At 39.1% G+C, this 144,179-nt stretch overlaps 1 protein-coding gene across 2 annotated transcripts; it reads left to right on the forward strand.

The window, feature by feature from the left end:
* Positions 1-5,330: 5,330 nt before the first annotated feature.
* Positions 5,331-84,375, forward strand: UCK2 (uridine-cytidine kinase 2). 2 transcript variants are annotated; one of them, XM_001363732.4, is made up of 7 exons: positions 5,331-5,768; positions 64,669-64,828; positions 65,740-65,836; positions 68,802-68,944; positions 76,290-76,387; positions 79,666-79,714; positions 80,314-84,375. In XM_001363732.4, exons 1-7 carry the CDS (start codon positions 5,670-5,672, stop codon positions 80,451-80,453), a joined length of 786 nt encoding a protein of 261 aa, XP_001363769.1. In that variant the 5' UTR covers positions 5,331-5,669; the 3' UTR covers positions 80,454-84,375. The 2 variants fall into 2 exon arrangements, with proteins under 2 accessions (XP_001363769.1, XP_056671453.1); XM_056815475.1 differs by lacking the exon at positions 5,331-5,768 and adding an exon at positions 64,497-64,515.
* Positions 84,376-144,179: the final 59,804 nt, after the last annotated feature.

Consider the following 144,179-nt stretch of genomic DNA (forward strand, 5'->3'; position numbering starts at 1 on the left):
CAGATAGTTTTGATTTTTTCATTTGAGAACTGTCTGTTCCTATTGTGAATTTCAAAACTACTCCACCCTATTCAGACCATTATTTAGAAGATCTGATTTAGCTATTTCCTGATCAATAATAATAGAGATACTTGGAATAACAGAATCAGGTCTTGGAAACTACATTCTCCACCCTACTCAGTGAACAAGATTAGGAAGGGTTACATCAAACTCAAGATTTAATTATTTGAGAATATGGCCTTCAACAGACATGTGCAAGAAAAAGGACAGACCTCTGGGCGGTCCTAGGTCAAGCATGAGCCACCACTGGCACATGTGAGACACAGGTAGTGAGGTAGAGAACAGCCTCTGGAGTTCTTGGGACTTCCTGTGAGGAGGGCTAGAGTTCAGTTTGAGTTTGGAGGAACCCCGCAGACTGCTTTCCTTCAGACTTGTCATGTGAGTGATAAGGACTGATCCCTTTCCCTGCTTTGGCTCTCCAAGGCTTTAATGCCCACTTTGGCTCAGACTGAGCCAGAGTGGTTCTGTGTTAAACTTTAAACTCCACTCCTTCTCTCTCTCTCTCTCTCTCTCTCTCTCTCTCTCTCTCTCTCTCTCTCTCGCTCTCTCGCTCTCTCTCTCTCTTTCTCCCTCTCCCTCTAATATTTTCTTCCTCCTGTTGTAATTAAAACACCATAAAAATTTGTCAGCTGACTTGGGTATTTTATTATTTGGGATTTCCCTTGGAGACCATTTAAATTTAGATTTTTTTCATTCTCAACCATAATATTCACCCTTTACAGTTTGGCTGACCATATTGGTGTGATGAAATAACCTCAATCTTCTTAACTTTCCTAAACTTTTTTCTACTGTGACTATTTTTTTAATAGCTTATTTTGATCAGCTATACAGGTAGGTAAATTTGGATTTTTTTTTTCTTTTCTCTCTCTCTCATTAAATTAGATAGAACACAGCTGTTTTAAATCTAAGCAACAGGGCCCTAACATCCTGGCTGAGAGAGCTGTTTCTAAATCTCCTTTCCCTTAGGGAACAACTGCCTAGATTAGGAGTCGGAAAAAACCTGTAGAAAGTTTGGGCTTTGTCCTGTTCCCCACATGTTTTATTAAGACCGTTAGAAAGTAATTAATATATATATATATATATAATGAATACTATATTCTTTGACATTTATATGGTGATTGAAGAATTAGGGACATTGAGGAATACAGCATACGTCCAATTTTTTATATTAATAGATCATGTCATTTTTGTACTCCTCAGCACTGTGTTTACAGATGCTAACATAAAAAAAATTAATTGAAGCTGAAATTCAGAAAAACACTCAAAAAATTGAGAACATAAAAAAGATACAAGAGAACATGCAAGCCCAATTTGAAAACTTAAAATGTTTCTTATAGAATCAATTGGCAAACATCCACCCTACCATAAACAGACCTGTTTCTGAACCTTTGTTTGAGAAAATTTCCTTCCCTGAAACAGAGATGGAAAACACCTTCCCTATAGCTCAGTTAACAGACTGCTTCTCTCATGTAGTGCAAATTTTGACTGAATGTAATCCCCAAAACCCTTCCCCTGCAATCCCAGTTTCTCATGTTCCTTCTCCTACAGAAAACCAAATTCCAGCCTAAAGGAGATCTCGTCCTCCTAGAGAAACTCGTCCTAGTCGAACTGACCCACAGGTACAAAATTCAACTAGAGGCCTATTTCCTCTAAGAGAAGTACCTGAAATAGGACGAAATGGGGATGTGGTGACTTTAAGGCACAATATACCATTTACTCCCCAAGAAATAAATTAATTTACACGAAATGTTCCCACATATGAACAAGATCCTTTTCTAGTAACAAAAAAGTTGGCAGACATACTTTTTCAGTATAATCAGTATAATCCATCTTACAAGGATGTTGAGAGCTTGCTACAGGCTTTTTTAACTGTAAGTGAGAAAAATAAAATAATTCCTCATGTCAACAAAACCCAGGGGCATAATGCAGCACATTGGTCATCTCAGGATCCCAAATGGGACTATAACAACCCTGAGGTTTATCTACAACTATACCGTTGTAGAGAGGCCATCTTAATAGCAATGAGGGAATGTGCAGATAAGTGGATGGAACTTGAAAAAAATTAAGCAGAATGAGGAAGAAACACTCTCCAGACTCATGGATAGAATAATCGAGTTTGGGGACAGATACCTGGATTTTGACCTATCTATAGAGAATAGCTTAAGACAAGTTAGAAGGATCTTTGTCAATAACTCTTGCAAAGAGATTAAGGACCAAATCCCTTGTTAGTGCTATAAGGGGTTTAGTAATTTCCCCATAGCAAGGAATCCATTGTCTACAAAACCCTGTTCCTCCCAAATTTGTTCTCAAAGGTTTCTTAGTTGTAGGAGCGCTTAAATTTTAGATATTCTCAATTTGTTTGGGAGAAATAAAGTGGGCATCCGAAGTCAGGATGAACCCCAAATATTCTACTTTAAGGAGGCACCACTGAACCTTATTCTTTGATATCTTATGCCCTCTTTTGTGCAATTCCAAAGGAGGTGTTTGCTATCTTCCTGACATCCTTCCGCATATCCTATCACATGCATTGAAGATAATAATCCATTGATAAGTGGATGCTGCTTTTCAAAAACACATTGAATTCCTGATTTTTTTCTTCTCTTTCCCTTATTTTTTATTATTGCTTTTCTTTTGAATATTTTATTTTTTCCCCTTTCCTCATTTCTTATACAAAATGTACTTACAATTAAATTTTTTTCTCTCTCTCTGCAGTAATATAAGATTTATATATATTTATATATATACTTGCTGTAATATCAATACATAGCCCAAAGCTTTAAACTGTGGGATCCTGCCATCATTTGATAAAATGTTATGGGCCTATGATTAATGTTTGTGTCTGATTCCAGGAAATGGGATAAAAACAAGGAGCACAGACTTAACCTGAATATTGTAAAAAGAGCACACAGGAAATACTAATGTGGACTCGAGGTTGTGAAGCTTGACATATGTTAAGTCATAGGACTTCCTTGTATCTACCCTCTTTATGAAGTACTCATACAAGTACCAAAATTTGGCTATCATGCTGGCTCCCTATATCCCTGAGAATGAAAAAAGTCAGACCAGGGAATGACGCTTCCCTATAAAAATAGTATTCTAGTTCCTTTCCTTCTTCTAGTATGGCAACTTCTTGTAGTCTTGGCTGCAAATGGGTAAGTCAAATATTACTACATTCTGTCCTACAGACTTGTGGGATAGAAATTACTTTAAATTGGACCTGTACAAGGGCCTATTATGAATTTATTCTTGCTTACTCAACATTTTATATACATAGATTTTGGAATTTTGATTCTTATTTTGAATTTTTTTTCTTCCCTTTCTCCCAAAAGTTTAACTTTCTTCCAAATTTTTTCCCCTGTATATATTTTTTGTTTTGTTTTTTAATTGTTTTGTTTTTATTGTTTTTGAATTCTTTCAATAACTGACTCATACACCCCCATAACTCCACAATGTATCCTGAAGTGAACTGGATGTATTCACCCTTTACATTATCTTTTGACCATTTGTCAATTGGGGATGACCTGTATTCTCATAAATTTCCCTTAGTTCTCTATATGTTCGGAAAAAAAAAATGAGTCAGAGACACTTGCTATAAAGGTTTTCCCCCCAGTTTTTGTTTCTTTTCTAAACTTAGTTACATCGTTTTGTTTGTATAAACCATCTTAAATTTAATAAAAATTATCCATTTTATTTCTCATGATGTTCTCTATGTCTTGTTTGGTGTAAGGTAAAGTTGCTAGGATGTAGCAAGAAACTGGATATTGAGGGGAAAGACAATGAGGAGTCAAGTATGGCACTTAGGTTTCTAGCCTAGGTGATTGGGAAGTGGATGATCTCAGATAATGAATTCAGTTTTGGACATGTTGAGTTTAAGATGTCTATAAGATGTCTTTTATTTTTAATTTAACCCTTATCTTCCTCTTAGGATCAATACTCTATATAGGTAAGAGCAGTAAGGGCTAGGCAATGGGTATTAAGTGAATTGCCTTGGATCACACAGCTAGGGAGTATCTGATGCCAAACTGGAACCTAGGACTCCACTCTCCAAGCTCTTAATCTATTGAGCCACCACCTGTTTCCCTATAGAATGTCTTACAGGAGGTTAGGAGAGATATCAGGCCTGGACATGTAGATATTTGAAAGTCATTGGGGAAAAAAATAATTGAAAGCATGGATGTTGATGAGAGATAAATGAGTAGAGTAGAGGAAGAAGAGAAGAGGATCTAGTTTAGAGCCTTAGAGGATTCCCACTATTATCTGCCATGAGGTTGATGAAGATCTAGTGAAGGAGAAAGGCATTGGGTAACACAGGAGAACAAAGAATAAATCACAAAAGCATCAAGAGAGGAGAGAATCAAAGAGAAGAGGATGATTGACAATGGCAAAAGAGTCTTTTCAGGCTAGCACTGCCATTAACCAAAGGAATATCAATAGTGGAAATTCCATGTTACAGGTAGATTGGAAGAAAAGCTTTTTTTTTTTTTGGTGTGGGAGAGAGGGACTGCAATAGAACTTTCTTCCTACATTCAGTTCTATTGAGGATTTATAAGGGTGGTGATGGTGGTGGTGGTGGGGAAGGCAAGACATGACATAACTTGGCAAACACTAAATAAAAGCAAACATTTTCAGAAGGCAACTGGGGCTTTGTCCCGGATGTTCCAGGTATTCATACTAATCCTTTGCTTTGTGTTGTTTTTGTACGTTGACCTTAATTAAGTCGCAGCAGTTGGAATGGGTTTAAATAACCAGGTTAAAGGGTTGTGGTCTTTGGAATTACCTGCATTGTTTTTCATTGTACCAACAATATATGCACTGTAATAGTGCTATACATATATAGTGCCTTCTAGCTCCCCTTTCCCCCCCTTACATTCGGGACAAGAAAATAAAACGTTTATTCTTTTTCCTAGTTCACTCGACTTGTTAAGAAAGGGTTAATTAAATTAGCCCGGGCTTTCGGAAGAGACGTCAAAAAAACACTTTTCTCAGAGACCTCTGCCCGCCGGGGACCTGGGATACCGGGCGAGGTGCTCTAGCCTGGAACGCACAGGACTGGGAAGCCTTTCTCTAGGCGAATAAGCTGATAAGATTTTCTTCTGGATTGGAGAAAATGTATCGCGATGACCTCTGGCTAGGATGTAAACTAGGCTGGGGCGGGTGGTGGGAGAGGAAGGCTTTTGACTCATCAGATAAAGCCAGCCTAGCTGGAAGGTTCAAAAACGACCTAGAAGAGGAGGAGGAGGAGAAAAAGGAGGAGGAGAAGGAGGAGGAGGAGGAGCAGCAGCAGCAACAGCAGCAATAGCAGCAGCAGCAGGAGCAACAGCAACAGCAGCAGCAGCAGCAGCAGCAGCAGCAGAAGCAGAAGCAGAAGCAGAAGAGAGAGCAGCACCAACAGCAGCAGGAATTGCAGGAGCAGCAGCAGCACCAGCAGGGGCAGAACAATAACACCAATTAACACCAAGTGGCGTCTGAGAGAGAATAGGAAGAGTCAGACTGAAAGAGAGAGGGAGAGGGACAGGGTAAGAGAGAGGGAGAGGCAGTAGGGCACAAGCAGGCAAGCAAGCAACCCAGCAGCAGTCAGGCGGGCAGGAAGGAAGGGACTGGCTTGAGCCATGGCCGGAGACAGCGATCAGACCCTTCAGAACCACCAGCAGCCCAACGGAGCAGAGCCTTTCCTGATCGGCGTCAGCGGCGGCACAGCCAGCGGCAAAGTAAGGGGATTTTCTTGTTTTGGGTTTTCCCCCTCCTGTTTCCGACCCCTTCTTAAAGACCCCTTTGGGCTCGCTTCCCCTCCCCCCGGCTGCGCGTGTTGCTGGGGGAAGGGAGCTGTGCTGTGTCAGTTGCAGCAGGGACCGCGTGGCTCTACCGAACGCCGTGTATCTGTTTCCCGGCCACGTTCCAAAAGAGATACTTTGGCTTCCATTCGCATCGGAAGCTCCCCTTTGCGCCCCCGCTATCGGGAAAAGGTTCGGAGAAAGACCCTTGGAAGTGATGTAGGGGCCACTTTAACACATGCCCTTTTACCTAACGGCGGTAACTCTGGCGAGGGTCGTTATTATGAGGACCGTCAGTGTTGAAGTAGACAACCCCCCCTCCTTTAGGTTTTTCTATGGGTCGGAGAGGGAGCTCTAGGAGAGATCTTGTTTGCGCCCCCCACATGTTCCTTTTCTCTGGGCCTTGCATTAACCCACGCGCCAGAGCCCCCGGTGCCATGGGCGGAGTAAGGCAGGAAGCTCGCCTAGGAAAGCTAGTTAGCTGCCTTAGTGGCGGGAATGGGGGCAGTGGAATGGGAAGGCTTGGCTTTTTATCTGGGTATGATTGCAGATTTTGAGGTAAAATATCAGCGGAGCCAGATGTGCGCGCTTGTGCTCGCAATGGCAGTTGAGAAATTGTGTGCTGCCTTTTTTCTCCTAATTTTAGGAGGAAACGTGGTGGGCTCTGGGGGGGAGGGTAAAGTTGGACACGCCACTGTTTGGTCTGTTTTGTCCAGGAGATGCTCTTCCAGCTCACTGTTCTATTAGGAGGAGGTCTTCGGTTTCATAGGTCTCCAAAATCCCCGCGAAAGGCCAGCAGCTGGCTTTGTTTTATCCAAAAGGTCTAAAAGACTTATGGGAAACGGCAGTTCCCCCGACGTGGCCACCAGGTTGCGTGTCCTGCAGGTTTGGGGGAGTGGTTCATTTACAGATCGATGGCTCACCATTTGTCCCCCTAACTGTCTTTTAAGATGTAGCTACTAGTTTCCCCCACAATTTTTAACTACCTCCCAACTTCTTGGCAACAATAAAACCTCAACAGAGAGCTTGTTCCAAGGGAGTGCGGGGTTCTAGTTTAGGTGGGGGCCGGACGGCGGACTTTGTTTGGCGCCATGTGCTGTAAGCAATGTGGGTGTCACTCCGTGATATGCTTCACCAGTAACCCCTCCTCCCACCATTTTGGTCTTCATTTTTCCTTCCAAGCATGATGGTAGATTTCTTTGGAATTGGGGCACCTCGGTAAGGGAGCATTGGTCAAGAAATTGCTGGTGGGTTCTGCTGGTGTCTGAGCTTGCCCAAGGCAACATTTTATTGCAGCCACTATTTAAACCAACCCTCGGGCTCAGCCCCACAGGGGTGAAAGGAACATTTGTACTCTATTTTCACTAGGGACTTTATAAATACACAGTCAAAGTTAGGAAGGTTTCTTAGAGAGATTTTTCAGTCCAACCCTCTCATTTTACAGATGAGGAAACTGAGATTTAGAGAAGGGGCAATGACCCTCCTTTATTTGGCTTGGTTTAATGGGAGATAGCATAGTGCCAAGGTAAAGATCTGAACTGAATCAACTCATTTGGAATCCTGGCCCAAATAGTTATTTTATCTCTTAGTCTCTATAAATTCTATAAATTGAGTATAAGTGCCCCCTCAGAAAGCTATTGTAAAGTAAAACACTTAAAATTTTCTTTAAGGTATTTTAGAAAGGAGAATTTATTGTCATTATTAGAATATGGTTTTTAGTTTGTATTTGAATCTTTATGGAATTGTAATGGGGGAGATTATCCTAAATAACATACCAAGAGAAGGCATGCAAAATCAGAGAATACACTTTTTAAAAGTGTTAAAAAAAAGCATTTAAAAAGTGATTGAAATTAGCTCAAGAGCAGATGGAGATTTCATAAAATTTATTTTATTGATTCATCAAAATTTCTTCATTATGTTGTATTTTAAATATCTAGTTTATTTTTATAATGTATTTTTCTGCTGGAGAATTCCATGATGTTTATGAAGTATATATCTTCTGAATCATCTAGTTGGATCTGATGGTTGTTATTTGAGTATTTCTAAAGGTGAACTTGGAAGGAGGAAAGAAAAGTCTGGAAGATAGGCTTAAGAAAGGCACTCCAATTGGCATCTTGTTCTAAGTTGTAGAATTTGGAAGAATAAAGAAGAATGAAAGCATCAGTTAGGGTCTGGAGGATGCCTTGGCTACAGGGTTGTTTTTTTTTTTGTTGTGTTGTTTTTGAGAAACCTTTGTAAAACTCTTTGTAAAAACTCTGCAAAACTATTGTACACAGGTTTGCAGGAGAGTGGAAAGTATACATGATTTAGTACCTGCCTTCTTGTAACTAGTGAAATAGGCAATAGAAAAAGATACAAACTTGGGTAAATAAACTCTTATATACTTATTTTGGGCCGTGGAAAAGTGAGATGTTACCACATAAGAGGGAGAAGAGATTTGTAAAACCAAGTGCTATATGAGGTTTGAAATGAAAGTTGGAGAAGGAATACTAGAATATGGAAGGAATGGGAGCATTGGCGGAAGGCTTCTTGGAGGAGCTGCCAGGGCAGGAATTCTGGCTGAGAATGGGGCAGGAACCAGGCAGAAAGGAAACTTCTCCTATAAACAAGGGAGTTCTAAGGAAAGTTGTAGAAGACAAGGTCTGATATGCAACAGTGTAGCACTATTTTATTGGTCCCTATCCTTATCTAGTCCACTTTAAAAAGGAGGAAAATAGTATCCTTCCCAACTATGAATTGGTCTTTTTCAGACTTTTTTTGTGGCCATACCCTTGGTGTTTTGACTGTCACTGATGCAAGTATTTTATCTTGCACTAAACTGTTTTGGATTGCAAAGGCAAAGCCAGTGATGTGATGCCCTTCTCCTTCCTCCATTCTCCCTTATTTTATAAATTAATGAATCAGAACCCCAAAGTATCTGTCAACAGACAACAGATCTTCAAAAAATCCATAGGAAAGTCATAGGTTACTACTAGAGGTGACAAATTCAGCACTATGCCTAATACTGCAGATAGGTACTTATTAAAAATGACAACAACAAAAATAAACCCTTACTTTCTGTGCAAGTAACAACTCTAAGGCAGAAAGGTAAGAGTTAGGTGATTGGGCTTAAGTGACTAGCTCAGGATCATACAGCTAAGAGGTATCTGTGATCAACTTGAACCCAAGACCTTTTGACTTCAGGACTGATACTCTATTCATTGTGCCACTTAGTTGCCCCATAAATAATTTTTAAAAAGTCTAGGAACACAGTTTACAAAGTATTTTCCTGAACAACCTACTGAAGTTGTTAATACTAGTCACTATTTTACATTTGTAGGTCTCTTTAAAAGAATTGACATTTGCAATAACATTGTGAGGAAGGAAGGGACAGAAATTGTGCTTATTTTGCAGATGGGAAAATTGAGCCAGAGAAATGGAGTTACTATTGTTTAGTTGTTTTAGTCATGTTCCATTTGAGATTTTCTTGGCAAAGATACTGAAGTGATTTGCCACTGTCTTCTTCAGCTCATTTTGCAGATAAAGGCAAATAAGTTTAAGTGATTTGCCCAAGGTCTCACAACGAGTGTCTGAAGCCTGATTTGAACTCAGGAAGATGAATCTTCCTGACTCCCCTCCTAGCAGTTTATCCATTGCACCACCTAACTGCCCTAACCGCCACATTTCCAGCAGAAGAGACAAAATTAAAAGCCAGGTTTCTTGGATTCTATTGCTGTTTCTGTCTTTAAAACTAGATCACATCATATTCTTCTGCTCTCAGGACTTGTGGATATTGAAGAGAACCAGAGGAAATCATAAAACCATGCTGAGTCTACAACAGATTCATATTATTTAATTTCACCTTGGGCTTCAGTACAGCCAATTAGTTCTACTTTTCCATTGTTGATTTTCTATCCTGCTCACCACAATTGCTGTTCTAAACCTCTGCTCAAGCCACCTCACACTTCACTAAGATAATAGATCCCATTCACTATGAACTCCCTCTTCTCCCCTTCTCATCCCACATCTCCCACTGTTTCCTTCTGAATTCCAGCCTTGGAAGAATTGACCTATCTTCTTGCTAAACCAGCCTGTTTACATGTAGCCTTGATCCCTGCACTCCTGACCCTGCTTTCTCCCCATGTTGTTCCTTGATGTTTATACAAACATGCCCAAGCCTCCCCATCATTAAAATCCTCTCCAGACCATGCCATTCCTACTAGGTACAGCCCTCCAGTTTTCCTCCCCTTCTCAACTAAACTTGAAAAGGCTCTCTACCTTTGGTTTATCGACTTCCTTGCCTTTTCTAAACTCTTTTGAAGTCTGCCTTTGGTCCTGTCAGTGAAATAAAACTTCACTTTAAAGTTTTCACTTTAAAGTCACCAATGAGTTCTTAATTGCCAAATCTTGACCTTTTCTCATTTCTTCTCCTGCTTGACTTGTATTTGTCCTGATGATCTGATAACCTTTCTGATTCTCTTTGTCTCTCTCTCTCACCCCTTAAAAATCTCCTTTGATGGCTCTTTTTGTCATTTCTCCAGGCTTTGGTAAGCTCTCCTCTATACTCTATCTTATTTGGTAAATTCATCAGTTTCCATGAGTTAAATGATTCCCATATCTATATGTCCAACCCTCCCTCCGGAACTCCAGTCTTATCTCATCTACTGCCTATTAGACATACATAACTAGATTGCAGTAGGCATCTTAGCTTGTCAAGGTAGTCAATGAATGAATAAAAGGTCTGATGTGCCAGGAACCTTGATAAGTATGTTAGGGATAACCCTCCAAAAAGAAATCTAATCAGAGAGACTAAGGATCTATGTACTAGATAAATAGGAAATAATAGAGGGAAGGCACTAGAATTAGACGGGTTTATTGTAGAAAATGGGATTAAAGGAAGCTGGTAGCCAAAGGGAGTTTGGGGGGGGGGAGGCAAAGAGCATTGCAGTTGTGGGATTGAGAGATGAAGTATCTTGTTTCAGAAAGAGCAAGAAAGCCAGTATCCCTGGATTCAAGGGTGTGTGAGTGAATGAGTGTGTGTGTGTGTTGAAATAAGCCTGGAAAGAATCATAAAGGGCTTTGAGTGGCAGAGTTTTATGTTTAATCTTGGAAGCAATAGGAAGCCTCTGTAGTTGAGTGGGGGAATGATATGGCTGGACCTTCAATATAGGAAATTCATTCCCTTTGGCAGTTGAATGGAGGGTGGATTAGAGTGGGGAGAGCCTCAAGGTAGGCAGACCCTGCACAAAACAGACTTCATTTTCTTTCCCTGAAACCCCATCCATTCTTTTCTGAATTTCCTTTTTATTCTCTAAGGCACCACACAGGCTCCTAGTCCCTCTTGTGGCACTCTTTTTTTTCATCATCCATATCCAATCAATTGCTAAATCTTGTCATTTATTTTCTCTCCTATGACCCCTGAATTCCACTCTTAGCCATCACCAGAGTTTTCATTTTCAGACTCTGAGCTGCTTGATTACAGCAATATCTTAATTGGGCTTCCTGCTTCAAATCTCCCTATTCTGATTCATCCCTCCATATGGTTGCCAACATATTCTTAACTGCAGGTCTGACCCAGCAGTTAGTATTTGGTGCCTTATCTTTTGTATTTACTTTGTATATCTACATTTGTTCATTCATTTCACTCATGTCCTTCTCAGTAAGTACTACAGCAGTGGTTTGCCATTCCCTTCTCCAATTCATTTTACAGTTGAGGAAACTGAGGCAAACAGGGTTAATGGACTTGCCCAGGTTCACACAGTTAGTGTATGAGGCTGGATTTGAACTGAGATAGATGAATTTTCATGACTCCAGATCTTGTATCTTAATCTACTATACCACCTAGCTGTCCCCATCTTGTACATAGCTATATGTGTATATACTTTAACATACATGTATACATGTGCATATATATCTGTCTTGTATCTGTTGTAAACTTTTTGAGGACAAGGATTATTTTTGCTTTTTCTTTTTTTTACACAGATAACTAGAGTTTTTGATATATTTAGAACCCTTCATAAATGTTTATTCTTTGAATTAAAATAGATGTGTATATATAAATATCCAAGACAGGTCTCTTCTAGTAAGGTGGGGGAAGAATCTGGGGATACTGCCTGAAAGATGTCTTATTTAATCTCTTAGAAACCTGTGTAGGTGGTAGTGGTGGGCAGAGAGGTAAATCATGGGTGGAGGTAGGTATTCTGGAAGAATAGTTCTTTGGGAGAGTACTAAGAAAGAAAATGCTCCTGAATCAATAAGGAATTATTAAGTACCTTCTAGGTGTTAGGCAAACCTCAACAGAGCCTTGCTCTCAAGGGAGCTAGAAAACAACCTGGATATATAGTTATTATTTACATGAATATATGGGCAGCTAAGTGGCAAACCACTCCACTCTTTCTGCCAAGAAAATCCCAAATGGGATCAGGAAGAGGACTGAAATGATTTAAACAACCACAATAAATGAATATATATGGACAAAGCACAGACACAGAATAGATGGGGGTTGGTGGAATATGCAATATATATGTCTCCTGGAGAAGGTGGTGCTTGAGTTGATTACAAAAGAAACCAGGGATGCCAAGAGATAGAGGTAAGGATTTCATTTCAGGAATGGAAGACAGATAATATTAAAAGCACAGAAATGGAGGATGGAATATCATGGATGCAAGAAGACCTGGATCATAGGCTGCTTAGAGAGAGAAATTGTGTGCAATAAGCCAGAAAGGTAGTATGTGTCCAGTTTGTGAAGAGTTTGCAATATCAGAGGAGTTCATATTTGATACTAAAAGTACTAGGGAGCTACTGGAATTTAAGGAGTGAAGAGAGGGTGAAAGGGGGTAAAGTGACAGAGTCAGTCAGTCTTTTAGAACTGTGGAATTGAGTTGGAGAGGGAGACCCTTGAGGTAGGAGACTATTACAATCCAAGTGAAAGTTTTGAGCTAGAGGGATTGCCTAGTAAGTGAGAATAGTTGTTTCCTGTCTGATTCTTTGATCCCAGCTAGAGTTTTCTTGGCAAAGATACTGAATTGTTTTGCCATTTCTATCTCCAGCTTATTTTCCAGCCAAGGAAACTGAGGCAAACAGGCTTAAATGATTTGCCCAGAGTCACACAGCTATTACATGTCTGAGGCTGTATTTGAAACTCAAGTAGAGTCTTCCTAACTCCAGGCTCAGGAATCTACCACCTCGCTGCTGTAAGAACAATAGCTATCCTTTATAGAATGCTCTAAGGTTTTGCCAGGGTCTTAAATCGCTTCTCCCATTTGATCTTCACAATATTTATGGGACTAGTAATGGAGAAATTATCACCAATTTAAAGATGAGAAAAACTGAGACTTAGAGGTTAGATTTGTTTATGGTCACAACAAATAGTCAATTGGTGGGATTAGGACCCATGTTTCTTTTGACACCAAACTCAGGGGTGCACTGATATTGCCACTGCATCTTTAATATAGATTGAGACCAAACTGTTTGCAATCCTTGGATGTCAGGCTAAATTGTGATCTGGTAGGATATGATAAGATTTTCAGCATGGAAGCCACACAATCAAAATGGTATTTTAGGGTCTGCTATGGGAGAGGGAAAGGTGGGGGGGGGGGGGGGAGGGGAGGAAAAGAAAATGATCTTTGTTTCCAGTGAATAATGTATGGAAACGACCAAATAAAATAATGTTTAAAAAAAAACAAACAAAAAAATGGTATTTTAGGAACATTAGGCTGTGTGCTGGAGTGGAGAAAGGCAAGTTGGGAGTCTGGGCCTGAATTAGGAACAAAACTAGAATACCTCTGTAAAGGCAAACAGTAGTCAGTATAGTATTTGATCCTAAACTCTACAGAGGAGAAGAGAACAATCTCTTAGGGAAACAGTGAAAAAGAATAGGAGTGGAACACAGATCCCTTCTAGAAATAGCACTAAGACTATAAGCAAATGACTAGAGAGCAGCCAATTATGTTGTGCTAGGCAAGGTGCTAAGTGCTGGATATACTAAGTTGGACATAATGGAATATTACTCTACTATAGGAGATGATTTTATAGAATCCTGGATGGTATAAACTGAAGCTGAATGAAATGATCAGCATCAGAAAAAGTTTTTTGTTTTTAATTAAACATGTAGAAATAATTTTTTAACAATAGCTTTTTTTTTTTACATTTTGTGATTCAAATTCTCTTCCTTCCCAAGACAGTAAATAATCTTATATAGCTTATGCCAAGTCTGTCATGCAATATACATTTCCATATTCCTTATGCCTTGAAAGAATATACATTGCACATACAGGAAAAAAAAATTTATGAAGGAATAAAGTGAAATCGTATGCTTAGATCTGTAGTCATACTCCTGACAGTTCCTTCTATGGATGTGGATAGCATTTTTCATCCTACATCTTGGGGTGGTCTTGGATCCTTGCATGGCTGATAATAGTTTAGTTCTGTGTGGGCTAAAAAAAATGCCCATTCAGATTACAATGACAAAAAGTGAGAGTAGAAGAAGCAGCCTTTGTTCTTTTTCCTGGAGAGTCCTTCACAGTTGATCATCCCACAATATTTTTGTTACTGTAGACATGTTCCTCTGGTTCTGCTCAATTCACTTCACCTTTTATGCCAGTTTTTGTAGGTTTTTCCTAAATCATCCCAGATTTAGAACAATCTAAACCAATACAAAAACAATAGGAAGAGAAACAAATTTGCCACTAATGAATACAATTGGACAACTAAGTTTCCAACAGACAGGATGAATTCAGGATGAAAAACTCAGGATGAGTTATGTTTTTGGACATGACCAACTGTGTGAATTAATTGTGTGTGTGTGTGTGTGTGAGATAAACCCCTCTACCACTTTGTTTTTAGTTGGAGGAAAGAGAGGTGGGGAGGTGGGGGATGGAATTTGTAACATGATGCCTTAAAGAGGGCCATTGTAGTACTTTAAATTCACACGAGGGAATAAAAAAAAAGTTCAAATTAGGGGCATGGACCAGCAAAACTGTGTTTAAATGAAAGCACAGGATTTATATACCTAAAGCAAATAGTATGAAAAAAATTCTTATAGAATCCAATTTTTTGTTAGTCTGTTTTTCTTTATGCAAATGCTCTTTATGTTTAAATTCAGTATTAAAAGTTAAAACAAAAAAAGTGACTGATAATAGCATTTATATAACTAATGGCTTTAAAGAGCTTAATATAGACTTTCATTTGAGCCTCTTCTTAGCCTGTGAGGTATTAATCTACATTTAATGAGTGAGAAAAGAAGACTCAGATTAAATGACTTGTCCCGGGTTACACAACTAGGAGGGGCTGGGCAATGATGGGCACCTGGGCCTCTCTGACTCCCAGGCTAGCCAGCCCTCTTTCTGCTAGACCCTGCTAATCTTGGTAGAATAATCTCAGAATTAGAAGGGGTAAGGAGACAATGAGTCAACCCTGCCCTTTAGCAAAAATCCCTACTGGAGATCTTTCAGCCTCTGCGGACCTCCTCTGACCGACCGGAGCTCAATACCTCCAAAAAGCAGTAGGAAGTTTTTCCTTTTCATTCTGCCAAGTCCTAACTTACACCTGTTGTTTCTTGTTCTATTGACTGATAGACTGATGACTTTTTTAGGGCCAAGCAAAACAGTTCTAATTTCTCTTGCACATGGTGAGCTTTGACATACTTGGAGACAGCTTATGTTTTTTTCCTTGCATTTTCTCTTCTTTAGGCTAAACATTCAGTCTTTTCAACCAATCTTATGGAGTGTGGCAAGGATTTTAGGGTCTATTGCTATTTAGTCCCTCTTGATGTGCTTTATTTTGTCAATATTCTTAGATTTCAGGTCTCAGAGTACTGAACACGATATAACATATTTGCTTTGACCAGAGGCAGATTAAAACCAAAGTAGAGCTTTCTTTGCCTTTATTCTGGACTCCATGTTTCTGTTCATGAAATCTGATACCACATTCACTTATTTTGGTGGCTGTATTATGCCTTAGACTTGTTGGATTTATTAATAAAAAGCAACCCAAGTCTTTCTCAGGCGAACTGCTTGCTGTGTATCCAAATCTGGATATTGTGACACGCACAGGACAAAAGGAATCATGGTGCACTGATGTTGTGTGCATTTTGTCACTGTCTCTAGTTGACCATGAATTAATAGTCACTTCCTGGAGCTCGTTAGTGCCAGAGCCCCTTGGATCTCACTTCCCTGTTCCTGGCACCTCACTTTGCCTCTAGCCGTCATGAGCTGCATACTCTGTTCACCTACCCTAATGCTGTATCCTATGACTGGCCTTGGAAACTATACCTTGGCCTTCCTCCAGGGAGCCCTTAAGAGAAGTGGACTGCTTAGAGAGTGTGAGATGGTTGTAAGGCAGGAATTCTTAACCTGGGCTCCATAGATCTCTTCATGAGATGACCCCTTCTCCTAGATCCCCTCTAGATTCCGAGGGTTTGGGAACTTGGATGGGAAGTATATTATATTATGCCTTCAACTAGAATTTAGCAGTTCCTTCAATAAGTATTCTGAGAAATCGACAAGTTTCACCTGATTACCAAAGGGGGTTCATCTCTCTCTCTCTCTCTCTCTCTCTCTCTCTCTCTCTCTCTCTCTCTCTCTCTCTCTCCCCTCAACCCCTTATTGTAAGAAATAGAATATTGACTGGCTCTAGGAATGGCAAAAAAGGCCAAAGGGACTTGCTGGAAGAGTGGGCTCTCTGGCATTTTAGGCAAACAAGATTAAAAGGTGACTTTCTACAGTTTATTGGTTTTCCGGTGCTGCCTGATTCAGACTGAACAGAGGATTATAGATCCAGAGTGGATAAGGACCAACTCCTTTATTTTACCATTCAAGAAACTGTTCAGGGTTGCAGAGGTCTTAAAATCCAATACTCTTTTCTTGGTATTCTATTGCTTCCCTATTTTGATTTAGTATAAAATAGAACTGTTTCTATATCATCTTCCTGTTTTATCCTACATGGCTGAGACCTCTTTGTTAATTTTTGAGATTGCTTTAAATCTTGTGGGTGTGTGTGAATGTATATACAGTTATATTCTTTTTTAATTTTAGTTGTACTTCAGAAATAATATTGGTTTTTCAGGGACTTACAGAATTTCATTTTAATTTCCTGCCTTTGCCATCTTAGGTTGAATGAGGAAGGCTGAGTAGGTGTTGCTAGGTTAAGTCCTCTTACTGCCCTCCCTGGGGTGGTCAGACTGCAGACAAACCAGGTGTAGAATCTTTTAGACTTGACTCCCTAGATCTGTCTATTGCTTTAGCTTGGCAGAAGACTTGCAAATCCGGAATTTTAAGTTTTCAACTTTAGACCCGACTCCACATAAATTTTCTAATGTGGGCATGGCATTGTGCCTGAGGGTGTTTTTGCCAGGCTCCTGGTCACCTTCCTATTGCTTACCCTCATTAACTTACCTGAGAGAATCATATTGTTTTCATCCTTCCTTTACAGGTTCTTCAAGGATGGTACCCTAGTTATTATTACCCTTAGAAAAACTGTTTCCCTTTCAGTGTCATGGACTTTGGATATTGTAGGAGAGTTGGGGGGGTCCAAGAGAAGGGTTCCAAAGGTTTATTCTCTCGCTTTGTACTTTTTTGACTTTTAATTACTTCTATTAGCTGTGGGATCTAGGGGTGAGTTCCTTGACCTCAGTTCCCTATCCTTTGACAGGGTTAATCTTAGATGAGCTCAGGATCTTTCCAGCACTGGACACTTGCTACATTCTTTTTAACTTGCTCATGGGTAATGTGGAAGTATGTTAAAAATATCTGTTTTGTCAGTCCTGAAAGCTAGCAGACTCATACAGCTTCAGCTGTCACCTCTAAGACATCTCATTTCCCATCAGGCTTTACTCATTTTGGACTCCTTTGGGGTCTCTATTAGGGTGCCCGAGGGGGCACCCTCCCCCCCACTGGGCCATGTCTTTCTTTCTCCTTCTCTCCTCTACACTTTTCAGCTTTCTGTGTGCTGTCTTTACCCTTTGTGTGGAAGCTTCTTGAGGGAAGAGAGTCTCTGGATGGTTCCCAAATAGCTCCTCTCTTGACCCTTGAAGTTCATAGCTGCAGACTCATGTCCCAAAACACCTTACATATCCCTTTGGTTAGGTCTTATCTGTGCCTGCAAGTTAACACTATCCTCAATTAGCAAGCATTTATTAAGCACTCACTATATACCAAGCATTGTGCCAGGCACAGAAGATACAAAGACAAAAATGGACTAACCCTTGTACCCAAGGAACTTGCATTTTACCAAGCTATTGCTTCCTTGAGACTGGTTTACCCTTCCGGTTTCCTGGTTGTTGTCCGTGGTGTTAGGCTCCTATTGTTTCCCCCTTTTCCTTTCCTTTCCTTCTACCCCAGTCTTCCTCTCCCAGTTTAAGTCTTAGCAACATTCATTCCTTTTTCTGTATTCTCAGTGCCACCAACTTGATTTGGGAATTAGTTCATTACTGGACAATTACAAATGGCTCCACTCATGGAAATTTCCACCAACCCTTCCTCCCAATCCATCATTCCTTTCCTTTTCTAATGTGTCCATACTCATATGTACTGGGCACTTCCTGACTTAAATCTTATCATAGTTTTCTTTTGCCTACTGGTGGACAGGGCATAGACTGGGAGAAGGGAGCATGCTCTGGAGGTCAGAAGACCTGGGTTCACATTCCACCTCTGACAATAAGTTGCTTAAACTCTGCATCATTGTTTTCAAAGCTTTTTTTTTTTTAAACCCATACCTTCTGTCTTGGAGTCAGAAGAATGGTAAGGGCTAGGCAATGGGGGTCAAGTGACTTGCCCAGGGTCACACAGCTGGGAAGTGTCTGAGGCCAAATTTGAACCTAGGACCTCCCATCTCTAAACCTGGCTCTCAATTCACTGAGCCACCTAGCTGCCCCCTTTTTCAAAGCTTTTAAAAGCCAAACAGGATTTTTAGATTTCATTCTGGATATAATATAGACATAATATAATATATAAGATATAATATAATAAAATCTTTTTGGAGGCAGCCAACCCACTACTTTTAGGTGAATTTATTAATGGTTTTTTAATTTTTAAAAAATTATTTTAAGTTTTACTTAAAAATTTTTTTCCCCATTCATGTTGTCTTCTCTCCCTTCTTGCCTTTCCCCTCCTGGAGTTAACAAGCAATTCTACTGGGTTCCACTCAAAACCTATTTCCATATAATTTTTTTTAAACCCTTACTTTACCCTTAGATCTAAAACAGAACAGGGGCAAGGCTAGGCAATTGGGCTTAAGTGACTTGCTCAGGGTCACACAGTGAGGAATGTTAAATTTGAACCTAGGTTTTCTGGACTCCACACCTGGTCCTACCTAGTCCTCCCTAGTTTTTCTTTATAAAGGAGGACCTGTGCCATAGTGATAGTCAAACATTTATCAAGGTAGCTACCAATTTACCAAGGTAGCTGTAGAATATTGCCTGGCAATATTGTAAAGGGCTGGGGTTACAGATGTGAAACAAACACAGCCCTTTTCCTCAAGAACTTAACTGCACAAAGGGGAAAGAGCACACAAAAGAAATCTGAAAAATGTGGGGGAGGGAAGAAAGGAGGGAGAAGCCCCAAATGGAGGAAGCCCAATGAAAATGAGATGTCCTGAGGGGGAAATAGAGGGCATAGGGTTTCCCCTTCTCCCTGCCCCCTCCAGTGTCTGTACTTCAAGGCTATTCCTAGACTAGAATGCTTCAAAGCATCATCATCCCGACTCCCTGGCTTATTTTGGCTGTTGCTCTTTGAATTTCCAAGCTTCCTTTTGCCTTGAGCTGCTGCTCTTACTGGCTCATGTCTCAGCTGAGTCAGTGCCATCTGTAGAATTCTCCAGCTAACGTTCATGTGTAGCTATTCTGCTGGGCTAATTTATAGACATTGCTCTCTCCTCCGTGTTCCTCTTTAGGCATACAAGCTGCTGGTTAAGACTTTTCATGTCCCCTCCTTGATGAGACTACTCTAAACCCTGCTTCTAGTAGTTAGGGCAAGTGAAATCTTTCCATCCATCCTCCCCTGGCAGCAAAATGAATATTTTTTCAGCTAGAACTTTCCACATATCAGATATGTGAAGTAGCAATTTTGCCCTACTGCAGAGGATAAAACATTGGATTTGAGGTAAAGTGGGTTCAGATTCTAGTTCTTATGCAGGGTGAAGACCAGAGAGAGGTCTTCATATGTAAAACAAAGGATTTGGCCTAATAACAAAGGTCTCTTTCAGTTCCAAATTTTTGGATTCTGTATCTTTCAGATTAAACATCCCCAGTCTCTTCAGGTGTGTTTTCCTATATTTCACATGATCTCAAGGCCTTTTGACATCCCATTTCTCTAACTGGATGTTCTGAAGTTAATCAGCATCCTTTCAGAATGTGATACCTAGTACGGAACAGAACACTGGTTAAGACTTCGTATCCCCCGACAGTACATCCATATCATTTTCTTAGAATGTAAGCTTTGTCAACATGGAAATATAGAAATCCCCAGCTTACTTAAAGACATAAACCCCAGGTTTTGACCTTGTCACAAGAGAGGTTTCCCCCTGAGGGAAGGTCCCACTTCACTAGACAATAGACATCCACTTTGGCGCAAGCGTAAGTCCCAAGTTCGATCCTGGGTAAGGAGGGTGTGATATACTGGGAAAGGCTTCTGGAGACAAAAGAGCTCCTTGACTTCGGATGGGATCTGCCTCCCACCTGAAGTGGATGTCTATTGTCTGGTGAAGTGGGACCTTCCCTCAGGGGGAACCTCTCTTGTGTGTGACAAGGTCAAAACCTGGGGTTTAAACTAAGTAAACTGGGGATTTCTATATTTCCATGTTGGCAGCTTGAAAGAAGGAATGATTTCATTTTTTGTCTTTGGGTTCTTCCACACAGTGCCTGGCATCTAGTGTTTCATGAGACTTTGTTGGCTAATTAATTGGCTCCTTATCTTTCTTGGCTGCTGTCTCATGTTGTCAATTCAGTGGGCTTTTTAGTTGTATTGATGCCTAGTTTTCCTCTTCTATCTTGTACTCAGATTTTTTTTTTTGAACCAAGGTAAAAAAATTTACATTTATCCCTCTTGAATTTTATCTTATGAGACTTGGCCCAATGTTCTAGCCTCTTGGTATCTTTTTGGAACTTGAATCTGTTGTCTTCTCTCTCTGTGTTATCTGTAGGTTAGCTAAGCACTGCATTTATACTTTAATTAGGAATTCTGACAGAAATGTTTAAAAAAAAGTGTTAAATAGCATTTGGCCAAGCAGGAATCTTTGAGCACTCCATTAGAATCTTTCTTCCAAGTTGACATTGAGACATGAAAGATAATTAATTCTTAAGAGTCTAGCCAGTCAATTCAGAATCCATCTATTAAGCTTTATGAAAAGAACTTCTATAGCTAAATGTATATATTTGATTTTTTTTTTTGGTATGTGTTAGGATCCTTGTATATTCATGTTTCCTGTGCAGTGAAAATGCAAGATGATACCAAGAACTCTGGGATATAGTTACCACTTTGCTACTAATTAGCTTTGTGGATTTTTGCTGTTCCATGGGTCTCTGTTCCTCATTAGTGATCATTTTGAAGTTTCTGAGCTCCTCTGGTCTATGATTCTGATTGGAGTTACTGATGAACAAAGAAATTTTATATAGCAAATAAAAATGGGAGTTTGTTAGATACTGACATGTGACTGAGTTTCAAAGAAGTTGATGACTTTATGTCCACACCTTGCCATCTCTTCTGATATGTTCCCTCAAAACAACTTGCTAATTGTAGATCTATCAGGGTAACAAATATGCTCTATATCTTTGTAAAACATTGCTGCCCTAGAATGCCAATTTCACAGAAAAAAATAGGCTTTTTAGCTTAACCTATTATATACCAGGTACTGGGCTAAATTATTTTCAGATTATTCTTATTTGATCTTCAACAGCTCTGGGAGCTAGAGTCACACGGCTTGTATCTGAGGCAGCATTTGAACTCCACTCTTCCTCACTCCAGGCACCTTAACCATTGTGCCACATAGACGCTTGGATTCCAATAGCTGGGTAAAATATCTGACCAGAGCTGAAATTCCACAATTGTCTGGATTCCTTGCCTTTTTGATTCTGCTAATTGAGCAACTTTGCTTCTTTGAGGAAGCAGGAGCTATCCCATTTCACAAACATTTATTAAGCTTCTCCTATGTACATGGTTGAGATAAAAGGATCAAAGGATCAAAGGATCAAATCAAGTCCTTGCTTAGAGGATTTGTTTACAAATAAATATGCTACTGAAAGATATTCCGGGCTAAGTAGGAGAGTCAAAGCTCTCTAGGAAAGTTCTGAGGAGAGAGAGAATAATTTAATTAGTAAGGGGTAGGAAGAATCAGAAAGAGAGAACCCCTAACTTAAAATGGACGGAATTTACCAGAGTCTTTTTAACTTATGTATTAGATAGCAAATTCTTTTAGGACTAGGCTCCTGACTTGCTTTCCTTTTTTGCATCTTGTGGTGCCTACCAAATGCTTGGTTAAAGTCAAAGAAATGTGCAAACCTTAAAGCTTAAAACATCAGCAGTAGTTGGTTGTGATTATATGTTGAGTTAAATTGAATGTAGTTAGAAGCTGGAGGCAAGAAAGCTTTTTTACTAGTGTAAGAACACTAGTGCTGGAACAGAAAATTTTGTGTTGTCTTGAAGGTAAGCACTATATCTGTCTGTATGGCTGTCTACCTCTCTCTCTCTCTCTCTCTCTCTCTCTCTCTCTCTCTCTCTCTCTCTCTCTCTCTCGCATAGAAAGTGTGCAGTTAAATTTTCATCTGATTTCTGCCTGAGTGATTGTGGGCGAGCCACTTAATAAGCCACTTCCCTCTTCTGGTCTGAATCAGAGGACCTCTGGAGTTCCTTTTTTTAAACCCTTACCTTCCATCTTGGAATCAATTGCTTCTTTCTAACTCAGAAGAGTGGTAAGGGCTAGGCAATGGGGGGGGAGGGGTCAAGTGACTTGCTCAGGGTCACAAAAAACTTAACCGATGGTTATAAAGCATTTTAATGTTTGCACAGCATTTCACAGAATTAACTTCAGTTCACTTCAAGCATTTGCAGCACCTGTTCTATGTACCAGGCGGGGTATCCTGGGAAAGGGATGTAAAATAAGTTCCTGTCATTGAGCTCCTGTCATCAATCTAATGAGTGGATGGATGACAACATGCATACATGAGAAAATACAATATATACAAAGTAATTTCTGGAGGTTGTGGGAAAGCCCTTCACATGGGGTGATCAGGAGGTGGCACTTAGATTGAGCCTTGAAAGGAGTCAGTGAATAATAAAACTAATAATTACTAAGTTAAAAAAAAAAAAGGAGTGGGGCACTCCAAGGGGAGGAAGGGAGAAGAGAAAGAAACTAATTATGTTCCCATGTAATAAACAGCTTAGTGAGAAAGTACCACAGACATTAGCATCCCTCCTTTGTAGATGAGAAAGCAGTAGCTAATAAAGGTCATATGACTTGCATCTGTTCACACCTGTCAGGTAGAATTCCAACTCAGTAAATCAAAATCTAGTGTTCTCAATGTTACACCTGGCTGCTGTCACCTGATAAATTAAAATGCTTTGTGAAAGATATGAAACCACAGGCTTACAGTGGAAAGGATTATAAGATCATTAGGGTTAGTTTTTGGAAGGCAACTTAGAGATAATCTAGGCCACCATATAATTTTACAGGCAAGGAAAGAGGTACAGAGAATATAGGGAGCACAGTTAGTATATAGTGGCATAGTCATCCTTTCTGCAAGAAGGGGGAAAAGCCTGCCATTAATTGTTTTTTTTTGGGGAGAATGACAGGATCTTTGAAACAATTGGAAATTTTGTAAAAGGTTACTGATACTTTTTTTTTAATAACCCTTACCTTTTGGCTTATTGACTCCAAGGCAGAAGAGTGGTAAGGGCTAGGCAATGGGGGTTAAGTGACTTGCCCAGGGTCACACAGCTGAGAAGTGTCTGAGGTCAGATTTGAATGAGGACCTCCTGTCTCCAAGCCTGGCTCTCAATCTACTGATCCACCCAGCTGCCCCCTACTGACACATTTTTAGAATGGATAAGCAAGATAGTTAGGGACTCAACAAATGGGATACAGTAATATCTCAATATTTAAAATGTTATTAAAAGTTTAAGGTATTAGTTTTATTTGGGGCATTTAGAACCCAGAACCAATGGTGGGAAATTATAGGGAGGCAGATTTCAGCTCAGTTTGTATTTTCTATTAATTACTGTAATGAAATGGTCTATCTTAGCATAATGAATTTTCCATCACTAAAAGTCTTCACACATAGACTGAAAGACCACTTGACTTAAATAATGTTGAGTTGAACTGTGCTTCAGGAAAGGGATTTGTCAACAGAAAAGATCTTTTCTAGCTATTTTTATGATTCTTCAGTTAGAATTCTTGACTAGTTGCAGATTTGCCTTCATCTTAAGGGGTATGTCCATCTCAAGGAGAACTTGGAGCTATTCCTTTAATCAGAAGAAAAGGGCTTAAGATAGATCTTCTTAATGAACAGATAATGTTAGAGGATTGGGTTGCTAATTATGAGCTCTTTAACCTAAATTGTAGAAGCCATACTGTTGTCTTCTTTTAAGAGACAAATACATTGTGTCTTGGGTTAAAGAATTGGTCCCCAAGCAGATGTGTTTAGATTTGAAGCTTTATTAGTGTTGCAACTTTGATTGAAGAAGCTTGCTTTCTTCTCTACCCAAATATGATGTGAAACTGAAAGCTGACTTTTCTGCTGCCTTTGCATCTTTTTTGCTCTGATATTTTTGCAGTGTGTAAGACAGAGGGAGGCAAAACTGAGCAGACTATGCCAGAATCTATTCCCCCATCACTTAACATTCTTCAGGGGGAAAAAATGCTTTTTGATTTTGTATTTGAGAATTTTTAGCTGGTGACACTTCAGTTCTTGCAATTGGTTCCTTATTCCCCAGAATCCAGCAGTAATTGCCTCAATCTTTCTGACAAGTAAAAACTCAGTTTTCTTTTGAAGAGCTTGAGTAAAAATGTTTGGCATGGACATTTGAGAAAAGGAATGGAAGAGTACCAACCTTTAGATAATACATATATATCTCTGCTTTTGTTAAATTTGTGATCTGGAGTTGGACCTAAGTTGTTTATTCTAGTCTCTTCCTTGAGTTAATTACAGAGTTGTATTATTCAAATAGGATGTTCATAAATTTATTTTACTGGTATTGAGGAAGAGAGGGGCTTGGAATGGTGGTGGTTAGTTAACCTCTTCACTTTCATTTTTCTCTAGCCTCCTTATTTAGAATTTTGAGAAAAGTAAAGTCTAGAACTGGAAGGGGAAAGAGGGAGACACCTTGGCTATTTCTTATACTTTTGCATTACAATTTCTCTGTGTCCTTTTTAAAGAGAAAAGACCATGGAGTTCTTTCCTAACCATAAATCTGTGATCATATGATCTTGTGCTTTTTGGTTTATTGAACATAAGGAGATAACCTAAGAATGTTTTTCAAATTAGGTATCTTTTGACCATCAGGGAGCCTGGAATGTGTTCCAAGAGGCTCATGGGAAGCAGCTCCTTGGTGTTGATGATTGCAATGAATTATCTGCTCTTTCTAGGGCAGTTAGTCCATATAATTAATTCTTCTTGCAAGGAAACCAAAGTTTAGTCAGTCCACAAGAGAATAGGGACTAGAACCTGGCTCTTCTGACTATCCCATTCCAATACTCTTTCCATTACATCATGCCTGCATAGTTATCTGTGGCCACTTAAAAATGCCCCCCCCCCCTTTTTTTTATGCCTCCAGTAGGGCATAATTGGATGCTTTATAGGTGGAGTTAAATTCTATGAGACATTGTGGGTGTGGTGTCCATTTTACCAGATTTGGAGTTTCTCACTTAGTTTCTTCCATGAATTAGCTACATGGCCTTGAGCAAGTTAATTTACTTTTCTGGGTCTCAATTTCTTCATCTGTAAAATAAAGGAGTCAGACTTGTTTTCTGAGCCTCTTAAGCTTTTAAAAGCAGTCTAAAATTTAATTCTGAGGCACTGCTTAAAATGGTTTACAAAGTTCAGTTAGGATTTTTTATTCTGAGTAACATGATTTGTTTTTGGGAACCAGGATCTTGACTGGGCCTGGGGCAGAGAAAATGGAGGAGGCAATCTTAGCTTCTGGGGTATAGCAGATTGGGGTTAGTATGAGTTGCATAGAGTGCTGTGGATCAGCTTTTCATAGTGTCTGGGGCTTCTCAAAGAAGTCTTCATATTACTCCTTTGTTCATTATCAGAAGACCTTTAAAGGGCTCACCATGTGCTTTAACTTTAGTTTGGTCCTAAAGATAATGAACCACCCCATGATATGCCAAGTGCCAAATGAGTGGAACTCAGAAGCAGTACTAAAGAATTCAAAATGAGAGGGGAAAAGGAAGTAATGAATTGTTCACTGAATATGTAGTAGAGATGATCATTGAAGAAAGATCTAAGAGGTAGGCTTGGGAATGGGGTCTTTGTCCAAACCAACTTCTCCTTGCTGGAAGGAATGGTAGTAATGTCTATCTGCTTATCTATTGGAATGGGGTTTAAAAATTACCAAGTCAAGTTGTGGGATCTATTTTTTCAGATTACTTTAATATTCTTATTTTGCCTCTCTCTGCTTATGAACAGTAGTATCTGCTAAGCAGAACAAATCTAGACAGCTTGATTAAAAAAAAAAAGTTAGCTTCTCTTTTAGATTCAATACTAAGTATTGATTCTTTTTTCTTTTTATTTATGATAAAACTTTTATTTTTTAAAATTTTATTTAATTGATTAATTTAGAGCATTTTTCCAGGATTACAAAAATCATGTTCTTTCCCTTTCCTCCCCCAAAACCCCTCCCATATCCGACGCACAATTCTACTGGGTTTTACATGTGTCTTCGGTCAAGACCTATTTCCATATTATTGATATTTGCATTAGGGTGATCATTTAGGGTTTATAATTCCAATATTATCCCCATTGACCCATGTTATCAAGCAGTTGTTTTTCTTCTGTGTTTCTGCTCCCACAGATTTTCCTCTGAATGTGGATAGTGTTCTTATAAGTCCTTCAGAATTGTCCTGAATCATTGCATTGCTGCTAGTAGAGAAGTCTTTTGATTGTAGCACAGTGTATCAGTCTCTGTGTACAATGTTCTGCTTCTTCTCCTTTCACTTTGCATCAATTCCTGGAGGTCATTCCAGTTCACATGGAATTCCTCCACATTATTCCTTTTAGCACTATAATAGTATTCCATCCCCATCAGATACCACAATTTATTTAGCCATTTCGCATTTGATGGACACCCCTTCATTTTCTATTTTTTTTGCCACCACAAAGAGCATGGCTATGAAAATTCTTGTACAGGTCTTTTTCTTTATTATCTCTTTGGGGTACAAACCCAGCACTGTTATGGCTGGATCAAAGGGACAGGTAGTCTTTTAGTGCCCTTTGGGCATAGTTCCAAATTGCCTTCCAGAATGGTTGGATCAATTCACAACTCCATCAACAATGCATTAATGTCCCAATTTTGCCACATCACCTCCAACATTTATTACTTTCCTTTGCTATCATGTTAGCCAATCTGCTAGGTGTGAGGGGGTACCTCAGAGTTGTTTTGATTTGCATTTCTCTGATTACAAGAGCTTTAGAATATTTTTTTCATGTGTTTATTGGTAGTTTTGATTTCTTTATCCAAAAATTGTCCAATTATCAATTGGGGAATGGTTTTTTTTTTGTACAATTGATTTAGCTCATTATAATTTTGAGTAATTAGACCTTTGTCAGTTTTTTGTTATGAAGATTTTTTCCAAATTTGCTGTTTGCCTTCTAATTTTAGTTGCATTGGTTTTGTTTGTACCTAAGTGTTGATTCTAAGGCAGAAGAGCATTAAGGGCTAGGCATTTGGGGTTTAATGACTTGCCCAGGGTCATATAGTTAAGAAGACCAGGTTTGAGCCCAGGACCTCTAGGTGTGGCTCTCAATCCATTGAGCCACTTAGCTGCCCTTTGGCTTGATCTTTGAAGACAGAAATCTTGCTTGGTAACAGGGTAAAATTTGACTTCTTTCTCAATACTTAATGGAGGAACTAAAGAAAGATGGAGAGATATTATCTGGCTCATCAGCTCATCATCATCATTGCTGTCATCTCTCTTATCTTTCCCTTAAACTCTTCTTGTCTTCCTCGTGTGGTGAAGAGATATTACTTAATTACATTCAGAAAACTTTGTGGATCTGGAGGAAACTCAAGGCAGAAGATGAGGATGTTCTTAAATTGATTGTGAAGAAGAGTGGGCAGAACCAGCTAATTAACAGGCTGTGTGAAGAGTAAAAATGGAATATTATGTTAAGTAAACAGAGCAGGGGGTGATAGCAGAGAACCCAGACTTGAGGCAAGTGGACAGAGCAGGGACTTTATGTAAGGATTCTCAGAGCTGGAATGGCAATTTTGTTTTATTGCCATTTGATACTATTTATCCAGAAAGATAGTGGAAAAAGAAAAAAAGAAGAGAGGAGTTGTGTTATTATGTATCTCAAACCTTTGATTCTAGGAGCAATTAAGTGGAAACAAGACATTGTCATACCCTAGCAAGTACCCTAGTTGTTTGTAATAATATTCCCAGTTTCAAGAGGAAAGCATCAGAAACCAAGGTGAGCAGGAAGAAGCTGTAGTCATTTAATAGCCCTGCAGTGCTCTTCAAAGCCTTGCCAGCCACCATGGTTCAGGGTATACAGGGGTCAGGAAGCCACTTGTACTTGACCTTTCATCCAGCATTTGGAAGATGGATGGTGTTGTTGTGGGCTGGCTTAATGCCAGTGAATATAAGACACAGCAATTACTTTTAGCTACAATTGACCTTTGGTGAATTTCACTGAATACTGATTATCTTGGAAATCATCCATGCATTTTTGCCCTCTCCCTCCATGTGCACCCTCTCCCCTCCCCTTCCCCTCTTTGTCTTTCCTTGCCCCTGTTTCCCCCTCCCTCCCATTCCTCTCTCTCTTTCTCCATCCACCTACCCTACTTTAGAATTTTTGTGGATGTTTGGAGAACCTGTGTGCTGCCAAACCCAAGGAAATGATGATGTAGGCATGAATATTGTGATTGGGGATTTTTTGAAGTTCAAAGTATATACTTTTTATTTTGTTCTTTTTTTTTTTAAACCCTTACCTTCTGTCTTGGAGTCAAGACTGTGTATTGGCTCCAAGGCAGATGAGTGGTAAGGGCTAGGCAATGGGGGTCAAGTGACTTGCTCAGGGTCACACAGCTGGGAAGTGGCTGAGGCCAGATTTGAACCTAGGACCTCCCATCTCTAGGCCTGGCTCTCAATCCACTGAGCTACCCAGCTGCCCCCTGTTGTGTTCTTTTTAAAAAAGTTAAAAAAAATTTTTTTGGGTCATTTAGACTATTTTCCCATATTTACATGATTCATGTTCTTCCCCTCCCCTTTTCCCTCCTCCCTCCCAGAGCTGACAAGCAATTCCACTGGGTTATACTTGTATAATTGTTCAAAACCTATTTGATGGAAACTTTAAAATACAATTATGATTTGTTATGTCTTAGGAGGAAGTACAGAGGGATGTAAGGGGCTTTGGGAAATTAGGTGGGAAATTCTTGTGACTTTCTCTGCAAGGACCATTCTGAAAGTGAGCCTGATAGAGGATAACCAGCCACCTGAGGGCTTTAAAGTTTTGGGAAAGGTCAGAAATCTTATACATATCAAACATTTCCCCAGAAGTGAGTGCTAATGCTTATTGAACTTCCTGCTTTAGCTTCTGATTTTTATTTCCTTTCTTTATCAGTGGGTTTTGCTATTGCTTTTATCGCCTGATCTGAACTGTTTTCTCCTGGCCTCAGCTTTAGTAAAAGCCCCCTAGATCAACATGTCCCATTTACAACACAGGCTACTGAACCAGGGACCTACTGTGTCAGGCCTTCCATCTTCTGCCAGGAGGCACTAGGAGGGACCATCTGCTTTTTCTTTTCTGCCATTATTTTCTTTTAGGCCTGACTGGAGTCTATGGTGAACTGGGGAAAATTGAGGTGCCTGTGAACACTGTTGTGCCAACTCCATACAGCATAGACTGTTGGCCATTATTTTAAATGTCCTCTTTTATTTAAAATTTATTTTAAAAGTTCTACTGTTTTTTTTTTTATTGACTTGCTGTGCTAAGGGTTTGCTATCTTTTCCCCCCTTTTATCTCTACTTAAGTAGAGACAATTAAGTAATTTTAACCTTTTAAAAAACATACATAAATCTGCACCAAAACACAAATATATTTTTAAATCAGATATTAGAACTGTCTCCTAGTCAGTTTTAGTGGACTTTGTAGAAAGAACCTTTTTTTTTCTTTTGACACATTTTCTAGCAGGTAAAAATACCATCATTAATTATTACTTGATAGCTGCTCCCAAATGTGGTTTTTTTTTTGAAAGGCATCACTTGATGTCTAGATGCATTTATTATATATTTGCATTATATGCACAGATGCATACTTTGATTTCCACTTTTTTCTTGTACTGAGAATAGAAATTCCAATTGTTTGAGGTTTGGGGGAATTTTTTGCCCATTATTTTTATCTCCTTTAGTATGCTCGTGATGGTATAATTTGAAGCAGATACATTTTAATGGTCAAGGAAAGGCCTTTGGAGGACCACTGATTTTTAAGGCTCTGGAAGAATAAATCTCAGACTCATTGCATTTGATTTGTTTCTAATTAATATGTTTCTTTCTCTAATCAGGCATTTTAGCTTTTAGGGTAAAAAGTGCTTTTCCTCATCTTCAGCAAGTTTTTCATAGGATTTAGAACTAGAGAGACACAATCTGAATTGGAAGAGGTCTACTAATCCAATCCATTTCCCATTTTGGCCCCCAAATTCCTCTCCCCAACACTAGTGGTCATTTAGCTTTTGCTTGTAGCAAAAAAAAAAAGGTGCTTCTAAGGTAGCTCTTTCCACTTCTTCCTAACTCTTAATTTTAAAGAATTTTTTTTTCTAATTAAAAAGGAGCCTAAGATACAGAACTTCTCTGTAACTACCCATTTCTTCTGCCCTAGGGGGCCAAGTAGAAGTTTAAAGAGACTTTAGAGGCATTCTAGTCCAACTCTTCTCTATTTATAAATGAGGGAAACTAAGGCTTGGGGAGGTTGTGACTTGTCCAAGGCCCCTTGAGGAATGCCTCAGAATTCTGCATTCTTTCCCTTCCTCAGCCCCTCACTGTCCCCTTCCACTCCAGCCCTTTTTTAGGTCAAACATTCCTCACTCCTCCAATCTCCATCCTGGTTGTCTGTTAAGATCCTTTATAAAGTTTGTTACTATAGATGTGGCCTTGAGCGGGGCAGCTTTTATGTATTGGTCCCAAGGCAGAAGAACAGTCAGGGCTAGGCACTTGGGTTTAAGTGATTTTCCCAGGGTCACATGGCTAGGAGGCCACAGGAACCCCACATTTCTTGCCCCTACCTCTTACTGTCTGTCCAGGGAGACGCCCAACTGCCCTCTCTACAAAGTCCTTTCTTATCCAAGATAGTTAGCCTGTGTTAGGGAGGGAGCTCTTGATAGTCCAAGTGAAGGAAGGCTTTTCTTCATTGCCTCAAGGCAATGTCTCTTTCCTTGTTCTCCCACTCACCCCAGCCTCTATGAGGCACCACCTGTCCCTGGAAGACTGCCTTGTGTTTAGTGATAATGTAAGGATGGGCCCATTGCTCATGTCCTTGGATGTTAACCTCTCTGTGTCAGTAATTCTGAAGTGTCACCTGATGAAGGTCTTTGAGCTTTCATTGGACTTGTTGCCTTAGTTTCTTTGTTAACATCAGAGCAGGAGAGACAGACAGATAGACAGTGACAGATAGACAGTGACAGATAGACAGTGACAGACAGATAGACAGTGACAGATAGATAGACAGGGAGAAGCAGTGACAGATAGACAGTGACAGACAGATAGACAGTGACAGATAGATAGACAGGGAGAATAATATACCAGATGTTGCTTGATGATAATAGCCTGATGCATAGACCTTTTCCTTTTGTCCTTTGTGACACTTAAGGCAGGTATGCTTGCAGCATGGATTACTTGTTCTCTTTTTTTAGGGAAATCTTTGTACTCTTTCATCTCCACTTTCTTCCTTATATCAGTGATGACACTTCAGATCTGTACCAGAGCCTTGCAGTGGTATAGATCCTCTTAGCTTCTTTCCTTCTCAGGAGGTACAAAGCACTTCGTGCTCTAAAAATGTTGATTCCCTTCCCATTTTATAGAAAAAGAAACTGAGGCTCAGGAGATTGTGGTGATTCCTTTCTGTGGGGCTTGAAGCTTTACAAAATCCTGTCTTCATATAGCCCTGAGAAGTCATTGTGTCTTACCGATGAGGAAAATAAGACAAAGAGGTTAATTAAGTTGTACAGGGTCACACAGCTGGTAAGTATTGTTATGATCGGAATTCCAACATGCTCTTCTGACTTTGGAAAGCTAGAACTTTGTCCCACTGGACCTGTCTGGTTAGCCAGGGTTCTAAGGAAACAATATTTTGTGCAGTGCTTAGTACAGCATCTGGCATATACTAGGTGCTTAATAAATGCCTGTCTCCTGTCTTCTTTCCATCCTGTTTTTCAGTTTCTTTCCCCTACTTTATATTTGCATTAAAAATATTTACTTTATTTATTTTCTATCTTAGAATGATAGAATACCAGTTTTTATTTCTGGCTATCTGTCCTTCTTTTGACCCTACTGTAAAAAAGACTGTGTGTGTGTGTGTGTGTGTGTGAGAGAGAGAGAGAGAGAGAGAGAGGGAGGGAGAGAGAGAGAGAGAGAGAGAGAGAGAGAGAGAGAGAGAGGGAGGGAGAGAGAGAGAGAGAGAGAGAGAGAGAGAGAGAGAGAGAGAGAGAGAGAGAGAGAGAGAGAGAGAGAGAGAGGATAGTATATAGTATATATGTGAACAAGGCTTTTTTTATTCCCTTATTGCTAATTGGTTTGGAAACATCAAGTTCCCCATACTTATGGAAGAATGGTCATTTCCCTGACTTTTATCATACACAAGAGCCTTTGAATAGAGAGATGAGCACTTTCCTTCTGCGTTGTATGTGGGTATAAGCAGCTACATAGAGAGGAATGGATGTTGGTGTGTCTCTACTTACTAGCTTTGTGGGCACATCATTTGACCCCAAGCCTCAGTTTTGTTTTTTTCATATATAACTTTTACTGTACAGGTTTATTGTAGGAAAGGCATTTTATGATTGCCTAAAGTACTATACATATTGTCTCCTGGAGCAAATACATATGATTTACATGTGTGAGAGGCTTAAAGGAGCAAACAATTCCTGTTTCACTGTTTTGAATTTATAAGATAGAAAGAATAGACAGCCAGTGAAGTATAGTAGAAATGCCATTGTATTCTGTGTCTGCTCATTTAGTTTAAGCCCCAGCTTTGCCACTATTTGTGTGACTTTGGCTAAGCAAAATCACTAACTTTTTTGATCCTATTTCCTCATTTGCAAAATGAGGATGTTCATATTTGTACGACCCAACTGATAGGGCTGTTCCTAGGAGATGCTTTCTAAACTGTTAAAATCTTAGGGGGCAGCTGGATAGCTCAATGGATTGAGAGCCAGGCCTAGAGATGGGAGGTCCTGGGTTCAAATGTGCCCTCAGACACTTCCTAGCTGTGTGACCCTGGGCAAGTCTCGTAACCCCCATTGCCTATCCCTTACCACTCTTCTGCCTTGGAGCCAATACGCAGTACTGATTCTGAGATGGCAGGCAAGGGTTTTTAAAAATAAAAAAAAATCTTATAGAAATTTGAACTATTTTATTACCATGAAATCAAGGTCACTTGTTAACCTCCTTTTGTTAATACAAATATTTTGGAAACAGATTTCCTGCCCCCTTTCCCCTAATCCATTGATGTCCAAAGAGCCTGGGTGCAGAATCTAGATCCCCAAGGTTAGGATCTAGATCTTGTGTATATAGAAAGGAACTCATTGGGTTTCAAATTCTATAAAGAAGGAGATGAAGTTACAGGAAAGCTGAGTTTTGCATTTGTTCAGTGCTTAGCACAGTGCTGTTGGTAGATTGATCTAGAGCTAGCAATGTTCTCCCGATTCTCAGGTTCTAGTGAACATCCTCTGATACTTTTTTAAGTGTGAACATTTGGTGAATTATTTCCAGCAGCAACGTGTGCTGGGAACTTGTGCCTCAACTTGTACTCTATAAGTTCTGGAGGTCTTGAAATCCTTTTCCCATCTCCTCTGCATTTAACCACTCTGAACTTGTTTTTATTCTAGGCTTCTCAAGGCCATCACTCTTGGGCTTTGGAAGCAAAGTTTCTTAGGACCTGGTACTAAAAAATGTTGGGCTGGGTCTTCTTCCTAAGAGGTGGTTTAAATCCCTTCCACCCCCAACCCCCAAATCCCCTCCCTCCCAAGCTCTTGGTTTATCTAGTAGAAGATTGAGAGACTTAATAGATAAATTGTGACTACCAGAGGGGGGAAAATGTTTTTCTACAACTGCAAATTTCAACTGGGATGATACCCAGATTATTTATTAACTAAACTGTCCACCTAACATTTTATTGCCCTGAAGTTTTCATTTTGCCCTGTTCTATTAAGCAGTGTCAGGTGAGTGGCACTGGACATTGATAAAGAAGGGAATTATAATCATGTTGTCTTTATTATTCTTTGATGGTATTTCCTTTAGTTTTAAAATAATAACTTAAATTTGTTATAGTGCTTTAAAGATCATGGCTCCACATACAGCCCTCTAAAATAGGTAGTTAAGGTGTTATTTCCAATTTACAGATAAGAACTGAGACCCAAAATGATTAAGTGTATTGCCTCTGGCCACACCGTAAAATCAGAGCCAAAAGAGGCTATGAAATTAGGCTCCTCATCTGGCTGTTTCTTGTACACATTGTTGTCTCAGGGTTTGGGGGTGGGTTAGTTGCCCTCTCCATTTAGATTTTAGGAAACAATATTCATTGATGTTTCAGATCCCCGTAATATCATTGAATCCCAGAGATATTAATTGGCTTAGCTTGGAGAATCAGTTTTGATCTAAACAGGAGTAAAAAAGAAACAAGTTAATACATAAGATAAAGGAGATTGTAATGGAAGAATCCAGCTTCCTTTGACTTCCAGGTCCTCAAATCCAGATAAATTCCATCCTGAGCTTCTGAAAGAACTGAAGGATTTGTTGACTCACTGTCAGTTGTTTTGCCCATTTTCTCTTCCCCCTTTAGTTGGGAGCTAATTGAGATGAGATGTTATTTTTGCCTTTCTATATCCAGCATTTAGCACGATACCTGGCACATTGTATTGTTTAATAAAATGCTTGTTGACTTAAGGTATGTGAGGACTGCGGAAGTATTAAAGATCTGTTTTCAAAAAAAAAAAAGGAAGAGATTTGCAGCCTTCAGATTATAGATTTGTGCTATAAGTACTTATACTTGTGCTATTGACTTCAATTCCTGGAAAAATTATAGATATTATAGGGATAGATTCTGGAAAGGGAAGCAGGATTCACTTATAAAGAGCCAGCATGGCTAGAAGGGCTAGACAATGAGGGTAAATGACTTGCTCAGGGTCACCCAGTTAGGAAGTGTCTGAGGGTGGTTTTGAACCCAGGACCTCTAGGTCTGGTTCTCAATCTTTTTTTTTTTTAAACCCTTACCTTCTGTCTTAGGAACCAATATTGGTTCTAAGACAGAAGAGTGGTAAGGGCTAGGCAATGGGGGTCAAGTGACTTGCCCAGGGTCACCCAGCTAGGAAGTGTCTGAGGCCAGATTTGAACCCAGGACCTCCATCTCTGGGGCTGGCTCTCAATCCACTGAGCCACCCAGCTGTCCCCTCTGACTCTCAGTCTGCTAAACCATCTTGCTGCTCTTGTATGTGGGAGCAGAACTGGATCCCCGTGTTTTTGTTTAGTGGAAAGATAGATCTTGCTGCAGCCCACAGAGAGTAAGTTGATTCTCTGGGATGGATTGTCCATGAGGGGAAGGAATGGGTCAAGACTTAAGATAGATGCCTGGGAAAGCTTCACCCCACCTTTGGCCCTGCTTCCTCATAGTACCCACTGACCTCTTTCTTTGGTCTTTTGTGGAAGAAAATGCATATTTTGACTGACTGAGGGAGCTCCTTATCTCGCCCTGAGGCAAATAATTCACAAATAATTCAAATAAATTCTACAGCATTTCATTTTCCATTCCCTTCTCCAGATTAAAATAATCTGTAAAATACAGATGAGGAAACTGAGGCCAATAGCATGACTTGCCCAGGGTCACACATGTAGGCCAGATTTGAACTTGGGACTTTCTGACTCCAGACTTGGCTCCCTATCCATTGTGCCACCTAATTGCTGTAGATACTACTAGTATGATTTAGGTTCTGAGAAGTTAATGCACATCTTTATTCAGCTTTTTGATATGAGCTGAACTCAAGTGCTCATTCCAAGTGTTTCCTCTGTCATTAGGACTCTGAAAAAGAGGACAGTTTTTCTGCTGGACAATGATTGATATTTAAACCAAATGTTGATTTTGGATCTAAATTCACAATTGCCCAGAGAGACAGACAGACAGACGGACAGACAGACAGAGACAGAGACACAGAGAGACACACACACACAGAGACAGATACAGAGAGACACACACACAGAGACAGAGAGAGAGAGAGACAGAGAGACACACACAGAGACAGAGAGAGGAAGAGAGAGACAGAGAGACACACAGAGAGACAGAGAGAGGAAGAGAGAGTGAGAGAGAGAGACAGAGACACACACAGAGACAGAGAGAGAGGAAGAGAGAGAGAGAGACAGAGACAGAGAGAGACAGAGAGACACACACAGAGACAGAGAGAGAGGGAGAGAGAGTGAGAGAGAGAGACAGAGACAGAGAGACACACATAGAGACAGAGAGAGAGGAAGAGAGAGAGAGAGACAGAGAGACACACACACACAGAGACAGAGAGAGAGAGACACACACACACACAGAGACAGAGAGAGAGGGAGAGTGAGAGAGAGAGAGACAGACAGAGACACACACAGAGACAGAGAGAGAGGAAGAGAGAGAGAGAGACAGAGAGACACACACACACAGACAGAGAGAGAGTGAGAGACACACACAGAGACAGAGAGAGAGAGAGGGAGAGAGAGGGAGAGACACACACACACACAGACAGAGAGAGAGAGACACACACACACACAGAGACAGAGAGAGAGAGAGGGAAGAGAGTGAGAGACACACACACACAGACAGAGAGAGAGAGAGGGAAGAGAGAGAGAGTGAGAGACACACACAGAGACAGAGAGAGAGAGGGAGAGAGAGTGAGAGAGAAAGAGAGACAGAGAGACACACACAGAGACAGAGAGAGAGAGAGGGAAGAGAGTGAGAGACACACACACACACACAGACAGAGAGAGAGAGAGGGAAGAGAGAGAGAGTGAGAGACACACACAGAGACAGAGAGAGAGAGGGAGAGAGAGTGAGAGAGAAAGAGACAGAGAGACACACACAGAGACAGAGAGAGGAAGAGAGAGAGAGAGACAGAGAGAGACACACACAGAGGAAGAGAGAGAGAGAGAGAGAGAAGAGAAATTGAGAGAGGGAGGGAGGGAGGGAGCTCATATGCGCAAGTATTTTTATCCCCATTTTGCAGACGAAGATGAGAATCTAGGTGATTTGTCCAAGGGAATGGGTGGGAGGCTTAAGCGTATCTCTGAGCAGCTGGAGTCTTGATGACAGCAGTTGTTCTTTGGTGCATCTACCCTGCAGAGGCCTTGACTAGCCACATGAAGAATGAATGGTCTGGCTAAGCCATGCATCGCTACGTTGTCTATCTATGAGCTACACGATCTTCTCGTGAGACTGTACTCTGTCTACAACTTGCCTGATTATGTGTATTGAAGGGAACAAATGATAAGGCTATTTGACGAGTTGTAACATTTTATTATACACAATATATATGTTGTAATATATGATACAATATGATGCAATATAATACAATATCATAATAGAATAATATAATAGATTATACCATAATATAATAGGGTAATTAAAATCTTACTATTAAAAAAAGACACTTTGGAACTATGACTTTCTCACTGAATTTCTGCACTGCTACTGTAATCTATTACTGAGGATGCTGAAGAAAGCAGAAGAGAGGACTTCATTTTCAATCTCTGGTCTTGATTTCTGGAAGAGAGGAAGATAAAAGGGTGAGAGGGAGGTGGGGAAGATACCCCCATAGTCTCAGGCTATCAGGTCTGTGTGTGTGTGTGTGTGTGTGTGTGTGTGTGTGTGAGCCTAAGTCCTTACTTTCAGTCTTAGAGTGACAGGGGCTAGGTATTTGGGGTGGAGTGACTTTACCAGGGTCATATAGCCAGGAAGTATCTGACATTTGATTTGAACCCTGGACCTCCCGTCTCTTATCTCCAGGTCTAACTGTTATTACTGAGCCACTTGGTTGCCCCATCTCGCATGTTTTGAAGAGATTGTTACCTGGGATGGAATTCTGCTTTCTGGAGCAGCCTCTTCCCTCCTCCCCTTCCCTGGTGCCTATGCGGGCATGCTGGGCAGGCTTAGAATCAATCACCGGTTCTTTCTAGGTAGCTGCCAGCCAGCTCTTTGCCCTGATCCCTCCGGAGGGTCACAGTGCCGCTGTGTTTGGGTGGCTTCCCTATGACTTACTGAATAAAGAGGCTTCACTTTTGGAGCCACCACTATTTTCTTGTCATTAATTTGACAGACCACTAATGGATGGTTCTGCCACACTATATCTTCCCTGGGCGAAGGGTCTGCAATATGATAGAAAGAATACTATAGATCTGCAGTTCAGAAGATATGAATCCCAACTCCACTCGTTATGGTAAAACACGAAAGAATTATCCTAAAGCCCTTCTGGCTCTAATTCTTATCATGCCATTCTGTAGCATTGCAGTTTGGGCCTGAATTTAGATAATCTCTTTCTCTACTATTATAAACTTTTTATAAGACTCTTACATTTGGTCTTAGAATTAATACTAAGCATTCAGTATTAATTTAGTATTAAGACAGAAGAGAGCACTATAGAGGGCAGCTGGGTAGCTCAGTGGATTGAGAACCAGGCCTAAAGATGGGAGGTCCTGGGTTCAAATGTGGCCTCAGACACTTCCCAGCTGTGTGACCCTGGGCAAGTCACTTGACCCCCATTGCCTAGCCCTTACCACTCTTCTGCCTTGGAACAAATACACAGTATTGACTCCAATACAGAAGGTAAGGGCTTTAAAAAAAAAGAAGAGAGCAATATGGACTAGGCAATGGGGGTTAGGTGACTTGCCCAGGGTCACACAGCTAGCACGTGACCATCTGGTTGCCCCTATTATAAACTTTTAACTGTATGACTTTGGTTAAGTCTCTAGGTTTTAGATTTACTGCTTGAGGGGGTGGGTTAAATGAACACTTAAGATTTCCTGCCTCTTAACTTATTATGATTGTTTCTATTCACCTGACTATAGAAATAACCTACTCCTCTGCTGCCTAAATTGCCTTCTCTATTCATTCATTGCTTTAGGGAATTTTCTGAATTGACTCTTCTTTTTTTAAAAAAAGTAAATGTTTTGTTAGACTTGACATTGAGCATGAATAGACCACTAAACTTTCTTAGTCACTATTTTCATTCAAACTAATTCATTTCCTCTAAGTCCCTGTTGAGATTTTTTTTACTCATTCTTTTATGATTGTATTCACTGCCATTTTCCTAAATCATGTTTTTAGTTTTGCATTATGTCGTGAAGGAACTTTCAGACTTTTGTATGTGTTCCTACTTTTGGTGTTAATAGCATATCCTCTTGTCACAATTTATTGAACCATTTCCCTTTTGCTGACCATTTAAGTTGCTTCAGTGTTTTCTTTTTAAAATGACAAATAAAGCTGTTAAGAAACTCATGTTTATGGTAGCACTTTTAGCACATGTTTCTAGCAGTGGAATGATTGGTTCTTAGTTAACTCTTCAATTCTCTTCCTGCTATCTCTTACCTGTGGCCACATTCCTGAGAGAAAGATAGAACTCTAAGAAAAGGGTATCCCAAAGGGCTTATCTTATTCTTCCTTGGTAGTGAGGATAGGTGGGGGTAGGGGGAGACAGACCACAGGCCAAGATCCCAAGCTTACTGTGCCAAACATGCCTGTTTCCTAAGCATATCAACATTCATTATAAATTAAAGTGATTTTCTATTCAGTCTGGAGGGTGGAATGTGGAGTCATGGGTTTGAATCCTGGATCTGAGGCTCATCGCATGGATGACAGACATGTTATACATGCTCTTTAGATCTTAGTTTACTGATCTGTAAAGAAGGGATGTAATAATCCTTGGACTGCCTACTTGACTGGTTTGTTGCAAGGCAAGCACTGAGGTTTAATTGTTAAATCAATCAATCAGTACTTAATAAGAATTTTACCATCTTCTTCCCTAAGGGATGGCATGACTTGAAGAATGAATGAATGAAAAAGCATTTATTATTTGCTTAGTCGTGTGAACACTCTGCCAGGTGCCAAGGAGAAAGAATAAAAGGCCCACGGAGCTTTCTCTGTAATTGAGAGATCCATCTACTGAAGAACAAATAATACTGATTTGATCTGGGTTCCAGAGCTGGAAAGGTGTGTGGATGAGGCAAAGGTCCAACCTGGGATGAGTGGGGAATCAGAGAGAAAATGAGGGACTGAAGCGAAAATTATGGTAAGGCAGCTAACAGTCAGGACACAGGACGGGAGTTCTGTGGGTAAAGGCGTTAAAAGTCCTGTAGAACATGGTTTCTGCTCCATTTTGCAAGGCTGCTGTAAAGATTAAAATTTAGGGGAGACTGGGGAGACTGAGACAGGTGAAGGCAGGTAGAAATTGGTTTCTCTCTGCAAGAAGTATTATATTTTTTAGAGGTTTATTAAAGGTTAAAGATTAAAGAATATACAAGTAAGAAACATGTGCCTAGGCCAGAGGCCTAGACAAAATAACCTCACATCACGCAAGAGACATGCCTGCTCCAAAACGGAAGTCCAGAAAGAGCCAAGAGAGAGACCCCTCAAAAGCCTTTGAATCAGCTTAAATACCGTCTCGGCCCAGGTGAGATTACAAGGCATTCTGGGGAAGTGGAGCAAAGGCTCATGGGGATTGTAGTCCTGTATTCGAGTCTATTTTTTACACTGCTGGGGAATGATTCTAATCTGATTATATCAGAATTTTCTATGTTGGTTACGTTTTTCATGGGGCCAGGTGGGGAAATTATGAACTGTAGTGTACAGTTAAGTGAGTTCATAGTTGGTTTGATTCAATAAAAACTGTCAGTTAATATATTAATAACAAGGTAAAGGAGATTTCTGTCTGACTGTTGAATTTAGCATTTTCATCTGATATAGAGGAATGCAAGGATGGCATACTTACTAAATTGTATATAGTACAAAGATATTTTGGATGCTAAAATCTCAATAATCTCATTAAGTGGGAATGATGACTCCTCAAACCAATAATACCTTCCTTTAGTATTTAACTCAGCCAATACATCCTATGGGGTAGAAGCTTTTCTGGGTTCCTCTATTACAGAAGTTCTTCACTTTTTTCTTTTGTGCCATGAATCCTTCCCCACTTGGGCAGTCCGGAAAATCCTGGAGATTCCTTCTCAGAAGAATATTTTTAAATCCATAGAATAAAATAATTTAGGATTGATGACATAGGAACCAATTTTATTGAAATGTTTTTTCCACCCTCTATTGAAGTCATGGACCTCTTGTTAATGGATATATCTCCTCAAGCAAATGTAAACCCTATGAGAGCAGAGACTTCCATTTTTCTCTCTGTAGATCTCTGTAGCATACTCCCTTGAACATAATCGGTACTTAATAAGTGGTTGATAAATTGAGTAAGGTAAAATAGGCAAACGTTTTAATTTTACACTTAGGTTAAGACAAAAATAAACTATAGACATTGGAAGGGCAGAATGGACTTTAATATTTCATGTGAGAAAATTAAGGCTTTTATTTTTAATGTTTTTTTTAAAAGCACATAGATAATTTAAAAAACAAAATGTTTATTCTGTATATTGAGTCGGCATTCTTCATCAGTTTTCATCAGTTTCTCATTCCCAATGGAGTGTCAAATGTATGGGGAACCAAAAATTATAACAAATATTTATTAGTCAAATGAAGCAATTCCTTGTTATTTATGTATCTCGCAATCTGGAATTATACCCAGAGATATATAAAACAGTATATACACTTAGTTCCAGCAATACCACTATTGGGTCTGTACCCCAAGGTGATCAAGGTAAAAGGAAAAGAACCATATGTTCTAAAATATTTATAGCAGTGCTCTTTATGGTGGCAAAGAACTAGAAATTGAGGGGATGCCCATCGTGAGGCAAGTAATTAATGGAACACTATTGCATTGTAAAATGATAAGCAAGTTAATTAAAATAAAACAAAACATGGAAAGCCCTAACATGAAATGATGAAAAGTGAAACAAATAGAACCTAGGGGAGCATTATGTTCAGCTACCGAATTAATGTTTGAAGAATAGCTTGCCAATGTCAACTTCCAGAGAAAGAACTGTAAATAGAAACATGAAACACATAGTTTATATATCCCCCCCACACACACACACACACCCACCAGTGAGGCCTTCTCTAGTGCTGGAGAGGGAGGGAAATACTTGGGAATTTTGATGTAAAGAAAACAAAAGTTTAAAAAATGTATATTTCATCCTGCATATTGAGTTAGTATTCATCAGTTCCTTGGGATCTTTTTTTTAAAAAGTTGGCTATGAGTGAGCAAATGTGACTTGACTGTCCCCAACACTTATATGATTGTCACATTAGTACATGCAGACCAGAACAAAGGAGATAACAGTACCACTCTACTCTGCACTGGCAGATCCCATCTCTAGTGCTTAGAAATTCAAACTGGACCATATCCAGAGTTCTCTCGATGCGGAAGGAATCTTGAAATAATATCATATAAAGAAAATAAGGATGTTTAATCTGAAGAAAAGAAGACAAAGCGATGAAGGATGTCAAGTGGATGGAGGGATTAGATGATTTCTATCTAATTAAAGGGCAAAATTAGGAAATGGAAGGATTAGAGCTTGAAGGAACTAAAGCAATCATCTAGTCTGTTCTCATTGTTTAGTTAATGAAATATGCCTCATTCTCATGGTTGGGGATGGGAGAATATATTATATATAATGAATAAGGTAGAGTAAGATTAGTTTGAATGAAATCCAAGCAAAACTATGAAATCTTTCAGAAGGTAAATATTACTTCAAGGGTTGGTGGTCTTAGTTTGAAATTATATTTGGTGTTGAGGATAGTTTGTATTTCTATCCATGTTTGACCCATTTATTGGGTTAGCTTGGCAGTATATGTGCAAATAATGCCATTTTCCTAGCTCTTTACTCCCCTTCAGTCCCAAGAATCTGTTACTCCTCTTCTGCCAGCCTGGCACACACATGTTGTTTCATGTGGGCTAGAATTCTTGACTTTTGCCCTAGAGAGAACCAGAGCCAGCTGCTGCACAGGTGTGGTTGGTGTTCAGTTGGAGTAGGGGTGGGTAGGATGGGGGAGGGCGGCTGGCTGTGCTGGGGAATGGCTCCCCTGGGAAGTGTGATACGTGTTGGCACAAAGTGTGGCAGTTGAAGGAACGGTTGTTCCAAACTTTTATCTCTTCCTCTTGTTACCTCTTCCCCTTTCTTATTCTGGTGGTTGTTGAGATCTCATTCATTTATTTTACTTCAAATAAAAATGTATTTAATAATTTCCTTCTGTTTGTCATAGGAAAAAGATTTCCTCTTTAGTAGGCTTTCTTCTATAAGAATGAATTTTGCTTTTGTTCTGTAAAAGTCAATTTTACAATTTCCTTTTTTAAAAAAATGCCATTTTTGCATTTGTACAACCCAGTGGAATTGCTTGTTGGCTCTGGGAGTGGGGAAGAGGGGAGCGAAAGAAAATGAATGAATCATGTAAACATGGGGAAAATAGTTAAAAATTAAATAAGTGTCAAAAAATCATGTTATTTTTGGCTTCTTTGGCAATTTGGGGGCCCAAGTTCAGTTCAAAGCTATTTCTTGCTTGTTTTGTACAATTAGCCCATTTTGAGAGGGTGAACAAAAAAGGAAGTGAAAGGAGAGCTAATTCTATCTTGTACTTTATGTCCTAAGGCAGGATACTATGGAAAGGACCTCAGAGGTCATCTACTCCAAGCCACAAAAGAAAAGAAAAACACAGGGAGGGCCCCAGACCACCCAGCCTCTCCTCCATGATAGGCAACAATTCTAGACTCCCTTAATGGCATCTGAATTGACCACCAGTCCAATATATGAAAGACCCCGCAGCCTTGTTTAGGCAGATTCATGCCTGGTCACCAAAGGCAATGCTGTGATTCACAATTGTCTGCACCATTCTTGCTATAGTCCTAGGGCAGATTACTCCCAGGGCTTTCCTCTTTAATAAGAACAACAAAAACTGTATTGGGATTCAAAGTCTTCAAAAGTCTTTGTTCTTTTCCTTCACTAACTGCTCTGGCCCAAATGCTTCATTTGTAAAATGAGGAAACTGAGTTGTCCGTCATTGAGGAGGTTCTGTAATCTGGGACTCTGCCAAAATTCAATCTTTCTTTCAAACTCTTAGAATTGATTGTATCAGTTCCAAGGAAAAGAGTGGTAAGAGTTAGGCAATTGGGGTTAAGTGCTTTGCTCAGGGTCACCCAGCTAGGAAATATCTTAGCTCACATTTGAACTCAGGATCCCCCCATCTCCAAGCCTGGCTCTCTATCCACTTATCCTCCTAGCAGCCCCTGAAAGTATTTCTTTTGATATATAGATTAAACTAAATGACCTCTGAGATCTTTCTTTTTCTATGAGTTCTGGTTAGTTTAAGTAACATACAGGACAACATTAAATCTTTTCCTTTTTTCCTTTTTGCTTCATTGTATTAATCAGACAATAAGATACTGATAAATGTATGCAATGGGAAAATACTCTCCTAAATAAGAGGGTAGCTGCTCTTCCCCCCTTTCAGTTCAAGGCCTTGATCATACTGTATCCTGAGTATTTTGTTCAGTTCTGGACTCCCACCTTTCAGGAAGGACATTGATTGATAAATGAAGAGAATGTCTAGATGATGATAAATCATCAGAATGATAAAGAAGGTCCTGAGAGCATGCCACATAAAGATTGGTTAAAGGAACTGGGGAAGTTTAGTCTGGAAGGAATGCCAGATGGAAGGAAAAGAAATTGGGATTGTTTTGTTATGTTCCAGGTGACAAAACTATGAACAATGCAGAGTTCTGGATTTGGCACCAGAGGACCTTGGGCCAGATCCCAGGTACTATCTGTGTCTTTGAGGCAGATTCCTTAATATAGTTGGGTCTTTGCTTTTCTTAACATAAGCATTAGTCTCTGTCATGGCATACTCTGTCTGTGAAACCATTCGTCTTCCCCTACAAATTGTTAACAGCCCAGCACTTCTGTGTTTGGTTTTTGTGATGTTTAGGATCTTTCATTTATCCTTATTAAGTCCATCCTAGGAGATTCAGCCTGTTGAGAACCATCTGGCCTACCCATCTAGCACCAGTGCTATGGAAAAACCAATGGACAATGCAGAGTGTGTCATCATGGTTACCAGAAAGCATTTGTCATGGACAGTTCAAGAGATATTCCTTATGGAATCTGAATTATCCATCAGCACATTCTATGGCAGCGATTAGATAGAAGAAATTCCATGATTCCTGATTGTCAACACCGTTCCTGAACATTGTTCCACAAAATGAACAGGTTCTCTCATTTCTTGTTTAACAGAATCCTCATCTAGACAGCTCTAAAGAAGGGCAAAAAAAGGATCAGAAATTGGCAAAGGGTATTGGGTAACTCACAGGGATCAGGGCTTTGAAGCTATTACTCTTACCTCAATTTTAGATTCTCTAAATGTGAGAAGCTGTACTAATTTAGGAGAAAGGAAAAGGATATGTAGAACTTGTCTGAGTCCCTTTTTTCTTACTCTAGACACTGGAAAAAGGTACTGTTGCTTGTCCAGAGGATATTAAGGGAAGGGGAAGAGAGACAGGGAGGGAGCATGTGGAACAATTTTTTTTGGCTCTATCTTAACTGACTATTGAGTCCATGCTGTGCATCTCTCTCCATTTAGCCTAAAGAGTTCTTCTCGATCATCATTGTCCTAGGGTTAATAGTTGGGTACATCAAGCAAGTTTTAGCTAAGTAAAAATGACTTTGAAAATCTGAATGGAGCTGAAGGTAAAATTGGTACCCTCTTCAACCCCCACCCCACCAACCCACTTCTGGAAATATGTTAATATATTCTTTGGAGGTATTACCTAGGATTCATTTTTCTTGAGTATTTGATGAGATGGGAATTATTTGGTGTTTTTCTTCCAGTTTTCTGGGGTTTTCTCCTTTTTTTATTCTGCATTGAGAATGGAGGAAGATCTTTTTAGCATGTTCCTTTCCTTAGGGATACACTGGAAGAAGTTACCTTGAGGCAGGTGACTCTCATATGTATGTTTCTACACCATTTTGAGTTCATTGGTCACCGTGGTGATTTTAGATTAGAAATCTGTCTGTCACCTGTATGTTTCTACACTACAATATTGAAAACAGGTCTTGTGTGCTATTGGTGAATTCCAGATTCATTTGTTATGAGCATTTTTGTAGCTCCTAGAGCTTCTTTGGGAGGTTCAGTGAAATTCACCCCAATAGAAATCGTTTCCTTCCTGTTCTTCCTTGTGATATCTGGCATGGCTACCATTTGATAAAGTAGAGACTCCATTCCTATCCTGTGAACTAAGGCAAGATTAAACAATTAAGACTATCCAGCCGTCAGGAAGACCTGACTATCCTTTGTCTGTTCTCTCATCCCTAACTCCTGGGCAGACAGTTGGGTAGATTGACCAGGAGGAGTGGAAGATTCAGGCCACTCTGGTTTGGATAAGAAGATTTTACTTTAATATTCTATTGAAAGATCACTGAAAGATCAATATGATTTACTTTCTGGAGAGTCTTGAGAGACATGTTCCTGATAATAGATTATGGAGAAGAAGAAAAAGTAGAAGATGCTAAATTAGAAGTGGCTCTTCCGGCATCTTTCTTGAAGGTATTCTCTCAGCTACACTGAGAACACTGGCTATGAGACAGCATAATAAATAGTAATGTTTTCTTGGAACAAAATGTTCATTATTTTTGTTTCTATCATGTAGTGTAGGTTTCTTGGGTGCATTTAGTGGTTACCTTTTTGAAAGAAATTAATAGACATCTTTTATGAGTTTTAAGTGGGATAAAAAACCAACTTGTATTATGTAATTAATTTAGAAAGATGTATGTAAATGGAATTTTTGTAAAGGAAATCTTGTTTTCATTGTACCAGAGAATTTCAAGCAGGATCTAATTCTATGATGTAAATGATCACTTAAACATAATTATTGTTTTAAAAATTGGAGGAACCAAATGCTTCTTGATATTTCCCAATGCATTTTAAAGGGTTTTCTTCAGTTCTTTAGTTTTTAGTCCCCCCTTTCAAATTAGGGGGAAGGGTACTAGGTATCAGGTACTGTGCCAAGGACCTTATAAATATTCTCACAATAATCCTGGGAGAGGGGTGCCATTATTATCTCTCTTTTATCATTGAGGAAATTGAGGCAAACAGAAGGTAAGGGACTTGCCAATGGTCCAGTTAGTATCTGAGGCTGAGACTCCAGACCCAGTGCTCTAATCAGTGCTAAATGCAGGGTACCAAGGAGAGAGGGTTTTGAGCAACAGATGGGAAAGCAAGTTCACTTGCAGCTGAATATTGGGGAGGTGGTAGATATGTTGCAGCTAGATGGGGCCATCTTGCTACGTTCATGCCCAGTTAACCCACCTACCTTTGGGACTCTAGGGCTGCCTTGATGTGAATGAATATAAATATTCCTAAGCTCCCTCTGTGTCTTGTCTAGCTCTTTTCCCCCAGCCACCACTTACCATATGCTCTTTCTGATTCACCTCTCTCCCCACTCTGCCCTTTATTCTGGGCATAGTAATCATTATACCTTTGCTTCTGGAAAGGAATATTAATCACTTAGCACTGAATTTACTCCCCCAATCTCATGACTCTAGAACAGAACTTCTCTTCCCAGTTATCATTTCTTACAAATGTTGACTCCTTTTATAGAGATTCTTTATCAGTTGTGTGTGTCAAGGATCCTTGGACAATCTGGTAAAGCTGCAAAATAATGTCTTGTTATAATTAATAAAGGAAACTCTAAATTTGGGTTAGAGCTTAGTGCAAATAAAGATGTAATTTTTTTTCTATTACTTGAAATCAAGATACTCCTGTTAAGACTCTTTGAAGATAAAGGAGAAAAAATATATATATATACATATACACACATACATATATTCCTTTCATATTTGTATTCCTAGTAGTTAAAGACATAATATCCCCTGGAACATAGAAAACACTTTTTATAAATGCTTTTTTCAGTAATACGTGGAATGACTTCATAGTAGAGTTCTGGATGAGTCCATTCCATATGGGGGATAGAATGATGGTGGTAGAGGAGTATGAAGAAGACAGTAAGTCATCTAGTTTGGCTAGAATTCAGGTTTTCCTGACTCAAAGCCTGAATTCCATCCGCTGCCTACTTAACTGTCCCATTATAGAGACAAAAATGCTGCAATATTTTGAAATGCCTTAAAAAAAAAAAACCCTTACTTTCCTTCTTAGAATCAATACTGTGTATTGGTTCCAAGGCAGAATAGTGTTAAAGGCTAGACAATGGGGATTAAATGATTTACACAGGATCACCTAGCTGGGAAGGGTGTGAGGTCAAATTTGAACCCAGGACACCCCTCACCCCTAGTCTGACTGTCAATCTACTGAACTACTAAGATGCTTTTGGAATTATTAAAGAAAGGAGTTATGTTCGATCTTGTTTCTAATTAAGTAAAATATTGTAGTCAAATTCTTGGAGGAGGTAATCTGTATTTTCTTTATTAACTGGAATATTTAATACAAAACAAAATCCCATTTATTAAGGGGCTACTATGTACCAGGGATGGTGCTAGGATTTGGAGATTTAAATGCACAGTAAGTACAAATAGCTTCTGATTGATAGGTTGTAGGAGGGAGTGAGAACATCTTTCCGAGATTTACTTTTATTAATAATAAAAAAATAATTTCTTATTTCTATAGCATTTATAAAGCCCATAAAACCCTTTCCTCACAGTTTCCTCACTGGTGCAAGCATTATTATCTCCATTTTATTGATAGTGAAATGTATACACAAGTTAAGACATTATGATCACACAGCTTGTAGGTTTCTAGTATAGTTTGGAACCCAAGTTTCTTAGGTCCTAAATCTGGGACTTTCCACTTGGAGTTTTTGTAAACGGAAAGTACATAGCAATCAGAAAGGGAAGAAATAGATCGACCCTTCCCTCAAGTTCATAGAGAACAGGGAGATCCTGAAAGCTTTGGACCAGCAGAATGAAAGAGATCATAAAGATTAAGCCTTCCAAAAACACTATCAAGAAAATAGCAAAGGATAACTCTTAAAAAGAAAGCCTGGCCCCTATTCACCTTTCTCCAGTTAGAAGAATACATTTTGGACAGATGGAGGCTCCATTTATGACTTTCATTTTGGCAAAAATGAACCAGCCCATATCATTTATGAAACCTCCATTTTGTTGGAGACCCACCAGCCTTTATGGATAAATTGTTTCTGGAGCAGACCTGTATGGTCAGGTCAGGAGGCAATGATTGTCGAGGAAGCCTGAGGTAGAGCGTGAAGAAGAGGGGAAAAAAAAAGCCAGGGGGATGGCGGTGAAAAATTGAGGGTTGGAATCACTGAAGGAAGAAAGTAGGAATGGGAGGAATACTTAGCTTTTTTTCAAAGACTGGCTGTGCAAGAGATGCACCCAAAAATAGCTTTGCCTAGGTCACTCTTCAACTAGTGACAACTCATCTTGTTCAGCATTATTAGGCAGGCTAGGAGACTCTAGGGGAAGGAAGCAGAAAAAGCTCAGCAAAGAGGTTTTTTGTGGTTATTAGGGATTTTTTAGTGTCTGTCTCCTATCAAAAAATAATATTTCTCAACACAGCAGCCTGGTAAAGCTTATGGATCTCCCTCTCAAGATATACGATATATATAAAAATGATGTATAGGATTGTAAAGTACTTTAAGTATTTAAGATTATTCAGTTATATTGAAATAGTTGTCCAAAACATGTTTTTTCAATGATGCCCAGATCCCAGGTTTAGAACCCCTTGTTCTAAATGTTAGACACATCAGTAATTAGTAAAAAGTAAATTTCAAGAGGGAGAAAATGCTAATAACTAGGAAAGAAATTAGAAAAGCCTTCAATGGCCTTTATCTGGGAAATATTCGCTGAATAGTTAATTGGAACATTGTGGGCTTCCTCACCTCAAATCTTATTTACTTTCAAAAAACCCAAAACCAGGTGGAAATAAAACATAAATACATTTTCTTTTTGATTTAATTTCCAGAAAGACTCAGTTTTAGGGCTATATCATTGTTTCCATAGCAAGTTTTGAATATCAGGTTTGAAGATTTTGTTTTGTCCCAAATCTTCAAAACAAACAAATGAGAAGATTTAAAATGGGGAGGCAGGTGGTAGTTTTGGGGTCAGATCAGTTTAACAATGAGCTAAAAAATGGGTTGGAGAGTGACAAACCTGGAAGGGAGACCAATGAAAAAAATTTTGTGATTGTTCAGGCCAGAACTGAGGGGGCAGGGAGTGGAGAAAATGAGAAAAATGGAAGAAAAGTTTGGAAGACAGGATCAGCTTCTGTGAGCAATTGACTGAGCCTTTAAAGCATCCTCTAAATATCAAGCAGCTGAGTGGCTCATTGCATAGAGAGCTAGACCTGAGGAAAGGAAGCTCAAATCCAGCCTCAGATGCTTCTTCCCTGTGTGGCCTAAGTCTAGCCTTGGAACCAATACTGTAATGGTGGAAATTTAGGGGAGATGGGAGAGGGTCATAATATTGTAATGGTTAAGAATGTGGCTACAGGATTTATGTAATATTAAACAATGGCCGCCAAGGAATTTACTTATGAAATTCCTAAAAATGAAACACTCAAGTCAGAATGAAGTTTATGGAGGTTTAATCACACTGGGAGTAGGGAAAGGAGAGGGAGAGAAGGAGAGAAGAGAAAAAGGGAAAGGGGCTACTCAACCTCTGACCAAGGCAGAGGGAGTTTTAGGCCCAAAGGCCCAGGTGGAAAGAATCAGTCCTTAACTCACGTGACCGATCTGAAGGAAAGCTGTCTGCGGGCGTCCTCTCTGTCCAAGCTCCTAACACCAACTCTTCCTAACACCAACTGCCGTCTCCCTCTCCCCACAGGAAGTGCGCGAATTCCAGAGGCTGTTCCCTACCTCACTTCCTGTGTCTCACAAAATCCAATGGTTGGCTCTAGCTTGGCTTAGGACAGCCCAGGTGGGCAGTTAGTTATTTCTGATTTGTCATTGACTAGCACATGCCCGTGTAGTGTGGGTGTGCACAATTTTGGGTGCTAGACCAAGATGGAGACTTTTTAAAATTCACAATCCCCCCTGATGATGATTGGGAGACTAGTCTCCCCAATTGATCACTAAACATAAGCATACTGCACCCCAAAAATTTCTAACTGTAAGTGTATACAAAATTTTTTCCACTAAGAGGAAAATTATAATAGTTGTAAATATGGAGAAACAGAGGAGAGAGAAAGACAGCAAACCAATGTTTTGCTGGGCGCATTGACAAAAGCCAATTAGGGGGCAGTCCCCTTTGGCATAAGAGTGTACATTCAAAAAATGTTCAATCAACCACACCCCAAGGTTCATTCTGGATCTTCCTGTAGTGAAAAGGTTTAGATATCTTTCTGCAAACAGTTCATTCTCTGGATTCAGTTAGTTAGCAAGCTTCTTCTCTGAAGATTTATCTCGAGCAAAATTTAAATCTTGGATTTGATGAAATACAATCCCCCCTGAAGAAAGTGTTGAAAAAAACACTGAGTCCAGCTGAGGATTCAAGTTTTTTTTGTGGGGGTGTGTGAGTTAATTCAAAAGAAAAACAAAACAATATGAAAATAAAATCAAAATCAAAAGAAGAAAAAGGGAAAAAATTAAGGGAAAAAATATAGACCCTTTATATATATATATCTATATTAAAGAAGAATTCAAATTCAGTATCAAAATTAAAAAAATCTATGTATACAAAATTTTAGAAAGCAAGAATAAAATAAAAAAAAATTTTCTTATTTTTACAGGCCCCTGTATTAGGGTCCAGTTAAGTAATTTCTAATCCCACAAGTCTGTAGGACAGAATGTAGCATAATTTTACTTCCCCATTTGCAGCCAAGGCTACAGGAAGTTGCCATACTATAGGAGAGAAAAAAGAGGACCAGATTTTTATTTTATATCTAGGGAAGTGTTATTCCCTCGTCTGATTTTACCTTCGTTCTCAGGGATGGATGGAGCCAGGATGGTAGCCAACCTTAGGTACTTGTCTGTAGGTATTTTCACGAAGAGTGTGGATACAGGGAAGGCCTACATCTTAACGTCTGTCAAGTGTCGCAACCCCGAGTCTCACACTAGGTTCAAGTCCTTAGTATTGGCTTAGAAATGCATTAAGTCTTCCTGGATTGGTCTTTGATTTTTAGACCTGTGAGCTCTTTTGGCATTATCCAGGTTATCTCTGTGCTCCTTGTTTGATCTCGTTCCTAGAATCAGACACAAACATTAATCATAGTCCCACAACAATTATCAATAAATGGCAGGTTCCCATAGTCTAAAGCTGTTTAGGTGCATATTAATAGTAACAGCAAGTATATATTTAAACTAATATTGTAGAATAAAAATTAATATTGATCATATGTACCTAAAGTACATAGAAATGAGAAAAAGGGAAAAAAATAAAATAATGTAAAAATAATAATAATAATAAAATAAGGAAAAGAGAAAAAAGGGAAAAAAGGGAAAAAAATTAAATTTAGAAATTCAATGTGTCAAAAGCAGAATAAAACAGTTCCACTTGTCAATGTATAGTTATCTCCAATGCATGTATAGGATACAGTCAATCAGTCTCAACAGAAGATGCTCTCTTTACATGAGAACAGTGAATCCAAGAGTCCTTTTATAGATTAACCTTTATAGATGTTGGAGTAGTTAACAATATTTGGAATGGTCCTTCCCAGGAAGGCTGGGTTGCTCCTGTACGCTGGAAGTTCTTTATATACACGTTGTCTCCTGGGTTCAGGTCGTGAAGTGAGAAGTCTAGTGGTCCAGCTTGTACTGCAGCTCCGGATTCATGTAGCTCACGCAGTTTGTGCTGTAATTCCTGTATATAGGAAGCAATAGTAGTATCTCCCCCTAATAGCGATGTATAAGCCGGGGAGAAAGGCTTAGCCTGTATAGGCGGATGTCCAAAAAGCATCTCAAATGGTGAAATATGTAAGTCTCCTCTAGGCCTACTTCTAAGATAAAATAGGGCCAGAGGGAGAATTTCAGGCCATTTTAAATGGGTCTCAGTGCATAATTTTCCAATCATAGTTTTAAGTTCTTTGTTCATCCTCTCAACTTGGCCTGAACTCTGGGGATGATATGGAACATGGAATTTTGGAGTTATCCCCAAGCAAGAATATATTTGATTTAAAACAGAATCAGTAAAATGACTCCCTCTATCGGAGTCAATACGTGCTGGTAGGCCAAACCGAGGAATAATTTCTTTTAAAAGCACCTTAGCAACAAAAGCTGCTGTGGCTCGGGCTGTAGGAAATGCTTCCGGCCATCTGGTCAGTTGGTCTACTATGACCAAACAAAATTTATATTGTCCAGCCTTTGGCATCGTTATAAAATCTATCTGCAGGTGCTCAAAAGGTGTGTAAGCCAGAGGACGTCCACCAAAGGCTTTACCACGAAAGGCATGTTGGTTATATGCCTGGCAGGTAGAGCAGGATGAACACACTTTAGAGGCTATGGTAATGGATGTGGAGAATTTTATGGAGACTTTTTAAAATTCACAATACTTAGTATTGATATAAGATAAGATATAAAGGTAAGAGCTATTTAAAAATAAAATAAAAGTTAATTCATTTTTCAATTCAGTAAATCAATTAATTACCTTAGTTAAAGTAAGAGATTAAAAAAAAATAAAGAAACCTTACCTCCTGTTGTACCACATGGTGTTTTGACTGATCAATAAATAGGAAATAATAGGAGTCTTGTTAAGTGTTAAGGAAACAAGAACCTTTGATGTGCCAGGCATTTTTCTAAGCCCTTCACAAATCTCTCATCTGATCCTCACAATATCCCTAGAAGGTAGGTCGTCCCCCCACCCTTTTTTTTTTTTACAATCAAGGAAACTGTAGCAGACAGGGGCAGTGACTTGCCCAGGGTCACAGAGTTAGGAAGACTCAGTCCAGATTTGAGTCTTCCTGATATATGCCCAGGGTTCTAGCCACAGCACCACCTAGCATGAGAGGAGCCTGCTGAATGGTTTTCCCAGGATTTTTGGAGGAAAAAGACCTGGGCAGATATTATTGCTGACCAGTCTAGAGTTTGAGTCTTCAGAGTGAGCAGCTTTGGTCATTTTTGGGAAATTTTATGTGTGTGTATACTTTTTACTGTCTGGGCATAGATGTTGCATTAGAAGATCATAAGACAGTGTGCTGAAAGTGAATATTAAATTCAGCACTGAAGGCACTTCAAAAAAACTGACCTACTTGGCGCTCTCCTGTTTTTTTGGACAGGAGGGAAACGATTCCTCACTGATGGTCTGTGGAAGCTGGTTGGCTACAGATGAATGCAGAGGAAAGTTTCAGGGCTTGATGGCATTGGGCATGGTGAGCAAGACAGAGTTCTGATCTCAGGAATATAGTTTGCTTGGAGTTAGTTTTTTTGGCATGATAGCATTGTACCAGCTGTGTTTGGTCATCTGGCAGGACAATCCATCCATACCACCAATTGCAGCAACACAGAGCTGTAGAGTCAGGGGCAGAATGGGGTCCGGGTAACTATGGGATGTAATCTGGAGGAGGTTATTCCTATTGGTCCTACTCATTTCCTGTAACTTACTAAGACAACGAGTACTTCCCTGGTTTATGAGTTTAATAATTGAGTCCCAGCATCTTTGACTTAAGACTGTAAAAATTTACCCTCATTATGCCTGTATCCTGTCAGGTCTTACTGTCGCATAAAGCACAAAAAAAAAAGTAATAAAAGGGAAGATCTTGTACATAACTAAAATGTAAGCTGTTAATTATTTTCTGTTATAATGACAGTGAATAACTCCTTTTGCCTGCCTAGATTATCACCAGCTAAAGATTTCTGGCATGTTGAGCTGGAAGAATCTTAGAAATCATTTGGACCCACTCCTCATTCTAGGCCTAGATGAGTTAAGTAATTTGTCCAAATTTACTTAGTAGTTCTAAAGTTAGCTTAATTTAGTATGTATATGAGAAATGCCAAGGGAAAATAAACCTCTTAGGAATTGTATATTGAAGAGAAACAAGTCATTTTTTGCCCATTTGCCTTTATTATCTATAAGATGAGCTAGAGAAGGAAATGGCAAACAACTCCAGTACCTTTGTCAAGAATACCCAGTTAGGGGCATGAGGAGTCAACACAACTGAACCACAAACATAAGATCATCTTCACTCGTTATATACAATACAAACTATACCCAAAATAGATTCAAGGTGATTTGGTATGGAAGAGTATGGAGCAATTAAATATTCTTGTAAGAATTCTTTTAAGCTGCTCTGGTCCTGGTTGCTATTCACAGGAAATAGCCATTCTCTCTGATAAAAGAGAGGGTGGGTCCCAAGGTCATAGAATGTTCACTGGCAAGGTCCTTAAAGGGGCCATAGGCTAGCCTCTTTTAAAGATAAGATAGTTGAACCCCAAAGAGTCACTATGCTAGGAAAGCTTAGCGGGTGACGGATAGATGGATGGGAAGAAGGAAAGGAAGGAATGATGGATGGATGGTTGTATGGAAGGAAAAGAAGAAAGGATAGATGGGTAGATGGAAAGAAAAGAAGGAAAAGGAGGGAGGGGAGGGAGGATAGAAGAATTTCCATGTGCCAGTCCCAGGACTGATTACTGACAAATATTTGATAAGCAGTTTGAGATCCTGGATTTTGTTCTCAACCCCAGGTGAGTTACACACTTTTGGGTGACTCCATTTCCTCGTGTCATGTAAGTTCTTCCTAGCTCCCCTTTGCCAGTATGAAGTAATGTCTAAGAAGCATGGCTTGAATTTCCTTTGAGATAGTCACTATATAAATAGTAGCCATTCAGGAAAGAGTGCTAGTTTGCACCTAAGTGGGTATGTGGCTTCACAGGACAGGGAGGAAGTTGCTTTTTGAAGAATTGCCTTCTGGGTTAGTGGGCTGTAAGTTAAAGATGGTATCTAGAGTGAACCTACATTTCCACCAGCAGTACAGATGATGGGGTTAAAGAAGGAGGCTGCCTGGCGTGATCCAGCATCTGAAACTGCAATCTGGAGCCAGAGTAAGTGAGCACGACACACTGGCTGGCTATTTTAAGCCCTGAGCCATGCTGTTGCGAGGTTTTTCTCCATCAGACAGAGCTCTTGCTGTGGATCTAGCTCCCTCTGGGTGTGACAACCAGGCAGAATCCTGAAAATGCCCACTTGAAGGAGAAACTGGCCCTTTCCCTAGATAGCTCTCACCCCACCCCTCTCCTTGCTGCCCAGGGGAGATGCCAGCTCAGTTCTCCCACAGTCAGACTTGGTCTACAGACCCTTGAGGGCATGACGCCTGAGCTGGGCTAGCTTGATTCCCTTGCCATCACTCTTGAGCAGTGACCAGGAGAGCATGGGTACTGAAGAAGGGCCACTTCAGCAAGCTGAAGCAACTGTTTCTCTTTCTGGCTCTCTAGCAATACTGATTCTAAACTGGTGGTGGGTTTCTGTGATTTATGCCTGGAAGGCAGGGTTAATCCCTCACTTTCCATCTTAGACTCAATACTATGTATTGGTTCCAAGGCAGAAGAGTGGTAAGGACTAGGCAGTGGGGGTCAAGTGACTTGCCCAGGGTCACACAGCTAGGAAGTATCTGAGGCCAAATTTGAACTCATGAAGAGGAGTCACCTAGCTGTCCCAATTTTGGGCCAGTTAACCTCTCTGTTGCCTCCATAGTTTATAGGGCATGTAAAATAAGGAAGTTGGAATAGATGATTTTGAAATGAATCTTCTAACTCTAGATCTCTGGTTCCTAAGTACTTAATGGAGAAATGTATCGATCCATCAGAGTGGCATCCCATGGCTCAGTACATGGTTTAGTACATTCATAATGTACTATGAAACACAAATTTTTATCTTTTTTTAATGTCAAAACTCATTCCCTTTCTTGTAGTAATACACTGTGATTATTGAGATTTTGTTGTTTCTCTCCTTTGTTACATTAATTCTCAACAGCTGGATTTCTCTGAATTTAGTAAAAATCCAGGTTGCATGAAATGAAAAATGATGCTTCTTTACAGTGTTTACACTAAGAGCTGGAATCTGGTCCTTCCATATCTGCTTATTCATTTTTTAGAAAGGCACATCAGATGACACTTTTTTTTTTTAATTTTAGAGAATGCTTTAGCTAATATGCAAGGCAAAAACTTAGCTGCTCTCATTTTCTATTAGTTCATACAAGTCTTGCCAGCTTTCTCTGAAACCTTCCCTTTATCATTTCTTAGCACACAGTTAATATTCCTTCTCTTTTATGTACTATGATTTGAAGCCATTACCCAATTGATGGGTACTCCTTCAGTTTCCAATTATTTGCCACATCTAAAAAGAGCTGCAAAAAAATATTTATACACTGTTTTTTTGTTAGGACAAATCCTTCCCTCTTTCTTCTCTTTTTCCTCCTATTTCCTGTTTCCTGTATTTTTTTAACCTGTGTGTGTGTGTGTGTGTGTGTGTGTGTGTGTGTGTGTGTGTCCTACTTTTGACCAGTTGATGAGAGTAGTTCAAATGCCACTGACTCCTCCCACACCTTCCTTGTTTGTATAGATTTCTACTTAGGCATTTGATTATGTAAGATCTTTTCCCCCTAACCTTACCCTTTCTTTCCCCAATCCCTAGTGTATTCCTCTTTTCCTCCCTTTAAATTTTTTTTTTAAGGTCATCAAGATATAACAGAGCCACTCCCAGGCCCTCTAATTAGACTTCCTTTTATGATTGCTGATAGTGATAGGCTTCAGAGGAGATACATGTGTCATCTTCCTTCTACTTATGCACTTTAACCAAATAATTGTTTACTCATGTTTATTTTATCTTTTTTGTTCCTCTTCATTCCTGTGTTTGAATTTCATAGTGTCTCCACAGCTCTGGTCTTTTTTATTATCAGGAATGTTTGGAAGTCTTCCATTTCATTAAAGGTTCATTTTTACCTGGAGAAATATCTTCTTGGCTGTAAGCCTATATTCTTTGCTTTCTGGAATATATTGCAAGCTCTCTATACCCATATGGTTGTAGCTGCTAAGTCATGTGTAGTTTTACTTGTAGATCCTTACTACTTGTAATTATTTTCAATTTCCATTTTTTCTTTGATATGGAAATGATGGATTTTTGCTACAGTGTTTCAGGGAGTTCCCCCCCCCCCCCCAATTGGGGGATTTCTTCTAGGATGTGACTAATGAATTTTTTCTTTTTCTACTTTGCATTCTGTTCTCAGCTTTGAATTTTCTTATTGCTTCATGGAGTCATTGGCTTCTATTTAGTCCATTCTGATTTTTAGGGGGTTTGATATTTAGGCAAGATTTTATACTTCTTGTTCTAAGCCATTAATTCTCCCATTTTTTTCTTTCATAGTTATTTGTTTCTCAGTTTTTTTTCTCAAACACTCATTTCATTGATAAAACATCTTAAACTTTTCTAATTCTTTGTTTCATCTTTTCCAGGAATTCTAATTGAATTTGTGCTCAAACTATGATTTTGCTTGTAGATGTTTTGAAGTAACTTTTTCTGAGTTTGTCTCTTGAGCATAATAACTTTCTATTGTAGGTTTTTTTTTTTTGTCTGCTCATTTCTCCAGCCTGCTTCCTGATTTTGGACTTAGTGCTTAGTTCTTTGCAATTTTTTTGGTTTTGACAGAGCTGGCCCTCTTTCTGCTTTCTTCAGGGCAGTGCTATTTCAGAATTATAGGTACAATTTAGACTGGAAATCTTGTAAATTTTCAGTACTTCCAAAGTGGTCTGATCTACTGATTCCCACCCCTACTCCTGCATCTGAGCTTTAAGATTTCCTAACCTGAGGTTTGCTCTATTTGGAGTTCCACTAAATCACTATTGGACTGAGCCCCTAACAGCCAACTGGAAAGGTTTTTTTGGCTCAGAGTAACAGAAATGGAGACTTTCCCTTTGATCTGAGATTCCTGTCTTTGTGATTTCCCTTTACTCTTCAGGCTAGGCAGGAATTTGGAACCCAGACACCCCTTTTCTTTCCCCTATGCTGGAAATATGACCTGTGATTCCCCCCCGCCCCCCCTTGGATTTCCTGATCAGAATTTCATCTGGTGCATTTTTTAGATCTTTTTGGAGGGAGGATGAGAGCATATTCCTTGATGTTCTTCATATTACTCTGCAATCTTGGTTCCCCTTCTTGTGGTTTTCCTAATACAGTTCAAGATCTCTTCAATGTCCTTGATCATCACTCTTTAGATCTTTTTGAGAAGAAAAAAAGTCTTTATTAACAAGCATTTATTAAGCACCTACTTTATGTAAGCTATTAAGGGTGAAAAGACTAAAATGAAATAGCTGTTGTCTTCAGGGAGCTTACATTCTCCTGTTTGTTTTGTCATTTCCACTCTTCATGACTCCATTTGGGATTTTCTTGGCAAAGATACTGGAGTGTTTTGCCATTTCCTTCTCCAGCTCATTTTACAAATAAGAAAACTGAGGAGGTAAGCAGGACTAAAGGGCTTGCCAGGGTCACATAGCTAGTACGCTGTCTGATTCAGATTTGAACTCAGGACTCACTGACTCCAGGCCTGTGTTACCTGAGTATACAGTACCTAATAGAGCTTTTATGGAACGCTTTTAAAGTTTAAGCTAGCTAGGTGACAGTGGATAGAGGACAGAGCCTGATTCTAGAGAAAACTCATTTTTTGAAGAGGAGTCTTCCTGATTCCAGGCCTAGCATTCTATCCTGTGCTTTACCTAACCTATTTAATTTATTTTAATTCATGAATTTATATATTTAAAAATTTAATACCTAAATACTTTGGCGTTAAAACAAAACAAAACTAAGAATCTAACCAAAAAAAAGAACTTTGGAGTACAATTAGCATTTGAGTCAAGAAATATTTGCAACAGAATTCAGTTAAATTACTACAGAGAAACAAAACAAAAGTTCTTTAGGAAGTCCAAGGGGTCAAGAGGCATGTTCAGTATCCATAAGAGAGATCAAGAAGGTCTGTGGAGGAGCTGGCATTGAACAGGTGGAAAGGGAGAGGGGAGACATTCCTTGGAGTCAGGGGAGAGAGCTAGGTGAAATAAAGCCAGAAAGGTGTTTTGGAATGTTTTGCTGGTCAAGTTTATTTGTCTTTTTTTTGGGTAGTGTTTGAATTTGGTTCCCTAGCGGGAAACTACTTGTGAATTGTGAGATAGATAGAATAAGAACCAGGCAGAAACAGTATTTACTTAGGGGACAATAAAGGTTCTTTTGTTATTTACAAAGGCTTGACACTCTTCAATTTGTGTTCCCTGCTTGGTACATATTGTGAAAACTGGCTTCTTTGTGTTTCCAGGTAGTACTAGCCCTTGTATCATGTGGACACATAGCATTTTTATGTATATGATACTGAAAATATGCATATATTTTATATCATTTATAGGAATGTGTTTCTTTCTGGATGTGTGTTTATATATATGTATAATATAGATATATATTATAGAATATAGTATATATTACATTATACTATAATAGTATCAGGTCTTCCTGACTCCAGTCCAACACTATCCACCAAGCTGCGTGTATATTGTGTGTGTGTGTAGTGTGTGTGTGTGTGTGTGTGCGCGTGCACGTGTGTGTGTGTATGTATTTAATCATTCATATGTATGAGATTGATTTGGACTTTTTCATTTCATTGGTAATTAATATATATACTGACATCTACAACATATAGTTAGATATCATAATAATGTTATCCTATCCTAGTCTTTATTTGTCTTTCTTTAGGTAATGTTTGTTTCATTAAATTCAACTCTGCTAGTCTTTGTAAAGTGGAACTGGTGACTGATGATAGAAAAATGGGAAGGGACCTTAGAATTCATCTAATTTAATCTTCATATTTACAGATGAAGAAGCACATAGATCACAGGCAAAGAAGAGATTTAAACACACAAGGGACTCAGATCCAGTTTAGGAGAGCCTCTTTTCTAATGGAATTCTTCCTTATAATAAAGAAAAAGTTAAACATTGTAGAAGTCATTATGAAACTTGTTGAGCTTCACATTTCTATTGAGAAGAGTCAATGCTTCATTATCTGTTATCTAGAATCAAAATGATTATGGTAGTTACTCAGAATTTGGCTTCCTTTTATCATTAGTACAGTCATTGAGGTTCATATTCTCATTCTTATTTTACTCTGTATTGGTTCATGAAAGTCTTATTGTAATTCTTAGAATTTCTCATATTTGGCATTTCTTACAGCATAGTAATATGCCATGACCTTTAATCATGATTTGTTCAGCTATTCCCAAGTAAAGGGCAACCACAAAGTCCTTCTAGAAATACTTTGGTATTTAGGGCCATTCTTTCTTTCTTTTGACCTCCCTAGGGGCTGTATGTATGCCTGTTACTTTCCTCACTATATCACGCTGTGTCGCTCTGTGTGAGAATAACTCCTGCATTCAATTGATTAACTTAATAATATAAAGTGGATTTCATTGGTGGCATTTCATTTGTAGCAAGAGATTATTGTAATCTGAAAACACTGTTTGAATTTCACATTCATGAACTGAACTTTTTCATTAATTAATATTGTTCCATTATTTCATTTAAAAAAGGGATAAAATTGAAAGTTCTAGAGGGCAACTTCATACTGTCTTCATTCTCTCCAGCCTAGCTTCCTAGAAAGAGATTATTAATATATAGATTATATATATTATTATATATAAAATATATAGATTATTTTTTAATATTTAAATTTATTTTTATTTGGTCTATTTTAAACATTATTCCTTGGTTAAAAAAATCATATTACTCCCTCCTCTCTCCCTGCCCTTCCTGTAGCCAACATGCAATTCCACTGGATATTACATGTGACCTTGATCAGAACCTATTTCCATGCTGTTTGTACTAGGATGTTCATTCAGGGTCTATATCCCCAATCATATCCCATGTAATCAAGCAGTTGTTTTTCTTCTGGGTTTCTACTCCCGCAGTTTTTCCTCTGAATGTGGAGAGTGGTTTTTCATAGATCCCTCCGGGTTGTTCAGGATCACTGCATTGCCATTAATGGAGAAGTTCATTACGTTCAATTGTACCACAATGTATCAGTCTCTGTGTACAATGTTCTCCTGGTTCTGCTCCTCTCGCTCTGCATCACTTCCTGGAGGTTGTTCCAGTCTCCATGAAATTCCTCCAGTTCATTATTCCTTTGAGCACAATAGTATTCCGTCACCAACATATACCACAATTTGTTCAGCCATTCCCCAATTGAAGGGCATCCCCTCATTTACCAATTTTTTGCCGCCACAAAGAGCGCAACTATGAATATTCCCAAGATAGATTATTAAATTATGAATCCATCATCAAACAAGTTGACTCTTAGTATATACAAGTTTATATTTGGGTCTTAAAAAATCACAGACATAGAATATATAGATTTGAAGATCCAATGACTACCTTTGGGATCTTGGATAAGTTGAGTAACTGCTGAGACTCATTTTCTTATATGCAAAAGAGCAAGGAGAGCATGGGGGGGGGTAGCATTGGCTTATTAGATAATCATTTATATAGGGCATCCCAACAACTAATTGGAATGTTTGGTGGGTGGGAGAGAGGATATTGAAAGTTTAAAACTTTCCTTAAGGCTTTGGGAGATATAAATACCCTATATCTTCTCCATTTATTGTTTAGAAGAGTCTGTCCCCCTTACTAATAAACACTGAACTATTTAGTTTCTGCTTCCTTTAACCTTCAAAATAATGTAATTATTTACATTATAGAGGAGAATAATTAAGTGAATTAAATATATAGGGAGATACCCAATGTAAAAATGTACAGGTGAGCATGTATTAATGGAAAGATGATAATAAAATACTTTACTTGATTGATTTTGCAGAATACTCTTTCTCTACTTTTATTTCACTCAGGTTTTTAGTCAATGATTTGAAGGCAGCCTCAGTGGACTTCTGTTTAGTCCAGTTCCCCAAAGTTTTTTCCTGTCATCCCCTTTATGTAACAAAGGAACTAAGGGCTGGTTAGGCGAGTGGCTCTCCTCGAGGCACACTGTTTGCAGATCCCTGATCCAATCTCATATCTTCCAACTCCAAAGGATCCAGTGGTCCTTTCTACTTTGCTCTGGGCTAGTGGGGCTGGTTGTGAGGTCAAGAAAACAGGAAACAGAGGTGAAAATGCCCTTTTGAAGAAATAGTGGCCTGTGAGCTTTCATTCAGTACTAGCTTATTTTCAATTTACCCCACCCCAAAATTCTTCCTGGATTTGACCCACATGAAATTTCATTTCAGTTAATGTTTTGGTATTCTAGTTTTATACTGATTCAACAAATAAAGCAGAATTTGTTCTAGTTTGAATTTATTCACTTGGTATTGTTATGAAGAAGGGAAAAAACCATGGTTTGGGGTTTGGTAGGTAAAAATTGTCATTTGGATTGGATTTTTCAGGGTTATGTATTTGTACTGTTGATTTTTTGACTTTTAGTTTTATGAACAAAAATAAAGTATGCAGACGTTAGCCGGTTGGTGTGGTGATCTAGGCAGGGTACTGTGGGATCTCTCCCAAACTAGGAGGTTTATAGTTTGGTTGGGATAGCGAATGATGGTCCTGGGTTCAATTCTGACCTCAGACACTTCCTGGATGTGTGACCCTGGGCAAGTCACTTCAGTTCCATTACTATTTATCTGCCTTGGAACCAGTACTCAGAACTGATTCAAATTCAGAAGGTAAGGGTTTTAAGAAGAAAAAAAAAGAGGAACCGGCTTAAATAGAGGACGACATTGTGAGCTAGACCTCATTAACACAGGACTTTTACAAGCATAAAAGAATCATCCAGCTGCATGATCTAGGAGATGAGTAAAAATGTTCAAGAGCGAGGGGTCTATATTTCCTGGATACCTAGGGTTGATTATTCAGTTGGGAGTTTGCTCATCCCTCCCTTCTGGGAAAGAAGTAACATGCAGTCAGAGAGCACTGAATGAGAAGTCAAAAGATCTAGGGTTTTAAATCCTACCTCAGAATTTAATAATTGTCTTGTCATAGTAGGTCCTTTTAATCCCTGAAAGTCTAGAACTTCTTCACCTAGAAAAAGGGGACCAGAGAACTTAGCCAAGTTCTTATGGGGAAAAATGTTTTGCAAATCTCAAAGCAGTGTGTAAATTATTGGCCTCCGTTGTACAGTTTCATTGTCTTCATACCTCTACACAAGGGCTGAGGAGAAGCAAAGATAAAAGGAAGTCAATCAAACCAAAATGAAATTAAAAAAATATTTTTGTACTTTGAACCTGTTCCACCTTTGTCACGGGCTATCGAGATCTGTGTAAGTTAATGAAGTAGGGAATTAGAAGCATCCACAAGGATGCTCTTGGTCCCCTTCAGTTTGCTGTACAGCTCAATGCGATGAGATTCTCTCAACCTTTGTAAATTTTCTCCCCTGTGACTTAACCAGCACATTTTTGTTCTCCCTTTGCAGTCTTCAGTGTGCTCCAAAATTGTGCAGCTGCTGGGTCAGAATGAGGTAGATTATCACCAGAAGCAGGTGGTTATCCTGAGTCAGGACAGCTTTTACCGGGTGCTGACCATGGAACAGAAGGCCAAAGCCCTGAAGGGCCAGTTCAACTTTGACCACCCAGGTAAGGAAGTGGCATTGGTTAGTTTGGAGTTGGGGTGGGAGGCAAAGGGAGGGAGGGACAGAGGAGAGGGAGAGAGAGAAAGATGGAGAGGGAATGAGAGGGAGGGGTAGGAAGGGAGAGAGAGGAAAGGAGAGAGAAGAATGGGAAAAGAGAGAGGGTTTGGAAGGGAGAGAGGCAAGGAGAGAGCTCTAGAGGGAAGGGGGAGAGAGAGGGAAGGAGAGAGAAGGATAGGAAGAGAGAGTGGGGGAAGGAGAGAGAGATGGGAAGGGAGAAGGGGATGGGGAGAGAGAGAGAGAGAGAGAGAGAGAGAGAGAGAGAGAGAGAGAGAGAGAGAGAGAAAGAGGTTGGTTGGGAAGAAGCCAGTGTCTGGAAGCACCTTGTGTTGCCTACATGCTCATAGCCACATTCTGGCCCTCCAACAGTCTTTATCAGGACCCAAGTCTTACCCCAGTTGATAAGGAAAAAAAAATTTGATTAGCAAAGCAGATGTTCCAATCTTTGCTAGTATAGAGGTACTCAAAGGCCTCCTTCCCAATGTCCCTATTTCCTAGCTACATCAGTGCCCTTTGGGTCAAACTGGCAGAGAAGGGAAGAAAAGCTGGAATTTTATAAAGGACAAGAAAAAGTTCTGGATTAATCGGTGTATCCCCAAAGTTTGATGTTCTGTGTAGTTTCCACATGTGTGGCACCTGCCCGAGAGGAGGGAGGGGGCAGAGGGATACAGCCAGGCCCCCCTTTCTGGGAGTAATGTGCCTGAAGTGTTGGTCATTGTGTGCTTATCTCCGGAGCGCCTCATTATGGGGAGAAGAGTCAGTAAATGCCTGACACTTGTGGGTATCCATAGCATTTTAAAATATGATTAAGGCTTAATGGAGTGTGAGGCTGAGCCAGGAGCACCTCTCTTTCCTTAGATGCCTTCGACAACGAGCTCATCTTCAAAACTCTCAAAGAAATTACAGAAGGAAAGACAGTGCAGATTCCTGTGTACGACTTTGTTTCCCATTCCCGGTAAGAGACTTCGTCCTCCTGCTTCTAGCCCTTGGCTAGCGGGGGATTTCTGCCCTTCCCTCCCCCGGACCCGGTGGGCAAGCAGTTTTTGGACCTGTGCTGCCTCCTGGGGTTGAATTTAAGGATGAGAAACATTCCATTCTTAAATGTTTTATGGGTGGGTTTTTAATGGGACATATTCATCATTTGCTGTGGGCACATTAGCAATGGACCTCATCTGTCTCTGCCTAGAGCTGGTATGTGTGTGTGGGAGTCATTGAAATGAGATTCATTCCTAAGATGTACAACTTGTCTGCCTCAGTCTTTCCTCAGTGGGGATAATAACAGCCTCTACCTCCTGGAATTCGTATGGGGATTGAGTAATGTGTGTAAAGTACTTAGTATCTGTTTCTTGGCTTGTCCTATCTATTCAATGAAAGCAACATGTCCTTGATTATCTGATAAGAACCAGAGAGTTCTTAACCAGACTTGGGTCTTAATTCTTTTTTTTTTTTTAGCTGCGCCAAAGCACAGGGTCACCATATAAACTCTTACGCCAATAGGAGCCTTTTATTTCAGTTCTCCACGTAATTAGTTTTCTGGCCAACAGCAGCCTAATAACACTGCCCAGGTGGAACATTTCCCTAGTTAAAACTTAGTTCTTCTAGTTCAAACATTTATTATTATTATTATTATTAATAAAACCCTTACCTTCTGATTTAGAATCAATATTGTGTATTGGTTCCAAGGCAGAAGATGGCTAAGGTCTATGGCAGTAGGGGTTATATGGCTTGTTCAGGGTCACCCAGCTAGCTAGGAAGTGTCTGGGGTCACATTTGAACCCCAAATCTCTGATCTCTAGACCTGGCTTTCAATTCACTGAGTCACCTGGCTGCGCACCCTCCCTTCTCTTCCCCCCCAATTCCGAGCCTGGGGACATTGGAGGGATGATTTTAAGTTTTAGAAAAGCTTCTTTGTTCAATGGGATAGTGAATCACTTAGGAAGCCTTGTCAGAGTGAAAGCCCAGTTGAGATTCTCTCTCTATAATTTGTAGTGGACCCCGTCAATCTGGTTTCATGATGTTCTTCAGCTTTGCTTGCCAGTGTAAAAGTAGGAATGAAGGCAGTGGAAAGTGAGACTAATCTAAAACTTTGGAGTCGACAGGGAGGGGGGCATGGGACTCAGGAGAGGAAGATGGCGTAGCCAGTGCAGGGCTGTTAATCTGGGAAAGGACTGAGGAGTGGAAGGAGTGAAGGTCACAGACAAAGAACAAGGTTTAGGATTGTAAGCAAGTAGGAGAAGTACAAGTCTCTATCTATGTATCCTTCTATACCTTTGAAATGTAAGTGGCTTTGGGGAAGATGATAATGGAGTTCTGTTCTGAAATGACCAAAAAGTAGTTGGATACAGGATTGAAACTTGGGTAAAAGAGTTGGGCTCTGTATAGATTTGTGGTTTATGTGCAGAGAGATGATAGATGATAATTAAATCCATGGGAGCTGATGATAGCATCCATTAATCCAGATTAAACTTCTTAAAATTTAGGCAATATTTTTCAGTGGGAAGAGCACTCCATTTGAGAGACTTTGAATACTATCTCTGCCATTTCTTTGTCTGTCTGTCTATCTATTCCTTTGACTTTGAGAAAGTTCCTTAGCTTCCCTGAGTGGGTTTCATCTATAAAAGTGACAGGGTTAGACTAGATCGCTGCTGCACTTATTTATTTATTTATTTTTTGCTCTAAAACTATGATTATCTGCTCTGAATTTGAATTCCAACTTCATTACTACCTGAGTGATTTTTCTCTGAGTCTCATCTCTTAAATAAAGGGATATTAGACCAGATGATAGATATCCTTCCCTTTCCAAATCTGACTAGCATTCCCTATATGCTAACATGAAATGGATTCCCAATTGTTGAAAATTTTATGGATTAATTTGTTTCTTTTGAACCCTTCTCAATGAATTGATTGCTAATTGACAGTGTTTATTGCTTAGCTACAGTAGCTAGTTATTAGCAATAAAGCAGTAGTCTTATAGTGGAGAGTGACAGGAAGTATATGTTAATGATGTGATCTTTGGGAAGTCACTTAATGTCTAGGAACTGTATAATTTGGGAGTTAAGTCTGTCTGATCTCTAAGGTGGGTCATACAGTGTTGTAAAGATTAAAATTTAGGAATATGGGGAGACTGAGGCAGGTAGAAATTAGTTTCTCTCTGCAAGGAGTATTATATTTTTTTAGAGGTTTATTAAAGGTTAAAGATTAAAGAAAATACAGAATAAGAAAAAACACGTGCCTAGGCCAGATAACCTCATATCACAGAAGAGATGCATCTGCTCCAAAACGGAAGTCCAAAAGAGCACCCAAAAACCTTTGCCACCAGCTTAAATCCTTCCTCGATCTCGGCCCACCTCAGAATTCCCGTGAGATTACAAAGCATTTTGGGGAAGTGGAGCAAAGGCTTGTGGGGATTGTAGTCCTGTATTCGAGTCTATTTTTTACAGTGTTATGTTCCACTAAGGTAGCTGTATAAAATACGGTATGATTTTCAAGCTAAAAACTTCTTCACAGTTATATTGGTTCTGTTGCTGTTTATATTTCCTTCTCCTAAATTATACATGTCAGACTGGGTACCTAGATGGGGGTCAGTAGATTGTGCTGGGCCCAGAGTCAGGAAGATTCATCTTCATGAGTTCGAATCTGGTCTCTGACACTTAATAGCTGTGTGACTCTGAGCAAATCACTTAACCCTTTTTTTTTGCTTCCGTTTCCCCATTTGTCAAATGAGCTGGAGAAGGAAATGACAAACCATTCTAGTATCTTTGCTAAGTAAACTCCAAATGGGGCCGTGAAGAGTCAGACACAACTTCGAGCAATTGAACAGCCACCCAATGTAGGGTCTCGACTCCTAGTCAGAGGCTCTGCTCCCCTTTTTTCTCTCTTTTTGCCTAACCTTGTTTCCCGGTCTGCCTTGTGCCTGGCAGGAAAGAGGAGACAGTGACTGTGTATCCTGCTGATGTGGTGCTCTTTGAAGGGATCCTGGCTTTCTATTCCCAGGAGGTACGAGACCTTTTCCAGATGAAGCTCTTTGTGGACACGGATGCAGATACTCGACTTTCCCGCAGAGGTAGGTCTGAAAACCTCTCCTTCATATTGAGTATGAGGGATGTAGATTTTCTTCCCTCCAGGAGGGCATAACTTGGATGTGCTCACCTGTGGGCAGAAGAGCCTTCTTCATTCCAGAGTGTTCTTGTGGAGAAATGGTTCTGGTGACATTAGAGATGAGATCAGTCATTCATTCTGTACAGGATGATAAATCCCTGTGAGGTCACTGCCTGGTAACATAAGAAGCTGGCATTTGGGTCTACAGGGAAGGGGTTGGGCTAAATAGTCGGTTCCCGATAGTGTTCTTAATGGGAATTTCAGGGTAAGATCAGCACATTTAGCTTCAGGGTGTTTTGATTCAAGAACAGTTTGTCCCTTAAACATTGACTAGAGAGTAGTTCTGCCAGTTTTCTCCTATATCCATTTTTTTCATCTTCCAATATGTCCCTCTCCTCTCACCTAACCAAAAACAAAACAAAACAAAAAAACAACCAAGAAGGGTTCAAGGGTTGGGAAGTAGAGTTAAGCAATATAGATCCATAAATCAGCCAAATCCAGGAGAGCTTCACAATTCTATAAAGAAGAGGAGGGAGGCGAACACTTCTTTGCATTTCTTCTTTGGCATGAAGCTTAGTCTTTATAATTATATTGTATTATCGTTTGGGTTTTTTTTTTTTAAGTTATCCTTTCAATTTAAATTGTTGTGATAAATGTGGATGTTTCCCTGGCTCTGCTTATATCATTTCCTAGAAGTCATCTTTTGCTTCTTTGTGGCTTTTATAGTTATCATTTTAGAACCTAAGATTATATTCCATTACATTTATATGTTACAATTTATTCAGCCTATTACTAATCAGCTTTATTTCTATTATTTTGTTTTTCTACAACAGAAATGCTGCTATAAATATTTTGGTGTAATGGAGACATTCTTTGTATCTTAATGGGATGTCTTAGGCAAGGGGTATAGATACTTTAGTCCTTCTCTGTGCTTACCATCTCTTCTTTGAGGTCTTTTCTGGTTCTCCCCTCAGCTGAGATAGTGCCCTGCTCTTCAAAATTGATCTTGCATTAACTACATGTACACTTTTCTTTTGCTATGACGGGAAAATGTTTGCCTTTTTTCTTTTGTACCCTGACACTTTGCACAATGCCTGGCATGTAATAGATGTGTGTTGGTTTGCTGATTTTTAAAGTGCTTTCTATGAGTTTTAGTTCTGCCAGGGACCGAGCTGGTACCCTTGCCAGTTTTACGGGGAAGGTGAGCCCCTTAGTCTGTCATTCTGGTCCTCAGGGTCTATTCAGTTTGGTTTTTAGGCAGATGAAATGTGGAGAGAATTATAGCCCTCCAGCTTGAAGGGGATCCTGTCTAACCCATCCATTTTGCACATGAGGTATTGCACCCATCAGGGTATGTGAACATCTGGGTACTTAAGAGAGAGCCCATGTTTTTACCCCTCGGCCGTACCGCCAGCTTTTGCAATGATTATTAAATTCAGTACCCAAATGTGGGATGGGGAGGAAGGACAGAGGATTGTAGGGAAATGAATCCATGCTTTTCCCCTGCTGGTGGGCATTATTAGAATCAGGAATAGGTGACTCTCCAGAGGAAGCAGTGTGGTTGGGAGCCATGGGTTTTAGTCCTGCTCTGCTACTCTTATTGAGCCTCCGTTTCCTTATCTGTAAAATGAGGTCTTTCTGGCTTTAACGCTCTCTGAGCCTGTGACTTTAAAGCCATTCTCCTTAGGGGGAAGAGAAGGTGCCCTTCTGTAGCATGAAAATCAGAGTTTCCTGATGGTTGCTGGTGCCATGCTTTGGGTCTCTTCTGCTAAAAGAGAACATGCCATTTAGAAGTTATCTCTACGGAGGATGTGCGTGTGTGTGCAAACGTGCATGTGCAGATGTGCCTGCCTGTCCCCCCACCCTGCTGTGTCCTGAGGTCATTCGATTTGTCACCAGGGTAAATTCCCTTATGTGACCCAACATAATATTGGGCTGGGTGACCACAGGCTCTGGCTTACGTCATTGCCAGCCCAGCCCAGCCCATGCAGCTGGAGCTGAAGTCAAAGCCTCAGACGTGGGGATGAATTACGTGGGGATGAATTACGAATAATCATAGGGTTACGCAATGTTAGAGGTGAAAGTGACCTTAGCGTTTCCATTCTAAGAGCAGATAGCCCTGTGAGCTTGTTGTCGGACCGACACAAATCTCTTTTATGCTGTACTTGAAAGGAATAATCAGGTCACTGAATGGGATAATTTCTGTTGACAAGTAGCAAGGAATCTTGTGATCTTCACACACATGAGAGGTCCAGTATTGGAGGAGAACTCTAAAGCTACCTTGTCCTCTTGAGTTAAATCTTTTTTCATTGTTTTACTCAAACGGATTTTAGTAAGGGCAGTACAGCTGGCAGTGTCTTCTCAGTTGCCTTTTGTGAGGTGAGAAGATATTGATTTTGCCCTCCATTTTATTTATTTTTTAACTTCTTTTGGTGTCCTCTTCCCAAGCTATCTTTGTAAAATGATTCCTTGATGCTTTCTAGATTTCTACCTCTTGCATATTTCCTTAGAGAAATATATCTGGAAAATGTTATTTGTGTTTCTTCTGCCTTTTTATGCTTTCTAGTCTCTCTCTTTGACTAAACTTCCTTTTGTATCTGTTGCCTTTTCTGGATGTCTCCATCCAGTCTTAAGCAAAGAGTCTGGGATTTGGAAGCAGGAAATTTGGAATCTCCAGTTCTGTGCCATCTTAATCATAGGAGTCTGGTCAAATCTCATAATGTCTTGAGGGCTCACTTTTTTTATTTGTAAAATGATGGAGTGGCCTGGAAATGACAATCTCTTGAGATACTTCAAGCTCTTACATGAGTGAGACAACTGAGAATTTTTCCTTCCTCATCTAGCTTATTGAATCTCTTTAATCCTTCCCAATACACATCAAGATCAGTGTGCATACCTTGAAGCTTTCTCCTTACTGATCATTTACAGCTTTTATGATTCATCCATTGGCATAACATCTCTCCAGTGTGGACATGATATTTTTCAGCTCATTGTTTCTGAAACAGCCTTTTGCAACATAGGATAGAAAGTGTGTGTAGGAGTGCTTACAGGGTGGGGAAGAAGCAATTCACTTTCCTCCTCCATTTTTCTTTTTTGTTTGTTTTTAGACCTAATCATGTGTTTTCCTATACTTCCAAAGAAAGACCTGTGGTTTTTTTTTCTTTGTTTAATTGTGGTTTTTATTAAAATCAAATACTTGAAAGTGTTCAACATACAATTCAGATGACTCTTTAAGAACTCTTTTAAAAGGTACCCTTCCCCAGAATGCAAGGCATGGAATTGGATACAATTCTTATAGTATTTCTTACTTACCAGTTCTTGAACTACTGACTTCATCATAAATATAACATTTGTTACATATTTTATTATTATTTTTTTACCTTTTTTTCCTTTGCCATCTTGAATGGGAAAGAAGGAGAATCATAATCTGGATTATACATATGTGTGGAGCTTCCGGGACATCAGAGGTCATCTATTTAGTTCAATCCTCTGGTTTTACAGATCAGAAAATGGAGACTTAGAGAAATAAAGTAATTTTCCCTGGGTATAGAAAGAATTAGTAAGTGACCGTATTTGAACTCATGTTCTCTGACTCCCAGTCTAGCCCTCTGTTATCGCTCTTTTAAAACTTGTTTCAAATACTACTTCTCTCTCATGATCCCTCTGTCTGTAACAGTCCTCTTCTTTGGACCTGAAAGGACTTTATTCTTCTATATTGTAGTTAACTGTTTTTGTTCATGTCTTCAAGCTTTATATCTCCCTTTCTGTGGAGAGTAATCTCTCATTAAATATTTGAATGACTGAATAGCTGTTTGGAGGAAGTCACTGAACGTTTGAATGCCATATCCCAAGTAACAGAATATTTTTACATTGAGCAGGATGCTCATCATGACTTGAATGATTCTCTCTGCTGATGCTATTTTCTCCCTGACATCCTCTTGCTGTGGTCAAAGCATTTACTCTCTAGGAATCTATTAATTCTAGAAAAAGGAGAGAACCAGCTACTTACTGAACATGAACTCTATGCCCATTGTTGTGCTGAGTGCTCAGAAGTACAAATACCAAAAAAAGATGTCTCTGCTCTTGACAGTTTATATTCTAATGGAAGAAGATGACATTCTGTCAAGGGGGCAAGGTGAAATACTTTGTGGGAACATAGCATGGCTTGAAGTCCAGGAAATCAGAAACAGGGTTGGGAGAAGAATGAAAATAGACGAGAACTCACCAGTAAGAAGGGGGATGAAGCATCACTTGGTAGGGGGATATTCCCAGGCAGGAGGTATAGTGTGATATACCAGAGTAGGCAGCAGGGATGGAGGGATATTCCAGGGTGAGGAGGCAGTAGGGGTGGTGGAATATCTGAGGATAAGGGGACCTCAGATGATGAGGGAAGTTCCAGAATGAAGTTCTACAGGGGATTCGGTTTTTATGCAGATGTCCTTTGAAGATGTGATAAAGACAAAGTTTAGGACAAATCGGGAAAGACCTAGAAAATGAAAGCCCTTCCTGTCATCTTGAGGGTATCTGTTGACTTTCTTGATGGCCATCTCATGTTTTCAATCTTGTACATTTTATCAAATCAGAAAGGACTGGGTCCAAGCTGCTCCAAATAGCAGATGAGTTCATTCATTCCTCTTCATCTTGGTTGTTGAATTCTGCCAGGAAAATTGCTACATTTCATGGATATTTCTGGGTCTGTTAACCTTCTTCTTTTTTTAAACTCTAAACCTTTATCTTCTCTCTCTTAGAACCTATACTAAGTAGCCACAGAGATCTGGATTCAAGCCCTACATCTTCCATTCTGACTGTATGCCCATCAACAAATCACTTTGCCTCTCTTTTTTTTTCTTAAACCTTTACTTTCTGTCTTAGAATCAATATTAAGTTCCAAAGCAGAGGAGTGATGTAAGGGTTAGGCAATTGGGGTTAAGTGACTTGTCCAGGGTCACACATCGAGGGAGCATCTGAGACTAGATTTAAACGCAGGACTTCCCTTCTCTAGACCTGGCTCTCTATCCATTGAGCCATCTAGCTGATTATTAACTTTCTTCTTGAGCTGGGGGGAAAAAAAACTTTGGTAGGAATTTAAAAGTGACGCACTAAGTAAGAGGACATTTTATCTTTTCTTTTCTCACCCTTCTATTCTATGGCCCCCATCAGGATCATTCAGATGCATTTCTGTTTTAACTCTTTCACAGGTTTGTTTACAGTGAAATACACCCTGACTGAGCTCTACAATAAGAGTGGTTCAGTGATAGTGGATTTCAGTTAAATATTAATATGAAAACATATAGAGAAGGTAATGGATCCTTTAAATAAAAGAGAGGTTTAGGTTTAGCTAGAGGTGCTTTGGGGCTCGCATTGAAAAATTTCATTCTAATTTCTGTGGCCTTCTCTATGCTACTCTCTGGGAAAAAGGAGGACCAAAGAGCAACATAATGAGAAAACCAATCTAATTCTTTGGCTTTTTTTTACCCCATAGGTCTTATTTCTCTTTCCCTCCAATTTTTCTTTTCCTTGATGAAAGCTGACTTAATAAGGTAACCAGGCAAAGCATCTGAATTGCCATTTTCATGAATCCAGGTCTTAAAGTGCCCTTACCCTCCAACCATTTGGGGTCTAGACCTGAGAAGAGTAAATTTTGTTTCTTTATCCTTGTAGGATTCATTTATTCAACAAACATTTACTGAGTCTATTCTGTTCACTGTGTGGTGACTTCAGGATGCTTCAAATTTAGTCAGATTAATTATAACAAGAAGGTGGAAGGGGCATAGGAATTAGTCAGGAGATGGAGATTTTATTAGCATCTTAATATTGAGCAGCAATGACTGTGCTGTGTTCTCAAGCTTCTAGTGTGGGGAAATGCTCTTATTTCACAGGGTTGTTATGAGGAAAAGGATTTCATAAATGTTTAATTGCTATGGGAAAGTGTCATTTGCTTTATCGTAGTTGTATTAGGCAAACCTGGACAGTTCATACTTCCTTTTTAAAAAATAACATGACTCAGTGGATTAAGAGCCAGGTGAAGAGATGGGAGACCTTGGGTTCAAATGTGACTTCATATGCTTCCCAGCTCTGAGTCTTAAACCCCCACTGCCTAGCCCTTCCTTACCACTCTTCTGCCTTGGAACTGGTACCCAGTATTGATTCTAAGACAGAAGGTAGGGTTTTAATAATAAATAATAAAGTTGCCTTCATCGACCATTGTAGACTAGTGTGCCCCCCACCCCAATCCTATCCTCTACCCATTGAAGATATTTTTAATGCATCAGTTTCTCATTTTATTTTATTTTCTAATTAACAAGCATCTTTTCTCTCCCCACCTCATCTTTCCCTTTCCCAACCCCCCTATGCCACAGGTTCACAAGACTTAGTTCTCTTAAATTTTTCCTTTTTCAAGTTTGTGAACAATTTAATAATATTTAATTTATGAATAAAATTTAATTTTATTTAACTTTTCCCCCCATTATTACATGATTCTGGTTGTTTCCCTATCCCCCCCTTCCCAGAGCTGACAAGCAATTCACTGGGTTATACATATATTATCACTCATTCTTTTTCTATATTATTCATTTTTATAATAATCACCTTTTAAAACCAAAACTCCAAATCACATACCCATATAAACGAGTGATAAATCGTATTTTCTGGATTTATACACCCATAGTTCTTTCTCTAGTTGTGGATGGCCGAAAGCTTGCTTTTATACATTGATTTAATGTGCTCCTCAGAAGGAATGACTTTGGGGTGTCAAATTGCTTCCTTTAGCAAAGCTTGTGCTGTGTGACAAGATGTCGTAAAGTGCCCATGATGGAGTTGATGGGAGGGCAGAAGAGGGATGGATTTGTCCTTGGTGTCAGAGAATTCTTGGAGGGGCTGTTGAGGATGAATGCATTCTGGGGGCCAGGCTTGGGATGGAGGGAGAGAGACAGGAAGTGTGTGTCACAGCTTCTCTCCAACCCTTTGCCTGGCTTTCATGTGCTGGCAGGAGTAGCTCTTTACTGGCCTAGTAGAACAGACTCCCAACGGTCTGACCCGGGTCATTTTTGATATCGCAAACTAAGAAAAATGTTGCAGAAACACAATCGGCTGCTTGTTCCACCTTGGGAGGTCCTTTTTATTATCATCTGAGGATTTTCTGGGTTGTAAGACATCAAATACAAATTTAATTTTTCTCAGATTGCACCTGGATTATTCTTTGAACACTAATGGTCCCCGTGTGCCAGAGCGCATCCGGCCCCACAGAAGGGAGGGAAGTGTTGGCCAGGGCAGCATTGACTTAATGATGTTGTTTTTCCTTTCTCTTGTAGTGTTAAGGGACATCAGCGAACGAGGGAGGGACCTTGAACAGATCTTATCTCAGTACATTACATTCGTCAAACCTGCCTTTGAGGAATTCTGCTTGCCAGTAAGTTCTTGCTTTCTCCTCCTTCTACCTTCTCTAAATTATGAATTACATTTTAATAATGCAAACTAAGCCACTCACATACTGGCCTCTCTCCACCCTGTTCTTTGCCAGTCTCTTGCCTGACAAAGGCTGAATGTATCTACCCCAAGAGGAATTTTGGGGGTCATTCGGTCTCTCACCTCTTCGGTGGGGGATCTGGTATTCTTCCTTCTGAGTGAATGCTCAGTTGAAGATCAGTAGGATAATTACATTAAACTCCTCAATTTCATATTGATCTGTTTCCCTCATGACTTTCCACAGGTTTGTTTTTCTTTGCTTCTGACTTGATGTTCTAAAGCAGATGGTTTAAATTTGGGAAGGAGAAATAAAATAAGCTTTGTACTACGGGACTTGCCTCAAAAATTTCCCCGCTTCCTCCTTGGCACAGAGCTAGTCCTTTGGCAGTTCTAGCCCTGGGCAAGTCCTGTGAATTCTCCAACTAGGCAGTGAAGGAACTAGTCATTCAAGGAGAAAGTCTTTGTTCCTGTAGAATTGGAGCTCAGCCCAGGAGGAGTACTCACCTTCCTGGTACATGAGGGAGGGAGAGCGATGGGATGAGGTTAGAGAAAGAGTGATCTGGAAAGACGAGTATTTAGTGTAGAGATTTCCCCTATCCATCCTAGTGGAGATATTCATTGGCCTTGGAGGAAAACCAAAAAACAAACCCATAAAATTTTGCTTCTAGCCATTGAAGCTCTATTTTATTCAGCTGTCTTGGGATGGCAGTTTGGCCTAGCTCTTCTGAGTGACATCTCTTGGGAGCTCATTGAACTGTGAAGCCAATATTTGTGACTGTTTATTATTTATTATTACTTTAGAAAATCACAAAATCTTCATTTTTACTCCCATTTCCCTTTCATAAAACTTTGATTTAAAAAAAATCTTTTTAAGTTTGATTAAAGAGATACTAGTTAACTTCTAGAAAATCACCACAAACCAGCTGTAATTTCCAGTGTCAGATCAGAGATAGGGAAAATTTTCTCAAGGAATCATTTAATACAACTGGCCGGAGTTTTGCCTTTATAAACATTGTGTTTTTAAGCTATAAGAATTCTTAGCAGCAAAAGAAATATTGCACCAGAACTCTATAGGGTCGTAGGTCCTAGGAGAGAGGTCACCTACTCCCATATTTTACGGATGTAATAACTGAGGCCCATGTTAAGTATTTGTTCCCTTCTCCTCCTCCACAAATTGACCACATTTTTTTTTCCTTTTTAACCTTATCTTCAGTGTTAGAATTCATACTGCATATGGATTCCAAGGCAGAAGAACAATAAGGCTAAGCAATGGGGGCTAAGTGACTTGTCCAGCATCTCACAGCTAGGAAATGTCTGATGCCAGATTTGAACCCAGGACCTCCCATTTCTAGGCCTTGCTCTTTATCCACTGAGCCAACCTAGCTGCCATATTTCTTAACGTGAGCAGAGTTAAACTCTGGGTTATTTTGTTGGCCATGTACCTGGGTGAAATTTAGAATCTGGTTGAGTCCATTTCTCCAGCCACCCAACTCTTTTCTTCTTCCCATCTAGCTATTATATACTCAAGGTAAGCCAGTATGTTCTATTATAAGCCCAGGACTGAAAGGAAATGGAATGTCTATTGAATTTGGTTCAGGAGTGGCTGACTAAGATTTTTATATAATGCTATTCTAATTCAGCAGTCTTAAAGTCTATTGTAGACCTTTTAGGATTATTGCTTCAAATTGTTTTTCAGGGAGTTTCTCATTTGTCTTCATACCATGACACCTTCTACCTCCCATTTTTGTCCAAGCATCAAATGAATAGTTAATCAGTAGCTATTTATTATATGCAAAGAATAACATACGTACTGAAGGGTGTAGAGTTCCATCCCTCAAGAACTTATAGTCTAGTCTAGGGAGAAAAGATGATGCTTGGATGGATTCATGTTGAGTTAAGCCACTCAGAGAAAGTGTATTTCTGTTTAGTTTTGGAACTCGGATAAAACAGAATTAATACTTTCAATTAGGAAATTAAGAGTTTTTTTTTTGTTCCCTGTTGAGTTTTATGTTCCTGATGTGAGTCTGAGCATAAAGTAATTAGGAAAATAAATCTCCTGTTGGAATAATTGTCTTGTAGCCATCCACAAAACTGGAAGGGTTTGGGGGCAGGTAAAAGCCTAAAATCTCTTATATTTTAGTTTTAGAATATGCTTTAGAGCTTCCAGATGCACACACTATTTCATGTTCATATGCCTTATTCACAGCCTTATCCCCCTCTTCCTACTACTTCTTGCCTTAAGAAGAGAAGAAACTGTTAAGTGTTTTCTTCTTTCACTGACCTTGTGAAATCCTAAGCAGGATGGTTCACGCCCTTGTTTGTCCTTTTTTTATTGGACAGTTTTTCTACCTTTTTCTTTGGCCACAAATCATCTGTTGGTGAGATAAATACTTGTCTTTCTATGCTGAATTCTAATGTGCATAGCAAATGAATGTGTAAACAGTGTTAAATGTCAGTATGAATTTGAGAGTAAGTGATTGGACCAAAGGAACTTGAAATCAAGACACTGTTAGACAATTTGAGTATAGGTCATTAAACTTGACTTTCACATTTAATTTGTATTTTATTCTTACTTATATGCAAATAATAATCCATTTAATTTCTTTTTTTTTGTTTTCCATGTATCTCATTGATTGGGGCAGCCAGATAAAATCAAATAAAATTCTTCATTCTTCCTTAAGCCACTGTTTGTTTATAAATGATCTCCTGTCTCCTATCAATCATGTTTCTCCCAAGCATGACATTTCTTTAACTTTCAGAGAGGTCTTTTTAAGCTCTTACCTGTCTTAGAATTAAGACTATGTACTGGTTCTAAGGCAGAAGAGTGCTCTTAAGAGCTAAGCATTAGAGTCTATTCAAACTGTATATTTTCCTCTGGAATCAGTTAATATAATATAGGTGGCCAGAATTTGCCTGTATAAAGCTCAGAGTTTTAAGCTGTAAAATTCTTAGTTTGCAGCAAAGAAAATATTGCCTAAGAACTCATTATAGGATCATGGGTTATAAAGCTGAAAGAGATCACCTGGGCACTCATTTCACAGATGTTAAAACTAAGGCCCAGAGAAATTAAGGAATGCATTTGCTCAATGCTACACAGGTATCAAGAAGTGGAGGTCCTTAGACTCTGGAATCCCAACATTCTATGCTCAGAGACTAAGTCATGTTCCATAATATGATTCTGAATTCTTCCATTGTGCTAATTTAAAAAAATCTTTTTCATAGACTAAGAAATATGCTGATGTGATTATTCCCAGAGGTGTGGATAACATAGGTGAGTTCTGGTGGGGTGTGATGGGGAGGAGGAACAGTCCCTTGAGGATACAGATAATTTTTTTAATTTTTAAAATTTTATTAAATTGAAATTAAATTTTAACTAAATTTTTATTTTAAAATTAAATGAAAACAAGGTAGTTTTTTCCCCACATTTTTACATTTTTATTAATTTAAAATTAAATTTTAACTTTTTAAAACACTCCAAGATTTTATTTTGCCCAATTTAAAAAATATTAAGTTAAAATTGAGTTGTTTTTTTTTAAACCCTTACCTTCTGTCTTGGAGCCAATACTGTGTATTGGCTCCAAGGCAGAAGAGTGGTAAGGGCTAGGCAATGGGGGTCAAGTGACTTGCCCAGGATCACACAGCTGGGAAGTGTCTGAGGCCAGATTTGAACCTAGGACCTCCCGTCTCTAGGGCTAGCTCTCAATCCACTGAGCTACCCAGCTGCCCCCTTAAAATTGAGTTTTGACTTAAAAAAAATTCAAGGATAATTTATTTTCCCAATCACACATGACAATTTTCAGCATATGCTGCCATGTTGCTTTAGACTCTGTTCTGAGTCTCCTCATCTTTTGATCCTCTCTGCCCCTCCAGTGGCCATCAACCTCATTGTTCAGCACATCCAAGACATCCTGAATGGAGGCCTCACCAAGCGCCAGACCAACAACTGCCTCAATGGTTACACCCCCTCCCGCAAGAGACAGGCCTCCGAGTCCAGCAGCCGGCCCCACTGACCTCCTGTGCCTGACTCGGCATTCCTGCCCTGAGTCCTGTCCCTCATTCACGTGGGAGACGACGAGGAGGAGGAGGATGAAGAGGAGGCGGCGGCAGCGCTGACCTGTGTATATAGTGTTTCCAGCGACAGGACTATATTTAAGAAACCACCCTCGGAGATGAAATGCCTTTGATTTTTTTTTGTACTTTTGGAATGGGCAGAGCGAGATGAAAGATGACCCGAGTTTAGGTGATAAACTGTGCCAAGAGATACGGGGATGCTGAATTTACGAGTCCATCGTGTAACCAGTTATAAATATATACATATATATATATATATATAAATCTATTTTTGTGTAAATGTAGAATAATGTAAAGCTGTTTGCCGTGAGTGTTTTCCAAGAGGATATTGTGAGAGCTCGTGCTTGTATTTTCTGGGGTAGGTGCTTTAGCCCTGGCAGTGGGCATTCATTTCTTATATTTCCAGATAGAAAAAGCCAGTAGTTCCAGATTCTGTCAAAGAGGGGAGATGCAGAGGGAAGGACAGCTGATAAGTTATCCTGAGTTCTGGAGGAATTCTGGAAAGGATTGGCTTCTGACATTCCTCCCTGTCTTTCCTGCCCAGTGCTGCTCTCTTCTGACAGATGCCATCTTCTGGGGCTAGTCCTTAAGGATAGGAGAAGTTTTAGTTTGTTTAAGCTCACTCTTTTTGGTTGGGAATGAGGGAAGACCCCAAAATCATACTCAGGGAAGGAAGTGCCCTGCAGAAGAGAGTAAGTCTTGAATGTTCTCTTTGTCGTCCCCTTGCCCAACATCCATTTGGTCTTTCTATTTCCCTTTATTTTTTCCTTTTCAGTCTACTCAGAGAGGACAAGGTTGCTTCTGGCTCCCGCCAGATTAAGTAGGAATTTTGTGAGATTGTTATTATCATAGAGGCAGAGCAAGAGTAGAACAGGCACCGGGTTGCGGGTGTGTGGGGATCTCTTCAGATACTGGCTTCAGATGATTCCTGGAAAGAACCGAGTGATGGCACCCCCATCCTGTTGTTACACAGCAAGGGAAAGATCTTGGCTTCTGTGAATTTCCTTTCTGATTAATGACTCGGGTTCTCAGACCCTTCCATGTGGCCAATGATCTCAGTGGTAGGAAGAGCCAGAACAAGAAACTTTAGCCATTTCCCTCTCTGACCGAGGGGTTAGCTTTGTTTCCTTTCTCTTCCCCTCCAAAAAAGGATGCTAAAGCCAGATTCGTTCCCATCAATGATTTTTTTTGACTTCAAAAAATTTAAGGATAATTTCTTTTTCATGTGACAACTAGGATAAAATTGCTGTTACCACAGAAAAGGGTACAGCTCCATCCTGTGCCTTAGAGGTGCGAGGAGGGGATGGTGTATTTCCATCTTAAATAAATGGAATTCCCTTTCATTTACAGGGACGTAAACCCCAGCCAGGTGCCCCCTAACAATCAGAATACTGTGTAATTTTCTCTTAGTCTGCAACAGAGACAGATTCCTCGCTGACTTCTGGGGGCAGGGGTTAGGGGATCAGAACTACTGGATTTATGAGATATGATCTTAAAGTAACACGACTGATTTTATTTTATTTTTTATAACTTGCCTGATTGTCTTTATCCAAAATTTGTGTGATATTTCTAAGTAATCACCTGGGGGTATTGGGGTACACCAGGATGGGGGAAGACTATTCTGGCATTCTGGGAACTCTGCCAGTGGCCATCAAGGACTAGTTTCAATCACAAAACAAAACCAATCTCATCACTTGGCCACAACTTGTCCTTTAATCCCAGATGGCACCCCACCCTGTCTTCTTCACCAGGGACTTGGGTACTTCTCAAAACTGAACCTACTCCCAAGGACACAGATCTGCTAGCCCTCCAAAAAGGTGCCACTTAAAAAAAAAAAAGAAAAGAAAATCCGTTTTCTCTGGAGAGAAGGGCTCTCTGAAGGCAGTTGAAAAGAAAGGAGTTCCCAGAATGTTTTAAGCCATGGAAGTGTCAATGATTCATTGTGCTAGCCTCTGGAGGTGTCCCCTTTGAAAGAGAATGACAAGCCTTTGTAGGTAGAAGTTCTGGAATCTTTGTCCTCCTATTCAGTCACATTCCTTTATGAGTCACACCTCAGAGAGCTCTGAGGCTTGGGAGAAGAGGAAAAGTGGAGGGCCAGGAGCCTCAGAAAAGGCAGAGCCTTACCCCTAGGTGGGGGCAGGCTCTGCCCCTGGGAAGTGTCTCTCAGAGAGTCTTTGCCTTGCAGCGGGTACCATGCTTACCTTTACTTGAAGCTCCCAGGTGCCAAACCATTTAGTGCCTTGGCAGCCTATCCCACTGCCTTGTAAGACAGATTCTTCTATTGTCACCAACCCTTTTACTTAGTTGCTTCTTCATCTACTTGTGGTATTTGGGACCAAGGCCATCCTCCCAGCAGGTTCTTTTCTCCACACAATCCACACAATCCCCCTTCCTCCATCCCTGCAGTCCTTCTCTCTCCACTCCTGCTCTACCTTCCACCAGTTTGATAATGGCCTCTGGCCTTTCCCTGTCACTTGGTGGCAGTATTTCCATCCAAAGAGGACTCCCCCAAACTATAGCACAGAGCAGGGATTGCCCTATTGGAGGAAATCAAGAAGTTCAGGGGCATGGCCATGGTCCCTGGGTGCCCTGGGCATGGTGTGCCATCATCTATAGGCATGGCAGATTCCCTCATTGACCTTCTTGTCCTCTCATGCCCCTGTGTGGATGTTGGGATGTGGACGAAGATGAGCCCAGAGGTAGAGCATCCATGGAGGGTTCCTTCAGATTCACCACTAGAAGGTGCTAAATTTCTGCCTTGAAACTCAGGACCTGCAGCCGGGTAGCCAGGATGATATAATGTGAGCAAAATCTGGCTTCACCCTAACCCCTGAAACAGAACTTGTTGCCTCCTCCATCATTCATATCCCAGTTAACCCAAGGAAAGATGGATTGTGGGCTAAGGATTGCCAGGAGAACTACTGGATGCTATTGGGAATGTAGTTGGATCCAGCCCAGATCAGTTACAGGTCACTGGGGGCCAGGAGTGGTAAAAGTAGCCGTTGTACCTCCAGAGTACTCCCAAGGGTTCACCACAGCCACCTGGTCTCTGGTGGGGGTGGTCGATCTCAGGAAAATGCTTTTCTGCCCTTTAATGGGTTCTAGATCGGACAATTGCCTGGGGGATTTGAAATGTCTTTGCTTGCTCAGAGGGAAATCTAGACTCCTTAAATCCATTCAGCATTGTATGTAAATAAGCGACCTCTTGGTAAGAGCCCTCTTGGTCTGGCAACAATGGAAGGCTAGTAAGTAGCAAGTGTTCTTCTGTGTCCTTCAGCTCAGCACCCCATCTTCTGCACATGGAATCTTCCAATCCCCAAAGTGGGTTCGATATTTTTAGCCCATGAAGACTATCAGCTGAGTCCATAACAATTGGACCTCTTACAGAAAGGTCTGGTTGAACGTCTGCCATCTTAGTTGGCCCTCCTAAAATTTTCTTTGGGTCCACTAGGCAAAGCATGCTTTATGAGCTGGAATGGTGGTGGCAAGCAGCTTCTGCTCAGGAGAGAAACCTGTTGAAATGAATTGAGAGCTTGAAGTTCTCTTTACCCATCGGTGAGGGAAAGTGAGCGACCACTTTCCTCTGGATCAGGCAAATGGTTAAACTGCATAATATAGACTGAGATAATAAGGGCAATAAGGGCAAACTGCCCTTGCTAGTTCAAGAACTCTGCCTTTATGTAAGTGATAGAGGCAGTAGCTGCCAGTATCTCCAGAATTAGGCTTGGGTTTTCCATGAGGGGTTAGATTTTTTTGTTTTAAATTTATACATTTGCCTTTTCTGTTTGTTATTAGTGATGAAATACTCTTGCCTATGCGTATTCTGTCCTTCCCTGTAAATAAAGATGTTATCAAAAGGAATCGACCCTTTCCTTTGCCTTTATATTTGGTGTGTTCAGAAGAAGTAATTAAACTCGGTGTGAGTTGTGAGAGTGATCGTAGCAGATCTCTGAGCTTTCATAGAGAAGAAGACAGGCGATATGAAACATCACAGGTTTGTAAAGGTTTCACAGACATTTCCTTTGAGCCTCGTGTCAACCCTTTGAGGTAGGCAGGTCAAAGGGGTCCCCAATTGCAATCTGTGGCCCAAAGAGATGAAGGGGCTTTTGCAAACCCACATGCTGCTAAATAGGAAGAAACCAGCTCTCGGACTCTTGGCCTAGGATGTTCTTTTGCAAGTCTAATCCAAGCCAGCCCCATTGCTCATGATTCTCAACCTTTATTTCAATCCTGAGTTTCTGCTGGAACCATAGAACTCATTTTTCCTACTTGAGATACTTCCTCAGCTAGGAGTTAATTTCTGATGTTACCTCTTGCCCGTAAGACCAGAGAGTTTGGTTTGCCCAGGTGCTACTTCAATCAAACAAGTGCCACTTAGAAACTATTGGTTGCTCCACGAAGCTGAGGGTCTGGGTACCCCCAAGAAGGAGACAATTTTCTAAAAAAAAATTGATGACTATTTCACTAGTTTCTTTTGTAATTCAGCACTGAAAAACATGCTTCTACACAAAGGTCTATAGACTTTCCCAGTCTGCTAAGGGAGTCTGACCCCAAAGAGTTAATAGTAAAAAGGAAGTTGCTTAGATTATGGTGCTGTCTACCATGAACATTTATCTTGAACCCAGCAAGTAACTCCAAATCATTGAGAATCGATTACACTACTTTTCTGAACTTTGGATTCTACCCAAATAGTCGTGGATGTCTATATTGTTATAAGGAAGAGAGGGTTAGAGCAAGTTTGCAGAGGCATGAGACTAACAGGGAGAGAATTCTAGAATGGGAAAGTTAAGGGAGAGACAGTAAACTGAGGTTTAGGGGCTTGTCTCTGGTTTTGACCTGGAGACAGGCTGCTTTTCCTTAGTGCTACCTGAATTCCCTATCCTGTCTTGCTATCCGGCTGCCCTGCTGCCCTGTTGCCTTGCTGATCTGTTGTTAGTCCCTGCAGTTCCTGGTGGTCCCAAACCATCTGATTGTGAGACCAGACCTGGGTCCTTTTGGATCTAGGACCTTCCCTGGACCCTATCAGGCTTACACAGACCCTTTCCTTAAAACCAACTAAGGGGCTTTAGTTTAGCTTAGCCAAGAATAGGGATTCTCTTCCTTATAACAATGTGTACGTAAATGTATATATAATTATATACCTATGCATAAACAGACACACAGATACAACCAAGTGTGAGTTAAAAACTTGAAATCCTAAGTACTAGGAATTTGAACAAGATCCAGATATTGGAGGCAGCCCCCCCCCCCCAAAAAAAAATTACTGGTTTCTAATCCCATTCATGCCGCCATCTTCCTTGTGTGAACTTAGAAAATCACTTGACTTTCCTGGGTGCCAATTTTCCCATCTCTAGTCCATTAAGGGTTTCTAAAATTGTATCAATGCAATTAAAAAATGAAGTGCCTACTTCATACAATCCACTATTCTTGGTGCTGGGGCTCACAAGTTAAAATAATCATGCTTTTTATCAAGTGCTTATGCTGGGTTAACCACTGAGGATTTGCGGAAAGGCAAAGGCAGTCCTTGCTCTCAAGAAGTTTGTGGTCTAAGGGGTGAGATGATTTCAATACGTCTGGTCAAGATAAATCTACGCACACACAATAGATAAATAACAATAAAACTAAAAGGGTAAAGCTCTAGCATCTTGGGTAGATACGAAAAGGACTCCTGCAGAAGAAGATGGCCTTTCAAATTTACTTCTGAAGGAAGCCAGGGATTCTAAAAGACAAATGGGGAGGGAAAGTAGTCTAGGCACAGAGAGGGAAGGGTTGGAGATGGCAGGTGCCATGAACAGCAAGCATAGGTCAATATAGCTGATCATAGAATCCTTTTGTGAAGGATACAAGTTCTAAGATGCCTGGAAAGATTGGGAGGGACCAGGATGTCAAAAGCTTAAAATGCCAAGCAGAGAATTTTATATGTGTTCCTGGAGGCAATATGGAACCAGTGGAATTTCTTGAATAGAGGGGTAACTTGGTAAGACTAGTGCTTTAAGAAACTCACAGGCAGCTTTGTGGAGGATGAATTAGAGGACCTGGGTTTGAATGCCAAACTAATGTGTGTGACCTTGAGCTTCAGTGTTACTCTGTAAAATTAAGGATTTGGTGAGATTATCTTCCAAGGCTTTTCTGACTTTAAATGAAATTTTTGCCCCTATTAGAAGCTATGATTTTGGATATTAAACAGCAGAAGTGGTGAAGACTAGAATGCTAAAATATGATTCAGTGTGATTAAAAACAATAAAACCCCATAAAACCTTATTTTTAAGTTTATTTGGAGCTATATGTCACTCTTGAGATATGTGGGGGCTTCATACTGAGTACCATTTACAATGGTTCTGCTTAGTGGCAGGGTTGTTGAGGATCAAAAGGAATTTGCCTTTTTTTAAAAGCCCTTAGCATAGTTCGGAACAGGCACTATTTAAATGCTTATTCTCTTCTACCTTCCTCCCACCTTCCACTCTAGTACTTTCTACACCCCTATTCTCTTTATAGTACTGTCCCAATGCAGATATTTGCACTCAGGATTCCATGGCTGTGTATACTTTGGTTTAATTCCTTTCCATGCTGCCTTATAGACCTTTTTTGGTTTCAGACTCCCACAGGCACCTGGATCATATTTAATGGGGACATCCAGTGGACCATCAGTCATTGCAATGCATGATGGGGTTAGCCTAAATATACATGATCATGTTTAGTGGGGACAAGCCCCATGACCCTAATCCAACAATGATGATGTTGGTGTGATTCAGAATCCTCTTATAAACAGAGAAGAATAAATCTTAACAATTTCTGGTTTCCTCCTTTTTCTTTCCTTGGGTAACTCCCCCCCCCCCCAAAAAAAAAAACAACAACTCGCCAAGTTTTTCTGAAACCATCCTGTTCATTGGATCTTCTGGAGCAATAGTATTCCATTATAACCCTATATCACATCTTGTCCAGCCATTTCCCAATGTATGGGTGTCCCTTTCCAATTTTTTGCCACCACAAAGAGAGCTGCTATAGATATTTTTGTATATGTAGGTCCTTTCCCCTTCTCTATGATCTTTTTGGGATATAAACCTCGTTGTGGTATTGCTAGGTCCAAAGGTTTGCCTAATTTTATGACCCTTTCAGCCTGGTTCCCCAAATTGCTCTCCAGAATGGCTGAATCAGTTCATACCTCCCCCAACAGTGTATCAGTGTTCCAAATTTCCCCCATTTTCTCCAGCATTTATCATTTTTCTTTTTTGTCTTATTCCCTTGGCTAACTTTTTAATAGATATGCCCCACCTAGTGGCCACAATCAGGTTCCACTTCCCATCCTTTTTGAGATCATCACCTGGGCTGCTGCTCTTTCCTTTGACAGAGGGGTCCTAAATGGGCCACTCTGGAGCTAATAGAGACATCTCCGGAGATTTCTTCATATTCTCCCTTTTGTATCTGGAATTGCATGTCCCCAAAACTTAATTCTGTTTTGCACTGTAGTGTGTGTTTGGAATATTAGAATTAGAAGCCACTGACCTATACCTTCCTCATTTTAGAGAGGAATAAAATGGGCTACATTAGTTAAACAGCAAGTCAGAGGAGTCAGGACCCAAATACATTTTATTGTTTTGCCAATAAAATTCAGGGGTTTTTCTTTTTTGTTAAAATTAAAAGCCAATCCAAACAACACATTCCTTTTAGCTTGTTTGACCCATGAAGTAGGTTGAGCCATGGCAGCTGGTAGGAGACCACTTCTTAAAATCCCAGGACTTTTGTAGAACTACAAAGAAACTTGCTTATCTAATACAATCCTTCCATTTTTCAGATGAGGAAATCCTAGGCCAGACAGCTCAATAGGGCAAGAACTGGGATTAGAATTTGGGTCCTGTGCCTTTCAGTGTAGTGTGATTGGGCATACCAGGAAGCCTTCTTCATGTGATTCATGTTCCTTGCTTAAGCTGGCAGCCCCCCTTTCAGTGTTTTTCTAAACATGACCCATTGGCAGGTGCAGCCCTAATTAGGCAGAAACTTAGGCTCAGGAGTTCTCAGAATCTCTTTGGTGTGTGTTCTCTTTGTGGGCAGCTTCAGGAAGGACATGTGAAAAGAGATAACTCAGCTAGGTGCCCACTAAAGTGCATTTTAATAAAGTCTTGTGTTTATATAGTCATTTAAGTTTTACTAAACTCTTATACTGTCTTTTGCGTTTACCCATATCCCCAGTGCTTAGCATTGTGCCTGACAAATAGGAAGGACTTCATTAATGTTTGTTGATTAATACAAACATTGCCTCCATTTTACAAAGGAGGAAACTGAAGCTCAGAAAGGCTTGGTGACTTTTCTCAGAATCAAAGTTAGCCAACTGAATGGTCAAACTGGGATCCAAACCAGGGTGCTCTTGTGATGACACCCTGTCCTTTTATTTTTCCAGTGAGCTTTGGGTCATTGGTATTTACTGAGAATTGTGAAATGGATCCTGCCTTCCTATGCTTGTGGATTTTAATAACTTTGAGCCTTAGTTGCATAGAATGATAAGACTTTATGTTCTGATTGGGTTGTGTGGAGAGAGCGCAGCCCATATTTGTGGCTTCCTTTCAACAAGCCTCCCAGGAAATCTGGAAGAGATGGAGGAAGAAAGAGACCTGAAATTTCCTTCTGCAAGGCTGCCTAACTTGCTAATATTGCAGCCTCTAGCTCAGATGGGAAGAACCTGAGCAAGTTGAGAGCTCCTCATTTGCTTGAGATCTTTAATCTTGGGCCAGTAGTTTCCTGTTGGATAGTCATAGCAAAGAGAATTGGGAATCTTTAGCTATGAATTATCTCCTGAAGCCTTTGAAAATTCCTTTTACTTTAGAGCAGTGGTTCTCAACCTCTCAATTTGTAGCAATGAGAATACATAATGCATATCAGGTATTTACATTCCGAATCATAACTGTAGCAAAATTACAGTTTTGAAGTAGCCACCAAAATAATTTTTTGGTTTGGGGTCACTGCAACATGAGGAACTGTATTGTGGGGTCACGCCATTAGAAAGGTTGAGAACCACTGATCTAGAGAGATCTTAGAGATGCCCCTCTCTTGATAGGAAGCCAAGGTCTCTGCTGAAGAATTCTTTGAACCCCTTCTCTTTCCTCACTTTCACTGAGTTGATCCTTCTGGGCCACTTGATGAGGGTGGGAGAATAGAGAGTATGGGGAGAATGTTTTTTCCTATCCTTTGTGGCACAATGGATAGAGTGATGGATTTAGAGTCAGGAAGACCTGAGTCTAAATTCATCTTCAGATTCTTAACTAACTGTGTGACTCTGGGCAAGTCAATTAACCTCTTTTACCCTCAGTTTCCTCATCTGTAAAATGGGGATAACAATAGCACCTATCTCATAGGGTTGTTATGTGGATCAAATGAAATAACATGTAGAGCCCTTTGTGAACTTTAAAGCATAATATAAATGCTTAACTATGTGTCTCCAAATGACTTGCTTCTCAAAGACTCCAATGCCTCGGAGTCAATTTTGTCTTTCTTCTAGTGCCATTCAAGTTTGGCCTTTACCATTCATCAAAAGAGACCAGTTGGGAGCCAGTTGATGTGTCATCATAGAGAAGACATACCTGTTTCTGTTTTGATAGAAGCTTTGAGGTCAACCAGGCTAAGAGGAACATGTTAATTATTTGTGTGACATATCACCCTACTAGACTGTGAGCCTGAAATAGGGCGGGGGTTGTATCCTCTCTAAACTGTATTTCCTTCAAATTCTAGTATAGTGCTTTGCACACAGTAGGTACCTAATAAATATTTGTTGATTGGAATGAAATTGGAATCTTTCCAGGTCCAGCTGACCCAGACTGATTCCTTTGCATTCTCCCATAATTTTCCTGTTTGAGTACTGGTCACAGCAGGGCTGAACTGGGCTAGGAAGGGAAGTTTTGGGCATGCGCATCTCCTCATCCTAACCCTGTGTACAATAATCTGAAGAGAGTCTAGGCTTTGGTCTGGCTCTCTTCTCTGGGGGTCTATGAAGAGGTTCTTAGCAGGACTACTAGAGAAAGAGAGATTTGGCAAATATGACAGGGATAGGATGAAAAGCCCATCCAGAATGGGGAAGATGGATTTGTGACTTTCCCCCAAAGAAAGCAAAGGAAGAGAGGTCAATGGACAATAAACATGTAGCCAGTGGGATCAGTGTGCTACTGCTGTGCAAGGAGGCTAGGCTCTGGAGTTTGAGGACCTGGGTTCAAATGTGTTCTCTGATGCATACTACCTGTGTGACCGTGAGCAAATCATAATCTCCCTGAACCTCAGTTTCCTCATCTATAAAACAAGAGGGTTGGAATAGATGTCCTCTTGTGATCTCTTCTAGCCCTAGATCTATGACCCTATGAAATACAGAGAGGCAAGAAAGTTGAAGTGAGTGATTGGAAATAAATAAAAAGAAATTAGTTTATTTCACAGGAATGGATATTCAAGGGGAGTGATGATGATGAATAAAGAAGTGATAGAAAATTAAAAGGGGAAAAAATACAACAGCTGCCAAGAATCCTCTGGTTTTTTGAAAACAAGCTAGAGAGGATTTATCTAGGAAATGAAGTCTTAGCAATCTAGAGAGCCAGGGAGGGTAACAATATGGAAGAATTGTTCCATATGGAGTCAAGGAGAGGGCCTGGTAGTTGAGAAAGACAGGACACAGCCTCAGTTTTGCCTACAGCTGTTTGTATGACTTTGCCCAAGTAATTCTTCCTTTGTATCCCCAAAGTTCTTCATTAGTAAAATGGGAACAGGAATCTCTGCCTTAACCTTCCTTGAGGCATTGTTGTGGCAGTCATATGAGATCATAGATATGAAGATGAGTTGTAAAAATGAGAACAGTTGCTATATTATACGAACAGCAGAAGGGGAAATGATAGTAATTTATTTAGTGTGCCATAGTTATACTCATTCTCTTTTTTCATTGCATCCAATGAAGCACATGGGAGCAGTAGAGGAAGACAATGTGAAAAAGGGGAATGAGTGCTGGACCTTAGAGACAAGAGCCATGGGTTCAGATTTTGTCACCATCACTTATAAGCTATGTGACTGGACAAGTCTCTCTGAGCCTTTGTAAAGGCTCATCTGTGAAATGGATGTAAAATATTTGTATTTCTTATCTCAAAGGGTGCTTTATAAGCAAAATACTTTGTAAATCTTAAGGGGCTACATGAAGGAATGAAAAAATATTAAATGATTATCTGGATTAAGCTCTGGAGATAAAAATAAAAGTGAAGAGAGTTCTTGCCCTCAGTTTACAGCCAAATAGGGAGAGATATAGGGAGTGGTGGCCAGAATGGGCTATGATGGTTGGAAAGTTATAAGAGGTGAGTAGAACTTTAGTCGAGTAGATTAACTCTCCTTTCTAGTAGTAATGGCAGTATTGCTATGATTATGGTTCCATAATTAGAAAGTTGTTATTGGTTCTTCATATTCTCTTCTTTTAAAACACACACACACACACACACACACACACACACACACACACACACACACCACATACACTTCTTACCTCTTCTCTTAGAATTAAAACTAAATATCTGTTCTAAGACAGAAGTGCAATAAGGTCTAGGCAATTGAGGTCAAGTGACTTGCCCAGGGTCACACAGCTAGGAAGTGTCTGAGATCAAATTTCAACCCTCTCTCCAGGCATGGCTCTCTATCCACTAAGCCACCGGCTGCTCTGGTCCTTCATTTTAGTGGAGGACCAATGATATCATGCAGCAATGTCTTGACTTGCCATGAGTTGGATTTAAGTGAGGCAGAATTACACAAGATCATCAGCTTCACTCTCTTTCAGAGTCATTGAAATCCAGTGGCAAGATAAAAGTCAAGATGACTAGTGATGGCTTGGAATGTGGCAGATGATCTTGGAGTTTTTAATATCTGACTATGCAATAAATGCCCCACTAAGTGCTTGCTTCAACTACCTTCATGGCCATTGGAATAAGTCATTCTCATTCATTCATCCTACTAGGGGAGACCTTCACTTGCTTGGGGTTGATATCATCCTTAACTCACAGACAGGTTTGAGACCTGTTGGTTACCCTCAACTTGGTTTAGCCTGTCTGCCAAGACAGCTATAGCTTCTTGGAGCTACAGGTGAGGGAGGGGTGTATGCCAAAGATGGATAAGCAGCCCTGAGAAGGACTTGGAAAGCCCGATCAATGGTGTTAGTCCTCCCACAGTACCCCACATATCTCATTTGTAAAGGAATAGGGGATTGGAGAAGAGCATATATTTTGGGGAGAGGATGGATATTAAGTAAAGCAAAGTATTCCTGGATCTAAAGGAGGACCATATGAGGTCTTCCCAAATCAGATCAGGAGTACCAGAGGATATATCTTCCTGGGCATGGTCCCTGGCCCTGGTGCTGAATTAAAGTTTATATTCTGTGATAAACTCAAGTAACCCAAAGCCACCCCTGGGAATCAGTTTGGGAATTCTGGGAAGGATGACATTACATGCAATCCATTTTAATCTGGCAAATACTTTATTAAGTGACTGCTATTTATAAGTCACTGTGTGGGGTGTTGGGAATACAAAGACAAAAATAAAAGTCTTGACCCTCTAGGAATTTAATTCTTCTGGTAAGGCATTCCATGCATAAGGAATAGCACTAATAGGCATGATGGAATTATGGAGGCAAAGAAAGGTAGGGCAATTTTTTTCAGGCAATAAAGAGTAATAATGTTAGATTAGAGGATTGAGTAAATAGGGGTGGGAGAGAAGAATAATGTAATAAGAACCTTATACACCTAAGTGCTTCCCTGCAGGGTTTAGTGCCAAGTGTGACAACATGAAGACATCAGATAGACCTAGTAAAAAGATCTAGGACAATAAAATATAGGGTCAGAAATGGCTTATATTAGGAGAGTCAACATGTAAACTTTTAACAAGGTATTCTAGGAAGGGCAATGAGGCCCTGGTCAAAGTCACCTTGGAGGTAGATGCTTTGTATAACCAATAGGAAGAGAGGTCTTCTTTCATCTCAGGTCCAAGTTCTCTAAGGGTTTGAAAGGTAATTCCAATATCTCTTATAATTATTGAATTTTCCTACTTATATGGTATTGTTCTAGGCCTTGGGCCATTAGCTTTTGACAATGAGAAAACATATTGTTAACTGATATAAGCAGAATGCCAGGACACCTGAAATCAAGAGCAATTCTTTAGAGTAGGTACAGAGATTGCCTGCTCCCTCCTTTTGTTCTCCTGAAGAAATCTAGATAGGATTTGTAAAAGGGAGTTAGATTGATAAGGTTAGAGATACAGTGAGGGGATCATGGAGGGCTTTGAAAACCAATCTATAGATTTTGGACTTTATCTTGTAAATAGTGGGGAGCCACTGAAGTTTTTTGAGCAGATTTCTGATGTTTTAGGAAGATGATTCAAGAAACAGTGTGTGATTTGAACTAGAGGGATGAGAGAGTTCTATAGAGGGAAAAGATTTTTATCTCAAGATAAAGAAAACTTACTAACATCTAGAACCATCTAAAAGTAGAATGAGTTATTCTGGGAGATGGCAAATTTCTTAATACTGGGGGTCTCCAAATTGGAGGGTCAAGGACCACTGGTAGAAAATAATGGAGAAGAGTAATAGTCCAGTCAGGAATTAGACCAGATGAGGTTTAAGGTCAGTTGAAACTCTAAAACTATAGGTTTATGAAGGAAGGGAAGAAGACTACTTAGGAAACTACTTTGGTAGGTGACAAGAGGCTGAATTAGGGTGCAAGCAATGGGAAAGGGAAGCATAGAAGTAGGAGATATTTGTAGCATTTCATTGTCAATTCATTCATCATGCTTTAAATATTTACTGTGTGCAAAACAAGCGTAACCAGGTAGTGAAGTGGATAGAGTGCCAGACCTGGAGTCAAGAAGACTCATATCTCTAAGTTGAAGTATAGCTGTGTGACATAGAGCAAGGCACTTAATCCTGTTTGCCTCAGTAAAATTGTCTGTAAAATGAAGTAGAGAAGGAAATGCTTTGCCCCATGGCTCAACAACAACAAAATGTGCAAAATCTAGGGAGAAAACTCATTTGTTAAAAATTCAATTGTGTTTTTAAAAATTACATGTAGAAACAATTTTAGATAATTTAGACAAAACAAAACAATTGTTTTCTGACATTTCTGATATAGATTTTTTCCTTCCTTCCCTCCCTCTCCCCCTCTCTGAGGACATAAATAGTCTGATATGGGTTATATTAGTTTTTTCATGCAATACATATTTACATATTCCCTGTGATAGAAGACATATATTACATACACACACACACACACACAAAAACTCATGAAGGAAATAAAATGAAGTATGGTATGCTTTGATTTGTAATCAGATTCCGACAGTTCCTTCTTTGGCTATAGATAGAGCTTTTTTTTTTTTTTATCATGAGTTGTTGAGATTATCTTAGAACTTTGCTTTGTTGACAATAGCTTAGTACTTCATAGTGGATCATTGTACAATATTTCTGTTAGTGTATACACTGTTCTGGTTCTGTTCACTTCACTACATCATTTCATCTAAGGCTTTTTAGCTTTTTCCAAGCTCATCCTGTTCATGGTTTCTTATGGTTCAAAATAGTTTTCCATTACAACCATATACTACACTTTGTTCAATCATTCCCCAATTGATGGATACCCCCTCAGTTTCCAATTATTTGGCACTGCAAGAAGAACTACTAAACATATTTTTGTACAAATATCCCAGATCTCTTTGGGATGTAGACCCAGTGGTGACCTTGCTAGATCAAAGAATATGGATAATTTTATGGCCTTTTTGGTGTGGTTCCATATTACTCTGCAAAATTGTTATATAAGTCCATGGTTCTACCAGTAGTGTATTAATGTCCCAATTTTCCAACATGACCTTCAACATCTATCATTTTTGTTTTTGGTCATGTCAGTATGTCTAATCAGTGTGAAGAGGTATCTCAGAGTTATTTTAATTTGCATTTCTCTAATAAATAGCAATTTGAAGGATTTCCTCATGTGACTCTATATAGTTTTAATTTTTTCATCTACCTAATCATATCCTTTGACCATTTATCAATTGGGGAATGCTTTGTATTCTTATAAATTTGGACTAATTCTCTGAGAAATCGACTTTTGCCAGAGACACTTGCTATAATTTTTTCCTCAATTTGTTGTTTCTTTTCTAATATTGGTTGTATTGCTTTATTTATACAGAAGAATTTTAATTTAATGTAACCAAAATTAATCCATTTCATTTTTCATAATATTCTCTATGTCTTGTATGGTCATAAATCTTCCCTTATCCACAAGTCTGACAGGCAAACTTTTCCATGTTTGCTTATGATATCCCTCTTTATTTCTAGATTAAGTATCCATTAAAAAAAAAAACAACAACAACCCTTACCTTCTGTCTCAGAATCAATACTGTTTATTGATTCTAAGGCAGAAGAGTGGTAAGGGCTAGGCCATAGGGATTAAGGGACTTGCCCAGGGTCACCCAGCTAGGAAGTGTCTGAGGTCAAATTTGAACTCAAGACCTCCCATCTCTGGGCCTGACTCTCAATCCACTAAGCTACCCAGCTGCCCCCCAAGTATTCATTTTGACTTTATCTTGCTGTATAGTGTGACAATTTGATCTATGCCTAGTTTCTGCCATATTGTTTCCCAATTTTCCCAGCAGTTTTTGAGTTCTTCTCCAAACTACAACTCCAAGGTACAACTTACATCTCTGAGTTTATCAAATACTAGGTTACTGTGGTCATTTCATTCACTTCTGTGTGATTTTCTAACCTATTTCACTGATCTACTACTCTGTTTCTTAGCCGGTACCAGATTGTTTAGATGATTACTACTTTATAATATAGTTTGAGGTCTGGTGCAACTAGGCCTTCTTCCTTCATATTAAAAAAAATCTTAATTCTCTTGATATTCTTGACCTTTTGTTCTTCTATATAATTTTTTTTAGTTCTATGAAATAATTTTTGGAGAATTTGATTGGTATGGCACTGAACAAGTACATTAATTTAGGTAGAATTGTCATTTTTATTATATTGTCTCAGGCTCTCCATGAGCAATTAATATTTTTCCAATTGTTTTCATCTGATATTATTTGTATGAAAAGTGTTCTGTAATTGTATTAGTTGCTGGATTTGTTTTGACAAGTATACTCCTAGATATCTTCGATTGTCTGCAGTTATTTTAAATGAGATTTCCTTTTTCTATTGAACTTCATTGGTGGCAAATAGAAATGCTGCTGTCTTATGTGTTTATTTTGTATCCTACAACTCCACTAAAGTAGTTCACTGTTCTATTAATTATTTGGTTAACTATACACTTACTAAGACTTTTACTTGCTGTGGTTTTTGATGGAAAGAAGCTGACAATATAGTTTGTCTCAGCAATGAATAGAGAGAGATAGAGGAAGTTAAAATGAACTAGAAAGTTTGAAGGAGGCAGTGGATAAAGTGTTGCATCTGGAATGAGGAAGACCCAAGTTCATATACAGCGTCAGACACTCATTAGCTGTGTCAATGTTGTTGAGTCAATTAACTTCGGTTTGCTTTAATCCACTGAAGAAGGAAATGGGAAAACACTCCAGTATTTTTTGCCAAGAAAACACTGAACAGGGTCAAGGAAGAGTTGGACACACCTGAATGACTGGGGTCACTGAACAACAATAAGAAACTTTGAAATGGAGGTATTGTGATTTGGTTCTTCAGGTTTTTGTATCCTCTGTGCCTAGGATAGTGCTTATATGGTAGGTACTTAATAAATGTTTGATGATTGACTGGAAATTACCTTTAATCAAGTCCCTTGTTCTTTTTTTGAGGCACCTGTGAGCTTATTCTCTCTTCTTTTCCTTCCTTTTCAACACCTAAGAGAAAACAGATACTCTCCATCTTTCCTACTTTCACCCCAAAGCAGTCTTGGCAATATAAAGAAAGCAAACTGAAAGTCAAGAGAACTATGGGTTGAACAGGAGCAGTCATGTTAAATTCAAATAGAAACTGAGGCTACACAAACCATACATAAGGTTCCCTTTGGAACACCTATTGACTTAGAAAACCACAGATTAACATTATCCATGTTTTATTTTATCTTGTAAAATATTTCCAATTACATTTTAATCAGGTTTGGGTAGTGCTACAACACAAAACCACCTCTAAACTGGATGACTTCCCAGCATCCTTTCTAATTCAGCATTTTGTGATTCAAAGTTAATCCTCAATTCTGCAATAATAGCATGCAACTTCCACTAGGTCTGAGGCTCCCTTATACTGGGGATTTATGTTTTGAAGTGTAAAAATGGAGACTTGAATCCAGGACTTCAATCCCCAGAAGTCCTTGCTCCACTTCCCCAGAATGCTTTGTAATCTCACTGAATTCTCACCTGGGCCGAGAGCAAATCATTATTTAAAGGGTCTCCACTCACGTCTCTCTTCTCTTCCTGTCTCCACTGACAAGCAGATGTCTCTCATGATGTGAGTGAAATTGAATTGGGCCTTTCGGCCCACCTAGCACATGCCTTTCTTACTTGTATATTCTTAAGTTCTTAATCTTAAATCAACCTCATAAAATTATAATACCCCTTGCAGAGAGAAACTAATTTCTACCTGCCTCAGTTTCCCCCCAAATTTTAACTGTTACAGAAGTGCCAGCATAACTCCTGCCCATGTACTCCCCTTGTAGGAGCTTTATTCCTCTTTTCTCCTTTGTAAACAAAAAATAAGGATCTTTCTGGGAGATGCTGGATAGTGATCTGGCAAAAGAACTCCTTTCTTTGGGGGTCCTTGAATATTTCAGCAACTAACAACTAAGTACCAGTGCCTGACCCATAGCAGATCCTTAATGAATTATTATTGATTGATGACCTAGTAAATTAGAAGCAACTTGTGGTACAGTAAATAGTGTTGGGTCTGGAGTCAGGAAGATATGAATTCAAATCCAATTTCAGACATTAAGTGTTTGTCTCAGTTTTCATAACTGTAAAAATGGGGTTAATATTAGCATCCACCTCCCATGGTTGTTGTCAGGATCAAATGAGTTAATAATTATAAAATGCTTAGCACAGTGCTTGGCACATAGAAGGCACTGCATAAACATTAGCTATTATTAAATCCCATGAAGGGGATAAAGAAAAGGAAAAAGAGGCTGTCTATCCTTAAGTTGCTTAAAGTCTTACTAACACATGAAATAGTAAAAGTTAATTCAATTCAATGTTATTAAATGTCTACTGTGTACAAAGAGCTGGGAATAGGAAAATAAGACAGTTTAGGAGATTATGATCAAGTAGAGTTATTTGTTCACTCACGTCCATCACCTCAGGACCTCATTTAGAGTTTTCTTGGCAAAGATACTGGAGTGGTATGAAGAACTGGAGTAAACAGGGTTGGGTGACTTGCCCAGGGTCACCCAGCTAGAAAGTATCTGAAGTCATATTTAAACTAAGGAAAATAAGTCTTCTTGACTCCAGGTCTGGCACTCTATCCACTGCCCCACCTAGCTGGGTGTTGGCTGGTGAATAACTCTAATGGTACAAGTTAGAACAAACAACAGAAAAGAATGAGATAAAGCCTAGGCAGAGTAGATAGGTACGCCCTGAGGCTTCATTGTCATTGGCCCTTCTCTTGGCTACTATTCTTCACTGTTTACCTTGAGGGGAAAGGGAAGAACCAATGGTAATATGGAGTCTGGTGTGCCCATGTAGCACCCAGCCCACATTCTAGGCATGGCTGTGTTCCAGACCCACATTTTCAAATAACTCTTGGACATCTGCACCTGGACATCCTGATGACATCTTAAGTTCATCATGTCCCACACTGACTTTTCTTTCCCTTGCCTCCCAAACCTCTCTCTCATCCCAGTTTCCTTTTTTGTTTTGTTTTTAATTGTCATGACCATCTTCTTAGTAACTCACACTCAAGTCATTTTTTTACTTTTTCACCTTCCTCATCCACTTATCATCCTATCAGTTCTGTGTCTATAATACCTCTCACATGCACTCCCTCCTTTCTATTTATTCAGCATAGTTCAGGACCTCATTATCTCTTGTGGAGACTATCGTAATAGACTTCTAACAGGATTACAGCCCCGAATGCCAATTTCTTCCTCTCTTCAACCTATACATTACAGAGATGTTGAAATAGTCTTATTAGTTCAAATGTTTGCTTAGAAATGGTTACTGTTTGTCTATTACCTATAGGACAAAATTCAAACTCCTTAGCCTGGCATTTAAGATCTCCAACTTATTTTATAGTAGAAATCTTACAGTTTTTCCTTTCATTTACTCTCTCTTCTGGCCAAACTGAATTATTAGTTATCGCCTCATCTTGTCTTGCCTTGTAATGCCTTTGCATATTGATTTTTTAAACCCTTACTTACTCTCATACAATCAATACTATATATTGTTTCCAAGAAAAAAGAGTAAGGGATAGGCAATGGGTATTAAGTGACTTGCTCAGGATCACACAACTCAAGAGTGACTGAGGTCATTTTTGAATACAAGACTTCCTATCTCCAGGATTGGCTGTCTATCTACTTAGCTACCTAGCTGTGCCACTTTTCATATTAATTAATTTGGGCATGCCTGGAATATACTTCTGCATTTCTGACTGTTTAAATCCTCCTCTTTCAAGTCCTGCCCACACCCTTTATCAAAAGTATCAAATGCAACTTTGAATTTCAGACTGGAAGCCAGACCAGACTAAAATATAATATGGAAATATTTAACAAAGTAAGTGAAATATAATAAAGCATAGATAATGCTAATTTGTGGTCTTCTAAGTCGGATATGTTACCCATAAGAATCCTTCTGTACAGTTTAGCAGCCTTTTTTTTGTATTTGAATTTGATACCTTGGCTCTAGGATATCTTCCTTGATTCTCTTCTTCTCAGCCATTCCCCCAGTGAAAATGATCTCTTATTTCTTATGTCATTTTTCCTATTCCTACTTTGCTCTTATCACATTCTTGTAGCACACTCATTTATTTGAAGAATCTCCCCCCCCCCACACCCCCCAGGATATGTTGATTATTTCCTCTCTGTTCTTCAGTCTCTTCTGAAGAAAAGATCCTTCCATCACAACTATCTCCTCCTGCAGTAGTGAGGGATGAGGGTGCCAACCCATGGTATATCTCTTGTGTGACCTCTAGCCTTCTTCAGAAGAGAAGAGGAATTCCAGTCTTCTGCTGCTATGATGAGGAGAAAGATGACCATTCTACTCATTCAGTTACAGCCACTTTTATCTTTTGCCTAGTCTCCAGTTTCCTGTGGGAGGAGGAGGATGAGCACTTTCCATCATACCAGTCTCCTGTTCCTTAGATGAGGGGAGAGGATACCATTCCACCAAGTTTCTAGTTTTGCCTTCCCTCTTTGGAGAAAGAGAGTAACACCATTCCTTCTGTTCTAAGTACTTGCTCTCTGGACTAAACTGCCCAAGGCTCTGAAAGGACTCCATCTTTAGGTAAAATTACTATGAACATTGAAAATCTATTTGGAAAATTTCTTAGTCGTTACTTCTTCCTGATCATATCCTCCTTATCCCAGTGATTCAGAATATCCATAGGTCATCATACAAATGCCATTCCCTCTCCCTCTTTGCCCATTCCCTTATTGCCAATCTTATCAACTCCTCCCCTCATGCCCCAACCCAAAGCTACCCACCCTTTCCACTGTGTTCTCTGAAATGACTGCTCCATAGGCAATAAACTTGCTTTCATCCTAAATCTTTTCCTTTGCCATTGGCATCTTCTGGCTCTCACTGAGACTAACTCCCTCTTGATGACACAGCCTCCATGGTTCTCCTTTCTAGCATTTCTCCCACTTTCACTCATTCTGCCTAACTCATTGATTGAGGTGGGAGTGTTGGAATACTCCCCAATGCCATTTTCAGGGTGTCCCTTTATGACCATCACTCAGTAAGCTTTCCTTTGAGATTCACTCAATCCATATCTACTACACAATCAAAATTTTGGTAGTTATCGATTAACCTCTAAGATATTTCTCTCTTCAAGAAATTGAGTGTCTGACTTATAATCTTTCTCTTGTCCTCATACTAGGGGACTTCATCTTTTAAGTTGATTCCCTTAAACACCCTGATATTCTCACCAGTCTCATTTCCCATGACCTACCCCTTCACCCCACTTCAGCCACATACAGAGATGGTTATACTCTTGATCTTGCTATCATCTACAAATATACCACTTTCATGTTCACGAACTCTGAAATTCCCTTTTTGATCATAATATTTTGTTATTTCGCTTATCCCTCTGCTTTCTAAAACCAAACCTTTTTCTTTATCTACCCCAGACTTCCAATTCTTGGACCACTCAGTTCTATCCCAGCCTATCATTCCTACACTAGTTATACTTTACTTCTTTTCTCATCTGGACCACTTGTGGAACTAATAAATTCCACATCATTCTTTTCTCTTGAGATTCTTGCCCCTTTATATCACTCATCTTGTCTTACATAATACCTGGCATCTGCTGTCCTCACTCTTATGCATGTGCTACTGAATGAAGGTGAAGAAAATCATATAACCATCCAGATTGAATCCATTATAAATATATAACCAACTGAGCCATCACTACTGCAGGAAAATTCTTCTATACCTTCCTAATTAACTCATTACTCCACTACTCACTGAAGCAGTAATTATTCTAAATCTTCTCATTCTTCCTCAAGCTTCCCATGGCTTTCTCTTCCCCTGCTCCTCTCATTTGAGAACATTACCTTATATTTTACTGCTATACCCTTCTGTAATTCTCTCTCACATAAATTACCCATTCACCTTCCCAAAGCCACCATTTCCACATGCACAAATAATTCCATTCTATCCAGTCTTCTCTAAGAGATTGCCCTACTTTTGCTTATATTCAATCTCTTCCTATCTACTGGCTTCTTTCCTATTGCTTAAAGACATACACAGGTCTCCATCATCCTCAGAAAATTCTCACTCAATCCTTCCTTCTGTCTTCAATAGCTATCATCTCATATCTCTCCTGCTTTTTGTGTCTAAATTCTTTGAGAACACCAATTTTCCTCTTGCTCTCTTCTTAACTCTATATAGTATGGCCTCCAGTCTCATTATTCAACTAAGAATACTCTTCCCAAAGTTATCAGAGATCTTTTAAATGCCAAATCCACTGACCTTTTCTCAGACATTATCCCTTTTTACCTCTGTAGCATTTGATACTGTTTATTATCATTTTATCCTTGGTCTTCTCTTCCTTTAGGTTTGCAAGGGACCACTCTCTTCTTGGTTCTTATTCTATCCATCTTACTGTGCCCATTCAAGCTCATCCTTTGGATCTTTAGGTAGGTCACACTCACAACTCTGGTGTCTCTTAGTCCATCTTGGACTCTCTTTGCTTCATCCTTTATTCTACCTCACTCAGTGATCTCACCAGCTCCCATGGATTCAGTTATCATTTTTACTCTGATCTCACGTATCCAACTGTTTTTCAGGTGACTCAAATTGTATGTCCAATAGTTAAAATTTGAATTCCAGGACTGCTGGTTATTTGGTTATTTGCTATTTATTTCTGGTTTATACATAGGTGTTTGCATATTATCCCCCCCTCCATTAGATTGTGAGCTCTTTGAGGACAGGAACTGTCTTATAACTTTCTTCCTATTCATAGCACTTAGAACAATGCCTGGCATATAGTTGCTTAATGACTATTTCTTGACTGACAATGACGTCCCATATTTCCAGTATTAGATTGTGAGTTCCTTGAGGTCAGTTGCTGTGTTATTTCTCTCTTTTCATATCCCAAGAATATTCCTCAGGACCTTGCATTTAACAGAAGTTAATTGAATTGAATTTTTTGAATTGAAAGTGTTGACAGATGTGAGAAAGTCCAGAGAAAAAGATGGTTTATATATAATCTTTGTGTCAGATGTTCCCTCCTGATGTGAATGGATCTCATTTTGGAGGTTCTGTTCTGTTCCAGGGCTTTGTTTGATTAATATAATGTCATCCATCAACAGGATCCTCTGGAGAACCTTATCTTTTTAGGGAATTCTTTGATTCAAACTCTGTACTCCATGACGGTTACAAATACTATCCTATGCAGCCCAACTTCTTATACCACTAACATTTTACCTCTACTAGAACAGTTGCCAGTACTATTGTTTAGCCTTTTCCAATAGTTCAGTCCTTTTATAATGTTCAGAATTCTTCCCTGTCTCAAGCCAATGTTGATTATCCCAGTTCCTAGGGAGTCATCTCTTTGGTCCCTGACCCATATGAAATAAACCCTTTAAAGCTCCAGCCTTCCTTGACTGTGTTTCAGTTTTAGTAGAAAAAGGAGGAAGAAGGATGAAATGAAGAAGATGATCTTCCTCCTCCTCCTCAAGTACCTTAAATTGATTATTCCTTTGAAAACTCTCCATTCACCCAAGCTCTTAAACTCCTACCCTCTTGTGTCAAAGAACTCTCAGGATGCTGTGGGTATAAACAACAGTCACGAAATGGGTACTATAGCAGATGTTTCCTTCTTATATTCTTTGTATGATTCTCTGTCTTCAATTCCATTTAGGATTATAGTGAATCCATATAATTTCTCTCTTTTTTTCCATTGTGCACAGTCAGTCTATTTCTTGCATGAAACAGGTCTTAGACCTTGTGGGAGCACTATTACATTTTCTCTAATTCTTATTCCTTTCTCCATTCCTTTCACAGAGCAACTGGGTCAAATTTTTCAAATTATCCTGGGACTTCTTGAAGAAAGATTTCTAATTTGGTATTACAAGGCAAGGGAATGGGAAGACAGAGGTACCAAGGGAGAAGGCAATTTGTAATCCTTTCATAACACGTCAGAAAGAGGACTCATTTGTTTTTGGCCTGACATTTTCATTTGAAGTACTGTTAGTATATCCAAGAGGAAGAGGTTTAGCTAGCAGTTAGAACTGTAGGATTTTTAGAAATAAGAGTTGAAGTTATGATAGTGTATGAGATCTATGTGTAGGGTTTAGAAAAAGTAGAATAAACAGAAAGTTAAGATTGAAGCCCTGGATATCACTTACATTTAAGGAGAAAGTAATGCCAGCAAAGGAGATAGGATATAGTGGCTGGAGAGAGTAAGAAAAACACTTTGATGTAGGTATGAGTGAATGGCAATGGGAAAGGAAAGAACGGAAGAAACGTGGGGATATTACCAAGTCAGAATTTATATGATGGAAGTCAAATGAGGAGAGGGAAGATTGAAGATCGGGACTGGCTAAATCAGACTGCATGAAGCAGGTTAGGTATGTACTTAGGGTATCAGGGCTGAGTTTCCAAGGGTTCAGGGCCCCGATATTACCTTCATTATCATGTAATGTATTGGGGGAGAATAGTAAGAGACATATGCTTTTTTGCCTTTTGGGGGGCAATCTATATAATCTATAAAAGATTAGATACTCTCTTTGAGAGTAAGGGTTGTTAAATTATTTTATCCTTTCCCTTTGTCTTCCTAGTGCCTCGCACATAATAAAAACTGTGCTCCTACTAAATGACTTAATAAATACTTGTTGGCTAATCAATGGAATGACTAGTTGGAGAATCCTTATAGACATTTATTCATTTTCTTCACCAAGAAATTCTGGTATGGAATGGATTAAACATCACTCGGGTTAAGAAATTTTCCATCCATCCACTTGTATGGGGTGTTTAAGGAGTGAAGGGACAAACCATGGTAACAATCAATTAGACTGTTTCCAGTTGGACTGTAAGCTTTTTAAGACAAAAGGCTGTCTTTTTTGTAGCTCCAAAATTTTGTGTCATGGTACCCAATAAATGCTCTTTGGTGGATTGAACCCCGACCCTTTCCATGGGCTTTTCTGATATGTGGATGTAAGGGGCTTCCTGTAGTTGAAGGGGAATAGTTGCCTAGGTACTGAGCCAAGAAGTAGACATGACCCCAGCCAGCCCCAGACACAGAATTCCAGATGTGCTAAGCAAACCCACAGTTGTGTCTGCATGAACCACTAGATGGTGGTAATGAGCTACAATACAATCCTACTTTGCTTTACCCTAACTAGCAACTAGAGGGCTCTGAAAGCTTTCCAGCTTCATCATGGCATTCAGAACTCTTCCTAGCAAGTGTCCTGATGATAGTTGACATTTACATAGCATTTAAGGGTTTGCAAAGCGCTTTGCATCCTTCATCTCATCTGATCCTCACAACTATACAATGATAGGTTGGCAGATACATTTCAATGAATTAATCAAAGAGCTAGCATTTATTGAACCTACTTTGTGCTTGTGGTACAAAAACATATAATCAAACAACCCCTATAGAATAAGATCTTACATACAAATAGGAGAGACTACAAGCACACACACACACACACACACATATATAAAGTATATGCAGAATTAATTATTAAGTTCATCCTAAAACAGGTCTTATGCTAGGTTGTGGAATAAAAAAGATAAAAAACAAAAGAATTTATTACAATTTACTTGAGGTAAGGGAAAACATGACTAGCATACACACATGCAAATGATAGAGTGAAGAAACAATAGATGTGATAGAAACAAAGGAGAAATCTACAGGGGCAAAGTACTCTAGGGAAATTGGGGAAGGGAGAAATCTTTTTTAGTTTTGGGGAAGAATGCATAATGAAATCAGGGAATGAGTAGTCCAGCTTGGTTGAAATTGAAGAACATGAAGAAGGTACAATAAATTAGGAAAGATATTTGGGAACCAGATTGTAGAGGGCATTGAATGTTAGGTTAGGGAAATTTGCATTTTTGTTTAGGATATTTTCTTTGGTAATTCCCTTCTGCCTCAGATTGCAGAGCTGCAGAATGGAGCAAAAAACTCTTCCTTTAAAGGACTTAAAATCCCAGCCCATCTCTTCATTTGGCAGAACAGCCCAGCAGTTGTTCTGCTGGGTTTCTGCTTGACCATTGCCATCACCCTCTGCCTCATACCACCACCCTTTTCAGCTTCCGCTTGTGTATTGCCTTCCCCCATTAGATTGTAAGTTCCTTGAGGATAGGCATGTTTTCTTATTTGTATCCTTAGCACTTAGCACTATATCTGGTATATAGTAGTCGTTTAAATGTTTATCATATTGCTTTGTACTTTTCTGGTTTTCTCCTTCCTTGGAGTACTCTCTCTCCTTGTCTACCTTCTAGATTCTCCAGTTTCTTTCAAGTCCCAGTGAAAATCCCACCTTGTACAGCAAGCCTTTCTTGATCCCTGGCAATTCTAATTCTTTCCCTCTATTGATTATTTCTCATTTATTCTGTGTATAGCTTGTGTGTACATAGTTGTTTCCATATTATTTACCCCATCAGCCTGAGAATCCCTTGAGGGCAGGAAATATCCTTTGCCTTTCTTTTTACCCCTAGCACTTAGCATAGTACCTGGCACACAGTAGGAACTTAATGCTTATTTACTAAGGGAATTAATAAGATAAACCTTGTGCTTTTGGAATGGGATGTTGGCAGCTTTATTATGGATGAACTAGACAAGGGAGACACTGGAACACTGGAAAACCAGGGAAGATGCTATGATAGTAGCCAAAATGAGAAGTTATAAGGATCTGAAGGGGCAGGTGCAGAAGGGTAAGTGGAGAAGAAAGGATGGGTATGAGAGATAATGGTGGAGATGGAATTGATAGGTCTTGGTCACTGATAGGATATGGAGTATGAAGGAGAGGAAGAGTCATAATGATTCTTTCAAAGCTGGGCAAATGGGAGAACAGTTAGTGTCATTAACAGAAATAAACAAGTCAGAGAAAAGAAAGGAAAGGTAATTTGGAGAAGGGATCGGGAAATGCATTCATTGAGAGTATTATTCCCATTTCACAGGTGAGGAAACTGGGATTTAGAGAGATGAAAAACTTTGACCATGGATCATATAGCTAGCTAGTAAATGGTAGATCCAAGATCTAAACCTAAGTCTTCTTGTTCAGAGTTCAGTTTTCTTTCTGTTGCAAGGAGGTACAGTTAGTTTCCAATAGTCAACAACATATGGTCAAAATCCTCCCCAGCCTTTACATTTTATGATTCTGTGATTCAGACCTCAGTCTTCCATTTGATTATATACTATCTTCTCTAGTTATTTCATGTGTATATGTTACTTCAACATCATCTCACTAACTGCCTTGCCCCATGAACCAGAGACCACATGTTGTAGGACTCAAGACTTAGCTTTGAGCTCCAAAAATTCCTCACTGGGGTCCCTGAGCTGCTGATTGGTGACCCACTCCATCAGCCTGGCTTCTCTACCCTCCATCCTTATCTTCTGTCAGATGCCTCACCACCATGCACGTATCCTCTTCCCACCTCTTTCTAGTTCTTGAACCATTATCAAATCAATATAGTCATGGGTATTAATCAACTCTCTTGTGGCTTCACTAAATATTCCTATGACTTTCCCAACCAAAATACTTGTCCCTGGCTATCGCATGCCACAAACATGTTATCCCCTCCATTACCTTCTTGAGGACAGGGACTGTTTTAGCTTTCATTTTAGTATATTAGTACTTAACACAGTGTATTTTGTTGCTCAATTGTTCTAATTGCATTTGACTTTTCATCATCCCATTTTGGGATTTTCTTGGCAAAGATACTGGAGTGGTTTGCCATTTCCTTCTACAGCTCACTTTATGAATGAGGAAACTGAGGAAAACAGACTTGCCCAGGGTCACCCAGCTTGTAAGTGTCTGAGGCTGGATTTGAAGCCAGAACCTCCTGTCTCTAGTCCTGACTTTATCTACAGAGCCATATCACTGTCCCGCCTTCCTTCTTTGTATAGAATGTATAGAAACTCTCTCAAGAGAACTGAATGGGTCAAAGCTGATTAAAGTGCCTCAAGCTGGGTAGACAGGTTCTCAACATTAGGGAAACAGTATAGGATGACATTCCTCTGTACCACAGTAATGGGATAGTTGGACTAGATGGGGTAGGTGGGAGGGTTGGAGGAAATGCTCAGAGGAGTTTGGATACCTGAAGGAGAGAAGTTTCTCAGCTTGGGGTCAGGCTCTCTTTCCTTCCTACATAGCATACCTAGAGAAGAGGACTTGAGAACATTAAAGAAGATCTGGGTTAGGCTTCTGGGGTTTGCTGGGACTTGGTGCTGGACTAACATCCAGAATATAAACTCAATGTTATTCTTGTTCCTCTCTTTTCTCCTCTTCTCTTCTCCCTCTTTTAAACACGTTCTGTCTTAGTAACAACTCGAAAAGAGAAGGACAAAGGCTAGGCAAACAGGATTAAGGGTCACATTTTAGGAAATGTCTGAGGCCAGATTTGAACCCAGGACCCCCTCCCCCACACTCTAGGTTTGGCTTTCAATCCACTGAGATACCCAGCTGCCCCTGAACCAATCCCTTTCAATTAGTTCTCAATAAAGTTGAGGAAAAACTGGTTCTTATCTTCTGAATATTAATCCTTCATTGACTGGATTGGGAGACTCTTCTTAGGTTCCCAGACCCCTTTGGTTCAGTCTCTTTCTTTAAGTAAACAGACATGGCAGCCTACAGAAATGACCATATTCTCCAAGATATAGGGAACAAAAAAGGAGCCAGCTCTTTAGTTTAAAAATAAAAGGGGGTTTGGTGGGAATATTCCCCAATTGAGCCATAGGAATTTTACCCAGTATTCCTAATTCAAAAATAACTAAATGATCACATTGATACAGTGTCTGATGCAGGTAGCTCAGTGGATTGAGAGCCAAGCCTAGAGACAGGAGGTCCTAGGTTCAAATCTGGCCTCAGCCACTTCCCAGCTGTGTGACCCTGGGCAAGTCACTTGGCCCCCTTACTACTCTTCTTCCTTGGAGCCAATGCACAGTATTGACTCTGTCTTCTTCCAAGAAATTTGATGGATCTATTCCCATTAATGATGGACTAGAATGAGTGACTATGTGAATAAACCTAATTTCTAATGAAAAAAAAATTGTCTGGAGGGGAAAGGGATCTAATCTTCATTTCCCCATTGTAAAGGACATTTCATTAATAAAGATTTCTCTCTGAAAACAAACAAACAAAAAAACTCCTTTATATCAATTATATATGCAACTAGGAATCATTTGAGGTCATATTTGAACCAGGACCCCTTTTTGCTTTTCTTTTGAGGGACAACTGAAGGAGAAAGCTGAAGAGAGGATGGAAGTCTCTCCATTCACCCTGGGTGACTTGATGACCCCCTCCCTTCAGGTATAGTTGCTGTAGGAAAATTCTCTCCCAAGAACCAATTCTGATTTTCAGTAGTCTACAAGGGTGGGACAAGTCAGAGAATGTAGATTTGAATCTTGCTCTCTCACTCACTGCTTGTAGTAGTTCTTGGTAAGTTCCTAGGCTTGTGGTAGTTCCTCAGTTAAGTTCTTGGGCTTCCCTGGGGCTCAAATTTCTTAACTGTCAAAATAAAAAATTGAACTAGATGACCTCTGAAGTCCCTTTCAGCTTTAAATTCATGATTCTGAGTAGGAGTATGGAGACTGTTAAGGAGCACTGAGCACCCTCTCCTCTCTTCTTTTTTCTCCACTCTTGGTAGAACTAGAGAATCTGTGAGATTTTTCACTTTTGCTTCTTTGCTATAGCACATCCAAACCCCCTTTATACCCATCACACACTTCAAGCCATTATTTTATCAATCCAAGCATTGCCTGGAAGTTTATTTCATAAAAACAATGAATAAATGAGTTTTTTATGAAGGCATTTTTCAGAGGGGAGAGGGAAAGGTTATTTTGGAAGAGCATTTTCTCAGAGATGGTTTTAATCAGCCTTGGAAGTGCCATTTTTATGTTGGTGATTTATTATTGGCAAGGTTAAGATCACTCATTCAGTACCACGCTGTCTTGATTGTCATTCTCCAGAGGCAAAGTGGAATAGTGGAATGATTTAGAGTTAGTGTACACCAAACCTGGCTCTGACACTCACTGGCTAAGTGACTCTGGCCAAGTCACTTGACCTCCTTATTTCCTCATCCTTAAAGTAAGTAAAGTAGGAGATAATGACAATAACGAATATTACCTACCTTGAAGGATTAATATGAGGAGAGTGACCGCAAAACTTTACAATACTATGTCAGTGTGATCATTTAGTCATTTTTGAGTTGTGAATATTGGGTAAGACATCCTCTTGCTCAGTTTGGGGATATTTCACTCCCTTTTATTTTTAAATATAGGAGGTATTATTCTGGAGGGCAATTTGGAACTATTCCCAAAGGGCAATAAAAGACTGTCTGCCCTTTGATCCAGCCATAGCACTGCTGGGTTTGTACCCCAAAGAGATAATAAGGAAAAAGACTTGTACAAGAATATTCATAGCTGCACTCTTTGTGGTGGCAAAAAATTGGAAAATAAGGGGATGCCCTTCAATTGGAGAATGGCTGAACAAATTGTGGTATACATTGGTGATGGAATACTATTGTGCTCAAAGGAATAATAAAGTGGAGGAATTCCATGGGGACTGGAACAACCTCCAGGAATTGATGCAGAGCGAAAGGAGCAGAACCAGGAGAACATTGTACACAGAGACTGATACATTGTGGTACAATCGAAGGTGATGGACTTCTCCATTAGTGGCAATGCAGTGATCCTGAACAACTTGGAGAAATCTATGAGTAAAACCACTATTCACATTCAGAGGAAAAATTGTAGAAGTAGAAACATAGAAGAAACACAACTGCTTGAATACATGGGTTGAGGGGATATGGCTGGGGATGTAGACTCTAAATGAACATCCTAGTGCAAATATCAACAACATGGAAATTGGATCTGACCAAGGACATAAGTAATACCCAATGAAATTGTGCATTGTCTGTGGGAAGGGTGAGTGGAGGGGAGGGAGGGAAAAAATGTGATTATTGTAACCAAGGAATAATGTTCTAAACTGACTAAATAAACTAATTCAAATGGGAAAAAAATAAAAAATATAGCAGTTATTCCTTTTTTTGTCCCCTGTACCTAGAGGAAAAAAATCTTTTTAGTTAAACTAAAAATATGAAGAAATAAGATTTTTTCCAGAAGAAAAGTTTTTTCAGATTTCTCCTGTGGGTTCCAGGAAATGAATTAATGGTGGATGTCAGTCTTAACTTTCATCATATTAAGATCTTTGACCTCACCATCCTCTGTGACCTGTGAGACACCTAAGGCAAATCCTTTCTTGTTCACAAAGGATTATGATATTGTTCACAAAGAGGACACCCATTCAGTCCTGGAGGAAAAGGGGAGGGAGGGATAAAGGATGGAATAGAGCAGTTCAAAGTTGAAAAATAAATGACTATTGTTCTGAAATTTTAACCTAACAACATCTTTAAGATTTACTATTTATTCAATATTACTATAGATGTTACCACAAATGTCTCTTGGTTTGAGATATGTCCAAAGGCATGGATTGAAGAGTTCTAGGGGTAACCCTGAAAGTTTGAAAATGTCAAATATTATTATTAATAATAGTATTACTTTAACCCTTACTTTCTGTCTTAGAATCAGTACTGTGTATTGGTTCCAAGGCAGAAGAGGGATAAGGGTTAGGCAATGGGGATTAAGTAATTTTCCCAGGGTCACACAGCTAGGAAGTATCTAAGGCAAGATTTGAACCCAGGATCTGACTCTAAATCCTTTGAGTCATGTAGCTCCCCCCAATGTCTAATATTTTTATAGATTACCCTCCATTTTGTTCATTCTTCTAATATTATGCTTGTTAGAAGCAGCTAGGTAGCTCAGTGGACAGAGCTCTGGACCCAGAGTTAGAAAGAACTGAATTAAAATCCACCCTCAGATGTTAGCTGTGTGATGCTGGGCAAGTCACTTAACCTCTGTTTTCCTTACTCTACTGGAGAAGGAAATGAAAAACTATTCCAGTATCTTTACCAAGAAAACCCCAAGGACAGTCCAGGGGGGTCACAAAGGCTGAACAACAATTCTAATACCAACCAGTTAACATCTGAATACCAAATAACCAACTAACATTGATTAGCATTTACAAAGGAATATTTGCTGAAGTGGTATGGCAAAGACCAAAAGGAAAGGAAGAGAATCGGCATTTATATAGAGTTTACTAGGTATCAGGCACTGCTTAAGCATTTTAAAAATATTATCTCCTTTAATATACAAATATCCTCCCAACCCAGGGCTATGCTTTTTCCTTGGGAAGAAGGATTTTACTTAAAATGGTTGCTATGAAACAAGCTCTTCTCCTTATGGGGGAAGGAGTGGTGTGTATTTTCTGACTTTGGGAATCTTTTCAAGGCATCTTGACCAAGTTCATTTCTGGATATGGCATAGTCCGTAGACAAGTCTCCCATTTGTTTGCTGGTCACAATGTTTCAGAGGCCATCCTGGGTCAAGGGAGTTGCTTCTCCAGGCTCCTCGCTGGACTTAGCTATAGCTGTGATTGGCCCCAGTTGCTCAAAGGACTTTTAATGGTGCTCCTTACATTTCAAAGCTCATAAGGCTGTTACTTGGATTATTCTATCTACAACACTGATTCACTCAAGACCAGGAAAGAATAGACACTACAGAGACCTTTCAGAGGTGACAGGCATTCAGATACACCTGGTGGAAAGGCCAGGTAGGAGAGAGGACCCCATGGCCCCTTCCTCACCTCCAAGATCATGGCAGTTCTTATCTTAATCAGGAGGGAAGAGAATAGTGAAAATTCATCTATTTCAGTTTTTTGCATGTTCAGTTAATTCTGGTTCAAAAGCCAATTTTAAAAGCTTATAATAATACTATTTTTAATAATTTTGATAATTTAAATTCATTGAACATAATATATAAATTAATAATAATGATGATGATGATTATTATCATGCTTTAAGCTGGTAAGAACCAAACCTACGTCTGCTCTGAAGTGGGAAAGGAAAGGAAAAAGTCCCCCTATCATACATTTCCAGAAGCAGCCTCATGTGTATGAGTAGCAGGCAGAAAAATACATACCTCTCTTGGCTTAAGGCCTGGACATTCATTGGCTAGTTTTCTTATTACATATGTGAGTGGAGATGTTCACTGATATTGTATGACTTGAGAAATGCTACCACAAGACCCCTAGTTTCACAATAATCTTCACTAGCCTGGTATGGTACCAGAAATCAATTCTTTGGGTTAAGGCATTGTATCTCCAGAAGGTCCCTGTTAAATCACAAATGCTTTTCAGAGAATGTGGACAAAAGCTTTACCTTTGAGTGGACAAAAGGTTCATCACTGAACTCCCTCTTTATTTCTAGCAAACTATGGAAAAAATGGAGACCTTCCATCAAAGACAGAAAATGTCCCTTTATCCTGGGACTGGGATAGATAGTTTCCTCAATGTATGTAGGGGAAATGCATCCAGGTATATATTTAAAAGGCTTTGAAGATAAAGTGAAAATATATATATGTGCATACTTTATACATTATACATATATATCACAAAGGTGATGCATTTTATTCATAGGAGTTCCCCTTCAGCTCCTTTTCAGTCTACAAATATTTGTTTTATTAAAAAAAGTTTACTAATATCTTTTGTCATCATCCACATTTCTCACTGAATCTTGCCATCTTTTTTCTCCTGGTGGAAAATTCCACTAATGTGACAGAGTAATGCACCAGAAATAATACAGGATATGAAGTGAGAAGTCCTTGGTTCAAATTGCACATGTTAACACAGAGACTCAAAGTCCTTGGTGTACTGAAATTCCCTGGGAGTGAGAGAGAGGGCAGAAAGGGAATACAAATTTCAAATTTGAGGAGACACTTAAAAAATCTCCCTTAGATTGTTAGGTCTGCAAATGACCTCATTCCATTTCTGGCTCCTCTGCCTTTCTCTGGCTTCTTTGGCCAGGTCCTCTTCTCTAGCCTTGTGCATTGCAGTACAATACACAAAGGCTATTAAGGTGCAAAGCTAAATTTGGCTCATCATGAGGAAATTCAAGGTGAAGGCTATGCATCGTGGAAATGTTTTACAAATAGAGGGTGTCCTTAAACCTTTATTAGCTTAAACCAACATCAAGACTTTTGGGATACCATATATAGTTCATAAGAGTTTAACGCAGATTTAAAGTTAACTGACAATTAGGCTTAATGCCATCAACAATCCCCAAATTCTTTCCTTTTCCATTTCCTATATCTTTATTCTCTTTCTTGGCTTCAATGCTCAGAATCATAAACATCTTCCTCTGATGCACCCCATCAGCTTTTTCCCACCACAACATCCTGTGTTCCAGACCTCCTGATTCCGTCTTCCCCAAGAAAAATTAATCCAATCCATATTTCATTCCCTTGAGATCCTGCCCACTTGTTTGCCATAGTGCCAGACTTCCTCATCTAATTGACTATAACCTTTCCACTTTTTCCTCATAACTTTGTCATCTTTCAGGTTTACAGTCCTCCTGAGGATTATCCAGACAAAGGGTCCTCAAATTTTCTGATCTTAGTATCCTTACATCTTTCAAAATTATTGTACATCATCTCGCCTCCAAGAACCCTTATGTTAATTATAGCTATAAATATTTACTGTATTAGAAATTAGTGTCTTAGTGGTATTATCAAAATAGTTTTGATCTCTTGAACCTCCTGAAATGGAAACTGAGGAAACTCAAGGGACCCCAGACCACACTTGGAGAACCACTCAATCTATCCTACCCTGTTATTTTACAGGTAAGAAAACAGACTCAGAAATGAAGTGATTACATTGCTTAAGGCTACAAACCAAATAAAGGCATAGCTTCTATTTTGGTCTCTGGGTTGGCTTTTCCAGAAACTGTCCCTTTTCCTGGCTTGAGATGAAACATGATGGTTTTTAGGTGCCCCTTTCTGTACTGTACTTGTCTCCATCTCTAAGTTATGTTTACATAGTCTCTCTTTGTTTTCATACACTATTCTAATAAATTCCTCTCTTCCCTGTCCCTTCCCATTCCATGCTCCTCACTTCCCTTGCTACAACTACCTTAACTCTTATTTAATCTGTTGTTTTTCCTTAGCTTTCTACCACTCCAGGCTATAGAGTAGAAATTTCTTTTCTTCCCACTTTTAGGTTTAGACATCATATTTCCTGATAACACTACCAGTCAAGATTTCACAGTTTATAATGGGTTTAAAATAAATTTTTGTTGATATCTTCTGTTTTTTTATTGAATAAATTCCTCCATACATCTTTTCTCCCTCCCTCCAGAGAACCATTCCATATAACAAAAAAATTTCTAAAAAAGAAAAAGAGAACCGCCCCTGCAAAACAATCAATATATAGAACAAAATCTAACTAACTAACTAACTAACTAACTATATATATATATATATATATATATATATATATATATATATATATATATATATATATATATATATAGTGCTCCTTACTTGTGAACACCCTTCTCCACTTTGCCTAGAAGTAGGGAGACAGAGGTGTCTTCTTTTTTTTTTTTTTTTAAACCCTTACCTTCTGTCTTGGAGTCAATACTGTGTATTGGCTCCAAGGCAGAAGAGTGGTAAGGGCTAGGCAATGGGGGTCAAGTGACTTGCCCAGGGTCACACAGCTGGGAAGTGTCTGAGGCCAGATTTGAACCTAGGACCTCCCGTCTCTAGGCCTAGCTCTCAACACACTGAACTACCCAGCTGCCCCTCAACAGAGATGTCTTCTAATATGTCTTCTTTGAGTTTAGGCTTGTTCTTTGTAATTTTGCAACTGTCATTTTTAATGTGTGTGTGTGTGTGTGTGTGTGTGTGTGTGTGTTCTCTCTGTATTGCTTTAGTTATTGTGCACATTGTTTTCTGGACTTACTTTACTTTATCAGTTCATGTAGATCTTTAAATGCTTCTCTGTATTCATCACATGCTTGATTTCTTATAGCACAGAAGTATTACTTTATATTCATGTACTGCAATTGTTTAATTGATGGACATCTACTTTGTTTCTGGTTCTTTGCTATCATCAGAAGTGTTGCTATAAATATTTTGATGTACAAGGAGACTTTCTTCTTATCAATGAACTCCTCATATAAATTTGGATACAGATTAACATTAAATTCAATAAAACTATTTCTGCCAGATGTGAGCCTGAATATCAGAGTATATTATTAGTATTAATAATTTACCAAATGGTTAGGGAAAAACTGTTCTGTCATCCAAAGGGTGGTACTTGGGTCACATAGTTGGTCATCCAGACAGACTTTGGATAGCTAGGTAATATGGTGCCTAGAGATTGTGGCTTAGACTCAGGAAGACCTGTAGTTCATATCTGGTCTGAGACACTAGCTTTGTGACTAATTCTGGGCAAGTCACTTAAACTCTCTGCCTGACTCAATTTTCTCATCTATAAAATGGAGCTAACAATCATCACCTACCTACCAAATTATTTGTAGGGTCAAATGAGACAATATTTGTGAAGTGCTTAGCATAGTCCCTGGCATAAAATAGGGGCTGTTTAAATGCTTTTTCCCATTCCCACTTCTTCATTCCTTTGAGCTGCCTGAGCTCTCCTAGTAGAAATTTTTATAGCATCATGATATCTTCACTTCTGTTTCTGTCATGAATTAACAATGTCTTAATGATTTTCTATAGAAACCAGACATCACCTCAGTGGTTTCTCATCTAAACCAGGAGCCCATCTTCCAACTTATTCTTTTGAAGCCTTACTTTGGTTTGCATTGTTTTTCAGGAGTGATCAAGAATTTGAACCAGGAGGCATTTCTAGGACTCAGGACTCAGTAGACAGTAACAATTGTTCATTGAATGAAATAGGATAGAATGGAGGATGGGGACATCTTGCCCAACTGAATTTGAGGATTAAATACCCGAAGCGCTAAAATGGTATTTTAGAAGCAGCATAGTACAGTGCAAAGAATGCTGGTCTGGGAATTAGAACACAGGGAGTTTGGATCCCATATTGTGTTTCCCTCATTAAAATTTAAACTCCTTGAGGGTGGGCACTGCCTTTCTGTGTGTGTTTGAATCCCAACCATAACTTAACATGGTGCCTGGTCCATAGTCAGTGATTAATAAATACTTGTGGACTTGACTTGGCAACTGGGAAGACCTCTCTATTTTCTAAGCCTCAGCTTCCCTATCTATAAAGTAATTATTATTACCATCTCAGTGATTCCCTAGACCATAATCAAATAGTCAATGAATATTTATTAAGTGTCTACTATGTACCAGGCACTGTAGTAAGTGCTAGAGATGCAAGGAGTGGCAAGATAGTACTTGTCAAACTAATGGATTGAAATACACTAATAAAAATATGCTTCTTTAATGTATATCCTCCTTATATGTGGTGACACCTCCTAATAGAAAGCAAGCTTGCTGAGGGCAAGTACTGTCTTTTGTTTGTATATACAGTGTTAGGCACAGTACTTGGCACATAGTATTTGGTAAATGCTTTTTAGTTGTTTGTTCCTCATGATTGTAATAGTTACTCTAATTACCTCTTAGGCTTGTGATAAGTAAAGTAATTTGCACAATGATTATAAAGATTTTTGTTATTATTAATGATGTAAAAGCAGCCTAGTACAGTGGATAGAGGATAGCCCGAAAACTAGGAAGACTTGGATTCAAGTATACTATGTGTATCACCATGGGAGAGAGGTCAAATGCTGAGTTGCCTCTTCTTCCCCATCTAATACACACCACACACACACACACACACACACACACACACACACACACACACACACACACACATTCTCCTTGTACTCAGGGGTCCAGATCCTTCCAGGGAAAGTCTGGTTATTTGAGTATCGGGGTAAGAATGGCTATTACCTTCATAGACAGAGTTTTCTCAATGGGAATTCCCTACATCAATGAAATCACAGGTCTGGTCGCCTCCTCCCCTCTTGGAAAAAAAAATCACACAGATGGCAATGGAGAGGCATATGGTGGGTACAAGCAGGCTGCTACACAAAGCAAAGAAGGAACTGATATGAATGAGAACTAGAATAAAGAATATCATCAAAGAAATGCATAGTGATAAAGAAAATGGTCTAGTGGTTAGAGTGAGAAATAACCAATGGACAGCCTGAGCATTCAACCGGTATCCTTTTGATGTTAGGAGAAATAGATGAAGACTCCCAGCATGTTGAATTTTTAGTAGGTTGCAAGCTCCTTGGGGACACAAATTCTCTTGCTTTTGCATTTGTATCCCCAGCACCCATTCCAATGCCTGACATGTAGCAGGTGCCAAAAAAAAAATAAAAAAAAACCAAACACTTGTTAATTAACTGACTATCATGGGGAAGAGTTGCATAAGAAAGGTAGGCATAACTTGACTGTGATCTGCCATGTTTGAGGGAATGTCTCCATCAGTTTGTCACAGATCCATTTGAGTATTTTGAGTCGTAACAGTGAGTCCAAATTTACCTACTTTACAGTTTTGCCTTAGGCTAGTTGCCTCCATTGGGAAATGGATGTTTTGCCAAAGACTTTTGATGACTATTATGCTAGCCACAGTGCTTGATGGTAATGCTATTACTATTATTGTTGTTGTTGTTGTGAAGACCTCCCATTTGAGAAACAGTTTATAGGTATAGCACGTTCACATTAGGTCATATGTTTCTTACAACAATCATTACCCCCTTTTTCTGAAGAGGAATCAAAGGCTCAGACTGATTGTAGTGGTAGAAAAAGACAAAGTCAGGCTTCTGGTCTTAAAGCTTCTCCCCTCAGAGTAAGCAGAGGGGTCTCCAATGGCCCCGAGAATCATAGTCCAGGGTTTTTCACTTTACTAAGTCCCCAGTCTATGCTAGAGAATCGTTTAAGTCTCTTTCTGACCCGACCACATTTCTGATGCCTGCTGGTCATTCTCACCTTGTGCCTTGGCTAGACACCGACCTTGTTTCTGGGAATGTATATCTCAAGATAATAAAATAGTAATAATGAAACCCTTAATATTTAAAACTCAGTGAGCAGTAGCTCTGCACCATATTGAACTAAAAATAAATCACTCTGGAGAAGGCCTTGATGGGCTCCTGTTCCTCTGCTTCCCTGGGTCTGAATGCAATAGAGCTCTTTCATCTTAGTCCTGTGGGAGTCAAGTTTATCCAGAATGGTTAGGGAAGGAGACTAAGGTGGTTCTTACACTGCGCCCATAGGGGCAATCCTTCTGATCTGTTTTCTGTCCAAGAAAGTGGAAGGTGGCAGGTGGCCCTGAATTGGAGAGATCTATTACTCTATAGTCATTTTCATATACTGGCCCATTTATCATCTACAACCCCACAGGACCATGCTGCTTTTCTTTGCAGGCAGTTAGCTCAGCTTGTTTCCTTTGGCATGGCCTTGACTTCTAATGAGGAGTCACTTGAGACAAAATTAAAAAAAAAAAAGGCTATGAGACCAATTCCATTGACTTCCTAGAGAGGCAAAGTTGAGTTTTAGCTTCAGGAACAAAGTTTCAGCTAGTTTCTTTAAACATGTAAATCAGCCTGTCCTGAGATCCTCAAGTCCAATTTGTTGGTGAATTTCCTTGGAGTGGAAGTAGTCTTTCTCTTTGAAAATCATTATTGTTGTTTCATTGGAATGGACACCCCATCATTTCTAACTCCCAGACATATCTTGAAATCTTGTGGCTGGGGATTGCAGATTTCTTGTCCTGAAACTGAACATAACTTGTCCCGTCATTATGGATAAGATCATAGAGCTAGAATGGGAAGATAGCTCTTCTTATTCTTCTTCTTTTTTTTTTTTACTTTACTTTCCATCTTAGAATCAATACTGTACAAGACAGAAGAACAGTAAAGGCTAAGCAATTGGGGCTTTGATGACTTTCCCAGCGTCATGTAGCTAGGAAGTGTCTGAGGTCATCTTTGAATCCAGGACCTTCTGTCCCAGACCTGGATCTTAATCCACTGAGGAACCTAGCTGTCTCAAGAGATCTATTCTTGCCCTATTATTTTACAGATGAGGCAACTAGGATCTAGAGAGATTAAAAGACTAAGGTCTCACAGACAGTAAAGGCAGATCCAGGAACTGAACCTAGGACTTCTGAAACTAAAGCCAGTGTTCTTGCCAGTTAACAGACCCTGCCCTTCCTCTAGGATCAGGTAAACTGGGTTAGGTGAGATATATTTAAATAACCACAAAATAAAGCAGTTTATCATTATATTCTGATTTCCTGATTTGAGTACAGTCAGAGAGGGGCCAGAGATGACTACCTATTGAAGGGCAATGGGGGAGAGAAGTTTCACAAAAAAAAAGACATCTGAGTTTTGAAACCTAGACAGAATTTTAGAACCATTGCATGCCTTGACACAATCTTTTAAGGTCATGGTTGGGGCTGGAACAAGAAGTTGTCTCCTTGGCTCACTATTCTTTTGGAATTAGAGAGTCTATCTGTCTGCATCCACTTCTGCATTAGGATATCCGGCTTCACATCTGGAAAGAACAGGATTTCTTAATGCTAAAAGATCTCAACAGAAGTAGCTTCTCACTCAGAAAAAAATCTAGTCTGCAAGATGCCACTAAGGAGATCACATTCTTCCCCCCACCCCATACCCACTAGCTGATTCTATTTGCCTGAGGATTGAATGGCTGGGCATCACATCATCATCTAACCAGTGAGTATAACAACGTTTTCCTTTTTAAAATGCAAAGTAAATTCTAAATAATAAAGTACATTTGAACTGTTCTAGTACTGCCTGCCCATCGAGTCTCCCCTGGCTAATAAAAAGCAGCCAGGCAATATTAGAATTGAGATTTGATGCAAAATACACTCCCCTTCCCTTTATTAGCAGGGAGTGATTGGCGTAATCCTTCTGTAACGAGCAAGGAACCACACTGCAATTTTCCTTTTACAGCCCCCATTTCTGATCATCGCTCTATCCTAATTAATCAGGGTGACAAGCAGGCTCCAGGCGAACAAAGCAGCCAGCTACCAATTGCGGGATGTAAGCAATGTGAGTGCACAAAGCCCTTGAGAAATACCCCAAGGAGGATCTCTCCCCTCCAGCACAGTTTATTCTATCTAGCCCTTAGAGCCATTAGGTAAGAAGAGATGATGTGTGTGGATGTGGAGAGATGCTCAGTGACATCCTCCCTCACCCGAACTCATCATATGCATGTGAGAGACCATGCCTTATGATTTAAAGGAGATCAAAGGGTCCCACTGCTATCATCCAAAAACCTCTCTTCTGTTGGCCTGCCACTGTGCTGAAAACCCTTCCTTCCCTCCTCATTAAATTAACTCCATTTGGCTAAGATGTGGAAGGATTCTGTTTAAATGTAAATGTTATACTATGGGTTATATATGGTTAGTTAAATCTTTATGACATGGTAAGTCATTAAAAAACAATTTCATACCCCAAATATATTTATTGTTATCAGGCACCCAAAAGATATATGTAGACATAGATCTTAGGATTTAGATTTGGATAGTTCTTTAGAAGTCATTGAGGATGATTCATTCATCTTATAGATGAGGAAACTAAGGTCCAAAGCAGTTAGGTGACTTGCCCCTGACAGCATTGGTAGTGAGAGAGGTAGCACTTCAAGGAAAATCCCGTGACTCCAAATTTAACATACTTTTTAGTGAACTATGCTGTCTTCTTTTCTATTATTCTATTTATAGAAAGACGTACATTTGCAATAAAGTGTCATCTCCTCCCTGATCCTCTTTTTGTGGGTTGGTTTCTCATCCAACCTGCACCTACACTTGGGTTTCCTCAGAGGGGAGGCTGCTGAAATTGCTCTCAGTGTTTTAGGGGTAACTTTTTTGTATGACTATATTTCTCCTAGTAATATAGTTCCTGAGCCCCCAACATATTTCCCATTAATACATTATCCATCTGACTTAATCACATTAAAAAACCCTTACTCTCTATCTTGGAATAGATACTAAATATTGTTTCTAAGACAGAAGAGCAGTAAGCGCTATTGGGGTTAAATAACTTGCCCAGCGTCGCACAGCTAGGAAGTGTCTAAAGCTAGATTTCAACTTAGGACCTCCCATCTCTAGAACTGGCTGTCTAGCTACTGAACTACTGAGCCACCTCTCAATTACTTGTTTTTATTGTTATGTAAAATACACGTCCACATTGGTCATTATTATAAGAGCAAACTCATTCATAACCAAATTCCAATATTAAATCATAAATACACTGGTGTGAAAGATGACTTCAATGGTTCTTTCTCTGGAGGTGGATAGCATTCTACTTCATGTCTTTCAGGATTGTTCCAGATCATTACATTACTGAGAGTAGCCAAGTTTTGACAGATAATCATCATCCAATATTGCTGTTATTGTGTACAATGCTCTCTCAATTCTGCTTTTTTTCACTCTACATCAGCTCCTGATGATCTTTCCAGTTTTTTCTGAAATCATCTTGCTTATCATTTCTTATTACACAATAATATTCCATCATTAACACGTCCCACAATATGTTCAACCATTTCCCAATGGACGGACATCCCCTCAGTTTCCAATTCTTTGCCACTACAAAAAGAGCTGCTATAAATATTTTTATGGAAGTAGGTCTTTTCCTCGTTTTTTTTTAAATTAATTCTTTAGGATACCAGTAGTGGTATTACCAGATCAAAGGATATTGTACAGTTTTATAGTCCTTTGGGTATAGTTCCAAATTGTCCTCCAGCATGGTTGGATCAGTTTACAACTCCACCAAGAATGCATTAGTGTTCCAATTTTGTCACATCCCCTTCAACATTTACCACGTTACTGACATATTGCCTAATCTGACAGGTGTGAGTGATACCTCAGCATTGTTTTTATTTGCATTTCTCTAATCAAGAGTGATTTTAGAACATTTTTCATATGATTATTAATGGCTTTGATTTCTTCATCTGAAAATTGTTTATTCATATCCTTTGACCATTTTTCAATTGAGGAATGGCTTGTATTCTTATAAATTTGACTTAGTTCTACATAAATTTGAGAAATCAGATCTTTATAAGATATATTTGTTATAATTTTCCCCCAGTTTGTTTCCCTTCTAATCTTAGTTACCTTAGTTTTGCTCGTACAAAAGCTTTTTAATTTAGTATAATCAAAATTATTCATTTTATATCTTGTAATACTCTCTATATCTTGTTTGGTCATAAATTCTTCCCTTCTCCAAATATCTGCAAGTAAACTATTCTGTGTTCTCCAATTTAGTTATAGTATCACTCTATGCCTAAATCATATATCCATTTTGACCTCATCTTGGTATAGGGTGTGAGATATTGATCTCTACTTACCTTCTGCCATATTGTTTTCTAATTTTCCCAGCAGTTTTTGTTAAATAGTGAGTTCTTATTAAAAAAGCTGGTTTCTTTGGCTTTATCAAATATTAGGTTGCTAAGATCATTTACCCCTGTATATTGTGTATCTAATCTACTCCATTGATCTACCATTCTATTTCTTAGCTATGCCAGATTGTTTCAATGATTGCTGTAAATTATTTTTAATAAAGACATTTACTGAAAAGGCACATCAGGAATAATAATTATATAACATTCCACCCATAAATCTGGAATACATTTTTCCACCAATGGATACCCTCATTGGATAAAGTTGTCATTGGTTAGAATGAGGACAAATTAAAGTATTGAAGTAGTGAAGTAAATACATAAAAGAATACATTGCAATGCAACTCATACTGTGCCTTAAAGTCCTTTTTCTTTCTCTCATTAAACTCACTGATGGGTGGGTAGTTATTCAGATAAACCAAGCTGTACCATTTCTGTGGTGGACTGCTCTACAGTAAGACTGCTTCGCTACTGGGATTGATGGTTCTATTGTTAGGCTGTCAAAAGATATAGTCTACCATCAAGAATAATCTACCCTTCAAAGCTGTGTATAACCCCACAGGGGAAAACAGATATTTAATGTAATAGAGAACTTTTAAATATTTCCAGTGAAAGACTAGACTTGAGTATGATCTTTGATATATAAATACAAGAGTTGAGAGACCTCAAAAGCACTTTTTTTTTGAGTAATTGAAAGAAGCTGTTTGATGATATAGTGTTAACATTTTAATAGAGAGGAAAGAAACAACTACTCCTTTAGAATCTTAATGTATTCAAAAACAGAGAACCCAGAGAGGAAGATTAGTTATTTCTGAAGATTTGAAGAGGAGAAAGAGAAAGGAGGATAGAAGGAAAAATATTCTAGTTTAGAATGGTTGAAGGGGATGGGATTTCTTATCAGAATGGCATTTGAGAAAGAGTATGCAAACATGGAGAAAGGGAAAGAGGAACAGGCATCAGATGAATCTTCCCTCTTGTTTGAAATGAACAAAGGAGGGTTGAAGACATACATGCACAATTTAATATGAAAATTCATCAAACTTGAGAGGGATATAAATGGTAAAAGGGAGAGAGAAAATTTAAGAGAGAAGGAATAATTGGAGAGAGTAATTATAAATTCCTTGAGGGAAGAGACCCTCCAGATCTCAGATTTCTTCTGGATATCCTGGATATCTAGACCACTGCTGAGCATTCAAAATATTTTAAAATGGAACCTCTGAACTGTCCTAGTTTCTCTTCAATAGCCTAGTTTCTGTTGATGATAACACTATCTTTCCTGTTATCCAATTAAGCAATCAACAATCATTTACTTTATAAACTCTATGTGCCAGGCACAAGTGAAATAGTCCCTGTCCTCAAGGAGCTCACATTCTATTCAGGGAAGCAACTATTACATAGGATATATATTATATTGGAAGATCAAGCAATATATATACATAATACATACATATATGCACAGATACACACATGTAATGAATAGACCACATAAGATGTGTTGCTGTTTTAAGTCTACTTTGTTCAGAGGTCTATTGAAACAGTTACTCTCTGATTCAGAGTTCTGAGATAAGCAGTTGTTACTGACTTTTGAATGCTACAAGCTATTACGTATTGGAGAGATATCGATATCAGAATTATTGTATGATTTGGAGGAGATGTAATTTATTTGTTAGAGTTGAGAACTTGATTACTAATTATAAGCTGAGATAATTTGCAGAGGGGATCTACAGTCTGAACCTATAGAAGAGATGTAAAATTCAGATTAAAGAATCATATCAGTTAGGTTGGAAGCAGGAAGCAGTGGGGACTATGATTCTATTGTGAAGTAAATCTAGCTGAGCAGAGAAAGAGTTCAGAAACAAAGACTCAGAGGTCATTTAGCAGATTGACATGTCCTGCTTACCGAGTCAGTCATATATGGAGCAACTCAACTTTAGTGGAAGCATCTATAGAATACAAAAATATGTTTATTAACAAATTCAATATTTGTTATGGACAGTTGCTGATGCAGAAAAATGATAAAGACATTGAAAGTTCTAGAATTCTGCATTATCTTGAATACATATTATTTTCCTCTATGTGTCACTTTAGCAGGATTTTGTAAGTATAGATCCACTGCTCCCCAAAGTTGCTGAGTGCATTGGTCAGAGATTGTGGCACAGGTTTATATATGGATCATAATGTATTATACATATTATATTTATATGTAATATATTATGTATAATATATATTTAAATGTGTGAATATCTATGATGTTATTATTTCTTTTGCCCTAACGCTAAATATGTTAATAACGCTTATACTTAAGATCTAAAAGTATCATTGTTGTGCCTGGTTGTGTAAATAGGTACACATCAATGGGAGTTGTGGTGAGGGGGGAACTATAATAATATAATATGTAAATAGTATAATAGTAATAATAATCCCTGAGTATCCTGAGATAATTAAAATATTAAAAAATTTGAAATAAAATAGTTATTGTCTTCCTCTAGAAACCTAAGAGAGCCAACACAGAGTAAGTGTCCATATATTCAGATGAAAGGCTTGAGAAATGCAGTGGTTGAATTGATATGCCAGCTGTCTCTTGAAGTGGTTACATACAAAATATATTCAAAGAAATCTTGAGGGAGGCAATTTCAGCAAGAGAAATAGTGAAAGAACTCATGTAGGAGGTGGCATTTGAGCTGAGCTTTGAAGGACGATATAAATTCTGAGAAACAGAGGTGAGGAGGAAGTGTACGAGGAGGAAGTGCATTCCAGACATTGGGAATAGTCATGCCAAGGTCATGGAGAAAAGAGATCAGGGGGTGAGTCAGAGCCAACTTGAAAAGGCTCTTGAAAACCAATTGTTAAATTTTCAGCATTTATATCTTGGAAATCAGGAAATACTACAAATCAAGGCATGCCATTGTTTAATCGATTTTCTAGACTTAAGAAAGTGATGGAGAAAATGTTAATACTGCAGATGAAATTTAAAAGTTTTCTTATTTTCAGGTTGTTAAACATTTGCTACGAGGAGCATGGAAAGCCATGAGAAGAAGAGCAAGAAGGCCAGTTTGACAGAATGTAAAGTGTAAATGAATTCCAAGTCATCAACAAATCTAATCAATCATTAAGTGATATTGATTGTATATCAGAGAGTGAGGGGCCATAGTGGATAGAGCACTGAACCTGGAGTTAGGAAGAACTAAGTTCAAATTTGGCATCAGACATTTAGCTCTATTTGCCTCAGTTTCTTTATTTTAAAATGGGGATATTAATCATATCTACCTCTTAGGGTTGTTATGAGGATCAAATGAGGTAATATATAAAGCACTTTGCAAACCTTAAAGCACTATATAAATGCTAGCTATTATTATTATTCTCAATTCTATTGTTATCAACTTAATTTACACCCTTGCTAATTTATGCCTAGATTATTTTCATAATTTGTTTCTTCCAGCTCTAATCTATATTGCAGATTGCCACCAGATCAATCTTTTTCTAAAGTCTGCTTTTTATTATATACATTCCTACTAAAAAAAACCCCAACAACAACTCAACCCCCAAACATCTGTGGTTTTCCATTATTTAGAGGACAAAGATCAAATTATTTAGCCTGGCATGCTAAGCCCTCAAAAATAAATATTTCAGCCTTACAACCATAGACTAGCTGACATTTATAAAGGTCTAGGAAGCTTGCAGAGTGTTTCAAATATATGGTTTTATTTCACCTCACAACAGTCCTGTGGGGCAGTTACTAGGGATTTTATTCTTTTCATTGTAGAGATGAGGACATCAGGACTTAGAGAGGTAAAGTCACTTGCCTGTAGTGATACAGCTAGCAAGTTTCAGAAGCAATATTCATGCTCAAATGTTATTGATGCAAGATCCAGCATTCAACCAACCAGTCTCTGTTGCTCACTTAAGCCAAATCGATATATTTACCATGTCCCCCAAATTTCCTGTTGTTCCTTTTGTCTGTCATGTCCTTCTCCTGACATCCACGGCCACCAGATATTTAACCTAACTCTTCTTTAACTTTCTAAGACAGAAGGGCAAGGGCTAGACAAATGGGATTAAATGACTTGCCCAGGGTCACACAGCTAGGAACTATCTGAGGCCCGATTTGGACTCAGGTCCTCCAGACTCCAGGCATGGATATATTTATCTTTTAAAACCAGCTCAAGTCCAGCCTCCTTCAAGAAGCCTTCCTTAAATGACTTGTAGTAATTTAAATTGATCTATTTCTCCTCATACATTTTGTACCACCCAAATGGTACTTGGCATACACTCGTATTGTAGTTATTTGTGTCTTATGTCCTCAGGCAGCAAAATATGATGGAATGTATCCTAGGCTTAAAATAAGAAGAGTTGGGTTTGACTCTTATCTTTGACACTTACTTGCCTAGCTGTCTTGAACAAGTCATTTATTAGGTTCCCGATCTGTAAAATGGGAACGATAATTATATTCTACCTAACTCTTACCAGAATTTCAAGTTGGAAGAGACCTTGAGGAACATCATCACCATCATTACCACATGTAATAATAACTACCATTTACAAAACACATTAAAGTTTGCAAAGCACTTTACATATGTTAACTCATTTTAACTTCACAATTATAAAAAATAGGTGTTATTGCTACTTATTATTACACCTAAATTATACAGATAAGGAAACTGAGATGGAAAGAGGTTATGTGATTTCCCCAGGAGTACACAGCTAATAAGTATCTGAGGTTGGGTTTGAACTCATGTCTTGGGCTCCATGTCCAATACTCTGTCCATTGAGTTGCCTATGTGTTCCATCCCCTTCATCTTACAGAAGAAGAAACCTTGAAAAGTGCTGGGGAAAGACCACCACCTCTTAAGTCAGTGGACTGGGCTCAAATTCCCCACCAACTGATGTTTACTCCCTGTGTAATATCTTGGGTGAGTTGCTTTTTTCTTATCTATAAATGGAGGAAGCTGAATTACATGTCCTCTGAGGTCTCTTATGGCTCCAAGTCTATGAGCCTTGCAGAACTGAGAGAAAAAAATTCTTTGTGAAATAGAAGATTCTATATAAAATATTAGCTAAGACTATAGTCAAAGGGCCTGGGTATAAATTATAGCTCTCCTCTGAGTTTGGGCATAGCCTTTTGACCTCACTGGTCCTTAATTTCTTATTATATAAAATGAGAAAAAAATGGCAGGTAGGTGATGTAGTAGATCAAGTGTTGGTCCTGGAGTAAGGAAGACCTGAATTCAAATGTGACCTCAAACGCTTAACAAGTTGTGTGTCCTTGGGCAAATTACTTATCATCTCTTTGCCTTAGTCCATTGTTGAAGGAAATGACAAACCACTTTAGTATCTTAGCCAATAAAATCCAAATGATGTCACTTGTGGAGGGACAAGACTGAAATGATTAAACATGTAGTAAGAACAGACATAAAAACCCCACAACATTTTCCTCCTCCAATATTTTGGAGGCTATTCTCCAGGGGAGTAGAGTAGACTCTAACCTTAGTTCAGTTCCCACTCTAGATTGGTACCACCAAGTTCATGTGAAGATACAGAGTGACTGATAGATAAACCTGCCTTTCTACTACCACTGGACTGGGGTTCTGAAAATTGCTTCCAAATGCCATTCCTCGCTTCCTAGGATGACAGTGTTACCCTGGTTGTGAAACCCAGACTCTGGAAAGATGGAATGCCGAGGGAGGCTTCTTTTTTTTTTTTATCACATCTCAGGGAATGGAGGCTGCCTTAACTGAAAATCTGAACATTGGAACAATGGGAGAGCTCAGTTCCTCTAGAGCAGAGGTGTCAAACACATGGGCCACGGCTACAGGTCATCTGTGTCCCACATTCCTGAGGACAGCCCAAGTCGGATTAAAATGTAATTGGAACATATTTAAAAAATAAATAAAGACCATAAAACATAGAAAACATTACATTTTAAAGTCCTTATGTATAGATTAATGGTGCTGCTTCTTTCTGAGTTTGATGCCACTGTTTAAGACTTTCTGAACTAACAAGGTCACAGAATCCAATCCTTTGGCCATTTACTGAGTTGTCCAAGGAGCACTGAAGCAAAGATCCCATAACTGGAGTTGACAGGATGTTTTGAATTCTTCAGAAGCCAAAGAGCCTCCTCTTCAACATGTGGTGAGCCAACCAGAACCAGTTTCAGACTGCCCTACAGTCTGTGTCTCTAATGTCCTTCCTTAAGAGACTCTCTTCCTTCCATTTCTCTTGGAGACAGCTTCCTAGCATCCTCTCAGTGGAGAGATGGCATCTCAAAGGTCTAGACATGCTTCAGACTCCCATAACATATGATTTTATAAACTTTAAAGTGATATATAAATGTGATCTATTATCTTTAATATTAATCATCAGAGGGTCTTGATTCAATAACTGGCTGTGCTTAATTATTAGCTGGTCTTAAGGCAATCACCCCATTTTTCAGGGGTTCAGTTTTCTCATCTATAAAAAGATGTTACATTCAATGACCTCTGATGTCTTTCCAACTCTGGCTCTATGACTCCATGGTAGGTACTCAAGTCAAGTCAACAGCATTTATTAAGTAATTACTAAGTGCTAGGTACTTAGTAGTGGCTAGGTGGTTCAGTGGATAGAAAACTGGTCTTAGAGTTAAGGAAGTCCTGATTCAAATTTGATCTCAGACATAAGCTGTGTGACTGTAGGCAAGTCACTTAACCTTTGTTTGCTTTAATCCATCAGAGATGGAAACTACTCCGGTATCTTTACCAAGAAAACCCCCCTGGAAAGTATATTCCACAGGGTCATGAATAGTTAGACATGACTTAACATCAATAAATACCAGGCATTGTGTTAAGTGCTGAAGATACAGATAAAAGGAAAAGAAAGCAAGCCTTTACCCTCAAGGAGGATGCTTTCTAATAGAGGGAAGACAACACAGACAAGAATTGCTGTTGTTTGTCCTTCATTTAAAAAAAAGTTGTTTGTTGTTTTTAAAAAGGACCAAAGATTCCACATTCAGAGGAAGAATTGTGGGAGTAGAAATAGAAGAAAAACAACTGCTTGATCACATGGGTGGATGGGGATATGATTGGGGATATAGACTCTAAATGATCACCCTGGTGCAAATATTAATAATATGGAAATAGATCTTAATCAATGACACATGTAAAACCCAGTGGAATTGTACATCAGCTATGGGGATGGGGGGAGGAAAAGAGGAAAAGAACATAAATCATGTAACCATGGAAAAATATTCTAAATTATTTAATTAAAAATTCTTCAATTAAAAAAATAAAAAGGACCAATGACATCACATGCAAGGATTTGAAAAACTGAATTTAAGTAGGTAGGGTGAAGAAAGGAGTCCAAAAAACCAGGCACTAAATCCAGAAAGAAATGAAGTGAACATGACTGGCTTGGGGCCCCTTCTTTAAAATGGAGGTTTCTGGAGAAAATAACAATCAGAGGAAGAGGAAGGACCTCAAGGGCTGACATTTCTTCAAACATGAAAAGTTTGTACTGATGGAGGGATCTTCTAGGATGATAAGTCTGCTAGAACAGAAGTATCAAACATAGACTTTAGGGCTGCCCAAATCAGGTTAAAATCTAACTTTGAAATAGTTAACAAAATAAAAATACAATAGAACATAGATAATGTTAATATGTGGTTTTCTAAGTCAATATATGGCCAGCAGGGATCCTTCTATTTGGCTTAGTGACCCACTGTCTCAAAACTACTGTGTTAGATATAGGGGTAAAAGAGAGCCAGAGAGTCAAAAGCCATCTTTGATCATTTGAGTGATTGTCCCCAGCCCAGCTGGATGTTTGACACCTGCAGTGGAATGCTGCTGGGAGAGCTGGTTTTCAGACATCTTAGTAAAACTCAGGCATTCTGCAGAGAATGAAGTTACTGATTACATGACAATCTGCTCAAGAGACTGCAGCTAATTAGCAATGGAAGAGGCGGCAGATCTCAGTGAGCATTTTTCTAATCCCTTGAGCATTGATCAGTCAATTGCACAAGTATTAGTGCCTTGTAGAGCTCCATCAGGATATGGATGGCAGACTGAAGGAAAGAGTCCTGGGTACTAAATAGAGCCTAGAGAGGGCTTTCTACTGAGTCAGCTTCACTTGGGGGTAGCTAGAGGAAGCAACCAGGATGTCTGGCTGGCTGGCTGCCAGGCTGCAGTTTTCCTGCCTTTCAGTTTACTGAAAACATTTTTTTTAAGAAAGGAAATTAAAACTATATAATCTTGTTTATTTTTCTAGAGATCAGAGGGTAGTATCAATAAAAAACAACATATTTACAACGTACTTTAAATTTTACAAAATACTTTCCATCCAACAACCCCGGGAAGTAGAGAATACAGGGACATTATAATGCCTTTTATAAACATATTTGTAAATATAGTTAGAAAAGGACCTATAAATGTCTATATTCATAGATGAGGAAATGGAGACCAGAGAGAATCAGTGATTTGCCTAGGGTCACAGAACTAGTCAGTGTCATTACCCAGGTCTCTCCTTCTTCTATGCCCTTTTAACTAGGGAAAGAGAAGGTAGAAGGAATAACTCTTTTCTCTAATTTTGCCTTAAAGCCAGAACTGGCAGGATCAAGCATCCTTCCCAACAGCCCTCATGATTTCCTTGGCCAGCAGAATGCACAGAGTAGGATGTCCAGAAGTTGTCTCCCACAGTTTGCTTTGTGTTCAGATACTACACACACATCTGTTTCTTACAAAATGCATAGGGCTGGCAATTCCTGTTTGCTGCACAGAACTCTCTAGGTGGCATTTACCAATAGGCAGCATACTGTCCCCCCCTCTGGTGGTCAAAAACCAATGTATCAGGGAAATCATTCAGAATGCTGCTCAGAAATCTCTAGCCATCTGTGAGGACACCCGCTGTGCATATTGCTAGTGTAAAATGATTCCTATTTTGTTCAAATGTGGGTTAAGATATTCAGGAGGGGGAAAAGGCATTGCTTCTTTAAGAAGTAGACATCTGGAGTGGGTAGTGAGGCAAGAGGGCTGCTCTTGACAGATTGCAAAATGTAGAGATCAGGAAAGCAGCCCATTCTATAGAGACAAGAAGACGAGGTAGAAGGTGGTGGGTGATGAGCGAGCCAGTTGTCAGAGAGCTCCAGTTTGGGAAAAAGGACCCCAAATGCAGGATGAGACATACATTTTTGCATATGGTAAATGCAGAAATTTGTTTTGCTTGACTTTTTGTTACAACCACTTTATTTATTATTTTTCTTCAGTGGTGGGGAAGGAAAGGGAGGGAGAAAAAGGAAATGCTTGTTTATTGACCAAAAATGTTGAAAAGGGACATTTATTGGGGATCATGGCCTTAATCTACTGGTCCTCTCTCTTCTCTGACAACCATAAAAGTAAGGGATTAAAAGGCATAGGAACACAAGATAACCAAGAGAACTCTGAGAACTGGGAGCTGTTTTACAGTTCTGACTCTTTTTGACCCCATTTGGGGTTTTCTTGGGAAAGAAACTGGAATGGTTTGCCATTTCCTTCTCTAATTGAGGGACTGACGCAAACCAGCTAAAGTGACTTGCTTAGGGTCACAAAGCTAGTAAGTAACTAAAAGGGGATTTGAACCCAGGATGAATCTTCCTGACCCCAGGCTCAGAGCTCTTTTCTGGTGATCCCTGCATTCAAGTCTTGACTCTTTCACTTATTAGCTATGCCTCTTTGGGTAGGTCACTTAGAACCTTGGGACTAAAGGGACCTTAGATATTTAATTCAATCCTTTTAATTTCAGGAGGCTATTTCATTGAGGTGGAGTGAGTTGTTTTGGGTTATAAAACCTAGAACACACCAAGTAAGAACTATACCCTACCTTAGTCTTCCTTCCATAATTCTCTATCACACTTTCCACAGTGGTCAACTTAAACTCTTAGATCACTTATTCTGCTTCCTACTGGTTTTCTCTCCACAGAGAGCCATGAAGGTTGTGGAGAGTTTAGAGCTTGGGCAGACAAGACTCCAAGGTCTCCACTGAATCCCAGGTCATTGCCAGTCATCCTGACTTTTGACTTGCCACTGGCCTTTGATGACTCTGGGAGAGAGAATGAGGCTGATGACTTTGTGCAACTCTGCCTCCCTTAAATCCAGTTCACCAAGACATCAATTCATGATGCCATTGGCCCTCTTTGAAACTGAGGGATGAACAACAACAACCTCTCCACAGGGGGAAAAACAGGAACTCATCTATTTCAAGGATCCTCAACTTCCCCACTACACTACTACAAACCCCTTTCTCCTCTCTTCTCAATTAGATATCCAGCTATTAGTCTGGGGTCATGATGATTAGTGAGAATCAGTGGTATCTGACTTGTCCCAGCTACTAAGTCCTTATCTTCTTTCCATGCCCTCCCTTGCACCTTGCATGCCAGTAGAGCACTGCCCCATTCCTCCTCTTGATCTGGGAATAATAACCAAATCATTACCATTCCTGTCAAAGGGGAATCAATTGATTGCTATGGCTCCACTTCTGATTCCTTTGATTTCCTAGTCTGAAATCTTGGCCATCACTTCCCTAAGTGTGATCTAATTGGAATGTAAACTCCTTGAAGGCAGTGACTGAGTAGTTTTTTTGCATTTCTGTCCTGAGGGCATAGAGAGTACATGGTTCAATAAGTACTTAATAAATTATTTTTAATAAATAAAGAATAATAAGTTCATACAGTGATTAAATCTGATTACTTAATAATAAATAATACATGCATTTCTTGACCTCCAGTCATATATTATTGTCTGATGTACATCTCTGTGTAGATGTCCTACATGAATTTCAAATTTAATCACCTCAAATTTTATATTTCCACCCAAATCCTTCTCCAAACTTTGATATTTCTATCGATAACCTCATTCAAGCAACTGCTCCTTCATGAGCCAAAACAGAATGACTGAAGAAGGGTGGTGACAAGACCTCAACAAAGGTACCCTCAAACACAATATGGAACAAGAGCCAGAACCTAGTGAAAAATCACACCACTGGGCAGGCTGACTTTTCATTTTGCTGTCACAATAGGACTCAACATAATTCCAAAGGACCCTTGATGAAAAAAGTAATTTCTGAGAGAAATATGATGAACTCTGGGGGCAGATCAAAGCATACTTAAATTTTTTTCTTTATGTTTCTTGATTGTTATCATTATTTGCAATACAGCTAATATAGGAACAAGTTTTACATGACTTCATGTGTATAATCAATATATTGCTTGCTTTTTCAATGAATGGGGAAAGGAAGGAGGGAATTTGAAAGTCAAAAATTTTTTAAAAGAATTTAAAAATAAATAAATGATTTTTAGAAAAAGAAGTCAACACTAGATAATATGTAGATACAATTGCATATAATGCCAGACTCTGAAGAAAAAGAATATGGCTCTCTAAACCAGGTTAGTCTTTCTTTGTATATTATAGGATTTAAAAAAAAATCCTTACTTTCCATCTGTGAGTCAATATTATGTATTGGTTCCAAGGCAGAAGAGTGCTAAAGGCTAGGCAATGGGGGTTGTGACTTGCCAGTAGCTGAGGTCAAATTTGAATCCAGGACTTCCCATCTCTAGGCCAGGCTCTCAATCTACTGAGCCAGCTAGCTGTTCCCAGCAGGATTTTTAAAGCTATATTTCTATATTCAAAGCAGGAAAGCAAAGACCTTAATCTGAGACTTTTCTCCTAACAGAGGGACTAGAAAGAAAAGCTTCAACACAACCACTATTTGGCATTGCTATCTATGTCTATATCTATATATCTAGCTAGACCTTTCTAACACCCCAAACACGGTGAATTGCAGGTTCTCCTTACACATGCATGAACATACATACACATACATATACTTTCAGATCTTGTCAATGTTTAACACATCTTTTTGTGTTAAGGGTATAGCTCTGGGATACCTGATTTATGTTATATTTTGAATACCTTTCTATTTCCTCTTTTGGGAAGACTCATGACATAATCAAGAGCCTAAGGTTTAAGTGATATTCTCTAAGCCTTTCTGATGGGACTATAAAGAGTCAAAGAATGTGAGAAAAGGAGTCTTGACTCCTCTTTTAGTTGATCAGTATTTCTAATACTGAAACTTGTCCATCCATCCAGATGGATAAAGAACTGAGATGAATGAAGAAACCAAGAATCTCATCTACCATCCAATCCAGTCCGTGATACCTATTTCCTCAAGGCTCTTCACCATCTTTTCTTTTTCTGAAACTCTTTGGGTTTTCAGTGTTTCAAAATTCTTTTTTGCTCACAATTCTGATTTAGATTCAGTTCAGTCTTGATTTTATTTTGACTACTTGTAGATATTTATATTTCACTTCTTCAGTACCTGTTGAAGACTATTGCAGATTTTTATCACTCAACTTCCTTTCCATATCTTTATTCTTTTCCTTTTCCCCACTACACTATTTCCCCCACTAATTTCTTTTATTTACCAATTTACTTTACCAATGTGTTTACCTTGTTTTTCTCACTTTGCCTTGTCAATTATCTTTTCTTACTCCTTCTGTTCTCTTCAAGTCCTTATATTTAATTATTTTCTTCCTTTAGATCAGGTCTTCCTCAATGAACCCTTTCCCTTCTTTGGCTGGAATTGTTCCCCAAATGAAACTCAAATTCTGTCAAATTTTGACAAATACCGAATTCCCCAAATTCAGTTTCAGACCTTCTTGACTCATTAATCCCCTTCAAAAGTGAAGGACAAACAACAGCAACCAATGATCTCCCAAAGTTCAAATTCCTAACAATCATCTTCACTTCTTTCTTCTTATTCTCCTTATGTCCTTGACTCTTCTCCTGCTCTCTTTCTTGCAACCATCTGGCAAAGATGTTGATGTAGCTAGATGTTGATGTAGCTAGATGCAGAGTCTGGGCCTAGAGATTGTTTTTTTTCAATGTTTTTTCCAACTTCTCCCAAATTTCCCAATTTTTCTTCCTCCCTAAATTTAGTCCCTTCTTTAAGCCTTCTAAAATGCTTTCTCAAATTCCTCCTTATTCAGCCTAAATCATCCCATAATCTTCTCTTACAGAAGCCAGAAGGACAGAAGAGATATTTTAGGTCAATTAATCCAGAATTCAGTTGGGAAAGGGCATTTCTTGGAAAAGGAAACTCACAGCTAAAACCCTGAATCCAATTTTGTTTTAAAGGGTAACTACATGGATGAACATAAGACTCCACATTATGGATCAAAGAACTAATTTTCTCTCCTGTCCCTTAAGACCTGCTTATATACATATATTTTTTTTGAGAAGAAATGTGTTCATGTACTTATTTTAAGTTGTCAAGTTCTCTTCAATCCACATTAATCATTCATGTAGCATAGTGGATAGAGGGCATGCCTTAGAGTTGAAATGATGTGAATTAAATTCTTGTCTGTGACTCTGTTAGCTAGCTGGGTGACCATTGGCAAATCACCTTATCTCTCATTATTCAAGGGCAATTATCTAAAACTACAAATGACAGACACAGTTGCCAATCTGCCATGGGTTGTCATGGTAGAATGTTTCTCTTCCCATGGAATCATAGGTCCATTCCTAATAGATAAGTGTGCAAAGGATATGAATAAATACTTTTCAAAATATTTCAAATCATGAATTAGAATGGAAATATAAACTTAAAATAATTTGGAAATGACATAATTGGTGAAAGATGATAAAAGATGGAAAATGGACAGCTGGAATGACTACAAGAAGTTGGGCACATTAACTGTTGCTGGAGATTGAGCCTTTTCAGGAAAACAATTGTTAATCATGCAATAAAAGTAACTAAACCATTCACACTCTTTGATTCCAATAAGGGGCATGTAACCCAAGGAAATCAAACACCAAAAAAAAAGAGAGATCCTACATATACCAAAATAGAATTAGTTGCATTTTTTATTTTATGGTAGCCAGAACCAAATTTGGTTAACCATTGGCTGGGTTGACTAAACAAGTTCTAGTATATGTTCTGCAAGACTGTGGTGTCAAACTCAGAAAGAAGCAGGGGCACCAAGCCTTACCTGAGGATTCCTGTGGTCTAGGTAGAAAACCACATATACTTATGTTCCTTTTTGTATTAATTTTCATATTACTACATTAAACACATTAAAGTCAGATGGGAAAATTTAAATCTGATTTGGCCAATACTCAGAACCCTATTCTTTCAGCCACCTTTGCTATAAGAAATGGTGAGTGAAGGGGGAAACTAGGTGATTTTTAGTAGATTGAGAGCCAGGCTTAAAAGTAGGAGGGAGGTCTTGGGTTCAAATGTGGCTTCAGACACTTCCTAGCTGTGTGATTTTGGGCAAAGCACTTACCTCCCATTTCCTAATCCTTATTGCTCTTCTGCCTTGGAACCAATATACAGTATTGAATCTAAGATGAAAGGTAAGGATTAAAAAAAAGAAATGGTGAGTGAGAGGAATTGGAGAAATATAGGGAAATGAATGAAATGAGACAGAGTGATGCGAAGTGAGAACTACGAGAACTGCAATGGCTGCAATAATATAAATAAAAGTGACAAAAAGACAAATGAGGTAATAAGAAATTAAATGACCAATATTGAATCTAGACTTTAGGTGACTACATGCTGGACATAGTAGATATACAATGTGGACATATGCAATTGCTGTTTTGCTTGGTTTTGGTTGATTCCTTTTATTTGCTACAAGAGAAGATTCTAGGGTTGAAAGGGAAGGATTTATAGGGAAAAGACTGTGCTATATCTATATCTATATATGTATATAAAGAAGAATGACAATAATAATGAGTGTTTTTATCTACTTGTGCAATAGTCTGTAGAACATTAAATATAAAAGAATAAGGATAGTGATTTTATCTGAATTACATTTAAAAGGGTTAGAGATGAGATAATAATTATTATTATAATGTCATAAGTCAGGATTATTTAAAAAAAATCTCCTTACCCCTACCTGCAACCCTTGCATACATATGGGCACACATGACCCCCAAAGCCCCTTAGGCTTGTTTGCCAAGAAGCACAGAACCATTGTAAAAGTCTGCCAGTATAGACAAGGAGGGATAGCAAACATTTTTTAATTCAGTGAGGAGGGGGCTGTCAGGGGTGGTATAGGCTGCCAGCTCCTCACTATGATTTACAGGGCTTTCCAGCACTGTTTTCAGATGTTCAATCACCGTTTACTGTTCTGTGGCTAATAAACATCTTGTCATAAGTGATAAAGGGAACCGCTCCCCAGGGTATGTGAAAGCCATTTCTTTTTTTTTATTTTTTTTAAATTTTAATATTATTTTATTTGGTCGTTTTCATACATTATTCACTGGAAACAAAGATCGTTTTCTTTTCCTCCCCTCCCCACTCCCCCCACCCCCCGCCTTTCCCTCTCCCATAGCCGACGCAAGATTCCACTGGTTATCACATGTGTTCTTGACTCGAACCCATTTCCCTGTTGTTGGAGTTTGCATTATAGTGTTCATTTAGAGTCTCTCCTCAGTCTTATCTCCTCCAACCCTGTAGTCAAGCAGTTGCTTTTCAGCGGTGTTTTTACTCCCACAGTTTATCCTCTGCTTGTGGGTAGTATGTTTTTTTTAGATCCCTGCAGATTGTTCAGGGATTGCATTGATACTAATGGAGAAGTCCATCACCTTCGATTGTACCACAATGTATCAGTCTCTGTGTACAATGTTTTCCTGGTTCTGCTCCTCTCGCTCTGCATCACTTCCTGGAGGTTGTTCCAGTCTCCATGGAATTCCTCCACTTTATTATTCCTTTGAGCACAATAGTATTCCATCACCAACATATACCACAATTTGTTCAGCCATTCCCCAATTGAAGGGCATCCCCTCATTTTCCAGTTCTTGGCCACCACAAAGAGCGCAGCTATGAATATTTTTGTACAAGTCTTTTTGTCCATTATCTCTTTGGGGTACAAGCCCAGCAGTGCTATGGCTGGATCAAAGGGCAGACAGTCTTTTATCGCCCTTTGGACATAGTTCCAAATTGCCCTCCAGAATGGTTGGATCAATTCACAACTCCACCAGCAATGAATTAATGTCCCCACTTTGCCACATCCCCTCCAGCATTCATTACTTTGCATAGCTGTCATGTTAGCCAATCTGCTAGGTGTGAGATGATACCTCAGAGTTGTTTTGATTTGCATCTCTCTGATTATAAGAGATGTAGAGCACTTTTTCATGTGCTTATTAATAGTTTTGATTTCTTTGGCTGAGAATTGCCTGTTCATGTCCCTTGCCCATTTGTCAATTGGAGAATGGCTTGATTTTTTGTACAATTGATTTAGTTCTTTATAAATTTTAGTAATTAAACCCTTGTCAGAGGGTTTTATGAAGATTGTTTCCCAATTTGTTGCTACCCTTCTGATTTTGGATACATTGGTTTTGTTTGTACAAAAACTTTTTAATTTGATGTAATCCAGATTATTTATTTTGCATTTTGTAATTCTTTCTAATTCTTGCTTGGTTTTGAAGTATTTCCCTTCCCAAAGGTCTGACATGTATACTATTCTGTGTTCGCCTAATTTTCTTATAGTTTCCTTCTTTATGCTCAAGTCATTCATCCATTTTGAATTTATCTTGGTGTAGGGTGTGAGGTGTTGATCTAAGCCTAATCTTTCCCACACTGTCCTCCAATTTTCCCAACAGTTTTTATGAAATAGTGGATTTTTGTCCCAAAAGCTGGGATCTTTGGGTTTGTCATATACTGTCTTGCTGAGGTTGCTTGCCCCCAGTCTATTCCACTGATCCTCCTTTCTGTCTCTTAGCCAGTACCAAATTGTTTTGATGACCGCTGCTTTATAATATAGTCTGAGATCTGGGACTGCAAGACCCCCTTCCTTTGTGTTTTTTTTCATTAATTCCCTGGATATCCTTGATCTTTTGTTCTTCCAAATGAACTTTGTTATGTTTTTTTCTAAATCAGTAAAAAAAATTTTTGGAAGTTCCATGGGTATGGCACTAAATAGATAGATGAGTTTGGGTAGGATGGTCATTTTTATTATATTGGCTCGTCCTACCCATGAGCAGTTAATGTTCTTCCAATTGTTCAAGTCTAGTTTTAGTTGTGTGGAAAGTGTTTTGTAGTTGTGTTCATATAGATCCTGTGTTTGTCTCGGGAGATAGATTCCTAAGTATTTTATTTTGTCTTGGGTAATTTTGAATGGGATTTCTCTTTCTAGTTCTTGCTGCTGAGCTGTGTTGGAATTATATAGAAATGCTGATGACTTATGTGGGTTTATTTTGTATCCTGCAACTTTGCTAAAGTTGTTGATTATTTCAATTAGCTTTTTGGTTGCATCTCTAGGATTCTTTAAGTAGACCATCATGTCATCTGCAAAGAGTGATAATTTGGTCTCCTCCTTGCCTATTTTGATGCCTTCAATTTCTTTTTCTTCTCTAATTGCTACTGCTAGTGTTTCTAATACAATGTCAAATAATAGAGGTGATAATGGGCATCCTTGTTTCACTCCTGATCTTAATGGGAATGGATTTAGTTTATCCCCATTGCAGATGATATTAGCTGATGGTTTTAGATATATACTGTTTATTATTTTTAGGAATGACCCTTCTATTCCTATGCTTTCTAGTGTTTTTAGTAGGAATGGGTGTTGTATTTTATCAAAGGCTTTTTCTGCATCTATTGAGATAATCATGTGATTCTTGTTGGTTTGCTTGTTGATGTGGTCAATTATGTGGATAGTTTTCCTAATGTTGAACCAGCCCTGCATCCCTGGTATGAATCCTACTTGATCATGGTGGATGACCCTTCTAATCACTTGCTGGAGTCTTTTTGTTAGTATCCTATTTAAGATTTTTGCATCTATATTCATTAGGGAGATTGGCCTATAGTTTTCTTTCTCTGTTTTTGGCCTGCCTGGCTTTGGAATTAGTACCATGCTTGTGTCATAAAAGGAGTTTGGTAGGATTCCCTCTTTGCTTATTATGTCAAATAGTTTGTATAATATTGGGGTTAACTGTTCTCTGAATGTTTGATAGAATTCACTGGTGAATCCATCAGGCCCTGGGGATTTTTTCTTAGGCAGTTCTTTGATGGCTTGATGGATTTCAATTTCTGATATGGGATTATTTAAGAAAACTATTTCTTCTTCTGTTAGTCTAGGCAATTTATATTTTTGTAAATATTCATCCATATCACCTAGGTTGGTATATTTATTGCCATATAGTTGGGCAAAGTAGTTTTTAATGATTGCCTTAATTTCCTCTTCATTTGAGGTGAGATCCCCCTTTTCATCCTTGATGCTATTAATTTGCCTTTCTTCTTTCCTTTTTTTAATTAAATTAACCAGTACTTTGTCTATTTTGTCTGTTTTTTCAAAGTACCAGCTTCTAGTCTTGTTTATTAGCTCAATAGTTCTGTCACTTTCTATTTTATTAATTTCTCCCTTAATTTTTAGGATCTCTAGTATGGTTTTCTTCTGGGGGTTTTTAATTTGTTCGTTCTCAAGTTTTTTTATTTGCATTTCCAATTCCTTGGTCTCTGTCCTCCCTAATTTGTTAATATATGCACTCAGGGATATGAATTTTCCTCTAAGTACTGCCTTGGCTGCATCCCATAAGGTTTGAAAGGATGTTTCGCCCTTCATTTTCTTCAACGAAATTGTTAATTGTTTCTATGATTTCTTCTCTAACTATCCGATTTTGGAGTATCATGTTATTTAATTTCCAATTAATTTTTGATCTGGGTCTCCATGTACCCTTGCCGATCAATATTTTAATTGCCTTGTGATCTGAAAAGGCTGCAGTTAATATTTCTGCTTTTCTGCATTTAAGTGCCATGTTTCTATGACCTAGTGTATGATCTATTTTTGTGAATGTGCCATGTGGTGCTGAAAAGAAGGTGTATTCTTTTTTGTCCCTGTTTATTTTTCTCCATATGTCTATTAATTCTAATTTTTCTAAGATTTCATTCACCTCTTTTACCTCTTTCTTATTTATTTTTTGATTTGATTTATCCAAATTTGATAGTGGTTGGTTCAAGTCTCCCACTAATATGGTTTTACTGTCTAATTCCTCCTTCAATTCTCCTAGTTTCTCTATTAAAAATTTGGATGCTATACCATTTGGTGCATACATGTTGATTAGTGATATTTCCTCATTGTCTATACTCCCTTTTAGCAGAATATATTTACCTTCCCTGTCCCTTTTGATCAGGTCTATTTGTACTTTGGCTTTGTCAGATATCATGATTGCAACTCCTGCCTTCTTTCTATCGGTTGAGGCCCAAAAGGTCTTACTCCAACCTTTAATTCTAACCTTGTGAGTGTCAACCCGTCTCATATGTGTTTCTTGAAGACAACATATGGTAGGGTTTTGTGTTCTAATCCAATCTGCTATTTGTCTGCGTTTTATGGGTGAGTTCATCCCATTCACATTCAAAGTTATGATTGTTATTTGTGGATTCGCTGGCATTTTGATGTCTTCCCCTAGTTCTGACCTTTCTTCTTTAGCTTTCTCCTTTTGAACCAGTGATTTACTTTAGGTCAGACCCCCTAGTCCCCTCCCTTGAGATGCTTCCCTTTCTAGCCCCTCCCTTTTTATGCTCCCTTCCCCTCCCCCCTCTCCTTCCCTCCCTTTTTGTACTCCCTCCCCCCTCCCCCTCCTTAATTTTCCTTTCTTTCTTGCCCTAATGGATAAGATAGAATTCAGGATCCCACTGGATCTAGATGTTCTTCCCTCTCAGATTTGATTTCACTGAGAGTAAGGTTTAAGTAATTCCACTTCACGCTCTCTTCCTCTCCTTCTCATATGAGAGTTCTTCCCCTCCCCTTCCCATGTGTATCTTTATATGGGAAAGTTTATTCTATTGATTCCCCCCCTATTTCTTGAAGTTAATCTTAGTATTATCACGGTTCCCCCCTCCCTTTTCCTTTTTTTGCCCCAACTTTCCCCAAATCTTCTTGATTCCCCAATCTTTCCCTATGCATGTTTCTTCTAACTACTCTTATGATGATACAATTTATAAGAGTTACACAAAACATTTTCCCCACATATTAATATATATAATTAGATGTAAATGTAGTCCTTATAGAAGAGAGTTTGACTTTAAGAGAAAGATAAGATTTATCTCCTTTTCCCTTTCTTTCATATTTACCTTTTCATGTTTCTCTTGCTTTCTGTGCTTGGATATCGAACTTTCCACAGAGCTCTGGTCTTTTCTTAGCAAATGCTTGGAAATCTTCTATTTTGTTGAATGCCCATACTTTCCCCTGGAAGTATATAGTCAGTTTTGCTGGGTAGTTGATTCTTGGTTGGAGACCCAGCTCTCTTGCCTTTCTAAATATCATGTTCCATGCTTTGCGGTCTCTTAGTGTATTAGCCGCTAAGTCGTGTGTGATCCTTATGGGAGCCCCCTTATATCTGAAGCTCTTCTTCTTGGCTTCTTGTAGGATTTTCTCCTTTACTTGGAAGCTCTTGAATTTGGCAATTACATTCCTAGGCGTTGTCTTTTGGGGATTTAGTATAGAAGGTGTTCTATGAATCCTTTCTATTTCTATTTTGCCCCCTTGCTCCAGAACGTGGGGGCAATTTTCTTTTATAATCTCCTCTAGAATAGAATCCAATTTGTTGTT

This window comes from Monodelphis domestica, chromosome 2, assembly GCF_027887165.1.
Source record: "Monodelphis domestica isolate mMonDom1 chromosome 2, mMonDom1.pri, whole genome shotgun sequence".
NCBI lineage: Eukaryota > Metazoa > Chordata > Mammalia > Didelphimorphia > Didelphidae > Monodelphis > Monodelphis domestica.

Coding starts and splice junctions, on each gene's coding strand:
- UCK2 (XM_001363732.4), top strand. CDS start 5,670: ATGGCCGGAGACAGCGATCAGACCCTTCAGAACCACCAGCAGCCCAAC. Junction 68,945..76,289: donor TACTCGACTTTCCCGCAGAG/GTAGGTCTGAAA, acceptor TTTCTCTTGTAG/TGTTAAGGGACATCAGCGAA. Junction 76,388..79,665: donor TTGAGGAATTCTGCTTGCCA/GTAAGTTCTTGC, acceptor TCTTTTTCATAG/ACTAAGAAATATGCTGATGT.